Here is a 144,179-nt window from a genome sequence, read left to right on the forward strand (position 1 = left end):
CACTCTATAGTTGTGCATGAGCAAAGGCTGACACAGTCATCCAAAAGGTATCTATAACTCTTTTTTTGGCATCTGGTAGAAAATTCTTATCTATGGTCTCATTCTTTTGTTTGCATCCTTGCCTTTACTTCCCAAATTCAGATACATGTTTTACACTAGACAGGCAGCCTTAAGGAAAAAGAGGGCAATACTATTACCTCAGTGTGACCTCTGTTTTCATTGTCTGTACCTTTGACATCTAATCAAACACACATTAAACTATCCAAAATGCACACATCTGGGCTCTTTGTAGAGTGTGTTTGTTTTATTTTTTAAACTTTTGCTTACCTGTGGAGTCTACTATTTATTGTATTATGCTTTTTTGCCACTTAGGCATTATGCTTAATCAGATTTGTAAATTAATTCTCTCCTGGGGTTTCTCTTTGTGTGTTCAGAAAGCGTAAAAAGTGTTAATGACACGCTTCAAAACACACACTGGTTACATTTGTCATCCTCTCAGCATAATAGTTTTATGGAGAACACTTTCAGTTTTAAAAAAAAGCCACATTTCCTTTAATCTCATTTCTTTCCCCCACTTTTGATCTCTAGAGTTATGTTACATGTTAGCAAGCAGCTACACAACACACAAAGGCTGTAATTGCCTTTTTTTTTTTTTTTTTTTTTTTTTGCTAGAGGAAAAGAACTACTCTTTACTTCTTGAAATATCTATTATTACTTTTTATGGTATATTCAACTGAAAACATTTTCATACGGGAACTTTGCCTTGTTCTGGAAGATGGAAAGCTGTTTGTAAAAATGAGCACTGCTGAATCACAACATTCCTGGATTCCTCCTGCTCTCCCTGAGCTATTCCCCCAACCCAGCAGTCCCAACCCATGTTATGGCTGACACTGGATAGGAAAGGGCAGCTTGGATGGGGAACACCAAGCTCTCCATCAGTGCTGCCCATACCTTCATGGACAGACCATCCCTCACACACCGTGCCACGTTCTTCTCAAGCTGTTCAAAGCACCTCCCAATCAACAAAAGCCTTCTGTGGCAAAATTTGCAAAGTGGGAAGGAATTTGCACAGCAGAAAATGTCACTAATGTTGGTGACATGTTGGAGGAGACGGTGCTTGGCTAGAACTGCAGCTGCCCCTTGGCAAGGAAGCAGGACTGCCATGGCCACTGCACTGCAGCCCGAGAACTGCAGTGACAACAAACTGCAGCAGATCACCTTGGAAGTGAGGAGTACTTTCCAGAAGTGAGGGATACTTCCCAGAAGTCATTTTCATGGACAGAAAGTCCATTTCCATAGACAAATGTGGCTGCAGTCCTCACTGTATGCCAGTGGGCCTGACAGAAAATCTCTCCTCATACTGCACACTCACCCTTGTGCTCTCTAGGAGTCTTACCTACACACCCCACCCCAACCCACACACTCCCCCAATCTCTTGGCCCTTTGTGTTTCACAGGAAACAAGCAGATAAACCACATCTTTCAATTTCCTAATTATGCAAAAATATAGAAACTCCTAAACTTTCAGAAGCTCAAAAATGCTGAATTGGTTGGAAAAAACAGGCAAAGAGAAGACCTGAAACTAAATGGGGATTTCACACTGGGATATCATAAACATTACGAAGATGAGGGGTGTGCTCACAGCACGCTCACCACATGTTTTTGCTGACAGAATGTCAATAGATGGTAAAGAGAGTCCCATCTTTGAGGAAGGACCCAGCAGCAGGAAAATCTTTTTTCTGATGGAGCAATCCATGATTCTAAGAAGAGAATTGTGTTGATTGCTGCAGGGAGGAACTTGCTCAGCTTGGTGGGGAGGAACCTGGCTCTAGCACTGCTCTCCAGCAGGACCCTGGGGATTTCTAGACATTTTCTTGGCCAGACCACTTCTTCTCTCCCAGCCTCCCTCTTTTCTGGGATCTGAGCCTGCCTCAGAGCTGTGGAATAACCAGGACTTTATCCATTCTGTGCCAATGTGGGCATATGTAACTCCAATAAGTGCATGCAATGAAACCCCAGCAAGAAGCCAGAGAGCTGCTATGCCTGTGCTGTTGCTCCCCCATTTCTGACTGCCACAGTCACTGCTTGTCCCATTGTCTTCACCATGGTTGTTACATGATTGTGTTCATGGGACACCTGGAGAGGCTGAGTTCATCCCATCAGTGCAGCTGCTTGTTCCCCTTCTCCCTGGTTTCACATGTTCACTCTCAAATCTTCTCTTTCTTGCCAGTTGCTTCAGAGCATATGATTTAACCCTTTCCAAATTTTCCCACATTTTTTAACAATTTTGGGAAATGGAAGGACATCCAAAGAACTGAACCTGCAGGGTAGGTGGACTGGTGGTGAGTGCAGCCTGTCAGAGCCCACTGCTGCTAGCAGGGAATACTGCAGCTCATGGTACCAGTACTTACAGAGCCCTTTTTTTCCCAATTCCCATATCATAACATCCTGTACAGATCTCTAGCTTCTTGCTTGCTATTTCCTTGTTCAAATGTCTGTATTTCTTCTTTTTTTTTTTTTCCCTCAGGAAACAGCAGAGTGACATGGAGGAAAGAGGATTCCCTGATTCTGGTAAGTTCTGGTAATGAGTGCCACAATTGTCAGCCAGATGCCAAGAAACCCATGTCATTCAGGCAACATTCAGGCAACAACTCACATTTGTTTCCTTAGCAGCTCTTCTGTTGTCTGGCACATTGTCAAGGACGAAGGGAGAGGGCAGGTTCATCAAGCACTGCTGGCCAGCTTGCAGGCAGCTTGCAGGCTTGGAGGACTGACTGGAGCAGGGCAGGGGCAGGGCTTTCTGCAGCTTGTGCTGCTGCTTTGACATTGAATTACTCAGGTCCCATAGGTTAATGTGGTTACCAGCTCGTATATAGGAAGAGATATGTTAAAACACCGGTTTGAAAGACAGGACTGTTGTGAGGACCTGAGCACCTTCCTCCCAAGAAGACTTGGCCTGGTAGAGCCGTGCTGTCTACAGGGCAGCTGCACTGCCTTGTCCTAGATGAGGACCTGCTGCTCATCCTGTCCCAAATCTGCCCCAGCCTCCCTTTTTGTTTCCATACAGGGAGCAGAACATGAGGGTGGTGTCTCTGTGGCTTTCCAGCTCCTGCTTTAACCAAGAGGATGTTTGTTTCCTGCAAAGGAATGCACAGTCAGCTGTCATGCCAGAAGAAAATAAAACACAGGGCCAGACTGGTATATTTCACACATCTGCATAGAGATTTTGTCAGAGCTTAACTTGGTTTATCAAACCAAGCCCTAATTTTGTACATCACTAGTGGACAAGCTCAGGGGACTAATGCAGAAACAGGGAGATGCTCAGTTTGTTCCCAGAGTGATGGTCACATGAGACACTCACAGTTGGAGTGAGCATTGGTTATCCTGTACTGAAAATGTACACTGACCATGTGGAGCTCGGGAAATGGAAAAAGATGATATTAATGCTGCAGATATTACACATTCCTGGCGATCTGCTACTGAATGGTGCCACATGGCTTCACTGCGTGATGCTTGTCCGGCACATTTGTTGCTCTGGTGAAACTTGGTTCCTTCAAAACACCCCATAGGCTGGGGCATTGCAGGTTGCCCTACATGACTGTAAGAAACAGAAATTCATTGTAGCATTGGGTGGATCAGGTACATGGACTTTTTAGGTGGGGAAGGACTTACTGTCTGCACCTAATGATGGCCTTGGGAGTGGATAAGAGAATCATGCAGCAACGCATCTTGACTCCATGGGGCTCCTGACTTTTCTTGTTTCTTGCAATTCCTTTATCTGTATCCATTGTGGAATGGGTAATCATGCCCATTTCAGCCTAAACATTGCCCATTTTCATTTTGTTTCCCCTTACACTATTATACATAGCAATCATTTTCGGCCACAAACATTTTTGTTGTTGTTAATTGAGGTATTTCTCACAACAAAAATCTTTCTAAGTCAGTTACTGTTTTCCCTTATTGTGAATATTCATTCAGCACTTACCTTTGCCAAAGATGATGTAGTGCAAGCAGGTGTCACAGCCGTACTTTCAGCCGTATGGAAAACACATTTCATTTCTGACAGTGATCCTGCTGTTTCAGTAGAAGCCTACCCCATGCAGAGATAGGCTGGTTAGATCAAACTGTACTAATTGCAGAGTGATTTGGAAATGTGTTCCACTTGCAAACAGAATTAATCCAACACTTTGTAACATTGAATTAAGAAAGGTCACATTTCATAAATATTACCGAGCAATTTTCATAGATAATGCAGCAGGCTAGTTAATGATTAGAGCAGTACACTTCTGACGTAAAGCCATGATGAATAAGGGCCATGTTTTTACAGCTTCCGTTTTTATTGCCTCAGGGATCTTGACTAAAAGCAGCAGAAATTATTAGGGTCCAACATATCTTTAAAATCTAACCAATCAGGCTATATCTGGTCTTCCCAATGGCTTTTGTATTACAAACTAGAAGACCCAAGAGATTTTAGAGTATCAGTCAGATTCTCAAAGGGGAAAAAAAAAACATGCTGGTTTCAAACCAGTCCTACTGGACTCTGCAATGTAAAAACCAGTTTCAGTAACTGGTGGGAATTGGCATAGCTCAGGTTAAGAAGGGATGGAATTCTCCTTCTTGCTCCAACTGCTGGATCTGCTGGATCAGGGCAGCAAACTTTAGTAAAGGTGTAGTTCTGCTCTGAGGACTGATCCCAGGGACTGGCTCCCCTCCCAAAACTTGGTCTCAACCGGGTCAAGACACTTTTTCTTAGATTGTAATGAATTACCTGAGCAGTAATCTTGATGAAGTCTGTGGGATTAGCTCTGTAGGGAACTGGTGTTGTACATGTTACAAGTAAGGGAAGGTGATGGAATGAATCCTGGGATTAAACAGAAATCCTGGGCCCAGGTACAAACAGAGGAGTTAAAATCAGTTAATGTAATTTTCCAGGATTTAATTAGGCATGATTTTATCTGATAGCCACACACTCATAGACAACCTGAATTTCTCAGTGAGGTTTTATGTTCTGTGAGCCACTTGTGTCTGAATTTGATGTGTTAGAAAACCTTGGTATACAGCTGTGGCACAACTGCTATCCAGCAGTGCTTAAAGGGCGGAGGGCTTGGGGATCAGCAAAATTCCAGCAGAAACTTTGTATTTCCTTCATCCAGAAGAAACCAACAGGGATGGAAAGTGGCTAATGTCAATCTATAAAGAATTTTCAAGAGAAATGATGTGTGAAACATGCACCCCTATATGAAACATACAGTGATGTCCAGGTGGTTGGATGAAGAGGTGGAATTTGTTACATCTCCATTTGGGAAAGCTGTTTGATGAGCTGAAATGTGAATTGTCTGTGCAGTGATGCCATTTGGACAAGACAAGTTTTAATTTTCCATTTTTAGGTGCTCATGCTCTGAGGCCATTCAGAACCTAAACCCAAAAACATAATTCCTTTAAAATCTAGTGCAATTAAAGTGACAGAAAAAACAAAACCTAACCAAACAAAATCCTGACATTCATGCAAGTAGCAGCTCAGCTAAACATAAAATAACCCTAATTGTGAAAGCCAGCCTAAAGCAGCATCAGAACCAAAGTCAGAAGAAACCTAGAAGGCTTTTCCCACAGCCAGACCCAGGGGACCCCAACAGGCAGAAGTCTGCAGGGCCACTGCTCCCTGGAGGGCTCACCCAGCCTGCAGCCAGCACTTTCTCCAGCCCTGTCTCCAACCCAGCTGGAGCAGGCTGAAAAATAACTGGAAGTTTCTTGTCAGAGCAGACGCACAGCACAGCCAGTTCTTCATTGACAAATGAGCAAACGAAAACAAAATATCACACCGTCATTTAAAAATAGCTTCAGCAGAAATACCAGGGGCAGTGCTTTCACAGAGCAGAGATCAGCGACTGATTAGGGAGGGTTATCAGTGTACCTGGTGCCGGATTAAACCCGATCCTGCTGCAAGGCGCTCTCACTCAGCAGGACAGATTGTGGGGGTGTGATGAATGCCTGAGAAACTCTAGAAGTTTTCTGATAATGCAGGAGTTTGAAACAAGGGGTTTCTGCTCCTTGCCTGGAGTGCACCTTTGGGAAAGCTCCACGTGGTCTAATGGTGCCAAGTGTCATTTTCGGATTTCAGTGGGACGGGGCCATTCCCTGTTCATGCCAAATGCAAGCTGGCTTGGACTGTTGGCAAAGTGGAGAGAGCTGTGCAAGGGTGAACCCCCTGAAAATGATAGTGAAAGCGTTTGTAAAGGAGAGGCACCACTGCAAAGTTCAGCCCAGGTTTGGGGACTTCCATAAGTGACATCTGTGCCTTGCAGCCATGCTCTGTAGTGGTATAGTTTGAACACAGACTTGACCAGATGATTTTGGGAAGTCAATCCACTGAGTGTCCTTGCAAGGTCATCAGTGTCATTTTTAAAGTACAGCGTATGCAACATGCAACAGTTTTCCAGTGGTAGAGCTCACGTTGCATGACCCAGGATTTAGAGTTATTACTACTTTTAACATTCCTTCTAGTCATCTGCCTCTTGATTCTGCTTATACAAAGAATTCAGGTGTTAACATGAATGTATTTTTCTTGATCTGCTTATTGTAACACATTTAGGCATCATTTAATTTGTTAACTGTTATTTGGGTTTATTTGCATTATTCCAGTTATTTGATCCGATAAGGAAATTAATATTCACTAGCTGAATAAAATTATGCAATGAACAAAAACACACCAGTTTTCTTAAGAGACTCTAGAATGTATTTCAAGACAAAAGAAGAAATTGATGGAAAGAGATAAAGAGCAAGTCCTGAGCTTTTCTGAGATGGTATAATTTGTTAGTTTACCATAGTCCCCTCAAGATGTACCTTGACCCATCACTTGTCTAAAACTTCATATCAGGAGCTGTGGCTGAAATCCAGATGCTTGAAACACTATCAGTACTGAAAAAAGAAAAGTATATTAGAAGAAAAGTAACTGGATGAGTAGCTTTGCTAGGTCAAGTGTTATTCTCATGACCTGAAGATTAATGATCTTTCCTGTTTTTATGTATTCTGACTGTTTTTGACATGTGACTGAAAAAGCGAAGCACAGCACAATGGAAATATGTGCAAAGCCATCAAAACTACAGAAAGAGACAAATCAGGTAACATGGTGAGCTACCCTAAAGCAGGGAACCCCCCTCGTGGGGCTGCCCTCACAGCTGGCACCTATTGACAGCTGAATGTGTGCCCTTATGGTTGGATCCCATCACGTGCAGCATGCTCAGGAGGGCAGAGTCCCTGCCTCCACACTCAGGATTGAGGGCATGGCATCTGCTGCCTTGCCAAAGCCACTTCATGGAGTGGGCAACACCCCAAGAACACAGCAGTGCCTGGAGTCAGTGTGGCATTCCCCTGCCCCTGAGGTACAGCTGCTCACACTTCTGTTGTGCAGCAAGAAGGGGAATGCAGAAACCTCACTCTGGGTTTCCTTGCAGGAGCACTGGGTCATCTCACACCCATCCTTTCCCCTCCTTATGCCCCATTCCCAGGTTCTTGGCAATGCAGAGTTCCCACCATTCTTGTTCTTCCAGGCTATTTTCAAAATGCTGTCTCAGTTGACTCTAGTCTCCCAGGCAGCTGCATTGCTGACATCTCCCTTCCTGCACAATGTCCATTCCCTGGTGGGATCCACATAGGCCATTTCTGGGGGCAGTGCCAGATCCATCACACCACTGGGATTCTTGCTCTCCCATCATAAGGCCAGGACATATTTGGGACTGGTTGTTCATTAAAGCAATGAGTTACTGTTATTCAAGCTGGGGGAACAGCAAGTGACACCTTAGACCTTTCACTCCAGGTCAGTTCCTTCTGCTCCAGGAACCACCAGAAAGGAAAACCAGCTGCCCCAGCCCACACAGTAAACCAAAGATGGGAAAATGCAACTCCTTCAGCACAGTCTGTAGCCATATCTACTCAGCCTGGACCAGTGACTGACAATTTTGCTTCTGACATCCCCTGCAGGAAGGAGAATACTGAGTACACGTTGTCAAAATGCCTTTTAGCATTAGCAGGATACTCTGCTCCAGGAGGAGTAGGACACATACAAAGCCTTAAGCTGTACCAGGCTTCACAGAGCAGCAGACAGCAAAATACATGTGGCTGCACTGGGACACGTTGTTTTCAAAGCCCTTGTGATAGCACCAAGTGGCATAAATCAGAATTACCTGTCACAAACTGTATGTCTTCACGGCATTTCACCAGTCCCGGCTGAGCAGCAGCTCAGACTCCCTGAGACAGTGGTTACATTGGAAAGAAGGCAAAGATGTAGCAATGCTAGGAGATGGTAAAAGAAGCACTGATGCCCGAAAAAAATGTTGAACTACATCCCTCTAGATAGAAGTGCCGAGGATGTGTTAGGGCAGGAACGTAAAGGGTTTTCCTGCTTCCTCAGAACCCAGAACTGGCTCCAAGAGCTGCTTTCTTTAGTATCAATTTCACATTTTGGCTTTTCTGTATGAGGAAGTGGACGACTCTGCCCCAACCTGTGCTTTCTGCAGCCCCAGGCTGTCCAGTGTTTCTCTAAAACACTCTGCAAAGTTAAAGCTCAGCCCATCCCCAGGGAACTTGTGGAGTGGGGCCAGCAGCATATCCTCCTGGAAGCAGCTAATGACTGAGCTGCTAAATACTTCACATTCCTCATGGACACCAATCCAGACTCGAAGATGCACTGGAAACCTGACACGGAGGTTACTCAGCATAAGACATTTGCCTCAGGGAGCTCTTCTGAATAACAGCAAGTCAAGTCAAACCTCAGTCCAGACCTCACCTCCAGATCCAAGCCATATCCTGACCAGACTCAACAGCCTAAATGTGGGGAGTCACAACCTGGGGCCTCTGCCTGCTCTGGATACCAACCCTTTGGTTCTGTATTCCTGGTGCTGAGCTATTGCCCACGTGTGGTATCTAAAGGCTTTTTTCCTAATTGCCTTCCACAGCTCCAGGTTCTGTTGGGGTGCCGTCCTCCTGTCCAAAAGTCTCTGCCTGTCTTGGTTTAAGTAACTCATTCCAAGACACTCTAACCAGGGTTGTCTTAAAAACAAAGGTGTTGGTTTCTTTTCACCCTCCAGTTTGGGTGAAGTCACCATGGTGTGTGAGCAGATTGGCAGTGAAAAGCAACCTGGCTTGGATTTACCACTGCCAGACAAGTTCTAGGCATTGTGCTATGGTAACTGAACAACATCCTATGGCCCTCAGAAGTATTTTCCATATAGGAGGTCAAGATATTAAGAGCAGATTTTGTACAGTTCAACACCAACACGTGCTACTGAAAAAAGGAAAAAATGGTGTTGCTGAAAAGTTAAGTCAAAAGTAATTTGTCCATGAACACGATGTTTGGTGCTGGGATCAAGGTGCCAGAGCTCATAGCTGCTACCCCAGACCAGCTGCTCCAGCACTTGGGGGTCAAAGGCTGAGAGTAGCTGTATTTTTGGAAAGAAATCCTGTTCTTAGCTGGATTCAAGCAAAGATAAATCAGGACAACAGCTTCATAAATTAATTTCCCTCTACCTTCCTCATTGACTTGTTCCCACACTTTTTGGCAGCCTCTAGCACCATTTTTCTTTTCCCCACAGACTTCTGTGCTGCTTCTGTGCAGAGGTAAGCTCATGTAAGAGAGGCTTAGACAGGAAAGAAATAAACAGCCAAGGTCCATATCTTAAGTATTATTGAATACATTCTGGTATCACTTATTTCTTAGAACAATAAATCATTTGTATATGTCAAAAACATAAAGAAAACTCTGAAGTGCTGAATTTATCCTAGCATAACAGTTATAAAAAGAAGGTACCATTTGCTATCTGCTTCTTACATTACACCCAGGTGGTCTTTCCACTTGTCCCAGAGTTTGTCCTGAGGTGCTGCTGTGCTTTGCTCATTACTGCTAATGCTGTTGTTCTGCAAGGCTATGAGAAGATGAGGCAACACAGAGCTTTTCAAATCCAGGTTTCAGGAAGAAGACAGACACATATCTCTCCAGTCTGTTGGGGGAAAGAATGAAAAATTAATTGCTTGGGTGATCTGCAGTTGCTGGCTATTAATTCCTTTGAGGATTTGGTATTGCTTCCGAGGCAAATACAAGATTAGCTGATGGAGTAATGGAGTAGTATGGGATAGAGATCACATCGAGGTTCTTGTAACACAGATGTTATTTATTTAGCCTATGCAGACCAAACCTACTTAGAGATGTAATTTTGTATATTCAACATGATATCTATGTGCCCAGAAGCCTCTCGGTATAACCTGAGAAGTCACGGATCCTGCCTTTGTGAGCCCCCAGCTCCCAGGCAGGGACATCTGCCTTTACACCCACCCCTGCTCAAGCAAGTGCTCCATCAGGGAGTCACAGTGCAACCACTCAGCAACGGGAAGTGAGCAGGTAAAAAAGCAACCTGACTGCAGGAAGGCAAGTGGAAAACAGGTCTCAGTCACCTGAAAACTTCCTGCTGATTCACCCAGCTGCAGGGGCTGCCCATCCAGCTGCACTCATCGGTGGTGGTTCTTGGAAGAAATGGTGCTGTAAGAATGCTGCTATTTTGTAAAAGCATTTGCAGGACCTTCCAGTGCCAGATATCCAGACGTGCTAATGCAAAATGCATTAGCCCAAGCAGCAGGAGCTCCAGGGCTGCTGGCGCCATTGAGTTCCACTCATTTCATCTTTATTATAAATACTGCATTGTCGTCTCATTCTTTTCTCTCATCCTCTCTTTAGAAAAGAATTATAAGGCTCTAGTTGACTGGTGCCTTTGACTTAGTACAGTTGTTAAACCGCAGGCAGTAAATACCTCTTTCAATTGTTTAAGGCGGATGTATTTATTTCATTGGAACAACTGAATGAAATCTGTAAGAGCTAAAGAATCCCCCCTTTCACGTCAGCTCTGCTTTTCTACCTCTGAGGAGAATGCAAAAGGAACTCTTCCTTAAACCTGCCGTGTGAAATCAGCCCACCTTCAGGCTCCCCACTCTCAGCTTAGTTTTTTGTGGTTCAAGAAGTATTGCAGCCTCCAAAGACTCACCGCCTACTTGTAAATAGTGATCTTTCACCAGGCAGATCTCAGCTGACAAATGGTAATTGTTATGCAAACTACCCAGAAGATGAGCTCTCCTCCCAGGACTGAAGGGCAGCCACCTCCCAGATGAAGTGAGGCAGCTGTTTAAACAGTGCGGGGAGCGCTGCCCCGGCTGCCGGAGCAGCGGGAGAGCCGAGTGGTGCGAGAGGAGCTGGAGCTGTGCCATGCCACCATGGTTAACACCCCCGCTTTTGTGGAGAAAACCTCCACAGCACAGCTTGAGAACTTTAACTGACCCCACGCCATCAGGAAGATGATGCCGTTTCAGTGGAAAACAGATATATAAAAATTGTTTCTTTGGGCTCATGCGATGGGATGCTTCCCGCTTCAACTGGCAAAAACAAATTCCGATTGTTAGGGCAGGACAGGGGTGGGAGAGCAACGCTTTTCCCAGACCAGAGGATTTGAAAGGGATGTTGAGAATGCCATGCAAACCTTATTCTTACCAGGAGGCAGGTCCTTGCCTGAGGCAGGTGGTGCTGTTGGGCCGCGGCTCCCAATGGAATCCCCTGGGAAGCCGGGAACCAGCTCCAGTTCTTATGAAAGGTTCCATTGGTGCTGCTCATAACTCCACCATAGGCTAAAAGGAATTTTGAGCGTGTTATCAGCTCGTTTTGCCTTCCAGTCCCATTTAGTCTCTGCTCCTTCCCTCTTGCACTGCTCCAGTGTAGGGTCTTCGGGATCACTATGAAGAATAAGAGTCATCCCAGAAAAACAGAGGAACTCACCACAGCTGCTCATAAAAGCCATCCTGACAGGGCAGGTGGGCACTCTGTGAGCAGCAAGTCCTGCCCTTAGCCTGTGCAGCCCGTAGAGAGCACGGCCTCAGCGAGGAGGAGGTGGTTCAGCAGCGCAGAGCAGCTCCAGGATGGCGCTTGCTCTTCCCACGCCTTAGATCAGCCTGGCTACGGACAAAATTTACATTTCAAAACCTGTATGAGGCACTCATAGAGACTACTAGTGTTTGTCGCCAAATTATCTGTTATCAGCCACATCATTGCACTTCTGGGGAAAAAACTCCACTTTTCTGGCTACCAGATAACATGGAAAAATGCTTTTTCCCTGGCAGAAACTTAGGATAATTTTCAGGGGTTGCTGTGTTCCTGATGAACAGCATCGGAAGAAGATAGAGAGCTACTTCTGTATGTGGCTGTGCTGAATTTCTGAGACTGAACCAGGGCTTCATGCCATCCTGTACTCTTTGGGGTGGTTTCAGAGGTTTTGTTATTTGTTCTCATTTTTAAGATAGCTTTGTACAATTGCACCAGGGAACTTCAGTTTGGTTTTGTTCAGTTTGGGGTTTTTAATAAAAACAAATTCTTTATCCTACCTGTACCTGCATAGACTTCATAGACCTGTATAGGACTTCATGAGTTTGACCCAGAGCAGTTTGAATCAAAAATATCTGTAAAGAAAGAACAGAGAAAGGACTGAGATTTGAAGATTCAGACAACAAGGAAGTTTGCAATGATCCTTACTTTCTTGAAATTTAATAGCAACATTTTCATTGATTTCAGTGGCAGCAGGACAGCAGTCTACTTAAAAGGGAAAAATAGCATTTAACCAAAAAATCTGTTCTAACCTCACATCTCCTTCCCTGCTTTTGCATCATTTCCCAGTATCAGGCTGAACAGAACAGCCATGTGCTATTTCCATGCTTGACTTTGCCCTTCAACAGCTCTCTCTGACAACTTATTTTACAAAAGATGGGAAAACTCCTTCCCCAAAGGGCTATAAAGCCATGCATTCAGTTGCCAGGGCAGGCCACCCAGTCCTCTCAGCAAGGGCTCTTGGCTCAGCCCACAGTGTCCGTAGTTGTTTTCAACTGAGACTGAGCTGATAAGGGGATTTCCTTTCAAGTGGAAAAGCATAAACTATATTTGTATGCAGATAATTTCCTATTTGTTGGGTTTAGCTTAACAGGCTGAATTTCTGGCCTGTCTCTCCAGTGGTCTCCAACCACATGAAACAATATTCACAATTGTCCGGGTGGGAGTTGTTTTGCCAGAAGCTGGAGAGATGCCACAGTGCAGCTGCTGTGGAAAGCAGAGGTAGAAGGACACAGCCAGTCCTCCTTACTCTGCTTTTTCTGTAAGGAACTATCGCAGACCACAGCACCTGCTTAGCATTTGCTACCACGTTCATTACAGATACTTGTGCCACTGACCCATGATTTGTCCATTATCTGGGAAAAGTACATGTATTTTGATCAAAAAAATTAAAAGATAAATCCCAGAAGTATAACTAATGCCTGCTGAGCCACCCTGAAGACTCAGTGATTTTGCAGGCAAGCGGGGACCATGCTCAGCTAAGGAGCAGGAGAGATTGAATTACATGAGTAGTAGAGGAAAGATTTCTTGAAAAAGCTGGCAGAAGATTCCCAAATTATTAATGCCCAGAAGGAAGGGAATATCAAACCAGCAGTACTTTATGTTCATCTGGGAAACCTACTCCATTCTTGTCATCCAGAGGATGAGACCCTAGTTCACAGCAAACTGATAATTATTAGTCTTCTCTGTATCTATTTACACTTGCAAAACACCTCAGGATCCCTCCCTGCAGGGAGGGATGAACATTGTTCGTGTTTCTTGTATTACCTGGGGGTTTTATATTGCATTCAGTTCACTGACTGCCAGGGGAGTACGCTGTTGAGGTTTAAAGATTAAGCTTTTATTTAAATATATATTCCTCTAATGTTTTACATCTGGTTTTGTTTAAACTCGTTTCAGAAATCCTTTGTTTTCTGGGTCCTTTACTGCTGGTCCCTCTAAACTCAGGCTGTGGATGTTACCAGCAGCTCTAGCCGAGCCAATGTCCTTTCCAAGATGGGATTCTTCTAGTTTCAACCTCCTGAAAACTCATGGGGTGGATCAATGTACACTACAGTTTTGCAGAGGAATATCTTACAGCCACCTTTGTTTTATACTCTGAAAGTCCAGAAAATAATAAAAACACCTCTGAAAGGCAATAAATACCTGAATGTCTTACTCTTTCTGGGAGCCCTTAGTGCTTCTTGAGTCCTTTGATATTTGGGTCAGTGTGCTTCAAGAAACAGCATGTAGCTCTGGCCCACGAATCCCCAGACAATCTTCTGGTTCTAGAAAGAGATTTTTTCAGTTTTGGAATACTGTCTGTGCCTTCTACAGTAGGATCTTGTGTCTTTATGTCTTTCAATTTTGGACTTTTCTTTTGTTTTGAGGTAGAAACATTGTATGAAACCCCAAGAGCTCTAAGGGCAGTGATGATAGTCCTTGATGCCTTGAGTCACAGCCAAGATAATTCCTCTTCTGTGGAATGGTCATTAATCAGTCCTGAAAGTTAAAGTTAATAGAAGAAGTCTTTAGAATTCAAGTAGAATTCGAGACATAGGCAGGTTCCCAAAGCCTTGTGTGTGTACTCACAGGTGTCTACATTTATACAAATATGCAAACACCAATGAAATAGTATATGTGCTGCATTCCAGCAAGAAAAGTATGAATCAGTATAGAAAGTAGTATCTGAAATAATCCAGTTACCATCACAGAAGGGACCATTTCCCTAGTCCTGCCCACTAGAACTGGGTAACCCCGACTCTATGTAAGAATTTAAATGGTGTAAAATAGCAACATTGTTTTAGCTTTTGGTTTTCTGGGAACATTTCTCTTCTAGAGTTTCTCAGCTTGAGAAGGTGACAAACTGCACAGTGGATTCCTGTACCTTGTGCAGCCATGCAAATTGCATCTAGTTTTCTCATGCCCATTTTGAAATACAGTTCCCATCCTACTTAACCATGTCCTGGTGTGAGACAATACAGTATTGAGAAACACTTGAAGCTACAATAGCAGCAATGCAGATCTTTTGTTTTATCATTAAATGGAATGAATCCCTGAGGACTCAAGAGAACTCCACAGAAGCCTGATATATGCAAAAAAGAGGCTGGTTATGGTAATCAAGGTTAGAGGTATGTGAATAGTCAACATGCACATTCACACAATGAGTAGACAAATGCCCAGTATGATGGGAATTTTGGTGAGGGAGCCTTCCTTCTTGTCTGTAATAGAGACAAAGGGATGATACCCATCACCATTTATGAGATCTCAGGTGGGGGAAAGTAAAAATACCAGTGCTCCATCCATTTGAGGCTGCACATGGACCCTGACTGAGCTACAGCAGAGACCAAAGTCTTTCACCCTTAGCATGTTGTATCACCAACTGAAAGTCAAGTGCATTGGGCCAGGTGAATGCTTCCTGTTGCTCCCTGCTCCTGGAGAAAAGTTCCTTTGCAGAAGGGAATAAGCATGTCCTAACAGTGAGAGCTAGCTGGCATGAGAGCTGGGGACAAGCCTGGATCCAGAGCTCTGCACAGCAAAAGCAACAAAGGGAGGTGGCATTCCACAGACCTTTTAAAACAAGCACAGAAATCCTGGTATTAGGACCAAGGTGGCCACATTCAGGCAATCAGATCAAGCACAGGAGCAAAAACAGGTCCAACCATAGCCTTTGACATGTCCTTTTTGAGGACAGCAGGCTCAAATCTTCTGCATTGACATCTGCAGTAATTATGTTTCTAAATGTCTGCTGTTCAAAAATAAAACCAGTCTACAGGATGTCAGTGTTCATCTTCCGTGAGAGGTGTATCAGTCAGGTTGTCAATTAAAAGCATTCATTGAAGGTGAGCTGTGGATAAATTAATCTAATAGGAAAGCTCCATAGGTCAACAGCTTCCAGTCAAGGATGAGGGAATGTCACAGCACATTGCCTGTGATTGCACATGATGGTAATGACACCTTTGCCTGCAGCCTGCATGGTGCTGTGGTTCAGCATGTTTGAGCTGAAGGTTTGTTTCTGTACTGACCACAGATCTTGCTACTGAAATGCCCACATGAACATCCTGGGTGGCTCTCTGTGCCTGTGAAGCATCTCCTCATATACCAGAAAAGCAATTGTCACACACTCAAGAGGAGATGAAAATGGGTCATTCTGCAAACAGTACTACATAGAACCAAGATTACAAGCAGAGAAGGTGCAGACTGACATGGGACATGACCAAGATACAAACTGCTGGAGATCCTCACAGAAGTCACCAGGATTTGGCAGTAGTTGGCTAAACCTCCAGGACTAGTGGGTCCTGCATGCTCTCCAATCTGGTCCAAAAGCACCACAGAGTGTGAGCTGCTCCAAGGAGCCTGAAGAGGTGGACTCTGAGCCTTCACAGTGAAGTGCTGCTCTCTGAAGCAGGGGTGGCCCAGGATGACCGAAAATCAGTTTATTGGCCAAATATTCAAATAAGAAGTAATGAAGATTTCCTGTCACTTCTGAAAAGCAGCAAAGGTGGAAAAATCTCAGGTCAGAAGCAGCAGGGTTTAGGCACACTTGCTTGCAGTGACGCTTGAAGATAGAACCAATTCTTTCAGCCATGACCAAGATAAGAAAACAATCCACATCAAACACAGTTGAATTTGGGGAAATATTAATCTTTGGCCCACTGTGTTCACAGGACAGAATTTGAAACTACAGGAAACACAAAAAGGCACAATCACACGCATGATGTGGGAGAAGCAAATCTTCACCAAACCTACCACAGAACTTCAGTAGAAGAGATTAAGAAAATGCTCAGAAATACTCGGCTGGACACATCTTTCAGATGATGTTTTGTTGCTTAATATACTGTTTAAAACATTCTATAACTAATCAGTTCACATCTGGTTATTTTTGTTTGTTTTGTTTTGGTTTGTTTTTTTTTTGCAAAACTTCCTCATATTTATCATCCCAGGGACTTTCTAAGCAGTAGTAGATATTTTCAGAAACGCAAAAGGAATTCTGGATTCGTTTGGTTGGGTTTATTTTTTTTCAAGATGAAGAGGAATTTGAGAGCAAAACCAGTTACATTTACTCATCAAGGCTTTTCTTTTATAATACAAATGCCAAACATGAATATGGAAAAATAATGATGGCTTCTCTCGTGAACTGAAAGGTACCTTTTATCCATAAAATGTCTCAAAACAATTACAATCAAGTAATGAAAAAAATCCTTGAATGAGAGACAACAGGTTTGTCACAATTCAGACAAATATTTGTTATGCAAAAGCAGCTCCTATTTTAAAAGACAGTGCAGGATATTTGGGAATGTTCTCAAGAGCTCTGTTCCCATCTCTGCAGAAATATAAAATTACATTTTTTGACCATTTGCATCACAGCAATGGGTCGAGCATTCTGAAGACACCATGGTTTGGTGCAGGAGCTGCTTCTGCCAGAAATTGTAGACATTTTACGTCATGCACATTCTGGTGTTTCCCGTTACTGTTTTCTTTCAGTTTAGGGATAATCCAAGATGTATGTGTCTTGCCATTTAAAACTAAGAGAAAAACCACAACAGTATTTTCCATGTAAGCCAAAATCTTTCACATGTGCCAACTGCCAAAGCAGACAAAAGAGCTTTGATCATAGTCAGACACCATAACTACTAACTTGTTTTAATTACAGAAAGTTTTAGCTATTATTACACGACAGGCTGGCACATTCAGCACATGACATAATTTTATGAAAGCATTTCATTTCTCTCAGCACAGCTCCAGCCCTAGGCTATTCCACTCACAGCAGAAGCATCAGTTTGAACGAAGCCAGGGAAAGATATCACAGACCAAGACCTATGAAACCCAACCACACACCAATCCCACTCCCAGCTGGATTGGGAGAACATCATTCTCAGTGCTCCAGCCAAGGAAGAGCTGTCAACTGCCTACAGATTGTGTTTTTTTGTTGTTGTTGTTCTTTCACTTTTTGATAATGAAACAATTCTAAATCTCTGGTTTTTTGGGATATAATGCCTATTGCTTTTATTTGATGTTGTCCTTCTATTTATAGTACATTAGCTGTTTTAAGTGGCTGATGAGCTAACCCCCAAAATATTGGGTGTTTTCGTGCCTGAATAACTGTCAGACCACCAACCCCCCCCCCCCAAAAAAAAACCCAAAAAACCTAACCAAGCAAAAACAAAACAAAACAAACAAACAAACAAAAAAAAAACACAAACAAAAAAAACTCAACCCCCCCCTCCCCAGAAAACCAGTTACGGCACAGGTCAACCCAAACATTTTTAAACATTTTTATAGGTATTCCTAGGCTAGTACATGTTTTAATCTCTCTTAGCAATACTTGAATTTTTGGCAAAGCTTTCTGTGAATAAACTCGCAAGAGCACTGATGAAGAGCAAATCAAAGGGGCTGTGACGTTCCTAAAAAAGGCTCTGTGATTTCTATTTAAACAAATGCTTATGACGACTCATTCTTCTCAGAGCTCTGAAGCGCTAATCCTCATCTATTCAGCCCATTGGAGAAAAATACCAAATCACATCCTCTATCACTGCATCTAATTTCAAATTAAATCAAATAAGCGTAGTAAAGTGAATAAACACAAATAATTAGTGGCAACAATAACATAGGAACTGGTTTGAAAGAATATCTTTCCTTTGGAAAACACTGGAAAGCAGTGTCAGAGTTTAATTTCAGAGATTTCTGTTTAATGTCAGAGATTAATTTAACAGCTATTAAAACATCTTATTAACTCAAGTGCTAATTGAGTGCTTGGCAGGAATAACAGAGCACTGCCAACCATACACATAAAAATGGCTAGAATTTGAAGAAATTCTGTGGTTTAACATTTTATTACTTTTATAATTTGCTAATATAGGTTTAGCTGGCTTAAGTGGCCTTACCTACCTCCTTTGTACCTGTTTTGAAGATGCCATGCTCTGAGGGCATGAAGTCTCAACTGTCCTTAGGAAAAGTTAAGTCCATTTGCAGTCATTTTGGCTAGAAATCTTCTAGATTGGGCTGAAACCTGTGCTTTGCAGTGATGCCAGAGTTTGTAGGCAGAAAGGTGCAAATTGCTGAGCTTTGGGAATTCTCAGTGCCATGACTGCTGACATGATGGGCACTGAGAGAGGCAAGGTAAGCACTGAGGGAACAACTGCCCCAGCTGTTTCAGTAAAGGTCCCATGACCATGCTGACCACCACCCTCCCAGGACTGGTATTTGAGTTCCAGAATACCAGAATTGTTTTTCTTGTACACAGAGATCTGCAGTCTGTAGAGAGAAAGACCAGCAATGCTCCTTCCTCTGTATTTGACCCCCAGCAGTGATAGTTTGTGTGACATATGCTGCTTCCTGGGTCTTCTCATCCCTTGCACCCATAGCCTGTGAAGGCATCCTACCATGGCTCTAGAACAAGAGAGGATGGCCACAAATTGCTGTATTTTGCTTTTGCAGAAGCACAGAGATCACCTCCACCCATTCCTCCACCAGCACCCACAGTAGGAGGGAAGAGATCAGTTTTTCCTGACCAAGCAAAGCCAAGGCACCATACAGCCTGAATTTTGCTTGGGACCTCAATGGAAGTATATTCCACTACTGGAAATGTTACAGGGACACTCAGCTCCAGACCTCTCCCCTGGATGACTGCAAATGGAGGTGGGTGGTTAGGACCTCACTCTTTCAGGGCAAACCCAAACTTCAAGTCACATCATCTAAATTGACCACAGCCAGGAGATAATTTGAGCTCAGCTCACCCTAAACACATGACAGATACTTTGAGACCAAGAGAGTGCAAACAATACAGATGAAAAGTTTAGGGTCATGAAGTTTGTCAAGTTTAAAAGCACCTCAAGTTGTTTTCCAGCCCTCAGCAACGGCACACCCCTAGGAATTTGTGTTCAGATACACAGAAAGCAATGGATGAAGCCTGGATTTATGGGCAGGCCACTGGCTGACCCAAGCTCTCGACCTGTGTGTGGCTGCAGCACGTGCTCCCATGTGCTGGGAGGCTTTGTTGTGGCTGCTGTACCTGTGGTGAGCGTGGCTTCCTCCAGCTCAGCAGCTGCAATGATGGTGGTCTCACACACAGCTGCCTCGAGCCTGTAGTCAGGAGCCCCTGAAAGGTTATTTAGCTCAAGCTTGAAAGCTGCTCAACTGTCCTTGATGAAACTCCAGCAAAGCATGAGCCAAGCAAGAGTGACCAGGGTAGGACTGGAAGCTGTACCTGGGACAATGTCCAGGCTTGCACAGGTACCCAGCACAGGTTATAAAGTGCTTCAAGTTGTCTAATCCACTAGGAACCTTGTTCAGGGAGGGAGGGAGGTTTTGCTGCATGTCATGTCTCCCAGCCACCTAGAAATGACCAGCCACCAAACAACTAGTGCTTATTAATAAACTTGCTTAAGGAAATTGGCTGGAGTCTTACTTTTCTTTGTGCTGAATGAATGGAGCTAAATATAATCCAGAGCTCATTTTGCTGGGTAACAATGCAAGAGAAACTTCCTGTTCTAGCAGAAATCCTTGAGTTTAAAAGCAGAAGCTTCCCTAGACTGGGAAGGATCTCAAATCTCAAAGAAATCAAAATCTTTAAATCTCAAGAAACACTGAGGTCACTCTCTAAATTCATCTGTCCTCCCAAATACAGATATTATTTTAATACTCTGTGTGAGGAGTAATGTAGTGTCTCTCTTAGAACCCAGCTGAAAGCACAAGTTGTTTTAATCAATGAGCTCTCAGATACAAAGGTACTTCTTGGCTTAAGACCCAAATTCAATAATTATTTTTTCAGCTGAACTGGAATAAAGACATTATTTAAACATGTATCTGTCATCTCACACTGCCTGCGGCTGGCTGTTGGATATCTATTTCTCAGCAGCACTGTGGCAGCTCCTTATGTAAAAGAAAAAAAACATAGCCATTTCCTCGCATGACTTCATTTTGGGATTATGCCTCCTTACTCCTGCTTCCCTGGAGCATTCTGTCAGGAGATGGTTTCAGGTGCTAACAGAGTCCACAGTAGGCTTTGCAAACAAGCCTGTTTGTGTGGCAAATGTGCAAAACAAAGGGCCTCAGCTTTTGATTTTTTTGCTCAGTTCAAAATGAATCACAGGCTGGTTGGGCTGCAGAAGAGAGAGGATCACTGGAGAACTGGGAGCTCAGCAGTGGCACCACTGCCAGGGCTGGGATTCTAGAGATTGAGCCATGTAAAAATACTTTAATCCTGCCAGGCTCCTCTCTTTCATTTTGCCATTGGTTATGTTACCGATCCATCAACTTTCTGATGAGTTTTCCAGGATCAGCTTTGATCCCACAGTGCTGCCAGTGTGAGCAGCCTCTTTGCAAAGACTTGTGCTCTATGAGAAACAGGACCTGAACTAGGAGCTCTTTTTTAGCTCTGCAGGTGCAAAAATCTGCTCTTGCCCCTTTGTGGCAGTGCCATGCATAATGGATCTGAACTCAGTATTGCCAATAAATACTGACTGTTCTCCTCCTGTGTGTGTAACTGCAAGATGGTGTTGGACTGCATTCAAGCCCCATGGGACTGTGGTGATTCCCTTAGAGGAGGAGGTCAAGGTGGTCAGGTGAACCACAGTTGTTATGGTTGGGGTACTGAACACCTAATGGATGATAAAAGTTTTAGGAGGCTTTAAAACAGAATTAGATTTGGTGAGGCCCCTGGGCAGAGCCAGCTTGGTCCATTTACTTCACACACCTGGAGTAAAGGCACTTGGTCAAGGGGTACAAACAAGGAGGAGGCAGAAACGGGTGGGGTGGAAACAGAGATATGTATTAGACATGTAGGGTGGGCAGGAAGCTATGATCTAGGGCAGGAGTGAAAGGAGGTGTGAAAAAAGAGACACGCTAGGTACTTGATAGGGACCTGCTGATGATCTCTTGAATGTCTCCTGTATAGGAAGGTTCCTAGGAGATTCCTGGGAGGCCATGGGTTTGTTGTGCTCCTGTACCATATCTGTAGGGCTTGCATACATAGGTAGTTGGGTCTGCAAGATTTAAGTATGACTGCAGCAACCTATTTGTTAATCCTCTGCTTCTGAAGGGCTGCAGGTGTACACAGATAACAGACAGATCACCTTACCCAGCACCAGCGAGATCTGGGGCATTGCTCATCTTTCCAAGGCTAGGTGACAGCCACACTGCTGCAGAGCACATCACTTACAGGAGAAAACAACCTGGGTAAGCCTTCAAACCAAGGCAGCAGCACCACCAGGTGCAAACTACTGCCTTGAGCCTAATTCCACCTGAGCTGAACCTGCAAGAGAAAGTCAGCATTATCAGTTTCAGTGATACTGAAAACTCTGGTGAGTTTTATAGTTAGGAGCAGCCTTCAAAATCTGTGTGTGTGCTCTCTATATGACCTGTCCACCAAGTGGCCTTTCAGCCTGGAGCAGCACCATGCAGTACTTTCCCCCACTGTCCCATGACTGTGGTTCTCCACAGGGGACTTTCCCCACTGTGGGGCTACATTTACCTGCTGGATGAGGGGAACATAATCTGGAGGTTGGGCTGTCCCCTTAGACAAAGCCTGAGATGCTCCAGGACAGCCATTTCCTCAGTGTGGGGACAGCTTGGGAAAGAGCTTGAGAAAGACAGGGCACACTGCTGTCCACGGGTAACTGAGATGGCTTTTGTACCTCAGTCAGGCCCTGCAGAACTCCCTGAGCTGTGGGGAGCGGCTGGAGGATGCAGGAGCAGATTTTGTGCTCTCACCCTGTGCTTTGATGCTTGTGCCTAATGAGTTAATCAGCTGCTTGTTGCCGGGCCTGAAATATAAATAAAAAACAAGCAGAGGATGAGCTGGTAAAATAACAACAAACAAGCAGAGGATGAACTGAAGAGAGCAAAACATTTTCTGGCATGTGCTCCTTTAACTGCAACATCAAAGATCATATTAAGATTTTTGTAGAAGGTTATTTCTCTGGGTTTCTTAGCTCCAAAATTATCAGGAGTGTCAAAATCCATTTGCAGGAAGAACTTCTGGGGAGGAGGACGCTGCTGAAAGGGCAGAGATGTTTAATATTTCACGAAGGGCATGCACAGACTAACACACAGTTCTCAAAACATCCTCATTAAAATGCTTTAATTAACATTGGTTCAAACACTAGTAGACTTGGAGATTCACATGTCTGGGATACATTGGGGGTGCTGTGCACTGCTCAGGTCCCAGTGGAAACATCCTTTCCCTCTGCCAGAGGAAGGGATGCATCTTGACCCCCCTCACAATCTCCTTGTATCACCATGTTGAGTTTCCTCATCTTGAAGGGCCAATAAATATTTTTTACCTGACCACATGCCAGCCAAGTAACAATTCATGCAGGAGCAAACAAAGTCAACAGTGTAAAGGGAGCAGCAGAGGTGATCCTTTCCCTTTCAAAGGCTGTAGCTTCAGTTCCCCAAAGTCATTAATCTCATTAATCAACTACCTGGCATCTGGACTAGACACCCCTCTCCTCCCACATAGGCACAGGGAGTGCTTCCCAGCCTTGACTACTTTGTCTGTATTTTGGATAAAGGACAAGAAGAGGGCTTCAGACCAAGCCTGACAACAGAAAAGCAGGGGAACAACCCCATTTATATGAGGTCTTTTTTTAAATGGAAAAAAAATGCTTCTTTTCTCACCCAGAAGAGACAGAGTGCCTTACACTTTCTGAAAAACTGAGTTAATTCATGAAAAAAGATATGTAGGGAAAGGTGGGTAGAAAAATATCCCCAATGCTTATTTTTCCTTGGGCCAGGAAGGATTTTGGGGCTCTGCAGGGCAGTGTCCTGCTCCAGGGGTGTGTGGTTATGCAAGACCTGAACATCCACAGTGACCTGGTGCTGCCCACCCCATCCCCATCACTGGCACTCACTCCCATCTGGGAACTCCAGCCTGCCCTGACATCTGCAGCTGCACAGACCACAGGGAAAGGTCAAGGACTAAAAGGGCCAGCAAGACCAACCAATTTCCTGACAGCAGCAGCCCATGAGGAAGTGTCCTTTGCTGCCAGCCACTTCATCTGTGCAGAGATAAGAGGAAGGGGCTGCTCTCTGGGTGGACTGCTGCCCTTCCCAAGCACTGCTGCCACCCCTCAGCAAAGCCATTGAGAAGCTGGGTGGCACCTCCTTCTGCATGGCCTTTTATAGTGATTATTAACCTGGCTGGAGTCACATTCCCAGCAACTTCCTTTGGTCAGCACTGACATGGCAGCAAGCCATGGTGAGTCAGGTCTGCTGAGTGAGTGCCTGAAAGACTCCATCCTTGCACATGGACTGGCCAGAAGATGCCATCCCTGCACATGGATCCACTGGAGGATGCCATCCCAGCATGCAGAGCAGCTTGCACTTCAACCTACTATAGATATGAATTTCCACTCCAAAGAAAATACATTTTAATTATGCAAACTCTATGCGCATTTTTAAAACATAGGGAAAGAAAAAACCAGGACCCTGCTCTTATCTTTTTGTGAAATTATTATTCATTTGAAATACATGGAAAATTAACCACATTATCATGCAAATTTAAGTGAATTGAGCTGGCTGAATTAAAGAGACTTCACCTACCTAACCATAAAAATTGCAACACGGAGATGTCGCAACGAAGCTCTGAGCACTATTTTTAGTGCAGCGCTGCAAGAGAGGGCCTGTGGGAGGGCATCTTCCAAAGGAATGCAGACGGTATCTTTTAGGAGGAATGAATCCTTAGGAAACCATTACTAGCTCTCACGAATGGCCGAGGGATATTTTTCTGGCTGGGCTGAAGTTTACACACAGAAAGCCACATGCACTGAAAAAATATCATGACTCATTAAATTTAAGGAACAATCTACTGAAGCCAAATTTTCAAGTGCTCCTCCCTCTGCTCCTGGTCCCTTGGCTCGCTGTCCTTGGGGCACACCAGCCCTTTACTGGTGAAAAAAAATAAGTTTTTTGAAGTTTTTAAAAATTCTTATTTACTGCCTGTGACTGAAAGCTGTTTATCTTTTTCAGAATTACTATTCAACAAAGTGCTTATGCCATAGTTTTATTCACCTGAAAAGTACCCAGCTACTGAGATCACCTTCTTTCCATTTGTGGTGGTTTTACAGCATTGCACCTTTGCTGTCAGGTCTCAGGCACCAGTGCTTGAAGAGGACATGCACAGACACTTCCCCTCATCAAAAAAGAGCTATGAAAATCCAAAGCAGACCCTGAATGGTGATGTTTCCGAATATATTTTTGTTCTTGTTTTTTTGTTCTTTGGGGTTGGTTTTTTTTTTTTTTTGTTTGTTTGTTTGATTTTTTTTTTGGTTGGTTTGTTGGTGTTTTTTTGTTTTTGGTTTTTTGTGTGTGGTGATGTGGTGTTTTTTTATTTTTTTTTATTTTTTTTTTCATTTTTTTGCACCTGTCCACACATCAACTTCGATTTCTTCAGGAGTACAGCTCATGCTTAGGAAGTACCTTGGTTTTTGTTCAGTTGCAGCCTTGTGTGGGGTAGCCCTTCCTGGTCATCCTTCCAGGACATTGACAAGTGTTTCTGGCACACTGGCATTGCAGAATCACAGGGACACAACATGGTGCCTGATTGCAGATGCTGTGTTAATGAGCATTGTCCTTAAACATTCACCAGCAGCTAAACCTGGCTATGTTCCCCCAAATACCTTTAAGACATAAACTGAGAATATATTTCAGGCCTATCCAGGCTGAAACATTAACACATCTGAAGCATCAAAATCATTAAATGAGTCACATGAACTCACCTTTTACTGGTAAAAAGTATTTAGCAGCATCATCTTTGAAAAAAGCCACAAATGCCATATAAATGGACATTTTGAGATGAAGTATTGCAGGTGTTTTTAGATGCATCACCCTCATTCTCTTCCTCCCTTGCGTATCTTACCTCAAAATCATTTGGCCCCAGATGCAATATTCAGGAATCTTTAAATGAAGGGGAATCCAGGAGTTCCCATCTCCCTGAAAGTCACTGGGACTTTGGTTGCCCAAGTGACTTCAGCAAACAGGACTTCAAAGCCTTTTGAAATAGTACAGCTGAAAAAAATAAATAAAGGTTGTAACTAACCTAGGATTTTCAAATACTTTACTACTTTTTTTATGGAGATATTTGCACTTACCAGCCTTATCCAACGTTTCAAACGAGCAGTGGTGGTCGGCTTGGCTGCCCATCCCTAACACCAGCCTTTCCTTCTAATTTTGCCTCCCGCTTGTTGAAACTTGGTTTTGATTGCACATCCATGGGGGAAAGATTTACATTTTCCTACATGTCTGCAAAATGCCTGCCACAATGTCTGAGCCCTCTAGATGTAATAATAATGATAATAATAATAATAATAATAATAATAAGCACGATTCCCAGCACACACAGCATGTAGCGAGACAGCTGAGAGCCCAGCCACCAGCAGCTTTATAGTCTGACATCTAATTACCAGCAAAGGAGAGGGTCAAGGAAGGCCAGCTATAGCAGAGGAAGAGGGAAAAGCTCCTGGAAGAAAACCAGAGCGCTTTACAAAGTGGGGTTGCTCTGCTCACCTGTTCTGAATGAAGATGCAGTGACTGAACACTTTCAAGGTATTACTCCAGAGAAATCCTTTGTTTCTGTTGGGAAAGTTTGTCTGTGTGGATTTGAGGTCCTTTTCTTAGGGAAAAGGGAATTCCTCAGGCTGGCACAGACCACAAAGCATCTCTAAACATCAGCAGAAATGATGAAGCAGCAAATGAACTGGGATTGCCATGCCATCAGGGAATGCCAGGAGGTGGATACAGGCTGCACCACAAGCAGGCACAGGAAATCTGCTGAGTCCCAAACCCCTCTGATTTATTGACATGGTGCAAACCATCTGCCCAGCACATGGTCAGTCAACCTGACACCTCGAAAAAATCCCACCTGGAAACCCAGCAGGCTGAGACATAGGGCGAAAGGGACCGCTTGGGTCATAAATACAGCTCTGTGTTTCTGCAGGGAACTGAGCTACATATTTCACTCAGAATGACTGAGTGGGTAAGCTGGTGAGGGATATGGGGGGTGGTGTGTTGTTTTATAGGAAAAAATATGCAATTTTGGAATTTTTTTTCTACTTTGAAGCAAGTAGTAAATTTGTCATGGACTGCAATTCCAAAATTCCTTCACATGAGGTAGATCAAAGTGTTTGGCATCTAAGAAATCTGATGTAGGCCTTTAAAAATTGTAAATTATCTTTTTTATAAAACTGAAAGACATTGAACAAAAACTTTCCGAAATATAAAAAAAAATCTGGAGCAACTTGAGTTTATTTAAATTTTGTCCAATTCAAAGCATTTCTTCATGAGAATTCTTTTCCCAATACATCAGCATTTCCAAGCAGAAAAAAACACTGGTCCCAATGTTTCCCATCCCTGGAGTTGTTCTTGTACCTCTGCTCAAACTTTTGAAGCTGGAGAAGGTGGCTTGTGCTGGCAGCAGCTTTGGGGAACGGTCCCCATGTGCTGATGTGAGCCCTGGCTGGGACACGCTGGGATTGCCTGGGATACCCAGAGCAGACACCCAAGCATTCCCCCAGAGCCTTGGCACACGTGGCCAGCTGGTTTCTGTCACCACAGGCAGAGCTGGAGGGCACTGCACATGAGGCTGCCTCTGCACACAACTGCACCCTGCCAGGCATTTTCTTGTCTCAACAAATTACCCTGAAGTGCTCTAAAATACTCAGTTTGCTGGAAGGAATTGGAGAAACATGAAAGCATAAGATGTGTTTTGCTGAGCTGACCAGAAAACTCTTCCTGCAAACAGTCAGGGCATGATGTAGCACGGCAGCAGAAGGTGAGAAGGAGATGAAGGCACGACAGAGCAAATGTTTTGCAACGACATTTGTCCTGGAGTGTAAATTAGGAGCTGGAAGGGCTTGGTGACAGTCCAGCACACACCAGCAGCAGGGTCTGTGTGTGCATCAGAAGCCAGAGGCAACAGCCCAGCCTGCAGGACCAGCTGCTCAGGCGATGCTAAAGGTAGTCTAAAAATAAAGCACTTATCAGGGTGAGAAGGGATGAGTGTTTCATCACTCTGCCTCGATCAATGACTAGCAAAGCATGAGCAAGGAGGATTTCTGTTTTGTTAGGAGCTGTTTTTTGATTCACATTTTGCTGGGCTTGGGCAAATACCTTCTGTTGACTCAAGCCTTGTGAGAACATTGTTTGAGCACTGGGCTGCACCATCTCCCACCCGCTGGCATCTCTGCTCCTTCTGGTGCAAAACACAGCATTCTTACAGGGAAAAAAAACAAACAAACAAACAAAAAAAACCCAAAAAAAACCAAAAAACAAAAACCAAACAAACACATAAAACACATGGCTGGCCCAAAACCTGTAAGAAGCAACAGGTTTGGTGCTCAGCTCCTCTTCTGCCCACGTGGAAAGGCAAGCAAACCTTTCCCTGCCATGGGACAAAAGCTTCACCCCATCTGAGTGACTTGACAAACTGTCCGAGGAGATTTGTTATTTAAGGGACATTTCACTGAGCACACAGGTAGGTTTGATTCTTAGGGCCTTGCATCCACGGGAGACAGGCAGGGAAAGGGCAGGGAGAGGAGCCTGGCAGGGGCAGAGCGTTGGCAGGGCAGCGCTGGTGGCACTGCTGGACCCACGGCGCCGGGCCCCTGTCCGCAGGCTGTAGGCAGGCTCTGAGCTGCGCGGGACAGCCTCGCACCCTTGTCCACACGCTGGGACAACCTCTATACACCTGCGGCATCCAGCATCAGCCGCTCCCGCAGCACGGATCCTCCGGCTGCTTTCCCGCAGCCGAGCGAAGGGCAGCTCTCCGGGCACGGACGCCGAGGGACGGCACAGACGCGGTGACAGGCTCGGCGCTGCCGTGCGAGGCACTCTGCGGCCGCACCGGGAGCCCTCGCCGTGGGAAAGCCTTTGATCTAACCACATCTCCCAGGGCCGCCTGCCCGACTCCGCTTCCACTGGAGTACCTGCTCTTGTAAACATCGGCGCCGGCGCACGCAGAAGCCACATCCTGTCATCCCCTTGTGCAATCTGCAGGGCCATCTCCTCCTTGGCCACAGAGCAGAGGGGTTGCGACACGCAGGGAGCGACACGTCCGTGTGGAGCAATGCGGGGCCGGTTCCCGTCGGGGCGCGGCCCCAGCTCCATTCACCCGCACGCACCCGGGATTTTGTTTTTCAAGTGACCGATGCAGACGACGTGCATCGGGAGATGGTTTCTGCAATTCTTCTCTCCATCGGAACATATATCTGACTTTATAATTCATGCATGCTGGAGAAGTTCAATCCGGTCCCACTGGAGCAGCAAGATTGAGGGGAGTTTATTTATTTGAAAGAATGCATGCGGTAGCATGGACAAAAAAAAATCGAATCTATCACAAACCATAAGTCTTAATCCTAAACCAGCTTTGCTTTTCTTAAAATATGGTCTAGGGAAACTGCTTTTAAAATGTGGCTGCCATGTAGCCTTAGTCTTAGTATTGCAATCCCCAAAGAACAGTGTTATAGTATAATTAAAACATTTACAAAATGAAGATAATCTATGATCCAAGTTTCTATGGAAATTTGGAGACTATGCTGTATGCAGCTGTTCCCAACTAATGCAAAGGTTGGCTGTAACTTTACTTCTGAGCCCATTTGTAACTTGGGGGATAATTTATCTGTTCTGTTTACACAGTTCTCAGCTTGCACAGCCCTAGAGTGCAACATTTCTATGATTCCCAAGCAAAAGGGTGCTTTATCCTCCCAGCTCAGCCTGTGCAATTAATGTTCTTAGGTTTAATGAAGCACCTCTGCTGAAAGGTGTGGGTGCTTGCTCTGGTGCTGCAGACATTGCACTGAATGAGATCTACCAGAACAGCAGACACACAAGGGTTGGACTGCAAACCCTTGTTCACACTGGCCTGCTGTACCCCCAGATCTGGCAGAGGCTCTGCCAGATGATGGGCTATGGGTATGGACCCATCCTTGATTTTGCTGAGCCCACGAAGGGTAAAGACAGACCAGAGGAAGACGAATAAAAGGCAGTTTCCCCCCAGGATGAGGCTGGGATCTTAAGGGTAGAAAAACAGATCTCTCTAGAGTCATGGGCACCTTTATACCTGTCACCTTATTAACACTTTCACAGACTCACACAGATCAGGGGAGGCTGTTGGATGACAAAGAAAAAGGGAAGAAACACCTGAAAAAGGATTTTAAATACAGTGATGAAGGAATGACTTTTGAGGCTTATACTTTATAAATCAGGCTGATAAAAAGCTGGACAACCTGCAACTTCTTGTGGGAGAGCAGAGAGCAGGCACTTGTTACATGCTCATCATCATGACATGATTATGTTTTACATTCACTAACTTATCTCCAGTTAGTCCATGGCTGATATAAGCAGTTTTCACTTTGCAATGTTAAATTACTAATGAAGAAAGTATTAATAACCTCTAAGCAAAGAAAGTTGGCCAGAGGAGCAAAGCTCCAGCAGCTACACAGTGGCCCCAGGGGTGTAAAATCTTCAAGCCTCATTGAAACAACAGCATGAAAATCTGCTTTTTACAAAGGGAGAGAAAAACTCTGCCAGTCAGGAGTGCACAGAAGAAAATCTTGGAGCTGAAGCAGGGCTGGAAGCTCCCATCCTGAACAAATATTTAGCACCATTCACCAAACTAATCCCTCAGCATTAGTTTAAACTCAAAGACAGAAAGTCATATAGCTTCACAGTGGGAATAAAAAAAAAAACCAAAGCAACTAAAAATAAGCCAAAATACACACACACACAAAAAAAAAAAAAACAAAACCAAAAAACAACAACCTAACCCCAGCATTTTAATTCTTGTTCATATTTTGCCACTGCAGGACAGCTGAGTTGAAATTGGGTTGGAGGTGGTGATGGCTCAGAAGTATCATTGATTTTAGAGAGTAACTGTATCTAGAGGTTCCTTGTCATTTCTCAGTGAAAATAATTTGCAAATAGAGATACATATCTCAAGACATATAGAAGTCTGTCAAAGTGTGCCTACAGGAATGCTGGAAAGGGGCTTTTTGACTAAAGTATGTAGTGACTGGACAAGGGGTACAGCTTCAGACTGACAAGAGGGCAGGTTTAGATTAGATACCAGGAAGAAATTCTTTACCTTGAGGGTGAGGACAAGAGATTTAAATACACACATTTTTTATTGCATAAGCATGTAAGCCAGGCTGAGATCAACCTGAACTCCTCTGCTTCCCAAAGGGCAGGATCAGCTCAGCCCCAGCAGACACAAACTCTGCTCTGAAGGATAGCAATGCCCTGTTCACCCTCTGGTCTCCCTGACTTTTGCGGGGAATAAGGAAACGGTTTTGATGTAATACAAGAGTGATTTCCTAGAACACAACAAGATTTGCTGAGCTGCCTATGCTAAAGGGTTGTTTGCAGAAGCACAGGTCTCCCTGTGTCCATGCCAGGGCTTGCAACAGTAAATCATGGGTTCACTTGGATGCATTCCTTATTGCCTGTGAGTGCCCTGTTGCTAAGTCACACAATTATGCCACCATGGAACATCTATGATTTTTTTTTTGTAGTTGAGTTTCTTTTGTTCCCCAGAAAATCTTCTGGGCATACAGGTTTCCTTAAGGCAAAATCTTAAATTTCCAGTTAGATATTACCTATTTTGGTCATCATCTTACCATGAAAACATGTCTTCCTATGGTTCTCTGCTGGGTTATAATGGTGGCCACCTCATCAGAGCTGCTCACTTTTCTTTTTGGGACAAAACAGATAAAATATGATAGGGTTTAGTAGTATCTGTTTCCATAAGTCCTACATCAGTTCCATATCATCATCATCATCATCATCATCATCAGAAACCATAACAATAGAAAAAGTGAACTAAGATTTATCTGAGATTAACAAACAGGTCTTCTTCAACACATTAAGAAGTCCATTAGAAAGTAATTTGCAGTCTGCTTGCTTTCTAGCCCAGAGAAGCCCTGGATGCCCCATCCCTGGAAGTGTTCAAGGCCAGTCTGGATGGGGCTTTGACCAAACCGGGCTAGCAGGTGGCATCCCTGCCCATGACAGATGATCTTTATGCCCCCTTCCAACCCAAACCACTCTGTGATTCTGATTTTCAGGACACCACCTCTCTTAGTCTGGTGTCCAGTTTTGTTGTTTCTATGATTACACTGTTTTAAAGCCAGAGCCTAAAAATCTCTGCACATATTGAAATCTCTCCTTGTACGCATAAAGACTTTGGATTTTTTTTTTTTTTCATTATGTAGATTCTGGTATTTTCTTTGTGACCACTACTGCTGCACACATTAAACCAGCTCTGAAGTCAGATGGCAATTAGAGCAAATGTTAAGATGATTAGCCACTCAGGTCTGTTAAAGCAGAAAATTATTTTTGAGGCAATCCAAGAAAAACAGCCCAGCTGGCTAATGACAACACACCTTCCTCATAAAAACATAGGATTTTGTGCAGCTGCATCTGACCCCTGAGCTCAGAGGAGCCCGAGCGCCAGCTAAAAATGCAGCTGCAATGTAGATAGATCCTGGGAGCACACTGCCCTTCAGTTTGCTTTACCAAAAAAAGGGGGAGGTGTGTGGTGTCCAACTGTGCTGTGAGCATGTCCACCCAAACAGAGAGATACAAGAGAATCCTGTTACAAAGAGCAAACTGGAGCCAGACCTGAAACTGTGACAAGATGGTGCAAGCTGGGAACCAGGAGCACATGAGTTTTCTTGAGAACCAGCTGTCCTCATCCTGTGCAACTTTGGTTCCCACTGTCAGGAAAGATCCTTTTTCCTGTCAGAAGTCAGAGCATATCCTTCATTAGGCTGCAGCATTTGCATGGCAGAATATATTCCTGATTAGAAATAGCCACAAACTCCCAATTAATGAACAGCGAAAAATTACTTTGAAGAGGTCTTTAAGATTTCTTTTTTTAGCTTCCTCTGGTCCCCTTGAAATTTAATAAAAGAAAAACCTGTGTTAAACTTCTAGGGTGTTTTAATTCACTTTAATTCTCAAATACGACACAGACTTTTAAGAATAAGGGTTGTTGCCTAATGTTCATCCCAATGGCACTTTCAGGCCATACTGCAAACTGCAAGGATCCATTGAGGAGAAGGCTGCATCTAACAGCCCTCCCGTTGTATGGCTGCTTTGCCTTGTGCTCCCCAGCAGCTTGGCAGTGGTGTTCTTGGGATCCAGAGCAGAGGGGTGGGAGGGCAGGAGCTACCTGGTGGAAGCTTCACAGGATCTCCATCAGCATGGGGGGAGCCTGCAACCATGGTGAAACAAAGGAAGGGTTTTGGTAACAAAACTGACCTTTATGAATACTGCTGGTATCATAAATATGTCTGCAGACCCTCACAAGATGACTGCTGGCAAGGAGGAAGGAGTAGGACATGTGCACACATGCAGAGCACACCAGGAGGCATGGGGACTTCTAAGCACCTGCTTTTAAATAATTCAAACCATGTTCTTTTCAATCCTACCTCAGGCAGGCCTCCAGCGTGTTCCTGGCACCCACACACTGGCTTCTCAGGGTTTAGTCCTGCAGTCTGCATCCATCCTTCCCTCTCCTATTTGATCAAAAAGTTTGTAAAATGCTGATTCTGCAGGGATATTTCCATTTTTCTCAGAAATAAAACTGTCAGATGGAAAGGAGAGCTCATCTGTTGTACCAATGTGTGAGATAAAAAGGATGCAGATTACAGAACAGAAAAATAATAATTAAAACAGAAAAACACCAGACCATCTTTAAAACAGAGGCAAGAGGTACTGAGTAGGGAAGAGCTAAGTACCCTGTTTATATACATCTCAAGTGCTTTTTGTTTGTGGAATAGAAAAGAAAGTAAGATATCTGGATGCTCATACTCACACGGGGACATTACAGGATCATTACACTTGTAGTCTTTCTGTCTTCCCCAGTCCATTAACATCCCATTCCCACACCTCAAGCAAGATTTCCCTAGAGATGTCACCTTCTTTCATCACATCTAATATCTAATAAAGACATAAGAGAATTTAACAACGGACTGCACAGGGGAGACTTCTGTTCAAACAGCCAAGGTTGCAGCTGATGAGTTTCTGCTGCAGAAGCTGAAGAAGTATAAGAGTGACCAGGAAACCACAGCATGTTTAGTTTTGAGGTCATGCCAGTGAAGCCACTGATATCACCCCAGCCAACCCAAAATTTGTATGAAACAAGACACAAAAGGTTGTCCAGTCTTTCCATCTTCATCAGATAGAGTCCAGCTTGGTCCAGTCCCTGTCACTAAGCTCTATAAATTTACAAAATTTTTCAGAGGGGGACTGCCTTCTTCAAAGGATCCTGAGACAACACAGCAAGTGAAAGCAGTCAAAGCAAACTTGCAACTATCTTAATCACACCTGCTGAATTTAACAGAGTGTTCCTGGACTGCTTAAAAAAATCTGCTGCCCTACTTGAGAAGCCAGCCCCTTATTGGTCTCCTGCTGGAATAAGTACTTACATGAAGAGCACGGTGTTTTATGGTTTCTCTCTCCCAACCCTGATATAGTTTCCACAGCCAAAATTTTCAGGAAGCAGCACTGGGTTTGGGTACTGAAATTGAAAAACCTTAAGAAGCTAATGTTTTGGGTTTTTTTATCTGGAGGTGAGCAAGCATTGTCACAGCAGTAGTCTTGCATTAAACTACCTCAAAAATTCCAGAAAAACAGGGAAATAAAGGTTGCAAAAATGCTACATCATTTGTAAAAATGGTGACAAGCTAAAATAAAGCACACTAATCTGACAGCTGGGTCTTGAGGTTCTGTATGGCTTATTTATGCAGTGCCTGTCAGGTCCCTTGCTATTAATCTTTTACAAATCTATGTTCATGTGTTCATTCTGCAGAGGTGTGCTGGAATGTTTCTATAAATACTTTTGCTGCTGGAGATGGGTGATTGGCTTCATGATTTTTTTCAGGTGTGTGTTTAAATGGAGAAGGGAACAAGCCAAGTATAGACAGATGTCTGGTTATAAGCATTATGTATGTTCTATGAGGTAAATATACATGAGAAATGGAAAATGTTTATTTGCTGAGAGGCAAGCCAGACAACCAGGTGCAATGCCCTTAAGAGTTAAGCTCCTAGTTTTGCCACTGGTTTGATGAGAAGGACAAGATATGCAAGATATTGGTGGTAGCTACACCAAGATTATTATTGAGTACAGAGCTCAGGACCCTTTCAATCCCCCTTTTTCACTAAATCTGTGAATTCAGTTTTTTAATACACTATAAGCATCTCAATGTTTTATTTTCAACTATTTAATGTAAATTGCCAGATTTCTTGCATGCTTCAGGAGATTCCTTCCAAAATGGAGTAGGGTTGGTATTAATTTCTGGGCTTTCTCCCAGAAAGATCCTTATTTTTCTTCTTCCTTCACAGGCTCAGTGATTCCCTCATTTTGGGGTCCCCATGCTTGGTGTCCTCATCCTGTTTCTGTAGATCTCACAGGCCTGGTGCATCACACTCATGTGTCACTCACTTCTGCCACCAAGGGAGTCCTCACTACTTTGCTGCCAGAGCATTGAGCCACAGGGAAGAAGAGGTTTGTAAGGTCCAGAAATAGTCTTAGGGAGAAAAAAGGAAATGCTGAGTGTTGGCTACTTGGAAACTTTTTACATTGTGGAAAATACCTGGGAGGCACCATTAACCATTGCTCTTTGCTATGGGCTGGCTTGTGTCCACACCACTAAGGACCAGTGCTCTCTGAAGGGCAGTGGTTACCTTTATGCTGTGCAGCACTTGGCCTGGGTCTTCTCTGATCTGCCTGCAGAGCCCCACACACCCCAGGCCAATAATTATTGCACTGGGAAATTTTCTTAAATTTTAAATTTTCTAAGTGGTGAAAAGATTGGGTGGCAGCCTGCCAGCATGATGTTTTTCACCAGGCATTTTGAAGGCATTTTGGGTTCTACAGCACAGCATAGAGGATAGTGGGCATGAAGTCTCCTGGGATGACTGGACGACTGTCCAGGGTCGAATCTGGTCCAGCTCATTTCAGGCTCTTCTGTGCCACCCTGAAAAAAGTCCTGTCAGTCGTGTTGAAGTTTCTCCTTGGGAGAAACCAGTTGGTTTGCTCTGGAGCAGAGACAGGAGGGAGCTCATATGCATGCCACGGAGACAGCCGGTGAGCAGAGCCTGGGGGGAACAGAGGCAGCCAAATTGGCTGTGCAGACAAAAGGTGCTCTCATACCCCCACCGTGGTCTCACCCAGTGAGGTGTTAAACACAGAACAAGCAATGCAATTTTTCCTGGCCATCATCTGTAGGATTGGCAGCAGGTCCCTCGCTGGACACTGTCACAGCCATCAGTCTGGAGGTGACTCTGGCACTGCTTCTTCAGCCACCATGAGCTCCTTGAGCTTTGTCAGATGAGGACAATCTTTGTGCCTTGGCTCTGCAATTTTTAAAGGTCAGCACAACTAAACAGCAATTCTTCTGTATCTCTTTCAACTTGCCTTTGATTTTGGCCCTGTCTAGGGGTTTAAGCTTAGTCTTAACCTTAAGATGTTCAGATACATGAAACACCTACAGCCAAATTAAACGGCACACAACTGGTGGGTTTCAATATCCCCCATCCCATTTACAATCCATGTTTGCTGTCGTGATGACGTTATTCTCTATCATACGCAGTCTATTTACAGCAATACATGAAAATGTTTACCTTAAAATATAAATGTAATTATAAAGGTATAATTACAGATATGCCTGTGCCTCTTTGAGCCACCTCAAATTATAGTTTCAAATTATAACAATAAAAAAGGATCAAATTAATGACCTTGATTAATTTCATTACGGAGTGGAGCGAGCACCACTGAGCACAGGGTAAGCTTACACTGCCTGACCTCATTTCATCCGGCCTCTTCCCTGCAACACAAGAGTTCCCAATGGCACATCAGGTGAGTTGTTCCTCCCAAAGACAGTTGCTAAGCAATCAGCTGCAGGGTTATAAATGTTGAGTGCTTGATATACAGCACATGGGGGTAGAGATGAACTCTTTTTTCTTTCCAGGTATTAAGGGAACCAGGGTGGTTCACCTGAACTGCACTGAAGGAGTTTGGAATAAGAAATCAACCCAGATTTAAGGCAGCCTTCAGTGTTCATGTACAGATTGAACTGATTTATCGTGTGTGCTATGTGCTGAATTGCAAAACCTTGCTGTATTACTGATTTAAAAGGGGAACAATTTGATTTGTCATTACTAATAGGGATGTAACTAAATTAGTCTCCCACATATTTTATGCTGATGAGGTCTTGCTTAGATTTCCCTTTGTAGATTTACATCCTCACTGGCTTTAATCACAGCTAAGAAACATCGTATGAGTAATACTATTATGAAATACTGAAGTATTTTCAGAAGGGTTTAGAAACCCAAGAAAATCATAGAAGTCAAAATCAAAGGTAAGCTTTAACATTCAGCCCTATGTTGTACATTTGATTAAATATTAATTCACAGCAATGTGTTGGGTACTTACAGCCAAGCTCTGTTGACCCATTTGAAATGCACAGTCACGTATATAAACTTGGCATTTGAAAAAGGACAGGTCAATGCTGTAGATCCCACTTAAATCTTTTCTACAGTTCTTCCTTAATTAGAGGTCTAACCCTACTTCTATAAGTTGTTGATTTGCTCACAGCTGTGGGATTAGGAAAATATTGCTGTAAGATAGATATATAGACTTTGAAAACTATAGTCTCTCTCTCTTCAATATTTTTTGTTTGTTTGTTTTTAGGTTGTTTTGGGGGTTTTTTGATTGGTGGGGGTATTTTTTTGGGGGGTTTGTTTTGATTTTTTAGCAAAACAAGAAAAACAACCAAACCCCGGGTTAGTCAAAGAATTTGACTTCTCCTACCAACAGCAGAAGTCATGTCTGGATGGGAACATTAGGAAGTGGGATGCTTTCTGGTTAAAAAGAGGAAAAAAAAGAAAAGTCACTGAGAAACTTCCTGAACTACTCAGTGGGATCCAGTATGAGAAAAGAATCGAGAGCCTCATTGTGCAAGCTGGGAAGCTGAAACATCAGACTTACATACAGCAAGACACCCCAGCATTTATCTTCATCAGTGAAGCTGGGAGTAGACAGTGCAGGTTAGCAGAGTATTGCCTCTGCCTCTACCCTGCAGCTCCTCAGAGCAGTCATTACAGCCTTGACCATGGACAAAACATCCACAACTATCAGTGAGCAATTTGCTACTGTCAGCCCTTGCTTTGACCACCTGTTTTTTTCCCATCCACAGTGCCAACATCTTGCACTGAAATTTCTTGAAGGTTTTTTCTGGTTCGAAACTGATAATAGCATTTCATTTGGTATCAAAGCTTTGATCTCCCCCTTAAATACCACATTAATGCAGAGCTCCCCTGGGTGGATGAGTTCACAGTATTAGTTAACCTTTTCTGCTGGAAGTCTCAAATATGATGTAGAAATAATTCTGTGCATTGTGACAGAAACAAAAACTCATCCTTAATTAAAAGTATAAATAAAAGGGATTTCTATCCTTAGACTAACCTAAATTTAGAGAGCAGCTCTGTGCTGCTTTTCCACTGCATTAAAGGAAAATTCAAATTCTGCATGCTCAGCCTACAAGTCTAGCTTCTGGTCAGAAAGCAGGGCATTTTCCTGCATACTGTAAAGCACCTGTGAGCAATAAGCTAGCTAAATCCTCAAAACATTTGGATTTTGATCCTTCTTTTGGGAATAGAAACTGAGCTGCAGGTTTTGGGAACACCAAAGTTTCACTACTGCTGTCAACTTGTAAATGTTTTATTGCTATTTAAAACCCCTTTAAGAAGCCCTTCAAGGTGTTGTTGATTTGATCCACAAAGGGATCAAGCTCAAATTTTTCAAGGAGATTCTCAGTCACTACCTACAGATTTCTGACTTCTTACTGAGAAGGTGCTTGTGGGTGCCTGACCACATAAATTCTGATAGAGCAAAGCTGTCTGCAGTCTGAACTGTCCACTTCTCTCTTCCCAGTAGCTGTTGGGTGCTCTCAAGCACAAAAACAGGTTTATGGGGACTTTACCAAAGCAGTGCCAGAAGACTGCTTTTTGTTGCTGGTAGCAGTCATTTCATTGCAGGATCAAGACTACACTTTTTGGTTGGAGTGGTTGTTTATCTAATTATATTTTTATGTCGTATTTCCAGGCTCTGACCTGTAACCAGTCAATTGAATGCTGCAATCACTAAGACCTGTGCTCATCCTTCTGGTCTTGTGATTCCTGCCAGCCTGGTCCTGGGCAGGACCAAGGCTGCTGTGGAGGCTGCAGCATCAATCTTGCAATCCTTCATCCTGTCCATAGGCTGATGGAGCCCAAAGCCCACATCTTCTTGTTTGGGATGATTCTTGCACGTGCTGGATCATTGTATGAAAGCAAGAGCATCACCACTAGCACATCCAGCATTTTCCTACCACCGTGCTGCTAAAGTGGGATGAATCCCAAGTTAATTCCACTACCGATGTTCCCATATAATCCCAAGGGAAAAACAAACGCCTGTTTAGAGTGGACAGGGCTGCCACCTGGAGGCATCCCAGTTTCCCTACATAGTGAGTGGCGAGAGGGAAGCGTCTGTGTGAGGCGACTGCAGCTCCAGAGATGTGTGACCGCTCCCGTAGGACATTTATACAGCCACCTTTTGCAGTTGGGACACGTCAATTTTGGCACCACAGTTAAAGCAGACGCTCTATGCTATGTCTGGGGTTAAGGATTTCATCAGGGAGCCCAGCGGTTATTTGCTCCCAAACTCAGCCAGAGCACTCTCAGGGCCAAATGTTCAGGCAGAACCAAACTCCCACCTCCCCACTGATGTAAATCATAAATAAACAAAGACCTAAAGCCCTTCCATCTTCCCCAGTAACCTCAGGCATCTCATAACGCCCTCATCCGTCCCTGATTCTCTCCGGTCAGTAGCGGACTGTTTTCTTTTCCAGCAGGAGCCCTGCAGAGGCAGTGCCGGGTTCCCAGAGGACGGGCAGGAGCTCAGCAGGGTTGCGACAGGGCTTGTGGCACCGCGATGCTGCGTCAGAGCCCGTGCCGGCCAACGTCAGGCGGTTTGAGCAAGAGGAAACCGCTTCAAAGACATCAACCTTCTGCAGATCTCTTGAGAAGTCAGGGGCAAGGAAAAAAGTGCAGCCAAGTACCCAGAAATTTGCCCTATCAGTATATAGAGTATACAGTGACCTTCAGCCCACTCCCTGTCTCCTGCCCAGGCTGGAGGATGAATAGTTTCGTCTTGCCCAGAGTAGCTTTTTGGGGTGTTTTTTGATTGTTTGGTGGGTTTTGGGGGGCTTTTTGTTTGTTTGTTTGTTTTGGGGGGTGTTTTTGGTTTTTTGGTTGTTTTTTGTTGTTGTTTTTTTTTGGGGGGGGTGGTTTGATGGTTGTTTTTAGTTTTTTGTATGACATTCTGGGTAGCAAAGCAGCTGGACAAGGAGGTGGAAGGGAGTTGTGGTAGTGCTTGCTGCTCCTGCCATCTCACCTGGTGTGCTGGCAAGGGTGTTTTCTCCACCTTTGTGACCACAGTTGTGTCCTGGTCCTTTGGCAACACCTGGAAGTGCAGTTCAGCAGCAGTAAAGAGAGGGGCAAGGAGAGGAGGGAGCTCCCCAGGAGAATGCAGGAGGTCTGTAATGGGAGTAAGAAACTGTTCAAACATTCATGTCCCACTAGAAAGTCACCATCAGCCTCTGCTGTTCAGGGGCATCACTGGGGGAATGTACCTGAGCAGCTGCCTTCAGCAAAGGCTGTTCTCACAGAAACAGCTCTGAGGGGTTTTCTTTTTCCTAAATAACTGATGTAGGGAAATGGCCATTGTTACTGTGGGAGTTCCAGGGTCCAAGAAAACACCACTATTTTGGCATCCATTTTTGTCTCGTGTAACATGGGGAAGACAGAGCCTGATACGATCACACATTTTGGTCTGTGCCTTACACCCCCAGTGACATTTTGGGCACTGTCTTGTAAGGACATGCTCCAAATGAACAGAGATGCTGCAAGCCATCACCTGGCAAGCAAATGAGTGGCCACTTCTTTGCTCAAAGAGAAGATTTATTCCCACCACCCCCAAAATATTGATGAGTACAGGGTTTTCCTCAAATCTCACAGCTAGCATTCTAGAAGAAAGGCTGTTTTAACCCATCTCTTCCTAAAGCCCTCCCAGGAGGAGGCCTGGAGTAGACCCCCATTGTGTTAGCAAAAACAAAGAAAAACCAAACCAACCAACCAACCAAAAACCCACAAAACCAAAATAAAACAAAAAGCCCAAACCCAAACCAGAACAAAAAAGACCTTTTTCCAAATCCATTTCATTTTCATTTTTCAATATAAATTATCAAGGACATGAATTTATAGGCAGACATCAAGTAAATTCACTAAACTGGTTAAGGTCTCAAATTTCTTTTACTTGCCTTACCCAGAGAAAATCTTGCCTTTCATTGTCCCTGCCCCTTGCCTTACTCCTAAATTTTCTGTTAGCACTGGTTTCTCAAATCATGTGAAATCTTCTCTCTCTCCCATGTTGGGTGTCCTCAGTTTGCCAAGGCTTCTGCTTCTTGTGCTCTGGGCTTTCACGCTGCAAAATTAATGTGGAGATCAAGAGCTGAACTCAAACCAACCAACACTGTAGGGCAGTTAAGGAACTCTGAACCCAAATCTTACTTGAACATTCACCACCACATCTCCTTCCACAGAAGCAAAGACCTTCTCAGGCAAAATTGCTTCTTGACATCCCCAAATCATACCTCATCTGAGGAGGGTCAGGGAAAGAGTCAGTCTGACACTGGGGAATTCCAGCTGAAGTGGAGGACAACAGACCACAAGATCAAACAGCCCTTCCCATCTCAGACTCAGCTCAAGGTGACAGCATTCCCCACCCCTTGGAAAGGAAAGGTATGACTGTACAGCACCACAGAGCATCTACAGAGCCAACAGCAGAGTACACCACTGGCAGCGGGATTTTTTTGTACAAAACTAATTTTCTCCAGTTTATTTGAAAACATTGTGTCTTTTGTTTTATTTTTAATTCATATTTAATTTAATTTGTGGCTTGGTCCTCACAGCTCAGCTCCAGCCTCTCCCTGGGCCTGGCACCTCTCCCATCACTGACAAGAACCAGCAGTTGGAGCTTGGTGCTAAAGGAAAGTAATTTTAAATTCCCTTTCCACCTCTCTGAAGATGGAAGATTATGGAGGTATAGAAGCACTCAGGGATTTCAAAAGCAAGTATCAAAAGAAACTTTATTCTGAAATATATTTACTGAGCCCTTCTTTTAAAAGAGATGAAGATTTTTCTGTCCTGTAGGAGTTTTCATTCAGCACAGACTGGCAGTACATTTCCAAGGGGAAATCAGAACGTAAATGGCAAAATAAATAACACTTCTCTATCCAAAATAGGTCAAAGATAAGGAAGTTATCCTTCATCTCATCCATGCAGTAAAAGTGGGTGCCCAGCCAGTGCAACCTAATATGTCCAAGGGACAGTTGTGTCATTTAACTTGGCTGATCTGGAGATACAGTTGTTTCTCAGCAAATGCAGTCACTTCAATAAAATAAAATAAAACAAAATATCAAAGAAAACTTGTCATTTTATTATGGAATGATATAATGCTGCCAGAACAACTGCACAGGGTTTTGTGAAGAAGCAATTCCTTCATCCTTTCAACGTCCTTTGGGGTCCCTGGGGCGATAGGGCCACATCAGGACAGAGTCATGGGACACTACTGTTATTCAAACACACTGTCTGGAATGGGGCTTTTAACAGGCAGTTTTCCACCATTTTTAGCTTTGTCATATCCACAGGTGTTAGGAAAACCTGTGTGAAACTGTCCTCCAGAGGTTGCTGCCAGCCTAGGCCATGCTCAGATCCCTCACTGCAGATGTCCCTCTCCTTTGCCTTGCACAGGGTGAGCTCCCTGCTCCCTGCTTGGTTTTGATAAGCAGGAAGAAGAGGGGATGCTCTCCCTGACATGAGCTGGGAGATGTGCCTGAGAAAGGGCAGCTGCACTGGCCTTCAAAGAGTTTCTCTGTTTTTAAATAACACATCAAGATACTTTTTTTTTTTTAATCTCTGTCCCCATTTTCACAAGAAATCTCAGTGTAATTTCCATGCTAATCAGATGAGAGCTTGCAAAATACATCTCCTTCAAGATACAGGGGAATGCATTAAATTAACTCTGGGTGACCTGTGACTCTGCCAGCGACACCACTCTTTAAATCCATGCAAAGGAAAACCTTGCCCACGCCACAGGCAAACACTTGGCTTTTCCCATGCTGCTCACATGGAGCTTGAAATGTTCGATGAGTGAAGTCTCAGTGATGCATTTCAGCAATAATTCATACGCCATACATAATTTAGGACCTCTCTGCAGTCCCCCCCGTAACACACGCTGTACAGCGTGTACACACGGGGCCAGACGGCAGCTTTAAGGAGGCTCCAGGCATAATCCACAGTAACAAGAAGCTTGATCCATCTCCAATTTGCACCTGCCAGATCATGAAGGGAGCTAATTGGATTAAAATATTGTAATTATCATTTCATTTACATGCAGTAAAACCTTAGGGAAACATTTTAAATGGCAGAAAATTTGAGGATGCAGTCTCTGAAGTCTGCTTCTTAAAAGCCTAATGCTCTCCTGTCCCTTCATTGCCTGAGACTAGACTTTTATTCCCAGGAAAAGGTGAGTTTGATGAGCTGCTGGCGCAGTGCACAGACCACAAAACACTGCTTGGTTTGATCACAGACTCATTTGCCAAGGCTACTTGGATATCACCAGTCCACTGTGACTGTGCCCAACCCTCCCTGAAGCCCCAGCTCAGGAAAAATCAGCTTTAAAACACCCATAAACATACATCCAGTTTCAGGGGTGACCATGAATCCAAAGGAGGAGTGGAAAGACCCTTCCTTGGGCTATAGTAGCAGCTCCCACTTCTTCTCCACAGGGAGACAGTCCTGTGCTTTGGAGTCACATAGCTGCCCCCGGGGGAGGCAATTTAAAGCCAGTGAGGGTTAAACCAGAAGCAGCACAGATCTGCCTCACAAGTGGGACATGTGTCCCCAGGTGGAGCAGGAAAACCACCCACCTTCTGACACATCTCCCAGGAGGGAATTGAGCAGGTCCATGGCAGCCCAGCAATGCTGTGCCCTTGGAAGCAGCAGGGAGCAGGGATGAAATGCTAAACCTGTGCTGGTGCTGTCACCAAAGAGCAGGGAGAGTATACAGACATGGTGCCACACAGTTTCACAGCCTGATGAAACTGAGCACAAGAAAGGCCAAAAGAACCCAAGGTCTCCTCACACCTGGTGGGTGCTCTTTAGGGCACATAATTGTGTAGGGCAGTAGATTTGCTTGGCAGATTTACAAGCCAGAGCTGGGCTTTTTCCACTCCCACAGCTGAATACCTCAGCCTGGATCAGGTGTGAATCCACAGTCGTCTGGGGGGTTCAATGGAGAGCTCGGTGTCAGAGTAAGCCTGATTAACTTCTATATTTCATCTTTGACAGGAATAAACAGTCATGGCCATGATGAGAAATAATATATAATGTTACAAAGCTTTAGTTCTCACAATCACCTCAGGGTCTGCCCTATCTCCTGTGGAGCTGACATGGAGCTACTGGTCAAGAGCAACTTCAAGCATCATGCAGCCAGGCCTAAGCATATAGAGAACTTGATATGCTCATCAAGAGAAGAAGCATGGAAACAGGAGAACAAACATTACCCTGGTGAGGGGAAAAAAAAGGAAGGAAACTCCCTTTTAGGGAGTATATTAGCCCTTTACACAAGGACACAGGGATTTGAGAAGTCTAGTCTGTAATTGAGGCCCTGCTCATGCCAGCTATGAAGCATGGGAACATGGGAGGGCAACTTTAGTAGCTGCATCAGCAGCTTGCTGTTGGCAGCCTGGAGCCTATGGAGCCTACCATGGACACACTTGCCTGGTCTCAAGGTTGTGGTTTCTTTTTTGGTACAGTCAACTCAATACACAATACATGGATCTGATTTTCAAAGGGCAAGCACCCCACCCAGTCTGGAAACTGGAGACTTTATAAGATGTGTCCCATTAGACAAGCAAAAATCAATGCCTGCTCAGTCATTAGTCATTCTGGAAACCTCCGCCTTGGTGAGTCAGCCTGGTATACCTGGCAAGCTGCAAGGGAATCTAGTTTTGGGAATATTTTCTTTTTCTCCCACCCCAAAGTTTCCAACCTGAGCTGCACAGGCAGCAGCCAACCTCCCTGGGAAACTACCCATCTGGGAACACGCCATGAAGCTCATTTCTGGTCTCAACACATCATATCTAATGCATATAGAAAATAGTTATCTGATGACTATCCCTCTCTCCAGAAAGACAGCACACAAGCAGATGTCACCAAAGCAAGTTATTGGAGGACCTTCTGTTAAATGCACAAGCCCAGGGGTAAAGAATATAAGTCTGAGAAGCAGAATTGGCTTTTTTTTTTTTTTTTTTTGGCTGAGATACCACCAAGAAGGACAGCACCAAAAGTAGTTGTTCAGAATCACAGCAAACAGCTGGATCAGAAACAGCATTTCCACTCATGCAATGGTTCCTCAAAGCTTTAAGTCAACCATGCAGTTCTAGCCTGGATTTCTGGTCTCCACCTGACCACCCCAGAAAATCATCATGTCTGCCCATTTCTGACAGGCACAGCCTGCTATGGACTGCAACAGAGAGTTAATCAGTGTAGTTCTTGTCACTAGAACAGCCACAACTGCTGTGGGTACATATGATGTGTAAAGGCACCTTCAGCTGCTCAGTGTTGAATTTCCTAACCTTAGGAGGACACCATAGGAGAGCCCTTCCAGGTTTAAGCCACCAACACACCTCTGAATTCAGTCACTGCATCCTCCCAGGGCTGGGGCATTTAAAACCCCCATTCAACAGGTTTTGCCAATCCTTATCTGACTTGTGCTGGAAATTTATGTTTGGTCTTCCAGGTCTCCACACTGGAATTTGGTTACAAAAGACAAAGCAGATCAATGGAAATAAAAGTTTTCATCATCTAGCTGACTTGGCAATGAAACTCTCCCACCTCCTCTGCTTGGAAAGTACTGAGAAGACTCCCAGTAGATTGCTTCCCCAACCAGATGTATTTACATGGTTACCCATGAAATGTGCTGCCTTCTTGTGATGGAGGTGTCATGAGAAGGATATTCTTTAGCTTGGGATGGAAAACATGAGAGCTAGAACAAGACTTAGCTTCTACCTAGGGGTATGCCCAACTCCAAGCTGCATCAAGTCTGGTCCACTGTGCTTTGGAAAGGACACTCACATGATGAGAGAGCTGATGTCTGCCACCCTGCAGAGGAATTTTGCTTGTGGTGTGAACTGTCTGCATGAATGCTGTGGGACAGATCGCTCAAGGCTAAATTGGATTAAATTGTTACAGCTCCACTTTCCCACGTGTGGTTTAAATTTAAACTCTATAAATTTCATGGTGAGTTATTAAAACCTTCTTGGCAAGGAGAACTCATTTCATAGAAGAAAAAAAATTCTCCAAGTTTGCAAACCCACAGGGAGGCTTTAAGTCAAGTTAACAGTGAGATTTCCAAGTGGAGGGGAAGCAAGAGCTGAGGCATTTAATCAGTGGCGTGCAGGAGTCCTGCAGGGCAGCCTGGCCCCACTCTGCCATGTCAGCTGCTCACCAGGTTTTCATGGTCAGCGCCTTGGTCCCACGTGCTGTGCCCAGCGGCACAGATGCTGCTGGAGCAGAAGCTGAGCACTGCGCCGTATGGCACATTCAGAGACAGCAGGACGTTCTGGGCTGGATGCATGGAAATTTTTGTAAATACTTGTCAGCATAAATTAACAAACAAGACCTGTGAGGCCTTGAAATATCATTCTTCCAAGAAGTTTCATCCTGCCTATTTTCCCTGGTATCATACAGCCACGAGGTGATCTTTTCGTGGGGTGGGTATAAAGCATCACAATAAATTTCAGTAGAGGCCATGCAAAGATGATCACAAGTATCACACACAGGGCTGGCCAATTCTGCATGGCTACTGCTCCTCCCTGGACTGGGGATGCCCTCCAACAGGAATCTCTTGCCCTTCTATTGCTCCTTGAACCTATGAACCAAAAACCATGAGGCAGACCCCTGACAAGTGCAGGAAAAGAAACAAGTAGAAAACTGTGAGGAAAACCAGCTGTAGATCAATGATTTGTGACAGGGCAGCAGAAAAGCAGAGCTCCTTCCTGCTTCCCACCCCAGGACAGGACATTAAACAGAGCCTTGGCAAGGACGGCACAGCAGACACACACTTGCACTCTCCAGACTCTAAATCAGAGAACTAAACTGCAAATCATTCAGAGCTGGTTTCTGTTCTCAGCTGTCACAGCACTGCAGGAGCAACGCCAGCCCAGGCTGTCCTGCTCCACAAGCTTCCAAAACTTGCCTTGGATGTGCTGCTGTAAATGTTCACAAACCACTGTGATCTTTCCAGTGGCTGAGTGGATTTTTCAGCCCAAAGTCTCCAGCAGATTCTCACATCAGCCGAGGTGAGCACGGTTGTCATCTCTGGGACAGTGAAATGCAAAGCTCCTGTCCCCACTCTTACAGAGCCAGCAAAGGGATGAGGCAGTCACACAGGGCTGGCTCCGGGCACAGCCAGGCCATGGAAACTCAAGAGCAGCTGCTTTGGGCACCGAGTCTTGCCTGAACAACCCCAGCTGCCCATTTCCATTTCTAAATGGCTTGAGAATAGGAAAACACTAAAGCGGCCTCTCATACCCAGCTGCAATTCCAAGGGGATCTGGAAGCCTGGCTACTTAAGGGGCCTGCTGGCATTTCCATCTTAATTGGCAACCAGCACTGGAACCCCGGCCGGGGGTGAATGCCCAGGCTGAGGAGCTCTGAGGGAACCTAGGCGAGGGATGAGCTCTTCAGCGTTTTTGTTTGGTTGTTTTCTGTTGGTTTAGGGTTTTTTTGTTTCTTTGGTTTTTTTTTGGTTTTTTTTTAGGTGGGGCAGGCGATTAATGGGGCCGCAGCGTTGGGGGACCGTGCCCCCGGCAGCCCCGGGCCCGCAGCCCGGCCCGCATTGCGCACGGCGGCCGCACGGGGTCACACCGAGACTGCGGAGCGCCGCCCCCCGGCCCTCAGGCCCGGCCCGCGCTGCCGGGGACGAGCCGAGCAAATAAACCTCCGCCCCGGGGACAGAGCAAACCATCCGCTCCGGGAGCCGTGCCTGGCACAGGGGACAGGAGCCGCTGCCTTCTGTCCAGAGGGCTTGGGCATGAAAACATGAATTGCTGCTCTTACCCCAGCCGGGAAAGCTGCTCGCTCCCCGCGAGGTTCGGCGGCTTCACGCTGTAGATCGTTGTCTCCTATGGGCTCGCGGAGCATTGAAAATCTGATTTCTCACCTGAGGCGGATCGCCGGGACCTCCCTCGGTGCCATCCCGGGGGATTCCAGGCTCCAGATCCCAACACCGGGTGCCTGCTGCCAGCGCCCGCTGGGGACCCGGGGGACAGCGCGATCCCTGCCCCTGTGCCGGGCGGGAAAGCTTTCAGCACTTGAACCGCTTACATTTGACCCAAATACTCTGCTCTGCGCTGGCTTTAACGCTCCTGCGTGACAGCAGAGCAGAGGATGGAAGGGCTCCGTACGCATCCCCCAAACACAATCGGCTTCCACGCAGCTCAAGCGCTTGACCTAAAAGTCTAATGACGGCACGGCCGGAGCCCGGTGCTGTGACAGCAGGTACAGCAGCCAGGCTTGTGAAAATGCTGCCTGCTCCCTGTCCCGCGCGGCTGGGACATTGAAGTTGGAAAAATTGTGGCAACAAGAACTGAGAAGAACAGCCTTACTGCATTTTAATACGAGATGTTTGTTTTTATGGAAGGTGACTTCAGGATGCTAGGACGGACCTTAAAAATACTTAAAAGTCCCGGTGAAGAAAAAGAACCCAACCTTGTAGCTGTCGGATGCAACGCAGGAGCGGCAGTTCATGCTCCATCGGGGCAGGGAGACAGGGGACTATCGGTGAAGGCGGGGAGGAAGGGAAACGTTTCACCCCTTGGCAGATTTGGAAGGGCTGGTGCAGATCAGTCACGGCAGAGCAGAGCCTCAGCACAGCCGGGGACAGCGAGGAGCCGCGGTGGGCATCGCCCAGCGGCACAACCTCCTGGTCCCGCAGCTGCGGGGCCACCGAGCGCCCTGCTGGGTCAGGAGCAGCCCACGCTGGCACCGCTGCCAATCGCTGCACACGACATTTAGCACAGAGGGCTGGTGAAACAAGGAGATAAAACATGTTTGGAAAGAGCAAAACAATCGACGAGGGAGCTGGAAAAGCTGAGAGGCCAGGGATTTGAGTGATGGCTTGGATGTGTTTATACAGCCCAGCATCCGTGGGGCAAACCTCTAAGATATTTCCCTGAGCAGCTGGGCAGAGACAGCCATTATCGAGTGCAATTAACTGCTTCATTACCACCGAAGCAAAACAAACCCATCAATCTCCTGCTGCATTTACCAAAAGGAGAAACTGATACCAAGATACAAACACTCTGCTCCAGAATGCAGGCATGACCCAAACCCCGCAGCCTGGCACAGTGACTTTGCTCCCCAGACAGTCCCTGGAAGCAGATTTTAGATACCCCACACTATTTCAGGTGTGCTGACACACAGCAGTGAGCCAGCACTCAGCACCCTCATGAGCTGAGCTGCTCCATGATGTTATAAAACACCTGCTGGGATGGAGCTGTAGGCCCAAGTGGGAGTGATGGAGGTGAGAGCAGTTTAGCCTTTTAAGGTCCATCTTAAAGCACCCGTTGTTGAAGCACACAGAAAGTTTTAACAAGCAAAATGAAGGCCAGAGACCATTTCTAGACAAGAGCAGACTACCAAAGGGAACCTACAGGGCACTGATCACTTTCAGAGGATCAGGAGAAGCTGTGATTTTCAAGCTGAAGCCCAGAGCCACCCCAGGTGCAGAGCCATCCTCAGTTTACATGGCACAACACCCTTCTCTTTACAGCAGCATAGACATTTCCTACAAACTCTCTTCTTCCCACCAGACACATCTCTAAATAAGGCTCCAGATGACAGACAGGAAGCAAAAGGTCCCCTAGCATGCAGGAGGAACAGGGACGACTGACTCTGAGATCCAAGGTTAATCTTCAAAGGACCACTAAAACATCAGGGTCTGGAGACTTCAGCATCTCTAAAACCCTTGGTCTACTGAGAAGATTAAGGTCTGAGTATAGTAAAAAAAGCCTGCACTTACCTCTGTGATAAGATACAAGTGGTTTATGAAAGTGATTATTCATGGATGCTTGAGATAGCAGGACAGGATGAACTGATCTTGTGTTCCTGAGTATTTTAATAAGCTCTTCTGTAGGATGGAGATAACATACCTACATCAGTGTGAGGGCACAGTAACCAATGCTGGTACCATGGCTGGCAGGGAAGATCAGGAGCACTGTGCATTGTACAAGGTTAAACTGAGGAAGGAGTTACTATACAAAATCCTACAGGCTCTACTCTGGCACAGTGTTGCAACATCTCTGCTGTGGGGAGGCCCAAACAGATGCTCACAACAGCCCCTTCATCCTGAACATCTTTGAAGGGATGGACTGGGCAGGGGCTCAGCAGAAGTGGTGGAGGGCCAAAAGCCACTTCTCATGCTCAGGCAGAGGAAAGACATGGCTCCCCCCTCCAGTCCTGCACAGCTGGGTGAGGATATGAATATATCCCCTATGTGTAAAAAAAAAAGTTTACTCCCACCTTCTATTGTACCTCACTGTAAGGTCTGTGCAGGGCTGGCCACTGTGGTTCCATACCTGGTTCCTCAGGCAAACCTGCTTCTCTGTGTCCAGCACTTGTGAAGGAAAACAAAGCAGAAGGATCATTTCTTCTCTACCTGCAAGCAATATGTGTGGAAGCAGTGATTCCACACAGCCGTGCTCAGCTCCCACATGTGGCACATTGATGGAAGCCAGAGCCCAGCCTGACCTGTGCAGGAGCGATATGTTCAGCATGACACCAGTTTTAATGAGCACTGCGGGAAATCACAGCCAGCTCGCAAGGACAGGAGAACTGTTCTTGGCAAACTAGGAAGTGACTCCTGTAGGTGATTAAGAATTGAACAGAGGGAGATTTCTGTGGTCAGGGATTTTCCTTCCCCTCTTTTAGACACTAGGTTCCTAAATAGGAACACATTCCTCCCTGCATCCCTCTGCCTTTTGTTGGATCCATTACTTTTCCATCTGGTTTTAGCACCCCAGTGCCAATGCCAATTCCTGGTGCAGGAGTAGCTCTGGGTTGAAACAGGAAGATGGAGAGCACTGGGTGGCTTTGCCTGTACTGCTGCATCCCTCCTGCACATCAGGCCACAGAGAATTCCTTCCTCTTGGTAACTTCCTGGACCAATTTATAAACTGAGACCACCAGGACCCTGACCTCTGTCACAGGATAGCCCCGAGTGCTTATTTCTGCCTTAGTCCCAACATAGGTGGCTGCACCCCTGTGCCTGTAAGAAGCACCCAAGGTTGTGTTTGTTAATAATACTTGTGCTCATAGCTATAGAGTTCACCACAACTATCAGCTCACTGTTAACAGTTGGCTGTGCACAGGAGATTTAACATCTTCTTTCTCACCTGTGTTTGTTCAGGTTAGCTCAACTTCTGGCTGTTGGTTCCCATTAGACCCCTGCCAGGAGGAACCCGGCTTCCCAGACCTGTGACCCAGTGCTGACATTTCCTGATGGTGTCTGCAACTATTATCTCTTTGATACATTCAATAGACTGCAACTCTGAACGTTTTCCAAGCCCTTGGTCACTCCCATGGCTTTTCCCTAACACCAAAACACACCAGGAGCATTTTTAACAGGATGCTCACTCAACACCTTTTCCCCATCAGTTCCATGCTCCTTTGTGCCAGGTGCTTCATTCATTTTATAAATACCACAAATAAATGCAACCCTGCAGAGGCTGACAGAGCTGAACACCAGCAGAACAAGAGCAGCCAAGAAGATATGATTTGGCAAGAACAGACTTCCTCTGGCAGCTAATGCTGTGACAACATCTGAACCTTGGGAAGGCACTGGAAGGGCTCCAGGAGCATCACACAGGGCAGAGGGTTTTTATCACATGGCACCGGGTATTCTCAGCAGCTTCTGAGCTATTTGTTCTCAGAGGAAGTACTTTCATAATTGCTTGATTTGGGGTTAATGACTTTCCTGTTTAAAAACAACTTAATATTATTTAATGATTGGTAGTTATTTGCACTCTGCAATTAGAACACACTTTGAGACTTATTTGTTGCATGAATGGGAATTTGAGATTTACAAGAAGTGAACACTTTTTTTTCATTTCTTACTGCAGCAAGCAAGCAGAAAATACGTGTAAAAATATAATCAACAAGCAAAACACAACAGCCTCTCTGTCCCCTTCACCTGCCAAGGAACAGTGTTTCTTTAACACTAGGTGGGAAAAGTACAACACCCAATGAGTTTTTCTCTGAGCTTATTGAAAATACCCTCAATGCAGTAGGTAAGACAACACCTTGCATTTCTATTGGGAGTTACTTTTAGCAAAACAGCTTGTGGAAAAAAAAAAATCTTTGGGCAGTGTCCCTTGGGCTGTCAGGCTTCTCCCTCCAGCCTGGACAGGTCCCAGATCCCCAGCTCAAGGCTGCACCACCTGCCTGGTCGTGGCAGAGGCACGTGCTGGCTACTTTCAGTAAGCACTCAAGATACCCTTAAGCTTTAACACTTTACATCAGCCTTTACTGCTGCTTTACTTTGGATTCTTTGTTCTTGTTCCAGTGTAAGTCAAAAGTTGCGTAGAGGCAGCATCTAGATGCAAGTGTGCACCCTGAGGTTTTCACAAAGCACCTTTCTGAGACAGACACTAGACAAAGCCATATTTCAAATGCTCCCTACAGGAAAGAAATATGGAAGCACTTTCCCTGAGACTCAGTTTAGAGTCTATCTCCAATATAATTTCATTAAAAGAGAAAGAAGCAAGAGAAAGGGCAGAATGTGAGGAACAGACATGACAGAGAAGAACGCCTGTCGGGTGTACAGGTGGGCAAAGTTTTTCTGCTTTGATCTCCAAGCAAGGCTGATGTTCTGTCCTGAAAGAAACTCTAAGAGACATGGCAATGAGAAGGTATAAAAGAGGTCACTGAATTAATTATTGGTAGTTCCATATTTTGTTCCAAGACACTTGGGCCAAATTAGTTGAATTTTCTTCTTTGAACAGAGCTTCTTTACATGGGAAGTATAGCTATTTCCTTAATTATTTTTTTTTAAATTAAGGGAGAGTTATTTCTAGACAAAGAAGTTACAATCACTGGCTCAAACCTCTAAGTTTTGGTCCCCAAAACTTGCAGCTTTCCAGCAGCTACAAGTCCTAGACAAAACCAGATGGTTCCATATGAGACAGACACCCAGGACTTTTGGACTACTTGGGGTTCAGTTTTTACTGTGTAATTTCCCAGAATTTGAGAATATCATTAAGTAGTTTCTTTTAAATATATTAATGAACTTGAAGTGATTATTTTTCTGTTTATATCTTCAATTATTAATCTCCAGCTTTCTGCAGATAAGCCAAAGAAAGTGAAATCAATTTAAGAAACCAAAACAACCCAATACCAGCAGGCTTTACTGCTGCATAATAAACAGAAAAGCTGCTAGTGAAGCAGCAATCAGAAATCATCTTGACCAGAAAAAATAATTATCAAGTGCATCAAGATTTTATCTCAGAGGCTCCTCAAACACAGAGGAAGATGGCATGGCACAGATCCTTTGGTAATAAAGCCAGGATAGTTTCACTGCTCTTAGCACACCTGACAGGTGTCTTCTCATGATCAAGGATCTGACTGGGACAATCCATGCAGAGCCACTGGCTCAGCCCTGGAATGCTGAGGGACAGCTTTCTTCAAATTGTCCAAAAAGGCTGAGGCACTTGTGCATCAGACACACCTCTTATGAAAGACAGATATTTTTAACATGTTTTACAGCACATCATCAGAGAGGTTACCAGTGCAAATGCCATTCAGGACTAGTTCTTATCATCTTTCACTGTTCTGACAAGCCCACTGGAACCACAGCCTAATTCCAGCTAAAAATCTGAAAGCTGACCATTGCTGAAATATTATGTGGAAAGCAGTCACCTCAAACACCCTCCCTGCTGCTGTTTTATATAATTTTTATTAACTCAGTGAATAAAAAATAACACTAACATTTTATTGCCCTGTGAAGAACTATGTAAAAGTGCAGAAATACATAAATAAGACTTTGTAGAGTAAGCCATGAGTTTAAGTGCTTGCTTAAGTGGTGTGAGTACCTGGCCTGGGTTTATTTTCAAAAAATAAGATCTCTGTGAGGTAGATGCAGCTCAGTGCTTGCTGGATCTGCCATTCCTAGGCACAGTGGGTCCCTCACATCCTGGGCTGTGTCAGACACCTCATGCTCCTGAGAAAGAACAGATGGGAGCCATCACTCAGCAGCTGGACACGAGCAACAGCCCCTCTGCAGTCACTCGTGCCCACAGGCACCTCTCACTGCTCCTCAGGGATGGGAGGCTGAGAGGCCCCACTGTTGGCTGCTTTGGACACAGAATTTTCCCTTTTGCAGAAAAGTTCAGTCAGAGGCTCAGCAGGCTGGTGGCTGTTTGCAGAGAAAAACTGAGAAGAAAAATCAGCTTCATACCTTTGAGTGAAACACAAGGGAAAATCGTTCTTTACACTTCAGAGCCTTCATGTTTAGTGAAAACAAGAAATGAAATGAGTTCATGAAAGACTAATTGCCCAGTTTGTTTTATGCATGAGCCCCAGCATTCCTAGCACATGCAGCTACAGCTTGTTTTCAAAGAGACCGATTACTTCATTAAAACATCATCTTCACACTTCCAGAGCTGCTTTAACAAGTCTTCTCCTCTTCATCCTTCTGGCCTATTATTTTATCATTTTTTGGTTTAAGAGCAAAGGAAAAAAGAGCCAAATGGCAATATCTATAATTTACTAACAGCTATTAAAACTTGAGAATTAGGATCTATCCTTTCTCCACCACAAAGGAATACTGCAGAACTTTAAACACCTTGATGCAAGACCCATGGTATCTCAGCCAGCCAGGAAGGACCTGTGTGGCAGGATGTTACTGCAGGTACAAGGATACCAAGTGTTTTGAAATAAACCTGTGCCTGGGAACTTGAAGGGCAAGATCAGGAAGCAATAAAGATGAAAGCTCTTTGAGTTATTTTAATTTTTCACTATGTGTAAGATATCCACGGAAGCCACAGAGTAAGTCTAGTTTGTACACAGAAACTGAAAAGCTGAGTGATGGGATGGGGTAAAGGGTGAAAGAGGAGAAGGAAAAAGAGCTAAATCCCCCTCAAAGGAAGACAGAAGGAAACTACAGAGATGATTTCTTCCATATAAAGCAACATAAAGCATAATTCAGTGAAATGCTGTCATTAGAAAATAGAATTCTCAGTAAGCTTTTGACTGCAGTACAAACCTTGGTTACAAAAGAAGACGTTTGAGCCATCACAATCCCTCTGGCGAAGCAGAAAGCAGAAGTCTCCATGCCTGCCTGTGCAGGAAGAGTGCTGCAGTCTTGGCACTGGAAGAGAGATGCTATCCGGGGTTGCCACGGAAACCAGTGGATGCAGCCCCAGCAGCTTTGACTCTGCATGAACTGAGAGTTCAGCGAGGCACTGAGAGCTGGTTCCTCCAGCTCCAGGCAGGTCTCTGTTGGGGCTGTGTTTGAGGCTTTCCTACAGTCAGCCTCCCACTCCCACAGCCCGCCTTTCCCGACTCCCCACCCGAGTACAAGCACAACCACACGCGACCTGCTTCCCTCCTCCTTCCAGCTCAGATAATGCACACAAAGGTCACTCCTCACCCATCACTTCAGTCCAGGTTCCATCTCACCAAGATGCTGTATGACAGCTTTTCAGTCTGTTGGACTCTTCTGGACAGGGGTATTCCCTGGAAGCAGAGGCATTTTACTGAAGTTTCTTTCACTGCAGAGGAAGCCTTGATATCCACCTGCTTTTACAAACCCAGAGAGAGCTGGAAATGTTCCTAAGATTTGTAGAGACCTAGAAAGGGTCACTCCAGAGTCGTCTGTAATTATTTTTTTACCCCTGGAAACAGCCATGATTCAGAGGGGAACTGCCATACAGGAGAGTTCATACCAGGTGAACCATTGCTGCCTTTGCCAGTGCTACTCTCACCTTTTTATCCTCTTAACCTTATTATCCTCTTCATTCCCATTGTGATATCCCCAACAGGAGAATTGCTGTGGAACATGTATTCTGGAGAAATCTCCTTTTTGATTAAAAGGTCTATTTAGGATAAATTTCTACTGTTCACTTATTCATACACACCTGAAGGCAGCATCATTTGCCCATAAACATTATGCATGTTAATTCAAATGCAATCTTAAGTTCGTGTGCAGGTTTCCCATATAGTTTCCCCATTGTTGCACCACTGAAGCTGAGATCCCAACATCATGGAGCTGTAACATGTTTTCTATCCACTGAAATGGCATCCCAAAGCCATGTAGCATTAAGTCCTCTGGAAATGAAAATTAATTCTCATCAAACCTTTAACAGCTGTATCTCATACAGAGGGCAGAACAAAGCAGCACTGGGTATTTATGCTTCCCAAGGATAACTGCACAGAGATCCAAAGAGCACTGTTTTCATTGCAGAGTTGTATCCCCCACAGGAAAGATTATTCAGATGTGACACAGGCAGATCAACATGCCTGATGTGTGAAGTGGTCATTGACACAAGATATTTTGGGAAGGGAGATTTTCAGCTGGTGGCAAGAGATAGCACAAGGCAATGCTTATGACATGCTGCTATTCCTGCTTTGATTCACCACCCCTTCACTATATGGGTGACTTTCATTTTCAAATTAAAACTAATTTCTTTCATGTTATTTGCAAAGTGAGAAAGACTTAAGGCCAGTTTGTTTGACAGGATGGCAGCTGTCACTCCATGTAAACATACCCCAAAATGAAAGAGCAATCCAGCACATGGAAGTAGAAAGTCCTGACACTTTAATTATCTGAAGAGATTACAAGATGAAAGTCTTCCTTGAGGCAAACGTATATTAGTATTGATATAGTCATTGTGCTTTTCAGTAAGAGAAATAGGAGTCTGTATTTACATAAGAAACTATAGTGTCTGAGATCTTTAAATATCATATTTATGGAAATGATTCTGAAATACAGCATTTACAAAATAAAAACAAGCTTAAATAAATATTCAGTGCATTAAATAAGTTTTTCCACAGAAGCAACTTTTTGTGCATATTTATTTCACAATTGAAGTTTGTTGCAATTTTTTTTACCCTATAAAAGAAGCATTAAATTTCTTGTGTGTTTTTCTGTTTTTTTTTCCTAAAAATAAAACTGCAATAATCATTGCAATGTGAAGCCTGAGATTTAAGCCTGAATAAGTATCACTGCTTGCACCACATTACCCATCTCCCACCAATCACCCAACCTCATGCCTTTCTAAACTCTGGTGAATGAAGACACTCCAACCCAAGGATTTCATGAGAAGGATTTCAGGGAAGTAATAATAATAAAAAATATAAATAAGTGAGAAAACACATCAGAGCTGACATTGTCTACAAACAGCATCATAAGGCTTGTGCATTACACATAAACTAAGTGAAGCTGTTTCATCTGAATCAAAATGACAGTAGTGCCAAACTGCAGCACCGTTATATGGCTCATTAACACTGAACAGTAAACCACTGAGCAAAGGCAATGCCCCCAAATAAATAAATAAAATTAAAAAAAAAATTAACACTGGCCAGTTTCGCCTTATCATTTTGAGTGATGACCTTTCTTGAGCGTGATACCGCAAACAACTTCCTCATTCATTTTTGTATTTACCACTTTGAAACACAGTGTGTAACACCACGAGTCAGGAAAGGGGGCACAGCAAAGAGCTCTTGATCTCTTTTCCTCTGTAACCACAGCACACACTGTCTTGCTTTTCATGTGGCCAACTCAAAGCAGGTCCAAATGCCTTTGAAACCTCAGTGCTCAGGGAGCTCTTACTGCAAATAGTTCGTGCAAGATCATAGCATGAATCCCTGTGAGTCTTATTTCTTTCCTCTCCTCGAGTGGAGATAAGAATTATTACCTGGTGTTTCAAATAAATACAAATGTCTTCTGAGTTGTTAGCATGAGTGAAGTACCAGTATGCACTATTTTACATGGTTACTCTGCCAAATGTAGATAACAAGTACCAGTCTCTGGCTGACCATTCTATTCTGTAAGACCTTTTGGATATCTCATTACATATTTGCCTTTTTAAAAACCTCAGTATGGGATAAATAATTTGTCTTGTCTACTAAATTTTGCTGCCAAACTTTTGACATTTATGTAAAAAATATATCTTTTAATATGAATTCATTTATTTGGTAGCCACTTCCTCTGAAACTTGTTAAGTTTTAAATGCTGATATAGAAACCAAACCTCTGTGTCAGATTTTTTTAGCAAGATCTGCCGTTAAGTTATTCAGATTATAAATACTTGCAAAACTCCAAACTATGGAACTGGAAGTTGCACAAATTTTAAGAAGACAACTTGGAGTTACTGTTCTGCTCAGTAAATTAAAGGAAACAGAAGTATACTATTTTCAGGCCTTCAGTGCTTCCTTTGGGATTCACTGAAAATTTTGCCCTTGTAAATACTGAATACAGATTTGGAATAGATTTGCTTTTATTAATCCTAGCATAGGTAGCAAAAATCTAGAAATGGGGAAGTTAAACGGCAGCAGATGGGAGAGTGCTGATGCCCACAGCTGTGCTGGGATTCCAGTGGGCACAGGAGTGTCTGAGCTTTGGGACCGATCTGCTGGGCATGGACTAATTAACTGGCTACTCTGTTCCAAGCACGTAAGATAAGCAGCAATGCCTGTTCTGTTCTCTGAGCCCTATTTCCTTCCACACAGTGCATTTGTTCTGCATATGGCATCGTAACATTAATGTTATAAATTTGTGGAAGACTGTACTGTAGCCTTAGAGCTACAGACGCTTCGTAGTTCCCTTTAGCAGCTTAGTAAAATGCAATAAAAACTGTCTGTACAAAATTTATAATAATAGATGTCAAAGCTTACGTGCCCTCACTGGGTCCCTCTTTCAAGTTAATTCTTGGTTTAGGTCAAATATATCAGTCCATGTAAGACTCCAGAAGATACACCAGTGGTTTAATATGTCAGATACCAGCTCTGTCACTATAGAAAGGAGTGACATGGAACACGTAACAGTGAGTGCAAACACGGACAGGCTTCATCTGGCCATAACGAGGTAATGGAGCAGAGTGGGACGAACAGCGGGAACAGAAGATCTGAAAAACAAGAGGGAAATTTCTCTTCAGTTCTTCTGAAGAACAGGATGGGACAAAATTGATTTCAAGGGAGGGGAGTCAAGATTGTATAAGCCGGCACCAGCACTGTCGTCAGTACAGCAAGTGAAGGGCCCCAGTAGGCAATCCCTACCCAATGATCAGTTCATCTGGCCAGGCTCAGTCTCTCTGGTGAGGGTGCCCAGCACTGACAGTAGCCAAGGCTGGCCTGTCCACCTCTGCAGGTCACAGGGGAAGGCAGCTCCATCAGAGGTGCAAAGAAGCATCTCTCCCTTGGCTTTAAAGAAAGACTAGGGGAATATTTGTGAATATCTCCACATTTCATACTCCTGCAAGTCCACTACATGGTTAACAATAGCAGCTTCTCTACCCTCTTCCTTTCTAACCTGTACACCAGCCAGCAAGGGGAATGGGATTGCAGATTTCTGGCTTCCTGTGGTACATGACTGCTTTTTTCTCCTTCGCTCCCTCTTCTGCCCCCACAAACTTGCAAAGCAGCAGCCCTGCACAGCAGAGTGATCCTGCACAGGTCTGGAAAGAAAGCAAAGGGACACCCAGTCCCTGCAGCTGAGCTGTGTGTGCATCACCCCTGGCAGTGCAGGCTGCCCTGGCTCATTAGAGCTTACAGCAGTAGTCCAGAGTGACTCGGTGTTGAGGTGGGGAGTGTTCTATGATCTCAACAGCGAATTCTGCCTTTTGCTTTATACAGCTTATTGCTGTATTAAAGTAAAACCCCTCCCCAACCACAGGCTGAGAGTTGGCAGCCCAGGCACACAAAAGCACCTGTGAATTGAGAACCCTGGCTGAGTGTGCACATTTTGCTGTGCAGCTGGGTTTCTGTGGTACACATGAATTTGCTGCTGTTTTTGGTGGGCAGCTCCTCTCATGTCTGAGTCATTACCTTGCCACAGCTCCGACAGTGATGCTTCCTGCGAATGACTGTGAAAGGAGCCTTGCATGCAGTGCAGTAGCTGCAGACTTCATCTGGAACCCAGTCAGGAGGATCTGTCAGAAACACAGCAACAAAAGAGAACATAAACCAAAAGCAAGTAAAACCAAACATGTGATTACCAGATCCCCAAGGAAATAGGGAGAATAAAATATAACAGCAGCTGCTTTCATCTGCATTTCTCCAGGTGCTTTGCAAACAGTAGCTGAGTGAGTTCAGGATGCCCAGGAGGGCTCAACTACCCTCTTCTCTGCCAAGCACCCACCTTTGAGCAGAGCACATGAGGCATTAAAATGGCCCATGACAGCTTTGGACTCAAAATCTACTTGAGTAAAATGCAAGTGGCAGGAAAAAGGAGATAAGCAAAATAAAGTAAGAAGACAAGAGATTATTGAAGCAGAGCTGGATCACAGGTGTTTTTGTCAGTGCCATCCACCAACAAACCAAGCTTAGAGCTGAGATCATTCCCAGCCTCTTCAGCCTTCCCTCCAGAAATGCCAACTGCTTTTCTGTAATTAGGCAAGCAACTATACAGGTAATAAACCCAAAGCCTGATTATCATCTACTAAATTATTAGGACTCTTACTGGAAGTCACCAGTAACTGCAGTAAAACCACAAAATCAAATGTACAAGGCTTAGCAGAGAAAGAACTTGCCCATTATCACGAGCAGCACGTTTCAGTTGTTTACGTCTCCTGTGAGCTCTCTAACCTCCCATGAAAGACAAGCAGGGAAATGATTTGGTTTTGGCAAGGCAGAAGGTATTGGGCTCCCTTCTGTTTCTGCTCACGACAGGCTGACATGACCTCACAGAGTCCGGAGTTACAAGTGTAGAAATGATGAAACTGACTGCTTAATTAAGTTGGTAAAAATCTAATGAGTGCAAAGCAAGTTCTGTCCAGAAGGAATCCATGGACACAGTGAACATGGATGGCTGACTGTATTTATCCAAATTCCCTGCATGCAGCTTCTTTCTGAGTATTATTTACAGTTTGCAAGCCATGCAATTGCTGATTTATAAACCTGACAAGCAAGATCCCTGCTTCAAGGAGTATACTATCAAACAACAAAATATATGGTGCAGTTAATGCAGAGGTTAAGAGGGCTACAGCTACAGGCAGAAAAATAATTAAATGAAAAATCCACTATTTTGTTCCAGCATAACTATGATCAGTTTTCATGTGTTTGTCACATTGCAGCATTTGTCAAATTAAAATTGCAAAGGATATAGTATTCAATGTAAGAAACTGCTCAAAAAGCAGATTAAAAAAAACACAGAGAACTTGGAATTTGACTCAGCTTTTATAACTCTCTCAACTATTTTAGAGGCTGAACTAGCTTAAGGAAGCTATCCTTCACTTAATGAGCACATCAGTCTGATAAAGGTTACACCTACAGAGCCAGTAACCAAACCCAGAAGCTGATGTGCAGAGAAATGACCAATGTGGTGGAAAAAAAGGAGATCGCACATAGAAGCCTTCACCTTGTCCCTGAGAACAGTTCACCAGAAAATCTTCTGTGGGGACACAAGGCTACAAATTCCTGGTTCAAAGGCAGGGCTTCCTTCAGCAGCAGGGAGATGTAGGACTGCCAGCTTAAGTCAAGCATTAATAACAGCGGAGCCAAGAGATTTTTCCAGTTCTTTCCCTTTTGTGCAATCTCCCTAGACAGTACATGTATCTTGCCCCATGAAACTTACTCCTAATATCAGTTGATGACGTAGATTCTGAAAACTTTTTGTCACTTTCTCTGATCTGAAACCATGGCAAACCTTACGAAGCATCCCCATACTCTCCATCCAGGAGGACCCTTGGGTTATCATATATGTCCAAAACAAAAAGCAAAAATATGAACCAATAACAATGTTACTGGTTCATATTTTAATTTTTAAAACTTGTCTCTACATAGATTATGTTCTCAGGGATTTAACTATCCATTGATTCTCACTCATGCTGAAGACAGCAAAATTCAGGAAGTTATTCAAGCTCTGTGCCACCAGGTCTCCTCTGTAGATCAGGTGGAAGCAAATTTGGTAAGATGCTCAATTTGGTACTGATGCTTTATCAATTGCATTGCAGTGTGGGCTACCAGGTTCTGATAGCTACTGATTTTAATGCTCAGAGAAAAGCCACAAAGCACAGGCCCTTTCTGTACCCCCTGCAACATCTCAACGTGCTGTGCCACTTCTGCAGCAGCTGGATCCATCATCACTCCCTCCCTCAGATCACACGTAGGCCACACACGTTTTAAGCCAACACAAGCCCACCACAAAGACTCTGGTACACCACAAAGACTCTCATCCGCAGAAAGCAGCTTTCTTATCAGCTGTTTAATCTTTGGTGTGGGTTTGTTTGCTTTTCTGGGGGGAGGAAGACAGTTGTTTTTTTCCTTCCCCCCCAGTATTTTTCTGTTGATGTCCTTGAAGTGCAATGCTGAAAAAGCTATTTTTTAATTGATCCTGCATGGATTTGCCTCCACACTAAATCAAAATAATAACTGCAAAAAGACCCCCCCAAAAACCCCCTCCAACAACCACAACAGAAAATAAACAAGCAAAACCCCACAGAGCAAATTTTGGTAAATAATGACATTAAACTAAACAGGGGTTTAGTGCCCTCCCAACATCCCAACTGCTCCACCAAGATCTGCTGCACTGCAGCACACCCCCAAATAGTAACACTTGGTTATGTAACAGCTTTTAACATTCAAAATGCTGTACAAATGCAATTGCTTTAATCCTCATCACCCAGCTACAGTCAGTGTGTGGGGAGAAATCAGGAGAGTGATGTCTTGCACAAAAATCACTGTGGTGCAGCACTGAAGTAACATTTGAAACAGGGAACTCTGGGCCACTGCCCCAACGACTCTCCTTCCAGCTGACTGAAAATGGCCTTACACTGGTAACAAACACGGAGTTATGTGGATTAAGACTATGCACTTAGAAATAAAATGCAGTCCTGGACTGGAGCCGAGGTGCTCACCCTGGCAGGAAGGATGAAGTCCTGCCAATTCTCTCCAAGCCCATACAAGCCCTGGTGGATCCCACCCCTCGGTTCCCTTCCCCAGCCTCATCTCGCTCAAGCCTGGGAGTGTTGGGAGCAGTCTCTCTGACTTACACACATCAACGATTGAGTCACCGGGCTTTTTATAGAATGGGCTTTTGAAATCCTCTCTGAAGAGCCCTCTCATGAGGGGATAAAGCTCCATTTCGAGGAGTGGAGAGTGTGTTACGAAAATTAAACCCCGAGCATGAGCCTCAAGATGTGCTGGAAGCAGGGCAGCAGCATCCACAGGCTTTTTATGTTACAGTTCTTCTCCAGGCTACACCACTCCATTAGCACGCTGCAGCAAATAGCAACATCCAGTCTCTAAAGCATTATCTGCCTGTGCTTCAGGGATTTGGACAAGGAAGGGAGGGAAAACCTTGTTCCTGGGTTAATTGGCCCAGTGCTTTATCATGCAATGAGGGTTTGGAGAAGTCTGCTGGGAAACAGATGAAGTCCACAGTATAAACATCAAAGAGGAGGAGGAAGGGAAGGAAGGGATTAATGAGACAGACTACAGATATAATTTTTAGAAGAAAATATTAAAAGCATGCAAAGAAAAAAAGGCAGAGAAATGAAGAGAAACAAGGATTCAAACGAATAAGAAAAAAGTTCAGAGAAAGGAAAAGGCACAATATAAAATTAAACAGTGTTAAGACTGAAAAAGGCTCTGAACTATTCAAACATCTTGCATAACAATTTCTCATAAATCATGGAATTTTACTGTATTTTTATTTCTTCTGTAGCTTTAAGCATTCACCTTTACTATTCACCTATGCTATCTCATTAGCTAAAAACATTTTCTGCTCCTAAAGTTAAAAGTCAGATAAATCCAAGATGCTGGAACTTAAAGAACACCATGATCATGGACAAAAAAAAAAAAATAATCAGACTCAGTAAACTGTCAAAAAGAACATATTAATTAATTTGGCTTAAATGTGTGCATTAGACCTAATGCAATCCCATCTAATCTTAGAAAACCAAGATCATCTCTCTGTCTCAGAAGACAAGAGGAAGAGAACATGGACCCAGATCCATCAACTGTGATAACTGAAACCTTAGCCCAGAAAGCTGCAGTTTGTTCTGTGGTGCCGAGACACAAGAGACTGACGCAGAGAGACAAACAATCCCAAAAGTTGTTGAAGCTTGCAGAAGGCCTAGGCTAGCAAATATAAACTCTGATAGGAAACAAATCAGAAATATGCACACCACGACTCCCTGTTGAAGAGCAGCTGCTAAACCCTAAACTTGTGGTGCTGTTTGTGTTACAGCCAGACAATTCACCAAGAAAAGATCCCTTTCTGCATCTTTTGCTTTTATCAAGTATTCCTAATTCAGAACTCCACCTGAAAGCTCCTCCTGCACTGGTGTGCGTTAGATTTCAGGGCAGATCATGCAAAATAACCCTGATTATATTCTACCAAACTAACCTGCAGAGGGCTGCTCCTACAGCAGCCTGTGGAACTGACACCACTGCACCCTCACAGCTGAAAAAAGGGTCACAAGGGCTTGCTGGAGCTCTTCTGATGAAAGCAGGATTGTAAATTCTCACAGTTTTAACCACAGAAAGTACAAAACTAAGGTGACTTGAACTTCACCCCTCACTTCAACTGCCACAGTAAAACGAGCCTTTTTTGTCCCTCATCACACTTGATTTCCCACATGTCATTCTGGGCAATTTCTGACTTTGATGTAAGATTTCTAAGAGGCAATTGTACCAAAAGTAATCTTTGTCCTTGCTCAGTAGATTCAATGCTGATTACAGCCAGCTTGAAATTTTTCAAAAAAATAAATTTATACTTAATATGATTTGATGAAAATTTTGGGGGTGAGAGAAAAAAGAGGTACAGACTTCTTAGCTTCAGCTCTAGTAAAATAGCTTTCTTAGGATGGAATTTCTGTGAAAATCTAGAAAGCTTTCACCAAGACACAGAGCTTTGCAAACCTGGGCTCAAGCCTCTGCTCTGCCTGATTCAACAACACCTTGAATGATGTCATCCTGTGTCCATCCTGTCCAGGTACATGATCAGCAACTGGTTCTTTGGGCAAAATAATTATTTATATAAAATGGAGCTCATAGAAAACACTGGCTTCCATTGAGATATGGGTCAAAATTTTATTTTAAATCAGATGAAGCAGAGACTTGGGATCTGTCATGTAACCATTTGTAGGAATATTCTCTGTAAGACCTACCAATCATAAAATAGAAAAAGGTTGATAATGTAGATCTACATAAAGCATACTAGAACACTCAAAACATGTATTTATTAGAGAAAAAGTTTCAAACCTAATCAAAATCCCAGTTACGACATTACAGAATTGAATAAGCCTGTTCTTTACAGTATTTATGGCATGTTTTCCCTTCAGTACTGCAAGGAAGTCTCAACAAGTTCCACATATTGTTCAACAAAGAGGGATAGTTTTGAGACGGGAAAAGGCTCTGAGCAAGTTCTTAAACCTAATTCAGATCTAATTATTGCACTACAACCTAAAACCTGTAAGAATCCCGTAATTCTACATGCATGATTAAAAATGTTCAGTTGATTATAAAACATTGCCTCCATATGGAAATTTGAGGCTAAGATTCCTCTAATACAGTGTAAGAGGAGCTGCTGAAAAAGGAAAAAGTGGAAAGTTAGGTGGACAGAACACGTTTGGCAACTCAACTGCGCAACAGTTAAACTTCTTCGTTTTACAAGGAGTTGCTGGTCATCATTACAAATTACATTACATTACAGAGTAACCATAGGCACATAGAGGACAAAAGAAAAATTGAAGCATTCAGCTGGGGCTGAATGAGCCATGGTGATTAGATTCTGCACATACACGAGTGTGGGTGGGCTTTTCTGACCCAGTGACTTCTGATTGCAACAAGAGCTGGAACCTTGGAACTGTGAACTTCTGAGTTGTGCTTGTGCTGCTAGTTAGAGAGCAGTCAGGGCTGTGACTAGACAGGAGAGGGTGGGATGGCAAGGGATCAGGGAGACATAGCGCGTGCTGAGAAGCAAAGAGATGCTAACACTACTTGGCACAAACAGGTATTTGTACTGGCAGCCACAGCAAATCCATTATGTCTGCAGTTTTAAGTAGGTGGTAGCGAGCAAGGCAGTTCTGTGCAGATGCTAGAGGGATAAGGAGTGAAAATGCATGTATGGCTCCAGAGAGCTGAGATGCTACAGCAAATATTTTCACGGACACCAACAGCTTCATAATGCTTACTGGTTTTCCTTGAGAAAAGTCTTTGGATTTCTAGATATCTCATGCTTATTCTAGGACACAAAGTGTACCTCACTTTCTTAGTCTGCCTTTAACTTCATTAAATGGATAATTAAAAATACTTGCATTTCCCTCAGTCATAACAGATAAATGCTCCCAAGTAATAAGTTATTCCAAACTACATGTATGGTAAAACTCAGATTTGCCTAAGTTTAATATTAAAATTAAAATCATCAAGCTCACAAGGATAAATGTAATGCTCCCAAATATGGTGAGTAGGGTCACGCTTATGCTTTATCCCATTAACAAACTGATAAATGAAAACATAAAAAGGTAATAATTTTGAAGCCAAAAGAGTTAAGAAGTTGCTCTGTGTGTATGTACACCTATGTACATACATGGGAATCTGCTAGCAAATACAAAGCAAGTTTTATGTTAGGGCTAGAAATATGATGCCAGATGCATAAATGGCAAACTTCTACTTCCCCAGTGTTTGGTCTTTCTAAAGCTGTACTGGATATTAAGAACAACACAGCTCTGTCCTGACCAGGGATGCATTTACACTGGGTTAAATAAAAGCAATTTACTGACATTTTCAAATGCAGAAGTTTCCTTTACGTTGTGTGTGACCCATGCTGCCCACTCTCAGACACTCTGATCCAAATTTGCTTTGTCCAAGATGGAGCTCAGGAACTTCCCAAGAAGGTTCTTCCTGTGCTGGTTTGTAGCTCATCAGGGCACAGGGAGAAAGGCAGTACCATGGAAGGTCCCAGCACACAGGCCCCATCTGTCGTTACTGCAGTTCAGGGCAACCACCACTGGCAGCCAAGGGCCCAACCTTTTTGCCCAGTTGCAGCCTGCCACTACAATTTGCTTTGAGTTTATACACAGAACTTTGTGCTCCACTGGCTATCACCTCCATCATACAATCAGGACAAGAAATTGCACTATATTTGAAGATTACTTATTGAATATTGCATAAATTAATATTCTACCATAGGAAAATAAAATTTGTTTCACATTCCCTCCCTATAAACAATTTTTTAATACTCCATTAAGTATAAATGTACATGCTTCCTTGACAATAATCTTAGAGCATTAGGACAACAAGAATTAACATACAGGCTCATGCTTTTGTTTTGGAATGCCAATTAATCTGTAGTTTATCATATTTCAACCTTCAGAAGGTCACAGGATTTAACTCTTAAACCCTTGCCAATGTCAGTTGGCTCATAATAAACAGTAATATTTGTTTTATGATCCAGACCAGCTGGTGGGTTTTATATACAATGAGAAATCTGACAAAAACAAGTGATTCATCTTCATAATGTGAGTAGAGGCTGAAATCTTCAGTACAATCTTAAGGCCATTTATTTGTTCAGGTTGCTGGGCTTGCTTTCCATTTTAGGTTTTTTAATACCATTGATTGAATACAATCTAAATGCAACATTTGGTTAGAGGGATTTATTTGATAATAGGGAAGAGCTTTCCTGGCACGTAGTTGGCTGGACCTTCTCAATTCGATACGTACTCTGCCACAGTGGCAAAAGGGAAGATCTACTGACGTGCTCCTTTGCTTTAAATTGTTTTCACTTCCAGTTGAAATAATTCAGTGACCTGAGGTATAGAACTGACGTACAAAAAAAGGAATTAATTAACTTTGATGCAATGCTCTCAGTGTTTGCGTTGAATCCATTTACAGTAACTGTGGTGTATTCCTGTATTCCTGTTGATGGCTCATGGCCCAGATTTGGCCCAAAAGACAAACCCACCAGGCTCTCTGCAAGAAATAGGGAACAAAGTTCAAGCAGCAAAAGTTGCCTTATCCACCAGACATCTTCCACCTGCACCCAAACATCACCCGAAGTCAGGGGCTTTTCCTTCCACAGTGGCCAGCAAAAACAAGATATATGGAGAGCTGTTTGTAAGAGGGAAAAGGCACATGGCTGATGAGGTTAAAATCTTGGAAGTTTATGCCTCATGCTGGATGCCTTAGGGAAGGCAAAACCATGTATCCCATCAGCTATCCCTGCATACCTCAGCAGAAAAAAGTCTGTACGGCGTTGCCAGCAATGACAACTTGTGAACTTGTCCTGCCCTCTGAAGGGGCACATGTCTGGCATGTATTGGAGGTGAGGAATGTTTCTGAAGTTCCCATAAATTCAGCAAATTGACCACTTCAGATGGTCTTTTTAGCAGACTTTCTGTCATTTCTTGTGTTTTGGAAGGTGGAGCTCATCCCCATACTCTTCAACATCCTCTCTCTTTGGCATACATAAAATTCTCGCCCATCAGGAATGGAGCCGAGTAACAGCAGACTACTCTTCAGTTTACACAGTCAGAAAAGCTGCACTGGTTTGTACATGTAGATATTTACAGCATAACCACTTAGACATAAGCCAAGGAAGGCTCCCAGAGAAAGCCTGCAAGGAGACTGGTGCAGACATGGCCAAGCCTTCCCAGTGAGCCTTTGTGAGCACCAAAAGCAGAGCACCTGCAGGAGGCACCTGCTAATTGGCTCAGTTGAGAGGATATATTAGCATGGGAAACTGTGGGCCAAGGCAGCCAAGCTCATCCTAGCATCCACGTCCACTTATTCAAAAGGGACTTGGTTATCCCATAAAGATCTGCTTTCTACCATGCAGGCACACATAAAACACCAGCTATTCTGGAATAAAGGTGCAGGCAGGGGGTTGTTTTTGCATATGCTACAAATACTACGTGTTTGGTTTTACCATTCACTTAGGGCACTGACATAAATGATTCATGCTGCCTGGGTGCTGCAGGGCCTTTTGTACCTCCAAAGAGTGCCCTTTTCTGCATTGGCCATAACATCACCTAAGTACCCAGACCACTGTCCTCTTATTTCAGTAAATAACATCCCAACTCATTTCTCCAAACATGAAACATTCCCCATGCCAATAGCAGCTGCCATGAAAGGCTGAAGAACCTTAAAAGCTGAGCAACATTCCAGGGAAGAAAAATGACTCTGCTGTGACAAAATGTACGTCCACCATGAGAGGGTTATGTAGCATCCTGCAGGTCAGTACAACTGGCTTTCAAATTCTGTAAGTCAAATTCACCAACAGCATCAGCATCGATCCAAAACAAAAGACGATGAATTGAAATGGTACAGAAGGAATAATCTCAAAATCTTTTGCAATACAGCCCATACATGGTAAGGATTTTGCTTAAAGATTTGTTCCTTCCTGCACCTTCTGTGACATTTTGAATTACAGCACAACAGAAAAATCAATTAAAATTACTACTGAACAGTTCTTTATCTGCCTCCAAATCATCTTCCTCCAGAAGAGATAATATTTCTACAGTGCATTATACATGAATTAGCTTTGGTGTTCTAAATAGACTAGATCCTTTAGCCTGCAGCTTCAGAAGAAGGGTAAGCAAGCAAACCATGGGTTTTATATAAGCACAAAATAAGTTATAAATACACAGTATTACTCTAAAATCTAATCTGTGAGAGTTCTTCCAACTCCCCCCCTCCATGATTTCTGATCTTTATTACAAATGACATGAACCAATATTTCTTTTCTGTTGGTCACCACTCTCCACATTCAAGCAGAGGCACACACTACTTTATTACCCAGCTCTGTCACCCTGCATTCCAAACCTCTCACTGGAAGGACAGTAGTGTACACGGACAAACACATAACAATACATCAAGCACAAGGAAATTACTGCACACTTGTGTTTCTGGGAAGCTCAGATACAGTTTCATAGCTGATGGTTGTCTTGTACTTCTCACTTGACCACAGACATATTATAGCTCTGATAATTGGGCTCCTGGTGTGCTGAAACCACCACTTAGCCTTGAAGATCAAAGCTGATTGCTTTCTTGTTTGCTCCATCTCATATATCTCTTTTCTCATTCTTTGACTGCGAGTGCTCTGGTATCTTTTAATCCATTTTTTATACTGAGTTTGCCATAATAGGACTTTAGCCCACAAATAACTCTGAAGAGCTCAGATTAATAAAAAACTCATGAGCTTTCAGAATACTTGAACCTCAACCAAAACTTTGAGACTTACATGCTTTCTTCATTCTTTCCATGTACTCTGTGAGATTTGAGCAGCCTCAGCAGACTTACCAAAAACTATCCTTTTCTTTTAAATAATACAATGAAGAATGAGAAAATATTAGCCAAAATATCTTGATCAAAGATAAAAGTAAAGAAAATGTGAAAGGTACTTCTAACTTGGGATAAAGCAGAACATCCACATGCAGCAAATGATATAGAAGGCCTCTTAAGATCTGGCTGAGACCACCTTACTTAGGGCTTTGCATCTCACATAGCCCTCAGAAACTCATGAGATCTAACATCATACTCTGTATTAAAGCCTTTACTATACAGACCCTTTCTGCACTGACAGAGAAGAATTCATACTGAATGTGACAATTTGTGGGTAAGAGTTTCACGAGGCTGTTAGATAAAACCTGTAAGAAATATGCACAGTTTACCTTCTGACTTTGTCTCTAAAACAGCATGACAACATTTTATACTCACTTTACAGAGCCAAACATTAAAAGACTTGTCATTCTAATGACCACTTTTTTATACATAAGTGTTGTCTCATTTTAATTCTTAGAAAAAAGAAAATACCTTCAAAGTCCCCATCTCTGGCTTTTGCTGCAAGTTCTGAGGATGATATACTTTCTTGGCATAAAGCACAGTCTTCCAATGCTGCATTCCTTAAACCATGATTAACTGTAAAACAATGCAAAAAGTACTCGTATTTTTCCAATTTTCACTTAAAAGATTCATGTTAGGATTCATGTTAGAACTTTTGGGATTAGACCACAGTAGCACCTTCTTAGACTTCTTTCTTTTTCTCTACCCTGACACAAGTAGTGATTTATAAGTCTCCTATTCTTCTTTGGGATGACAACAGAAAAGAAAAATGCTTTTATTACAGGACATGCAGTCTTCTTACTTCTGCTAGTTTAGCTGCACCTACACTTTATTTCCCAGTTCTTAACTTGGATCCTTTAATACAAGTAGATTTTGAGAACAATGAAAGATTCCCAAGGTAAATCACACATATCAAAGATAAACTTCACCCCAGAACTCCTCTTTCCTCTCTCATTTTGTTTATGCTTACTTTTGTCAATACCATCTTTTTTAATGCAAGAGTTCATCCATTAGAAATTACACCCATCCAAGTACTATTGATTAATATATATTTCCCAGAGATAATTCTTCACAGCTCAAGTTTCTTTATTACACTTACTTGAAGGTTCAGGAGCTCTTGCATTCTCTTTCTAGCAATTCTGTCTAACCCCATTATTTATTTATTTTTTAACATTAAAAAAACCCAAACAGTCTATTTTCACATCATGACAGGCTGCCACCATAAAACTATTGTGGAAGGTTCAACCAAAAGTAACACAAGACTATTGCATGTTGTGCATTATCCCACTGCAGAATTGAGACTGGAGCGTAGGTTTTTTCTGCTAACTTGATCCAACTTTTAACTAAGTGTTTCACATAAAAACCTCAATGCTTTTAAATGAAACTGGGAGAAAGAAAAAGTTTTCAATCTAGTGGAAAGGAAGTAGGAAAAATAAAAAGAGCTTTGGTCACTTTCAGATGCTGGTAATTCTAATGGTAACAAAGGACAAAGCTCATTCCAGCCTTGCTAGAAATGACATGGTTATTCTTAGATTAGCAGACTTGCCACTTATAGAAACAATAAAAATGGTCACAGGAAAAGAGATCTTTTGCTGGTTCATGATCTAGTTCTGGTTCCATTACTTTAATTATCTAGAACTGAAATGTGGTATTTTTCTATTGTGAAGCCAAATTCTTCAATTTCTTCAAGACAGGACAGATGTCAGCATCTTACTGAGCATTCTTATCTTACAGTGTGTTCTTTGGACAACTTAAAATGCACCCAGTGTGAAACAAATCTGAGGGGAGAAATAAATCTACAAAGTCCAAACCCTGCATCAATTATGGCCTATAAACTATACGGGCCACAAATACTGTGCTGCTGTTAAATGTAGAAATATGGAAACAGCAGATGAACTCTGAAGACTTTAATTCTTTAGTATTTGCCTTAAGACAAACTCCTGTGTTCCCATACAGTGACTTCATCCTGTTTACAGTCTGTTTCCATGACTCCTTTTAAACTTAGGTGAAATCACTGTACAGTGAATCCTGTCAAAAAGATAACAATATGTTAGGGGAATTTGTGTCAAATAGTTTATGGATCCCCACTGGGCTACCAGCAGAAATTCATCATAGAAAACAAATGTTTATATCTTTTACCTTTCTTCTGCTTTTCCTTGTCTTCTGTTTCAGGTTTGGTTGCCATAACTTCAAACAGGGTCTTTAAGATACTTCTCAGATCACTAGCATAGTTTGTCTGCAGCTGGTCAGCAACACCTTAAGAAATTGAGAAAATGGGTAAATAATTTCTAGGCTGTTTCACCATCCTCTAAAAAACTACTTAAATCTGCCTGTTAGTACCAGTCATGGCCTCACTTATTTTTAGGGGATCACTTGCACACGTTAGGAATAAAAATCAAACATCTGATTAAACTAATTCTCCATAATGGCCAAGTTACATTCTGGTTTTTACGCTACGTGCAAGCCAATAAATATCTTCCTTATCCTTTGGCAGGAAATCCTGAGAGATTCCTTTTGCATGAAAACAGAACTGCTAAGTCAAATTTCATTCCTTGAACACAACAGGGCATCACCAGGGAAAAATCAAACCTAACACCAGTCCAAATTCCTCAACACTACAGGTCTAAGATGCTAGCATCTCTGATTCTCTAAGTTCCAAACAGGTCCTTCTAAACCAGACTGCAACTCAGGCCACAAAAACAGAGTCTTCCTGAAACTTCATCTCTAGTCCTTTCTACCACATCTTGATGTGCAAAAACCCAAAAAAATAAACCAAAACCCCCACCAAAAATAGTTTAATAATTCAGTGATTCTCATACCTGAGATACAGACAAAAAGGCGGTGAATAAGATCATTACTGCCATGAAATCTAGATCTGATCTTCTCTCGAGTGGCAATTTTGGCAGCCTGCAAAGCAAGCTGGATTTCTTCCTGATCGATGTCATCAGATGAACAAGAACTTGTCATTAAACTGCTGTCAGAGAAAAGAATGTAAAGGAAAGTAATGCAAATCTTCACTCAGTTGTTCAGGATATTCAGCAAATCCTAAAGGACTTATGACTCAGGCAAGACTCTATAGTACCAGAACTAATTGCTCTAAATTCTTGTTGAAGTTAATCAGCATGCAACCAATCACCATCATGTTTGATTTTCACTCTGTGACAGCTGCAAAAAAACTTTAAGCAGAAAAATCACTTGTCTGTGTTTTACTGCATTTTTCCTTGGCTGTTACAAAGTGCTGTGCCATTTTTCACATTAACAACTTCTACAAGCTCAGTCCTGAGACCATAACTCCACCAAAAATTCTGAAGGGGAATTTAAACCTAAAAGTGTGAAGGTCAGTTCTGAAGTCAACTTAGAAATTCACGAACATGGAAATGATTTGAAAAAAAATAATTCTGAATTATGTTACTATAATATAGCAAGAACAGAATCTAAATATAACTTCATTGCAAAAAAAATGGAAAGAGCAGTAGTAAAATATGATTTACACAGTAGAGGTAGGTTAATTCCCTTATAAATGTAACATTAGAAATTGCTGAAATGTCAAACTATTGTAAAGAATCGCTCACCAACTCTAAAGAGATTTAAACGTGCCACCAAATGTCTACTCAAACTTTAAATTTTCTGTTAGAAACCAGATGCCAGACATTCCCACACTTGCAACACCACCACCCCTACCACTTTTCTCTTACAGAGAAGCAGCTTGAAACAACCAGGGAAGCCCTGGGGAGAATCATCAAATATCGGGAATTACCTTAAGTATTTGTAAATCAAGATGTTTAAAACAGGAAGTACTAAAAACCCTTAAATGGGACTAGAGCACAGGATGTAACTATACTGAAGTGCTAAGGATCCACTGTGACCAAAGGAGACAGGAGCCTTCTTACTCCACTACATTCAAGTCGGAGGGAACACTAAACCATTTCTCTCCACATAGTGGAAAGAAATTAATACCAACTACCATGTTAAAAGAACAGTTACTAACTGCATGTGTAAGTAGCATGGATAACAAAAAAGCAATTTCTAACACATTTTGAGTTCAATCTGGTTTTATCAGGTGCAGAAACATTCACCATCTTTCAGATCCCATCCTTATGGCAGTATGCATGAATAGTAATTTTGAGAAAAGACACACAGGTAACATAATTATGACAAAATTTTATAGGATATAGTTTTCAAATTCTACCTGTAGGCTCCACAGGTAATCCTTTGAAATATAAAGGAGAAATAATTATACCACCCAATCTTAAAAGCCCTAGGAAAAGCAGACTGAAAATAAATAAGTACTGGAGATTAGTCATTGATAGAAATATCAGTGGGAGATGTATAGCATGAGTACTTTAACTGGCCCCCCATTCTTTCAAACACAGAGTAAAGACTAGGCTTGCAGGAGACTTGTTTTGTTCCTGTTATCTATAGCTACTAACAAAAGAAAATTCTTGTAAAGAGATGTTATTTCTATGTTTACAGTTCCAGCAGTACCATGACTGGCTGGGCTTATCAAAGACACTGAGAATGAAGTGAGAATTCTCTTTCAATTTTCCTTTGTGTTTCCGTAGGGGATAGAGTAGATATTAGAACAGCAAGCCTGTCAGCGTGGAAAGGGCTGTGTTCAAGACAATGAAAATGTACAAATGTGGCTTACAAAGGAATAAACTGAAAGGCAGTGAGAGCCAGGAAGAGATTCCTGACATGCAAGGGTGTGCAGTCAGAGGATACTTGTTCACACAAACCCTCTCACACACAGATGAAGGACTTTGCCTTGAGACATGGCTAAATAGGCTCTAATTCTTGTTTTATATAAGAATTTTCTTAGTGATACACACATATGCACCATAAATTACTCTACAAGGCAAGCACGGACCTCCTGACAGAGCCAAATGCAGTCTAATTATATAACCCAAATACAAAGGTGTCTTCAAAACTCCTAATACACAGAAACTTTAGCACAGGGGAAAACAGGGCCAATCAATCAAGGATGACTTTTCCCTCCAAATCACAGCTGAAGAAATATTTCAAAGGAAGGTGTTAAGTTGGCAGAGAGCTGTGAAGAGTGCTTTTCAAGAACACAAGCTACTCGGTCCTCTGCCATTCTGCAGAAAGGAAGAATGGTCAGAATTGTGGAATGAGCCTATTTTATTAATAATGTTTGCCTTTCTGAGCCTCCTCCAGCTGGGAGGAATGCATTTTTACCTACTTCATCCAGGGAATGTGGTTTGACCTACTTCCATTGCAGACTATTCTGTTAGATTTTGTGGTGTGTCATTAAGACTGGCCATGTCACCACAAGACTGGCTGGGACTGACTGTTTTGTCCTCAAAATCCCCAGCACAGAGCACATGTGAATTGCTCCAGCATGTCTGCACAGTCATATTTATGATGTACTTCCACATGCATACTCCCATGTAAACTACAGTATCCATATACAGGAGGTTCAGAAAAGAGGATATTTTGTACTTGGGATTGCTTGTGCCACTACAGAGCAAAAAAATGAATGCTCCAGAAAAATTTAAAACTGCACCTAAGCATTGCTACAGAGTTAGAAACTATTACTCTGCCTTTACCAACACAACCAAGTCCAACTCAGACAAAAATGACTCTCAAAGAACAACCAACAACCATCTGTTCTTTACTTTAAAGTATATCTAACTATTAAAGAATGTAGCCAAAAATAGAATATTATATAGACAGAAATACTGTAAGAACAGAAACACTGCAATTGTTTCAGATAAACAGCAAAAGTGCCAGATTTTTTTTTTTTAATATAACACAGTATCCCAAACAGCAATGACTGCATCCATGCAAATAGGTTCTCATGATTTTATGAACTCATATTACAGAAAACAAACCTAGAATATGATCTACACGGTGCAGCTTACATTTTTTTTTTCTATAAAGAATATATTTCCTACTTGGCTTATGGATAATGTGGATCAATTCTCAGCCAATACCAGATGTTTAGGAAGCATTTCATTAATGTCAGACTATGCTTGGATCTGGATTGTTTCACAGCCAGTATCTGCAGAATCATGTCTCATTGCACAACACAAACAGCCATACTACTGCTAGAGACAAACCCTCGTTTTCTCAACTCTTTGCTTGAAAGGAACCTTGAGTAACACAATGAATTAAGTTACAAAGAGGTAACACCAAAATACACACAGAACTCCCCTCGTGAAACATTTATTATACACGCAATGCTTTTCATGCATAAATTTTTCAGACTGTAAAAACACTGCAACACTAACACATCTGAAAGTGAATATAAAGGAATAAGATGTTACGTCAAAGGTTGATTCCAAACAGTAAATCTGCTCAGACCTTATAAAGGAATAGATACCCTGTGGCAAGTAAAATGAATTAGGTTTTTGCTTAACTTGGTTTCAGCCACCCATTTTAAAACTACTCTTCACTTATTACCTTAGAAGAGTCGTAAGACTCTTTCAATACTTTCAAGGTGTATCTCTAGAATGGCTACCTGGTCTCAAGGCTTTACTGTGAAATTTAGCCAAATATGTACAAGCAAATAAAACCAATAATGCAATCACTTTACATACAAATATGCTTACATATTTGCATACAAACATGCATTCAAATATGTATACTTTAAATATAATCTTTCACCAAGATGCAATCTGCTTTATAGCTTTTGTGTTCCAAAGGACACTTCTGAGCCAGTTTAAGTAGCAGTACTCACACATAATGGAAAACAAGACTGTGGAAAAAGAAGGTTATGACAGACATTTTATGTAACCATCTGTGATACTGTAGGCTTTGAGCTGTGTTTGTTGGTCACTGACACTCATCCAAAACCAGTGAAAGCAGCAAAGTCTAACACCAAACAACCAAAGTCAACCAGTATTCAATGTTGGTCCAAACTTAAATACTTTACATTTATGCTCAAAACACAGCAGCAGCTGTAGAAATCTGTGTCCACTCACAGATGTCTTCTTTCAAATTGTCTAGAAATGTTTGGTTCTTTAAAACTGAAATCTGCTCTGCATGAATGCAGAATGTATGAGATTCTCAGAAAGAATTTCTCCTTATTCACAAACCAACCCTCACAGTATCTTAAAAATGCATTAAATATACAGCAGTGACAGACAAAGAGAATTTAAAAGCTTTGGTTTCAAATTCAATTGATTCTTTGCATTCATTGTATCTTCATGTTTTCAAATTAATCACAAAAAAACTTATAAAAATACATGGTTTCTTTATCTTTTAAAATCTTAAATCAAAAGCAAAAGAGGGTCACTTCTTGCAAAGAAGAAAGACCCATTCTACTCTGTATCACAGAATCTGAGAATGGTTAGGTTGGAAGAGAGCTTGAAGATTATCCAGCTCCAACAGAAGTATGTCATGCAATTATGTCACCAAATTTAAAAGCCAATTAAGACCACCCCTTAAGTCTCTGATTTCAGGCAAGGTCTTCAAAGACAACTGATTTGCAGGAAAAGATCTCAGAAGATTGTCAATTGAGCCATGTCTGTTTACAGGCACAAGTTTTAGCCACACAAACTCATCCCAACAAAATCTGAGATGAAAACTCCATAACAATAGTGCAAATGTTTACTAGAAAAGTAACATACATAATTCAGTGACTAACCTTACCATTTATGTAATCCAAGTACCTGTGACATCAGGGATTCCCATTCACTTCCTCTGGAAATCTCCAGCAAACTACACAAGCATGGGCAGAAGCAGGCAACAGAACAGACAACGGCTTCTTGCTGTAGTAGGAATTTAAAGCTGATGAATCCACTACACAGTGAATTCAAAATCCATGTGTTCAATGGTACCATTCTGATGCAGACATTCACCCAGAGATGCATTTTAAGAACGAAGCACTCTCTGGGAAAGTTTGGTAACTGCTGTACAATAGCAGGTAAGACCTGTGATGGTAATGTGAAAACTTTTTTTAAGTTTTCTGTGATTTCACACATTCCTAATGTTCTACACAGAAGGACATGACAGTTACAAACCATGCTGGAAGTTTTTACAAAGGGTCAGTAGCCCAAATCTCAAATATAAGTTAGTGTTCATTTAAAAATTGTTGAGAGACTGTCTACAAATTAAAAAACAGTGCAGTTCTTTGGACTTACATAATATCAATTCATTTGCACTAGTCAGCCTTAACAAATCTCTCGTCTCCACTATTTACCACCACATGTATTGAATAACTGAAGATATATATTTGTGTCGGTGTATTATGTATGTGAATTTCCCATATACTCTGGTACATTTAGAATATTCTAGTTCTTACAATATTTCTCAAAACACATTGCCATGAGCTCCCCAACTTTCATTTTTTGCTCATACAGAATTTAGCATAATGGCCACCTTAATGCTCAGTGTACAGTATCAATAATATACACTTTTTATCCAATCTAAAATATTTAAGATTCTCTCCCATTTTAATTCTTTCATCTGTATGGTAAACGGAAAAAACTCAAATCAAAACATTTGCAGGCAAATCTGTTACTGCTTGTATACAATTTCTAAAACAACTACATTGCTCCCACTGATATTTTTGTAGGCTGTAACTGGAAATCTCACCACTAACCTCACAGCCAAGCTATTACTCTTCTGCTTCAGAAGTAGTAACTGTGGGTTCCAATTTGCTAAAAAGAAAATTAAAACAAACAGCAACTCCAAAGGCCATGTAAAGGTTCAAACACAATAGTTCAGAGAAGGCAAAGGTTGCATACATGAGAAAAGACAAGAGGAAAATCATACAGGTTTAGGTAAGAGATATGCAACTCCCATATCAGTAAGAAAAAAAACCCCCAACCTACTTCCCATTCTGCTTTTTGCAGTACCTCCAGTGTTTCTTTATGGATACTCTCACAAGAAACAATAAACAGCAGGCTAAAACCTGTTGGTTTTTAACATGTGTTAGTTTTGATACGGTTGGAAGGGAAAGTGCGACAATCAAGGCTTCTTACAATTATTTCAAGTGAAGTGAGTGGCTACACACTCAACTTTAGAGTCACTTAAACCCAAACCAGAACACTATATTGCTATTACTTAGATAATAGCATGTAGATTTTTAGCTAAGGACAATGTTTTAAGGAATGACCTCAGAAGCTGCATTTAAAAGAGACTAAAATAACCTTTAATGCTTAACTTCATTTCTTGTCTTTTAAACCGTAATATTTTATTAAGTCAAGAGGGTTTTAAAATATAAGCCCTTAGCTATTTCCTCTCTCTTTTATGAGAAACAGCTAGAGGGTGAAAAAAACCCACCAATCAACCAACCCATTCACCCTTAAAGCACACCAAGGCTTCAGAACTTAGTCTTGAGAAACAAATGATATTACTGCACGCAAATCCCTCTAGTTAGAAATCACCAAAAGAACTGGACTTCACTAGACAACAGTATTATCACATGCATGAGCAATGCCCAGCTCCATTCACATGGCATGTGCTAGAAGCCCCATCTGCTGTCAACCTTCTGAATTTCTCAGTGGGGGAGTTACTTTTCCTGCACTGCAAGATTTGTCCTTAGCTTCTCTTGCCACTGCAGAGGTGGGCAACCTGAGGTTGGCTCATTAAAATAAGGAATTTAGCTAACAGGATTATCCATGTGTCCTAGGTGCTATCTTCAGTCAGGAAAAAGTCCTGAAGACTGAACTCTATTGAATTTGAAATCAACAGCAAGAACTTCTGCCCCAGACACTGGCAGCTTCTGTAGCTCACTCCCCATTCTGCTGGAATAACATCTTGGATCTTTCCTCAGCTGTTCACACCTCAAACTGCAAACCATTCTCACTTGGACTTCGCAAAAACCACAGCTGTTAAAGCAGCATCTTGCTAAACAGATCCACTCTAAGAAACTCAGCCAAGAAGAACTTAGGGCCTACTCAAACTCACTAACATTCTGGACTGGGTTTTCAGATGAATTCAAAGATATAGTATTTCAAACTGAAATTAAAATAAACAACACTGCCAGTGCAGAATTTATCAACTTTAACAGTGCTCTCTCCAAGACAGCTTTTTTGGTAATTACAGATAAAACTTCTATAAGTGTGCATGTAAATGAACAAAAACTGAAGAGCATTAGTAATCAAGAGTGGTGCTTTCTAACCATCAAACTTAATGTCAGATACTGGCAAGGTCCACCACATCTACTGCTCTTCCTAAAGTTTAAACCAAAAGGGGATAAAACCTGCAAGGTAAAGGTATTGTAAAATTCAAGAAAAACAGAAGGGAAAAAACAAGAAGTTAGAGTATTGCTTGGGTTCTACTATGACTTCTCAATTCCACCATGACATTTTTTTCCATCACTTTCTTGTAATCAAACTTGCATTTAAAGCTCTCAATCATTCACTCACACTGCAAAAGGATAAATAAAATGAGATTAGAGAACAGAAACATTTAAACTTCAAAAATATATACTGAACTGGAAAAGTGGAAAGTGAAAACCACAAATAGTATGGGACTTATGATGAAATGGTAAGTAAAACCAGCTCTAGTATCCAAGGCAGGGATAGAGATCTATCAGTCCCAGCTTTTACACTTAGTGCAGAACTTTACAAAGGACAGGCAGAACTTGGATACCTGATACAAGTATTTCACAGCCAAAAGTAATTTTATACAGCTCATTAGCAATGTCCTCTGCCATAGGCAAGCCACGGTTCTGCATGGCATTGCAACAAGTGAATTAATTAATTCAGCATCAAGTTCCTGTAGATCCACTCTTGACTTGCAGCTCCTGTGTGTGGCAGAAATGGAGATGGAGATGCAGCTTCAAAATCACTTCCCAGAACAAGGAGCTCTGAGGGACAGGGAAACTTATGAGCACAACATTTTCATATTGCTTCCACCAGTTCCCTCAAAAACTAATACAGAACGAGCAGCAGAAGCATTAATGCATCCTCAGGTCTAAGAGAATCCCAGAGAAATTCCACATCCAGATGTGGCAGTCAAAGCTAAGAAAAGTGAATTAAAGTATGAGGTGGAACCTTAAAATTTTAATTAGAAAACATAGCTTTCTCTTTATTTCTCACCTTCAATACTGCTGTAAGTATAAGGAAATCCTCTTTTTTCCTCCAATCTACTTGTGGTTTTACAATGTATCTTTAGGCATGGACAAAACCTCTGCAAAACTGCAGTTACTATAGCGATTTTAATTACACAATCTGAAAACTCCCAAACATGCTATTCTAAGGATTTTACTGGGGGAAAAAAGAACTAATCTGTAAAATAAAACCTAATTTCTGAAAGCTAGTAATTTTGTTCTATTACTATCACAGGGAACACCAAGTGACATTCAACAGCAGATTTTTTACACATCACTAAAATGAAAATTATTATAATTGTGGCCAAATGACTAAAAATGAAAATTGCAACTGAGCTACGTAGAAACTAGAACACATGCCCATTATGATCACTTTGTGTCAGTCTCCAGCCATAGAGTATGTTTGATATGCCTCTTGGAATACAGCCCCCAAATAGCAAATGATGGGGTGTCTACCAAATCTGCCACAACAGTCCTACTGCCTTTGCCACTGATGCTAGTCAGCCTAAAATATTGCCCTATTTTACTTGATTTACACAGAAAGCAGTATATTCTATATTTACTTCAACCCCATTGAACATTTTAATGCCTCTTAAATATGAAGTTTATCATTTTAATAGGGAAAGACCAAAAATCTTCCAACAACTGAATTTTCACCTTCTCACTGTAACAAGCACTTGTTAACACCAGCTGCCTGGGTTTTTCCTTGGAAAAAATAAAATCTGCATCCAGTTACTTGTTACTAAAGACAAAGATATTCATAAAATATAAAATACTCTGTAGAATATCTGAGAAAGGAACACTAACTTAGACAATGCTGCACCATTTGGAGATTTAATTTTTTTTTGTCTTGCAGGATGAAGAAAAAGGCATGAAACAAATCAAGAAGAATCCTGGCGGTGAAAACCCAGAGACATCTGCTTCAGTCACATATGTCTCACTGACTAAAATCAGAAGCAAAAGCTGACAGACCTCATCAATGCTGACTTTTTTGTTTTGCTGGTACTGCTCAGCTGGTTGTTGGGGCAAGGGATTTAGCAGCTAAACAAAAAGACTGTTTACAGCAACCTATTTATGACTATATTAATACTGCCCTCACACTGCTTGAGTGACAGAGCTGTGCAGAACAGCACAGACTCTCACTGCCTAAGAGACACACAGTTTGCAGCTCAAAAGCATTAGGCAGCAACAGCATCTATACTGGAAGTGATTCAGATTTTGCTCAAGGTATAAACCCCTTTTTCTCTTCCCACAACACTTTTTATTTCCAGGACTCCAGTACAGCACATGTAAAGCCATTACTAACAGCCTTTTTTTTGGTCTGAGCAATCTCTCCATAAAGAGCAGGTCTATAGGAGGGGGAAAACAAAAAAACAAAACAAAACAAAAAAAAAAAAAGAGAGAAAGAAAATCTACAGCAATGCATTGATCAAACGAAAAATGACAAAATGACACTGCCAAACATTAATGCAGAACAAATCTGTCATTTTGCATAGCTTCAATGTAACCTGACCATGTTAACAAAGGTAAAAGTGCAAGACAGAAGAACTGCAGACAGAGCTGATCAGGTAGACTGACCAGGTCAGTTAAAATGCATTGTTAATGTATTTGTTGTACTCCATATTATGATCTACAAGATTCCCAGAGTAGCTGTGGTCTCAGTTAAAAGCTGCAGGCATGTAATTTGTGCTGTAGCTTTAATAGCTTAAGCTCTGGAGCATGAGATGAAAGAGCTGAATTCTCCTACTATAATTCACAGTCCTGGAGATAACCAAGTTCTTTTTCCTTCTTGAATCCTTTTCAAGGCATTGAGTTCTACTGATGAGAAAGTACTGTATAAAACCTGTTTCTCTAAGAAACTGTCAACCCACATGAATTTTGCTTGGTCTGAGTGATGGGGCAAGAAACTGGCTCAGAGCTCACACTCAGAGTTCTCATCAATAGTCTGTACTTGGGCTGGCAGCCTGCCACGAGTGGGAATACTCAGGGATGCACACTGGACCTCACATGTTCAGCATCACCAACACAATCTGGATAACCAGATTGTGAGCAGTATCACCAGCTTGGTGGTGACACCACACTGGGTGGTGAGGTGGACATGTCAGCAGGGAAAGCCATCTCACAGACCAGGACAGGCTGGAACAGTGAGCTGGCAAGAAGAGTGTGGAGTTTAACAGAGACAGGTGCCAGGTCCTGCAGCAGTGATGGCACCCAAGAGCCTGGCACAGGCTGGGATCCTTTGCCGAGGGGGACCTGGGGGTCCTGGTGCACAACAGGAGCTGAGCAGGGGTCAGCAGTGAAACTGCTGCAGCAATGAAAGCAAATCAGATGCTGGGATGCACCCACAGGGCCACCACAGGCAGAGGTGAGAGATGTGACCATCCCAAACTACCAAGAGCTTGGCAGGCCACACCTGGAGTACTCCTGTGTCCAGCTGTGGCCTCCACAGCTCGAGAAAAGGAACAGACAGACTGGAGAGCATCCAAAGGAGAGCTATGAAGATGATGGCAAAACTGTCCTATGAGAAGAGAGTGAAGAAATTCAGTATTTTATTCCCTGGAGAAGGCTCCAGGGGACCTCATCACAGTACATAAAGAGTGGCTGTTAAAAGGATGGAGGCTGACTCTCCACAAGGAGGCACAAGTTGTACCAGTGGAGGTTTCATCTTGATATAACAAAGAAATATTTTATACTAAGAATGATCAATGTCTGCCCACATATACACAAATACAGATACTCTAACTGAAATATCCAGATAAATATCCCACTCTAATTGCTGTCAGCATCTTGCTGTTTTGGCATAAACTTGAGTCACAATTCATTGCAGATACTGCCTTTTACAGACTGCAAACAGTATGTTAAAACTTCACCACCAATTTTTGTAAATGTCTAAAACAGAAGAAAAAGATACCAAAACCCACCAGTAATTAAGCTGCAGTGATATCTAAAAAACTTCCAACCTGTTGACTAGGGAAAGCATCTAGTGTAATATTAAGGTTAGTTTCAAGACTTAATACTTATATTTAAAGTTTTCATTTATTGGTTCTTTATAACCTTAAAATGAAGAAGCAGAGTTGACCGTGTAAAGTTTACTCTAGGCAGATAAACACTTGAATACAGATTCATGAGTATTTCTTCCTCCTTGGCACTCTTACACCAAAAACTCTAATGAAACTTGAAATCAACTAATTGTAACTACCCCGTTCTTCTGTTGTCTCACTTATTTTTCCTCATCATTCCCAAATCAACATTTTTCTTGCATTTTCTAGCTCCAGTCTTTCAGAGACCTTAGGTCCTATCTTTAAGCATATCAAGGCCTCTCAATCTGCTATCAGATAGGGAGGCTTCACTCAGGTTTCCACTCAAATTAATGGCAATGTCAGGATTTTGTCTAGTAATTCAAATATCTGTTGAAAGCTGACAAACTCCTGAGGTTTATTTTTAAAAACTACTGACTTTACTACTTTGAACACTTACATAGGTAAGATTTCAGGAGCATATTTTATTAGCTGCCTGTTTAAAATATAGTAAGTTATATTAAAAATGGTTCTAAAAATAGTATCTATGGAAAGAACCACTAAAAAGGAAAAACAAGATGGATGTTTTTTCATGGAGCTACTATAATCAATGCACCAACTGCCACTTTCCCACTGTAGGGCAATTTTCACTCCAGTCAGCAATGTTATCTCACAATCACACTGATGCACAAAAGACTTCTGCATCACCTTCAAAGTCTGCACAAAACCACAGTTCCTTGAAAACTTTCGAAAATACAGAGAACACATTTATTCTTTGCTGAGAAAGCCAGCTACTGGTATGGGCATCTCATGTCTGGATACTACTTAATGAATCTATTGCAAAAAATTCTCTTCTGAACTGGGCTGAACATTCAACTTCTTGGCCACCAGACCTCTGAGACTAGAAAGAGGAGGGTTTTACACATATCAGGTACCAATAAAATCATCAAACTTGCCTTAGCAAAACTATTTGAGAACCCAAACCACTGGTTTGAAAGGTGCTCTGGGATCCAAAGAGTGGGAATTTTCTCCCTGGTTCTATATTTGGAAAACCATAAATGTATATTTATACAGAATTCCATATATACAATACTTCATTGTTTCAAATCAATTCAATCTGTTTTTATTTTCCAGCTATTTAATACACTATTAGTTCAACATACTACTGCAGTTAAACTGGTTTTGCTATCACAGCTAAGTTCTCTGAAGATATTCCCAAAACATGCTACAATCTGACAACATGACTGTCAGTCTCAGTTCTGATTATTTAATAGCACAAAGGAATTGTTTGTTTCACAGGAGGATGAAAGACCACATAAACATATTTCAACAATTCTATCTTTAGCCAATTATTTTTCAGATAAAATTGCCAATGTTACATTTAATGTCTAATTATTGTTAAATGTTAACTAGAAAGAAATTAGATACATTAAAATGACATATTTCAGAAGAAAAAGAAACAAATTCCCAAATTAGGTATTATTTTGGATATGCATATGGCATCATGGAAAACCTAGTTACTTCAGAAAAGAACAATTTAGAGATTGTCTTTGCAAGGAACATGTTTGTGGTAGTAAGCAAATAATGCAGCTCTAGAGAAGCTGTTTAATGGCCAAATAAAACTCTCTAGAGAGAGAACAGAGGAGCACCTAAAAATAACATATTCTAAACAATTATACAAATAGATGCACTGAATATTACATTTCTATGCACAAAGATCTAGGAGCATACTACTGTGAAGCACTTAGACTTAAGGGTTTTTTTTTTCCGTCTTTTATTTCATCAAAATGAGTCATTAAAAGAAGTTGCAGCTGTTTCTAAACTAAGTATTTCACCAGGGCAAACTTCTGTCATTATAGTCAAGCAGGCACTTTCCTGGTTTGTTTTACTGGACCACAAACTACAATAGCTACATCTCTGGTAATCAGATGCAGAAAAACAGGCAACTTAGATTTCATCAAGCCACCCAGGATGATGCAATGCTGTATTTCAGAGGACAAGAGCACAAAGGCACATGTAAAAATACTGCCTTATAAATCAAACTTTCTTTCACCTAACTACCTATACAGTGACAAATGCAGTACTAATGTGCAAAACCAGAGCAGTAAGGCCTTCAAAAGAGGTGATGCATCTAATCAAGACTTATTCTCACTGCTCCAGTTATTCCTGAAGAGTCACTGAGGCTACATCTACCATCCATTCACACAGCCCTGTGTGAAACAGTCTTCAATGTATACAGTACTTGGAACATGGCAACTGCTGCATGCAGGTGAACTGGGTTTTGTTTGAAGAACAGTCAAAAGGAAAAGTATTTCAAAATTAAAACAATGAAAAACAGTTTTTGCTGCATCTTTCTGCCCTTATTTTAAAAATACAAAACTCTAAAAACTTGAACTTGAAGACAGGTACATGCTAAAAATTGTTATTTGTAGTATTGCATCTATCACTATAAGAAAAGCCATTTTATCTCCTCTTTTTATCCCCAAACCTAGACAAAATTTGAAAATCAGAAGTTCAAATGAAGTTCTGGGGAGAGAAAAATAGGTGAAAAAGAAAAGGCAAGAAGCAGTGGAGGATGATCTACCTCAGCTGAAATAATGGTATTTCAATCTGTCTGTACCAGAGCATAAGTATTACTGCATACAGTGTACATATACATGTATATTATGCAGACAGTGAAAAATGCAAAGATCTAATTTTTATGTTTTAGTTACATTTTTCTGCCCTAACCTTAATTCCTCTACTACTCTCATTAAGTGCTTTGAGTACAATTAAAGTTAATTAACTCGCATGCAGTTTCAGAGGATGAGAATATAAATTAGTATTGTTAGTAACACCAAAGTCATGGTTTCAATCCCTGTATGGGCCATCCACTTATGAACTGAACTCCACAACCCCTTTGGGGCCCTTCCAATTCAGAATATTCTGTGAAGGCAGAAGCAGTTCTTCACAATATTCTTACCAGTGTTGGCCAGAAACAGAGCGTAAGTTAAACTGTTAACTGGAACATCTTTTATTTTACAATGCAAAACAAAATGGAAAAATGTGTTTTCTAGAAAGCTAAGGAAGAATGGAAAAAACATGTTTTCTAGCTGAGAAAACATCTGTAACTTGTCAAGCTACAACCTGAAGTGTCTCCTAAATGCTATATGGATAAATAAAAGCAATATCATGGACATATGAAAGTGATTTCTGCATGCATTAAAAACTTTTCCATAAACAGTTGCCTCACATTTCTCACAGCACTGAAGAAAGCTGGCAGGTTAAAAAAAAAACAAAACAAAACAAAAAGCACCTGCTGTTCAAAAGGAAGAATACTCAGAAGTGTTGCTGTCACTTGATTAATTCAACGAGAATTTTTAACCAAGCATAACTCAATACCATTCGTCAAATCTGACTGCAAAGTGATGTTATTACCTCAGAGCGTATATGCTGGAGAGACTACATGTAGTGACAGAAACACTCTCATAGTCACTGCTGGAGATGGAGCTGAGGGGGGAATCACGTAAGCCATCCTGAGAACTGAAAAAACATACGGAAACAAAGTGAACTGCTGAAGCGAGCAAAGGCAAAACAGCACTGTGCTACGTCATGGCTTGTCATGGGTTATACAGAAATAAGAATAAACTGGCAGTTGCATTATTTTGCTCTCCAAAAGATGATACAAACCTATTCTGTTATCTTCCCAAAAAGACAGGCAATTCAGCAAAGTCATTGGGCACACATCTTAAAACAATCTTCAATTTAATTCATGCCATACAGTTAGAAAATTTAGGAAATACCTGCAAGTCTTACATTTTCATTGGAGATAGAGGGAATAGCATGCCCATGTTGCTAAGTGTGGTATAACCTTAAACTGAAGACATAACAAAACTGAGAGTTGATAAAGTCATCTTGGGTTTCAGTCCAAGGCACAGTAATCCATATGCTTCAAAAAATTCTGAATATTGTGACAAGTTTGGCCTACATTTGCTCCTCATTGGAAGGAAAAGGTTTGTTAGAAAACACAAAGTTGACACTTTGGTGATGAAGCTGAAGATAATACACCTGCCCCTAAGTTTGCTCAGTCCCTGTAAGTGCCATGTATGTACCTCAAATTTCATGCTTTGAGCCAACAGAGATCTAGGAAGGAGCAGTCCCATGGCAAACCACTGACACTTCATTAGTAGAAATCCACTAACTAGTTAGGAAAAGGATATGACTAATTTAAATGAATGGTAGACAACTTGTCTCTGGAATCCCTGGACTAATTAAAAGCCTCTAAATAACACATCATTTCAGATCTTACATCATATTGTCAACATAAACTAGAATTAGAGGAGTAAAAGTAGTTTCATAAGCACTTATAAAACTATCTTGTGAAGACCAATTTTTTGTTTGAGTAACAATTCACTGCTCAGCTACTGGAAATTCCACAAGCTGAGAAAAAATTAAATTATATGAGATAAGAAAATATGTAATCTTGAGCAGAAATATCAAAGTTGTATTGGCTCTAGGCAGTGCAGAAGATTAATTTAAGCCAGCTGAACTCAAATGTTCAGTCAACAGAAATCTTCAGACAATGCAAAGAGAAACCTAAGAAATATCTCCAGTTAAAAGAGAGGTAGTTATATAGGTCAGGGTTATTATACCCTACTTCTCCACAATTATTAGTAGATTTTTTTTAAGTTCTTTCGCTTTTCAGATATATGCAAGCCAGTTATGTTCCAAACTCTTTTCTTCTACCAAATTTATTATTACAGCTATTTTTTCAGCCAGAAGTCTGGAAGAAAGCTTAAGGGGAATTCTTCAAAGCAGTGCATGAAAGGTACGTGCTCTAATCCCACTAAGAAATAATAGGATTTGTTTGCATACCTCCCACTAATCACTTGGAAAATGTATCCCTTCATGTTTCTCATTTCTGACTGCCAATTTGAAAATAAATCCCAAGTGTACCATGCTTTAGTTGAAAGGAGAGACTTCACAACCGGAAAATAATTTTATCAGACTTGAACAAAAATCTATTTAACTTTCATTCGTTTTATGTAATTTCCCTTGCTAATTCTGCTCATTATGAAGAGATATATGCATTTAAACAAAGGCTTACTCTTTTATAGCTCATCACCTTTACCCATCCAATCCTACAATATGGTCACGCTACTAAAAATGTAATTTTACTATCTGTTTTACAGCAGCTAAATGATATTAAAAAAAACCATTAGCACACAATTTCACAACATGATTAGACAGGTGTGGTAGTCTGTTGGCCCCCCTTTTCTTTTTAAGCAAAAGCCAGAAATGGCACTCTGAAAGTCTGTACCCAAATTGGGCTCTGGGGAGACAGGCAACACCAGAGTACTCAAGGGCCATAAATCTTGCACAGCAGCTGAGGGCTGCTTGAGCACACACCAATCAAAGTACAATGGGTATGCAAACATGGCTATAAGTCACTCAGCCCAAAAACAGTGGACAGTCCAGGGCCTGTTGAGCTCTCTTGTGTGGCAGCAGGCTGCATGCCAGGATCTCCCCTGTAGGGATGCCTCTCATGATTACTCCTCAAGGCTGAGTGAATCCTTATCACACCAGATACTGAGTAAGTGAATTGGGAATAAGGGTGCTGAAATGTTGAAATATTAGCTAAGTGATAAAAAGATTGACTGCACATACATAAAAAATCCTTTAGACATAAACCATTGATCACATCTGGGACTAAGTCTGGATCCAGCTGCAGCCACACTCCTCTCTGAACCTCAAGACTCAATGAAAGGGCATGGTCTCCCTGGCAGCTTTGTTTGACCCTGTCCTCTGTGCATTAAATACTGAAGTGTGCCTTGCCATCGGAACCGTGTTAAACTGCTCTTGCATTTACCATGGAATTTTGTTAACTCATTGTCTTACAGCAAATACATCATTGCTTCTTCTTACAAGTGAAGCACAACACTCTTCTGTTCAGAATAAACTAGTATTTGAATAGCAGAACCAGGAAACAAGAAAGTAGCAAACTCAGCATCTTCTTTTATGCTTTCACCTCCCCACCATTTCCAGATTTTTCCTGCATAACAATTCTGCCAGCCGATCTGGGTAGTAATAATTTTTCTGAAAGATGTCAGGTTTGCTGTCCTTTAATGCCTTCTGTGAAGCTCTGCCTGATATATTTGCAGTCCAAAGTATTTCAGCTACCAGCATTTAAGCACCTAAATTCAATTATCTTAGGTTGTAGTTGTCTTTTTTCTTTTTTAAAAAAAAAGAATTTAAGATTTTAAGCTCTAACACAGAGCCCAAAGGGCTTATGTTTTTCATAAGAACTCAAAAGTTCACACACGTTTTTGGGGAGTCAAATGCTCTAGGCTAAAACATAAACCAAAACAACCACCACCTTTCTGCTAAGAGCAGATATTTATTGCCACATTGTCCCAAGACATTAAATCACTTTTTATCATCAGCTAACTATGTGGAATGGACAGTTAGAGAAAGAAGGCAAAACAATGAAGACCTTCATGATAAGGAAACCCAGTGAGCATAATGGCCCACAGTCAGCGGGCATTATCAACTATCTCAATGCTATCTTTACTTTCACTTTCACAGATGTCTTCTGAACAGACAATAAGCCTCACATCACCTTCTCTCCACACTTCTTTGCCTCTCCTTTCAATCTTCTCTCACTCCATACCAGTTCCTATCAGCACAACTCCTTCTCACCAGTTCCACCATCTCATCTGTTTTAAAGCCTTGTCTTAACACTGCTTGCCATTCTGAACTGCTTTATATAAATGCCTTCATTTTCCACTCCTCCATCTTTCTCTTGGGGCACAAAGCTGACCATGCTGAACAATCTGCTGACTTCAGGGTTAGATATCCATCCAATCAGACATCATTGGACAATGCAAAGTGCTTGAGCACACTTAACACAAACCACACTCACAGACATTTGTTTGCTGTAATAAACTATGTGTAGTTCAGGCAATTACAACACAAGCATTTTTCTCATCTGTGTGTAGCCAAATACACTGAATTATTGTACTGGAAACAGTATTTATGATACACAGTGCTTACTACTGATTCATATTCAGGCTGTACCTCTTCACATAAGATCTTTCTTTATTTAGTGCCAAGAAACGGGAGTCCAATAATGGTAACTTCATTACATTCTTTTTAACTGTTATACTAACTAGTTTTTTTAAAAAAAACCAGCAAAACCACAAAAAAAACCCCACAAGCAACAAATAAGGACTCTAATATACTCACTGCTTTCCCTCTCAGTACACATAGTCTCAGGATAACGGTAGTTTTCTTCTTATTAATGTCTGCCTGAAGATCCTCTCCCCTTTTCTAAGGTGCTGGAGAGGTGAATTTACCTGTTTTTCTCATCTCAAGATTCCCATTATCAACTGATGATGGCTCAGCACATTCATTAGCACAATAAAAAGATAAAATCCGTGTATAAAGCCACATTCTGCAGCTGAGAGCTGCAAACTCTTCCTTCCCACATCAGCCCACAGTGACCTGAGCTTCACCATGTCATGCCCATTTGCAGTAATGTTGTTTTGGATTGGGATTCATAGGACTGTTTCAACTGGGGAAGGTGGCAAAAGTTTCTTTCCTTTGTAGGTCTTAAACGCCTACAGTGCTGTTTTAAAAATTACATTCTAACACTACTCAGCTCATCAAAACATAATTCTTCAGCACTTCCGATAAAATGACAGAATAAAGATCTGAGGACATGGAGCAAAGTGACATGGGGTGATAGGGCTGCCTCTTTTCATGGAATACTGGCAGACTGAACCAATGAACCATTGCTGGCCACTTTGTGTAACTATTCTAAAAAGAAGAAACAAACTGAAAGCCACCTTTATTTTACCTATGTTTTTTTCTACTGGAACATGTTTCTAGCCTCTTACATTTAATTAAAACTATTTCAGGAGGTGGTTTCTTCATGAGTGCTACTAATTGAATATAATTACTTTTCACGTTACAATAGTTAATTGGCACAAGTATTGTTTGACTGGCTCACTACATGAGGGCTGACTTTAAAGCCTCATGTGTCACACCAAATCCATTCAAAAATTATCTTTTAAAACTTTTTAACCTGTTATTTCAGGAATCCCTACATTGAAAGCTAATGTGGTTCACTGCTTCTTTAATTGATATTTGAACCGAGTGAAAGGGAAGCAGGTATAAAACAGTGACACTAAAGCTTCATAATGGCAGCTGTGTTATAGGATACTACACAAAATCAGTGCTCAACAGGCAAGGGAAAACACTGCCATTTCAAACTTGAGACTTGCATTGTTAAAAAGAAGAGGAGTAGGGACTAAAAAAAATAATTTATACTGAATCTGAATTCAGCTAGTTGCACAAAGGCAATAAACAGAATACTAGAAGGGAAGCAAAGACCTTCAATCAACAGCCAGATAAAGGATTGCTTAAGTGAAGTTTTGCAGTTAAAAGGCTGATGTTTGATCCCCAATCAAGTAGTATTTGCTTTTTTTGCTGATGAGAATTATTCTTTCTCCTGAACAGCTAGTTAAAAGACTAATCTGTACAAGACAATAAACATTTTTATTTACATTAACTTGCACAGCTGTCCATTATTTTTTCATAGAAAAAGCAACATTTTCATGCAAAAAATTACACTATTTTCTTAAATCTTACTGTGATGGGAATATTATAGAAAAGCATGAATTTAAGACATTTAATCAAATTAATTTGCATTTCAATATCCATTAATCTAGTTTTGATAAAAGAATACTGGTAGAAAAGCTAGAAACTCAGACAAGCTAGAAAGGTACTTGGTGTGAATTTGGCTTTGTGTATTTTAGCAAATGTTAGCCAAACCCAAAATACAAATGGCTGAATGGCTCTTTTCCATGCATTTATAAAGGTGGAATGATTTATCTTAAAGTTGCTGTACTGAAAATGTGCACACATTACATGTTGCTAAGGAGTGAACAAAATAAAGTACAGGCCAAAAAAAAAATCAAAATTAGAAGCCAACTGTCTAAAACAGGTGTTCAGTTTTTCACACAAATATTCTAATTGTCTGAGGATATGAAATTTTAATATATTTCAATATAGACTACTGTAACACATAAATATTGTACAATATATACAATTTAGGGTTAAAGAATTACAGAACTAAGAAAAGAGACAACTTGAATACCAAGCTAAAGTATAAATTATTCCTCTTATTCTAGAGTTGCTATATAGATTAATAAACAGCAAAACATGCTTTTGCAAGGACTCCTCATTCTCCCTCCTTACACGGCAAAAGCATATGGCAAAATATTCTATATTTTAGCCCCCAAAAGTAAACACAAACAGTGCCAGCATCCAACAGGCAATGGACACAGCCAGAGCTTGCAGGTCCTTCTGCCTTCCAACTGCAGCTCCTTCTGCCAACTCTCAGGTGCACTGCAAAGTGCTTCATCAAGAATACATTCAAACAGATCAAGGAAAATGCAAAAAAAAAAAAAAAAATTGTAAAACTTAACCTAGACATTTTAAATACATGCACAGTGGAAAAGTGAGAAACTGCACTTAATAATCCCTTTTTAAAATCAGAACTGTTTTGAGGTCAGTATGTAGATAAACATGCAACAGAACCAGGTACTTCAGACTGAAACATGAAAACACCAGCATTTTATGACAATATCAAACAAGTTGCCACACTTCATAAAGCATTATCAGGTTGACATGGACTCATCAGCACTGGAAAGAACAGAAAGAAGTATTTACAAAACACAAAAGAAAATTATTTTCCCTCTTTGTAGTTTTCTTTCTTCTGTGAAAGAGCAGGTAGAATTTTATGTTTAAACTGACATAAAAAAAATCTGTATAGTTTGCTTCTGTTAAAAAACGAAGAATACTAGATGCAGAGTTAAAGCTTGGTTTTGGGGTTAACTTACATCCTTTTTTACCCCAAAACACCAAATGGTGTTTTCTTCCTAGTTTTATGATTTTCTCTTCTATTCTTACATGTCTTTCCCCCTTCAACAGTTTGTTTTGCTACATGACAGCCTTCATTTATCACCTTGTCCCTTCACCAAATCAGATACTGCATTTTTGCTAGTGCTTTTCTCATATTTGTATTGCATTATCACTGCTGCCCAAGACTCTCGTGCTGTTGGTGTTTTATATCTTTGAGATACAAGCAAATAAAAAAGAAAGACTTATCATCAGCTATGACTTTAAAAGCCAAGTAGTAGAGACCTGTCAGTACCCAGTGATAGTGTCTTCTGTGTGACTCCATCAGCAGACAAGGGGAGGGCTATGGGATGTCATTTAGCTGCACTTCTCTAAAGCCTTTCACACAGTCTCCCAAAACATCCTTGTATGTAGAGTGGAGAGAGATGGATCCAATGCCTGGACTGTTATATGGATAAGAAATAGGCTTCATGGTCAGATCCAGAGGGCAGTAGTCAATGGCTCAAATCCTGATGAAAGTCAGTGACAAGCAGTGTCCCTCCGGGTGCCTACTGGGACCAGAGGTACTTAATGTCTTCATTAATGACAGATGAAGGGACTGAGTGCACTCTCAGAAGATTTGCTGATGACACCAAGCAACAAGCTGCAACAAGACCAAGAGCTGGTGCTGCAGCTGGGTCAGGGCAGCTCCCAGTACCAACATAGGCTGGGGATGAACAGAACCAGAGCAGCTCCAAGAAGGACCTGGGGGTGCTGTGGGTGAGAGGCTGGACACGAGCCAGCCATGGGCACTCCAGCCCAGAAACCTCCCTGTCCTGGGATCATCCAGAGCCCCGTGGGCAGCAGGTGAGGGAGGGGAATCTGCCCCTCTGCCCTGCTTTGGTGAGACCCCACCTGCAGAGCTGCATTCAGCTCTGGGACCCATCACAGGAAGGACATGGAACTGTTGGAGCAAGTCCAGAGACAGCACCAAGACAATCAGAGGGATGGATGGAGCACCTTTCTTCTGAGGAAAGGCTGAAAGAACTGGGATTGTTCAGCCTGGATAAGAGAAGGCTTCAGGGTAACCTAACTGTGGTCAACCGGTACCAGAAGAGAGTCCACAAGAAGGATGGAGACAGACTTTTTACAGGAGCAGGTAGTGACAGGATGAGGAGGGATGGCTTCAAACTGAAGGATGGTAGGTTTTGATTATGCAGAAATTAATTAATTACTGTGAGGGTGGTGAGGCCCTGGCACAGGTTGCCCAGAGAATCTGCAAAGGTCCCATTCCTCAAAGTTTTCAAGGACAGACTGGATGGGACTTTGAGCAATATGGTCTAGTGGGAGGTGACCCTGCCCATGGCAGGGGTTTGGAACAAGATGATCTTTAAAGTCCCTTCCAACACAAACCATTCTATGATTCTATGAAATTTTTAGTAGAAGAGTGTTTAATCTGTATTTTAAACTCCACTGAAGTTTGAGGCTAGACAGAGAAGCCTGAAAAGCAGCTATTTCAGATACAAGGATTATTATGGTAAACCCATCTGAATCACAGAGATTATACCTATAATGTAGTACTGTGTAGTAAGATGACTGACTTCCTAAAACAAACAGTTTGTGTCACAACATACAGATTTGAGAGCTGCTTTATTCAGAAAAGAAAATTTTCTTCTACTTGGTGACTTACAGTAACTAGAAAGTAAATACATTTATCAACTTGATGAATGAGTCTATCCTGCAGCTACTCCATGTGTATGAGATTGCTTATTGTTCTAGCTAATGGGTCCATCATTCTGAAAATAATCTACTGTCTCCAACATTTCCCCTATGGTTAAGTTGGCATTCACAAGCATGTAATAGAGAGCAGTCACAGAAGCCTAATGTGATCTTCCAATTTAAAAATACCATCAAAAAGCAGCAATTAGTCATTGCCCAGGCAGCATGAGTAAGGAAAGGTCCACCAAGTTCTGTTTTGTAACTGAATTCTCTCTTTTGCTGATAACATGACTAGTGATTCAGAGGCAAGACCCAAATTTTATACATGTACATATAAGGAAAAAATAGGATATATCCATATTTTTAACTCAGGAGAACCCCAGCATCTCCATCTTTCACAGAATATACCTAAGGAGTTGGTATCAGAATGCTTCCAGATAAAGCAGCAAGAATCTAGTAACAGAGTACCTCCATCCCTACTGCTGCAAAGGTGGAATACCTGGCAATTAATAACAGATGTACTATAGTCTCAAAACTTAATACAGCCAATTAGAAGTAATCAACAAAGTATATTTGTAAAAGGTTATGGTGGAAACAGACAAATCCCACTAACTTGTTAAGAAAATATTCAAAAACATTCACCCAAGAGTTTCAGAACTCAAGAATGAACAAGATGAATTATTAAGGTTGCCATCCTTAAAAATAAAAAAAGACTCCACAGGGATTCAAACAGCTATAGCTCTGTGAGCCTGGTGATCATACCAAGCAACTTAAAATGTATCCAAACCTAAAATAAGTCGACAACAATAGGAAGATCTGTCTGGAAAGAAGTAAGGTGACTTCTGCAGAGGGAACTTCTTGGGAGCTCTGTGAAGGGGTCAAGAAGCTTGTGAAGAATGCTGAATTATCTGTCAAGCTTCTGGATTTTCAAACAGGTTCTGTCAAAATACCTCACTAAAGGCTTCTAAGGAAACTAAGGAGCCATAGCATAAGAGGGAGTGGCCCAAAAAAGATAGATAATTCTTAATCAAAAACTAGGACAAGCTGTTAAACAATCACTTCTCAAAGGGGTGGTTTGTCATGGCTGAGGTTCTTCAGCACCCTGGGAGCTTTGCTTTTGTGTATGACCTGCAAAAACAGGGAGAGCAATGAGCTCTGACAGGTTACTACCAATGCAAAATTATTCAGGGTAAGAACCAGAACTGACTGCACAACTGCCCAGGATCATAAAGTCTGAAAAACAGATAATAAAATGTCAAGACTTAACTGGTAAACACATGGAGAACACTTTTAGCATCAGATAGAGAACAACAGCCTCTGAGATCATAAGCAACATCTTGGGGCTTTAGCAGAAAACTTCTAAAAGAACCTCAGCACACCACTTAGTAATTCCATGTCAAATACTGAAAACAACTGAAAAACAACTTAAAAGTTTGCTCGTATCTTGAGCAAATGCAGTTCTGATTAATTTACTGCTAAAAGGAATTCATATAATTGAAAATCGTTTAGGGCAAGAGAAAAAGCATGATTAAAGATATGGACAACTTCTGATCAAGTAGACTCTGACTTATCTCATCTGAAAAAGTAACCACACTGACAAAATGTGACTTAAGTCTACAAAAATCACAACAGGCAGGAAAGACCAGACAGGAATCAGGAGCAAACAAAAGCAAATGGAAAGACAGACTTAACAGAACTATAAAAGGACAATTCTCAGCTAAAATTTTTAAAGAATATTAACAGATGCTGGACAAGTCAGTGGAGAAGTTACTACATTCACAAAACATGGGAAGCTGAAATAGTAGCTTACATACATATATATAAATATAAAAGTTCATTATATTTTTCAGACCTATTCTCAAAAATTCATTTAATATCCTACCAAAGACAAAAACTGGTAAACAAATAGTCTGAATTTTGTATAATTTATGAGGAAACTGATTAAACACAGTGATTACTTGCATGTAACATTCCACTTGAAGTGTTGCAAAATCATGGAATGTCAAAGGGATTTGTGAATTACATCTTAAAATGAAGTCCACTTAGAAACCCTGTTGTAAGGCCTTGACTAGGATCATACTTGCAAGCCTAAGATAGCAAATCTCCAGAATGATGAGAAAGACAAGTAGAGCTTTCTGCATGCTAAGTTGCATTTAGCCTGTAAAAGCAATTAGGCCCAGGGCCAAAGAACTCACGATTCTATTTCCACTACCAGTAAAATATTTCATCATTCAGTTGGTACACTTATTTCTGTAGCATTCATATTGTGGTTATGCTTTGTGGTTCAAGCTACCTCCACTGTGTTATCCCCACCTCTACAAACAACAAAATGAGAGATCCTGCATCACACACACAAAGAAAGCCAGCTGTCACAGAAATACAGGAGAAAAAAAAGGTAACTTATCTCTCATGTCTTGCCTCTGCTTCATGATATTAATACTTCAGGGAAACTGAGGACTCACTACAAAACAGGTTATCCTCTGAAGAGTAAACCAAAACCAAGTCTGGTTTTCTACTGATCTGTGTAAGATCCCCAGTGTCTAATCAAAGTTGAGCTGAACCATGGAATTTTCTTTATTACACGTATTATGATGTTATCTCCCCATTATCAAGTTCCTTATTGTAATTAAATATGCAGACTCTTAATCCATGATCTCTAGTCTTCTATCAGCTCTGGCTGAAATGGTCCAGCAGGCCTTCAGAGTGACTTCTGCACTTTGTTCAGCGCACACACATTTTCACAGACACACCTGTGCCCACAGGAAACTTGGTCACATCAACCCCTTTCTCTCAAATGAAGCCAAGATAAAATGTGTTTAGATAACATATTCCCATGTACTGATGCAAAACTTAACTTTTTAGTATTTGCCAGACACACTTCTATAAAACAGCAGAGTATAATGGAAGTAATGACCCAGGTACCATTTAGCAGCAATGTCCCCTTGGATACATTAGCCAGGTAATGTAACATTGATTTCAATGATACAGAGACACTGGATCATTAAAATTCAGATGATGTCCAAATCTTTTGCAGAAAAGCTGATGTCCAATAAAAAGCCATTTAAAAAAATATATGGATAAATTCCTTAATCCTGCAACATTCTATTGTCCTTAAAATCAATATTAACTATACACCAATCACTGCAGTACAAGGATACAAGAATTTATACACGTGCAAATTACTACCAAGACATCAAGTTGCTCTTACCTTGAACTAGATCTTGACTTTACATCTTCCTTTGCTGTCCTTTCACTACTAGCATCTTCACTGTAGTCCATTTTTTTATCACACAGTTGTTTTCTCTTCTCCCACTTCTTCTGCTGATTTGAGATGCTTTCTGCTTCTCCCTGGGAGTCACTTTCTGCTCCTACCTGTGAACCTGAGGAATGTGCCAGGCACTTAGAGGAGATTGGCAGTTTTTGCTCTTCACTGCCAAAGTCTCTTTCTGCTAACAAAGCAGAAGTTTCAGGTTTTAATGTTTCCTGCTCAGGGACTGAATTGTCCAAGTTATCTACATGGTCCATTTCCTTAGACTTTACTAATGTGTATGAAGCATTTACAACACCTCCTGCAGAATGTTTAGTCTTTAAACCTTCAACACCGTCCTCCCTGCTGTCTTCACAGCTGCCACAACACACACAGGAATTAATTAGACAGTTTGTGGCAGCTATACTGAGTTTATGGGATTCATCCTCCTCCTCATTTGCTAATGGATTAGCAGATCCAGGAACACAGCTAATAGCTGCTTCTGGGGTAGTTACTGGGGATTCTGAGCTAGAAGGAGATTTAGGATTGAATATTACAGTAGCAGATATTTTCATTCCCCCTGTCCTGTGCGCTATCACTTCTGCTGTTTCTGCATCGTCGGCATACGCATCCCAGCCATTGAGGTATAACTGTGAGTCTGGGCCTTCTAGACAGCTGCATGAATTTGGAACTGAAATGCCAGACATCTGCTTTCCATCTTCAACATTGTTATTATTGCTTAAGTCGCTTTCAGCATCTTTTAAAAGCAAAGTTTCCTCTGTCTGATGGCCATTCTCATAAAGCAAAGCATCTCTGTATTGCAGGTTCTGTTTTGCATCGTGGCAAGGGTTATTCACCCAAGCAAAAGTATCACTTACTGAATCCAACCCAGCCAGAGCTTCTCCTGCTCCATCTAGGTCATCCATAAAAAACACTCTGTCCTCTTCATCAGTTAAGTTGTCAAGATGGTGTCTTGTTGGTGAAGCTTCTGTGCTAGAACTATTTCTTAGGCTAGGTCTGTGAGCTGGAGACTGACAGATGCTTGGAGGGGAAAGCAGAGAAGACATTTCATCGCCAACTCTGTGTACCATCCTGTTCAGCTGCTCCAGCTCCTGCTCATCATACTGCATGGAACAAGCCAGCTCAGCCTCTGTGTTCTCAGCTTTTGCTGAAAGTTCCTTAGAAGGCAGAGTTGCACTTATGCCTGGTGCAATGACAGAGGGAACTTCAGGGTCTGCTCTGACAGGAAAATCTACATCTTGAGAGATGCACAGGTTACGTTCCAGTGTGTGCAGTTCATCCTCAGTCAGTGTCTGAAGGAGATCCCTGAAAATGAAGAAATACACACATCACTTGTCATTTATAATCATGAGGCATTGATGTTACAGATTTTGAAAAAGCTTTTACTGTTAGTGCAGAAATCCAGAACTTGATGGCACAGAATACTTTTGACTGTGTAATTCAAGGTGCATTTGGCATTCATATCCAGAGCATGTGACTACTGATGCCTGAATTTGAGATTACTCATGCAAATAGAGGGCATAAAATTATATACATGCTTGCAGTGAAGCCTCAAAATAAACCAAAACACACACAAAAACGTAACTTTTCCCCTCCCCATCACTTAGAGTGAAAATGTCACCCACAATTAGGTTTATTTTATCATTTTACTTTTTTAATTCATAAACTTGACTTCTATTAGCAAACTAATTTTCCAGCCTTCAAGTTGATTGAGAAAATTATTCTGCAGAAGAGTACTGCAGAAGTTGCACAGCATTATACTGTCAAATAGAAGAAGTCAATAGAATAATAATACTGGTTATGCAACTCTGGTATCTGGAAGCTGGATCACTGAAACAGGAAGTTGTCTCTCTCCTGCCTCAAACACTGAACTCAGTCTTCTGGTTTTGACTGGCATAAACTTCATTTTCTGCACAGTGGCTGCTATAGGGCTGTGTTTTGGATTTGTGCTGGGAAGAGTGTTGATAAACCAGGGGTGTTTTTGTTATTGCTGAGCAGCACTCACACACAGCCAAGGCCTTTTCTGCTCCTCACCCCACCCCAGCAGCGAGGAGCCTGGGGGTGCACAAGGAGCTGGGAGGGGACACAGCTGGGGCAGCTGACCCCAAAGGACCCAAGGATATTCCATACCACACGTATGACATCATGCTCAGTATATAAAGCTGGGGGAAGGAGGAAGGGGGGTTGTTTGGAGTGGTGGCACTTGTCTTCCCAAGTCACTGTTAGTGTCACAGAACCTGGCTGTCCTGGGGATGGCTGAGCACCTGCCTGGGGAAGTGCTGAATTTATTCCTTGTTCTGCTTTGCTTGTTCCCCATTAAACTGTCATTATCTCAACCCATGACTTGTCTGCCTTCTACTCTTCTGCTTCTCTCCCCAAACCCACTGGAGGGATAAGCAAGTTGGTTGCGTGGAGCTGAGCTGTCAGCTGGGGTTAAGCCACAACACTGGGTCATTAAGGAGTAAAGCTCCTGCATGATGTTAAGAACAAGGCAGGTCTACAAGCAAACACTGAGCAATTCAGTAAACTGTTTTCTATAGACATGCATCCAGTGTTACCAAGTGTCCTCAGTACTGCAGTTTAGGACTACTGGGACCTGAAAACAAAGTGTTATTAAGCGCTTGATATCTTAAAAAAATCCCATAGACACAGCAGCACGTAATTTTAGTTCTGAATTTGATTTACACTATCCTTCTCAATTAGAAGTTGCATATACAAATATCCTCTGTCAAGAACTGCTGCCACCATTTTCAAAGATCATTAAGTGTATTTTAGCATAAATGAATGGATGGGAAAAGCAAGACCTGTTCAACAGAAGTTAGGAATCCATTATTCCCTGTGTGTTTAGGAATTATTTGTAAGCAGGTGACATACAGCTGGCATAGTAATATGTATGTATTAAAAGACTTCCCTTTAAGGAGAGCCTTTGTTGTAAAAAAGAGGCCAAAAATGCCAAAGAAACATTCAACACATCTCATATCTTGATTTCGAGTCAATGGTTTAGATTCTTAACTTGTTAACTCAAAGACCAAAAATTTTTGCAAGTACTACCAGTTTTTCAAATAGCTCAAAAACTACATCACTACTATCTGACCTGTACATCAGCTACCTACAGTCTGAAAATGCCAACAGTTTAGATAAGCATTCTTAAGTAAAGAAAAAAATTATGGCTACGTACATTCCACACAATATTTTTTTTTAAAATCTTGCTTTATCTGAGTAATATGACCCTGAAAAAAGTTCTAAGCCTCCAGAAGTACCACTTATAGGAATAATCACACTATTTTATCCTCCCTTTCTGCACTCTGTAACCGAATGAAGTCAGAATTTCCTAGAATCATTCCATAGGCGTCTTCAAATCCAGAGTTTGGCCATTTTTTTCAGTCATAAATAAGTAAGAAAGGAAAATGGGCAATCTTTGTTAGACCCAACTGCCCAATAAGCTATACACCAGTATTGCTATTTGGCACACTAAAACATTTTAAATAGCTATACACTAATTTCTTTTGTTTACACAATATGTAATGATACCACCTTATTATTACTCAGATCTTGTATTTAACCAGTGTCTGTACGAGATTAAGCACTTGAACATCACCCTAAAAACAAACTGAGAATGGCCTAAGTTTTAAGGTCAACATAAAAACAGTAGTATTATCACAGTTTACTCTTTGAAATAACTACACCAATAGGATGAATAAAAACATAGAATAACTGCTGCCACAAGGCTTTGTATTATGAATTTCAATTTTGTTAGTGTTTACAGAAACATCGATGTAGAATTTTATAAGCATAAACAAATTAATATGAGATTTTAAAAGCAGTGGGGGCTTTCATTTTAAAACACAACAAACAAGAGCAAGCACACAACTGTTAACAGTGAAGGGCTTAAGCTTGTCCCTCATATATATAAAGATATTAAAGACATAGGAAACTTCTGGGTTGGGCCAGGGTCCATCAAGTATAGAATCCTGGCTCCTCATGGATCCAAAGGAAGAGCATAAGCACAGGAGAGATACACAGTGATCCCTGTGAGTGCATCCTACTGGCTGCCAGCAGCCAGGAATTTCTGAACCAAGGCAGCATCCTTGTGTTCAGCAATCAATAGTGAGCTTTTCTTGCATGGCTTAAAAACTGTGTGTCAGGAACTGACCAACAGAAAACTGCTTAAACATCAGCTACACTTGTCCATACACCACAGTCACACACACACCTCTGAACAAGAAAAGAATGAGCAACTTCTACAGACAGAGACTATACCAGCAACATTCAAAGTCATTTGCTTTCCATCCAAGCCTATCAGCATAACTCAGAATTATACACTGGGCCCAGGGAAAATCCAAGATGGAATCTTTGGACTTCCAGAATGTATTCTGGGGTTTTATTCAGCCTTCAGAACACCACATGGTAGCACCCAGGATTATTGAATGTCTGGGTGTCCTGAGCTACTCAGCTTCCTTTCCAAAGGCTCAGAGAGCCTGGCTGCTCACACCTATCCAAGACAGGTTTCACACATTCACTGTAAATTCAGTGCTGGGAACACATATTTACTTTACACTGGCTAGCTCCATGGACTTGAGTAATGAACTCTATGTCTACCAATAACAGCACTTCAAAATTTAAGAGCAATTGTACGCAGTTTTGAGGATAGTAAATAAAGCCTGGTTTAAAAAAAACAGTAACAACAACCACCAGTGAAATCAGCTGACAGTCCTCATGTCTTTTTAGATGAGTCAGATCCACACAGCCTTGGAAGAATAAAATAACCAGTTGAATTACACACATAGTAGTCTACAAGCCCTATAATTTCAGTAGAGAAATAATCCTGCTTTAAATTCAAAGGGATTATATGCTCATTTTCCTAATCCAAACACTGGAAGTTTTGCTATTAACAAATACAGCTTATTCTTAAAGAGGTTCAGGTAATTATCTTCACTTCTCTGGTTAAAAATTCCCTAGATTCAATGACACCAGTCATTTTTTGAAGATGACAAATGTTTGATCCACAGTTACACCTTTTAGATACACTGTACATTAGATTATACAGGAGTCACTGCCAATCTGCCATGCTGTAAAATGACTATGAAGATATTGAAAATTAATATTAACCAATATATGGAAAGAAATGTGACATTTCATTAACTAAAAAACCTAAACATCAGTAAACTATAAGGTTTAATGAAACCGTAGCTACTTCAGTAGTTCATTTCCTTTCTGCTGAAGAACCTTGAACTCATTGTGCTCATATGAACAAAAAGGATTTCTCTCTCTGCTTACATTATTCAGAAGCCACAGGTAAAGTTAGCTTCTGCAATCCACCCTGACGAGCAACATTGTGCTTTCTTCTCAGAGGGGCTTCAGAAAATACTGAATTTTAAAAAGTGCACGTTGAGGTTTCACCAGCTTTTACTCTTTTTGGCATTCTATCACAGGAAGGCAATCTAGCTTTCAAAATACGAGGAACATTCAGTGGTTACAGCTACTGGCAGAAAAACCAAGCAAGCCCTTCAGCTGTGCTCTGCCTGTTACAAGCAGTACCAGAGATTTGCTCTGCCTATGGTGAAACTAATGAACATATTTTACTCTACTGCCAACATCCAGGATACAGAAATAAGTTCCTCAAAGACATGAGGCCAGATGTCTTTAAAGACAAGTTTGGCATAACAGAGGACAGAGAGACAAACCTGCTAATCCTGCACATTCCTCAAGCCTCCTCCATTAACCTTGCTCCTATTCTGACTAGAATTTTAAACTGCCTTGTTATCAAAGAACAGCTTCACTGTTATTGGCAGCCTGTGCTCGAAAGGGAGCATAACCAGCTGCCTCAATGGAGCTGCCACCATAGGAGCCCAGGGCAGGTACAGGGACACCACACACATCCTCCCACTCCCACTGCACTCAGCTCTGCACACCCAAATCCAGGGATCTGTCACACCCACACTGAGAAATCAACCCTGAGATAAATAACAAACAGCACTGGCACTCCTTTACTGCCACAGTTTTGAACCAACTCCAAGTTTGGAATGCAGCCACCTCGGAAAAACTAATCCCTTTTCCCCCAACCACTGTGCACACTTAATTTAAAAGAAAACAAATTTCACACTGCCCCCCCCCCCCCCCCAACTCTTTAACACAGAGTATATGCACTGCCTTTAATTTCTAGTCAATGATAGAGAAAGTTTTCAGTGTACTTAGAATGGTACGATCCTCTGATTCTGCACCACTTGGTGTGCAAGCTGCTTGATTCTGCACCACCAAAATGCATAGGAGCCCTGCCATCACTTGTCATGGTCCAGAAACAAGCAGCAGGAAAGCAAAGAGCTCTGAAACAGGGCAGAATTAAGGAGCACACCAAAACCCCAAGTTTGTTGACTTTTGAAAATCTCTGTACAGTAGCCTCAAATGTATATATAGTATAGGTAGTGTTTTATCACATGAACATTCTGTGTTAAAGGCACTGAAATTACTTATCTATGCATAGAGCAGATGATGTGCTCTCTGTATTTCCTAAGCAGATTGTGGTAGTTTGGCAGAAACCTTTCAAATGCTTGAGCTTCAAAGGTGCAGAGACAGCACAACTATATAATTATGCATTGGTAGATGTATAAAATACCAATGCTAATGCTTTACACACAAAATAGGAATCAACAGAAGCATCTGGCTTAGATATTAATTAAAACATTCAAAGCCATAATTTGCTGCCCCACCTTACCAAAAAATCAGCAAGAACCCTTACTGCTTTTTCTCAGTAATCTCTATTGTTTTCAAAGTTGTCAGCCACCAGTAGGACACCAAAAATTTTCATACCTAACAGATATTTATCTTCTCTGCTAGTTCTGATTTAATTATGTGTATCAACGTAATTAAATACAGTACTTATCTTTTCCTTATGGATATTTTAGGGTAATACAGTTTAAAAATTAATTACCTGTAATCCTACAAAATAATAATCTCTGCACATGATGTTACTCCATAAGCTAAAATACTTAGTAGGCTAAAAAGTTACAGAAATTTACAGAGAAATTCACTGGGATGTGATCACATTTTCCAGCAAGATATTCTAAATTCTTACAACAGGCACACAACTAGAATACAAAATGCAGCCATTTTTAACATAAGACTTCTGAATCTATTTTCATTCCTTAACTACTGGTGCTGGAGACTGGAGAAAGACTCCAGGAAAAAACACTCTTCCTTTGTTGGGGAGCAGAAATGTAGTTACACCAAGTAACATTCCACCTTCTTCACAGGTTTCTACAAACCTTCTCACAGAGTATGGATTGCAGCCTGATGAATTAAAAAAAAAAATAAATACTGCACAGCTTAGGTACCTTTAAAAATAATTCAATTACCCTACATGAACAGCACACCTATTTGTATCTCATTGTTATTTTCATTCAAGAGTATTGCTAAAGGATCTTTTCTGAGTTCAGTTCCTGATAGTATTTGAGTTCCTTCGTTTCAGAGACTGCCAGACATGGAATTTCATATTACTTCTTGCTTGAATTTTTGCTCTGATAGATGCTGTCTCAATAAGAATACTTTGCCAACTTTGTCTCTGAGACAACTTAAGTCACATTTTTTAATGTTCTCCTTCCTTTACAGAACAAATACAACTCTTAAAGTATATAAGAACTTTGCCAAAATTGAATCAGAAAGATTTTTATTTTTAAAGTTTGCATTGAGAAGTGTAGTTATTGAACAAACAAGCATTTTACAAATCTGTTTTCAACCCCAGAGCTATGTTCACAGTAATTGAAAATTAAGTGGGCTGAGCAATACACTGACTTGATTTTCATTTTCCATGTTGTGAAATATGAGGATAAAGAAGAAAATACAGATTATGAGAAGAATATTAGCTCTTAAATATCCCTTTGGCTTTAAACAGCAAGTGGAATGCTGGTGAAAATAGCATACAGCCATACATTGGGAATAAGGTATTTTAATATAAATTTCATGGACTTTTCAAGCTTCAGTACCAATAAAGCTTTTTCCTCCTTCTAACTTCAATTCTGCCCCTCAGTTCACATTGCTATTCTGAAACCAGTGTTTTATAATACCATAATTACTCAAAAAACCCCAGCAAACCAAACACGTTGAATTTGCCAATTTTAATTCTCAGATTTCAATAGGAGTATCACTAATGCACCTAAAAATAAGACTTCTAGATAAAAATGCTAGGAAGCTTTCAAGGGACACACGAGGATGTGGTCTAGATATTTAAAAGGCTAACTTCAGAAATAGCTCCCCTCTGAACCACCTCTGACAGAGCTTACATTGTCCCTCAGGAGATGCCTCACCTCTAACAGATGAGAGGATCTGGATAAATCTATGTGAAAACTGTTCTTACATCAAGCTCTCACCATGACATCCAGGGAAGGCAACAAACTGCTGAAAATTGGACACGGGGAGGGGAGGGGTAGGGGAACCCCAAACCTGTCAAATTATCTCTAGACATTTCCTGGGACAAAACTTGCAGTTGGTATATTAATTTTAAGAAAATAACAGGGTTTATGGATTAAGAAAATTTTTTGACACCCAAATATAATACCTGAAGAGTCAATATAAAGATCCTTTCAAGATACAGCTTAATTTCTCCAAAGTCACAGATAAGTCTTCTAAAGACTTCAGCTAAGAAAAAAAATATTTTTATGTTCTTTATGCTTGAGCCAAGGCCCACATCTCCAATGGTAACCAACACTGAAGCATAATGGAAAGAAGTATAAAGTGATTCATCCTGTAAAAAAGAAATTTTCAATATGAAAACCTGATAGTCATTTCTATTAGGTTAAGAATTGTCTGAGTATTGCATCATAGCATAATGAGAAAATGCAATAAGCCTAGTTAAGCAGAAACATTGATGCTAATTAGAAACAGAATCTCCCCAAAATAAACTCTAACTTCAGTACTTCCGGCATCATCTAACCACAAGGAAAATGTGAAATGCTATCAAATGACACTCAAAAAACAAAAGAAACCATCACAGAGATTAAAAGTTCAGAAAACCACCATGAAATGAAAAACTACATTTGGTTATTTCATGGGTATATCAGGTGGATGAAAGAAAAATGCAGTTTCTGGTTAACACAGCAAACAGAAGCACTAAGTATTTTTGAGTTTTCAGGCCTCTTATTTTCACTTCAGAAGAGAAGCAATTACAACTATCTTTTATTACTTGCCTTATTTTTCTTAGCAAAGTGTGAAAAGGTCTGAAGAGTTCAGACATATCTTCGGGTTTATGGTCCAAGTTTAATGGTCCCTCCGAGTAGACAACAAGGCCACTGTAATTCAAACACGTGCATGAACACATACAAAAATGAAAATTTTATTACACAGAGCAACCACTGAATAGTCAGAAAAGCAACTGTACATAAACATTAGAATGACATTTAACTACATCTTGTTATCTTATTTTTGTCTTATTCACCCACAGCTAGAATTAGATGCTATTTAAAGTAACAGGAAAAATACCCCCTCCACTCTGTTCCCCTTTCTTAACCATGGCACAAAGTAATGGAAGCATAAAGGGAAGAACACACATTTATTTCATTGCTGCATTGCTTCATTTCATTAAAAAAAAAAACCACAATGGAAACCTATTATCAAGTACATTGGGGAAGGTCCACTGATTTGAGATATTGCAGATGGCTTTTTCTTTCCAGTCTAAATAATTTCCAGGTAAGGTAGCTGACTCCTGAGCTCCTAGTTTTCTGCCTCCAAGAAATATGACCTGGTATTGACATATGGTTAAAAAAACCCAGATTTTCTTAATCACATAAAATACATTTTGAAGAAACCATGCTTCTAAATTAACTCAGCACTTGTACAAACTTCCCTGGAAAGATGTAAATTCACAATCCTGAAAGCCTCCAGGTACTTCACTGTAGAGATCTCAATAGCTCCTCCTCACCAAATCACCAAAGCCCAAGCCTTTTTGTGTGTCATGGATTAAATAAAATTCACCTTCATTTCTGCTGTGTCACACCACACAGTGTCAGAGTGGATTCCCACCAGGCACCACTCTGCTTAAAACTATTTAATCCACTGCTCACTGCAAAAACAATCTATGTTTCCCAAAGGCAACCCGTTCTCACAGTTGAGATTACATCAGTTTTCTTTTTTCAAGGCTGTTTTCCCCTTCCCGTCCATAGGTTCAAGTGCTCTGTTACCCAAGGTATTTCAAAGGCACATTCCTTTTCTTAAACTCAAACTGCTTGCTGCTTCAGAAAGCTATCCAGCATCCAAATCATCCAGAGTACAAGCAACCCTTGGCAAACAAGACTGTCAAAGTCTTTGGTCACCAGTTCTTCCCCAGCAAGCACCCGTGTGATCACCAAAGGCTCTCTGAGACACAGCAGCAAAGCTGATGTCACAAGCTGTATGAATTCCTCTTAAGTATTTAAAAAGAAAAAAAAAAAAAAAAAAAAGAAAAAAAAAAAAAAGAGAGAGACCAGTGGATTAGGATTTTGAGGAAGGGAGCAGGGAAGAAGAGGAAAGAGAGAAAAAGTTGCTTCCATTGCAAGTCACTTTTTTTTTGTGGCTTAAGACAAATTATAATGTTGCCAAGGACACATAATGTTATCCTTTTTTCTATCCTTTGCAAGCTTCAACAAGCAGACTGCCACAAAGTGCAGCAGTTATTGCTGACTCATGTCTTATGTTCTGCATAAGCAAATGTTACTACTTTGCTCAGTGAAAGCTCAAACTTTTACATGCTGCCAAGTCACTGTTCCTTTGGCTTTCTGGCAGTTTGAATTGCCACAGATTTTTAATCTCACAAGAAATTTAAAAAAAAAAAAAAAAAAAGTGGGCTAAAGGACTACAGAAAACAAATATTAAATGGCGTCTATATATGTGTAGCATTTGAAAGAGCTCTGAATCAAAGCTTGAATATAGCTGCAGCATTGGAAAGAGCTAAAAATGCATCTTAATATTTCCTACAAGGCTTGTGCTTCTTCCAGAAAACACTGTATATCCCCCATCCATATGGGGGATATAGTTATAACCAATATATACAACCAATATATATATAACCAATATAGTCACTCTGTGGAACCTCACATGACAGTGATTTCTTATCACTGGATAATTAGGAGCAGTTAAACCTCTTCTTCTCTATCCTTCTTTGCAATTTGAGATAGACATGATCTATTTGCCAGAGAGCCCTGGTCCTGCAGTTAGTCATGATGTGACTCCTCCTTCACTGTGTCTTCCAGCAGCTTCAAACTGAGTTCTCACATTCCTGTTGTCTTCCAATAATCAGATTATTACCGTTATTATTTTTAGAATGACAGTTAGAGACAATACACTATTTAACAGGAACAACAGGCCACAGGGATTTCTTGAGGAGAAGTGTATTACACTCAGGATTTGAGGTTTTTTATTTCCCTCAATTATCCTACTTATATTAGCTAACTTTAAAACATTCACAGTGGTAAAATATTAAAAACATGCTGGCTTTATTCCAGAGAAGCTGCTGCCTTAGTAAACCATGAAGACTCATTAGGAAAAATGTATCTGATTTGTTCAATACAGCAAAAACTGCATGAAGCAAAAACACTGTTATAATTTAGTTGCTTTGCGTGGTCAATACAGGGCACAAATCTACACAGAAGTTAGCTATATTCATACTTTACTTCAAGAGAATTAAACCCAACTCAACAGTTACAATGTAGTTTGCCATGACAATTGCCTCTGAACCTAGAGTCATTGAGAAAAACACACAAATTTAATCGAAAATCTGCAGCTTCCAAGATTTGTATCCTTAAGTCATCCTATTTTTGGATGTTACAAAATATGTGCTTTCAAAAAATATTTCCGACAACATGACATTATAAAGACCGATGTTCCTACTTTTTAAATTTTGCTGGAGGATGCCTGATCAATTGTTTCTGCCTTCTCTATTTAGAGATCTACCATCGGTTTTTTTTGTCTTTATATTCTATGTTAAAGTAGTAACGATACAGAACAAAACCATTCTCCTCTTTAATTCTTTTTAAAGAACATTAAACCAAACTCAGGTGAAATACAATCCATCAAAATTCTAAACACAGCTTTTCAAATCTTCAGTAAACCTTTAAATGAGGCAGAGCAGAGAGTAGTTAGAAATTACTTACCATACAATGGCTAATCTTGGAATTGTAAACATTAAAGCTGGTTCATAGTCATCTATCATATCTTGAGTGAGGTATCCAAGCCTTAAGGCTCTAAGCAAAATAATAAAATTATTTAGTAAGACATTAATGTCTTGAAGAACACATTTCACTAAGGGAAAACTTGGAAAAAAACGTGATAAGCCAAACCAAACTGATGTAAGTATATAACTCTTGCACTGGCTTTGTACAATCTGAAACACTAGACATATAACTGATTGCTTAAGTCTCTGCTTTAAAAAGAAATAATATAATAAAAATATGAATGCAAGAAAAAAATCCCTTTAAACACTTAAAGCTTTTAGAGTCATTCAAAATCCAATTCAGTTTTATGAAATTTTCTCTATTTACTATTTCATGTCAAGCTTCAGCTTGATACTGAAAACCACTGGTTCTAATAATTTTTCAAATAAAAGGAACATTATTTTTAAAGTAACAAGGGAAAGTACTTGGTTTCATTTTCAAATACAAATTGCTGTAATTATCAAGGTCAATCTCCCCTTTAACTAACAAAAAACCTAAAGCACCCCAAGAAAACTCAAGAACAGCTCAGTTCTGCACAGCAACTCTTACTGAAGTCTGAGGATTTAATATTTGAGGGAGATTTAATTGTCCTCAACTTCCCAAATGTCTTAAGCCCCTTTTAAACTAAACCCCATTTTGTTTGTATTTCTTACTTGGCTATATTTTCCAGGTTTCTTCACAATTTCCATATTTCACCATATGCTTCATAATGCCCTCAAATTGCTTCTCTGACTCATTCGTATCAATGCTTAAGACTGCACTGAAAACTGTGCCTAAGTCCTGCTTCTGGTCCCCAAAAGAATGGAAATAAATTGTTCTCATTCCTTGTCAGCACTTGTCCAGCCAGTACTGCTGGTGGTGGACAGGACATAACCACAAAGCAAACCCTGGTTGGTGCCAACAGTGGACAGCAACACTGCTGTGTGGCCCATCCTCACTCCCTGCTTCTTCCTACAGCCCAGACAGATTTTCCCAAAGCTACAAGTAAGAAACCATCTTTTTCCTCTTACTGGGCAAATACAAAATCCCAGAATTGTTAGGGTTGGAAGGGATCTCTGGAGATCACCCAGTGTAAGCCCCCTCCAGGCAGGGTCATCTAGAGCAGGTGACACAGGAGCACATCCAGGTGGGTTTGGAATGGCTCCAGAGAGGGAGACACTACAACCTCCACAGGCAACTCTTCTGCAGCCTCAAAGTAGAGAAATTCTTCCCCACATTAATGTGAACCTCTCGTGTCTAATTTATGGTCGTTACTCCTTGTCCTGTCCCTGGGCACCATGGAAGAGAGTCTGGCACCATCCCCTGGACACCCACCTTTGAGATATTTGTGTGCATTGATCAGATGCCCTCTGTCTTCTCTAAACAGGCCCAGCTCCCCCAGCCTCTCCTCCTAAGAGAGATGTTCCAGACCCCTCTCATCATCTCTGTGGCCTCTGCTAGACATGTGCATGCCATAGGTGAGTATGTGTACGTACAGTAGCTCTCTGACCGATAGAAGGTAATTCCTCCTACCTCTTGTGACCCTTTTAGAGTTACAATCCCATCTCCCAAAATGATCTGGGTGTTATGTACAGACTGTGGCAGTGTGCTCTGTACTCTCCCATTCCTTAATGAAAGGATCGACCGTACCAGACCCAGGGTCCTGCTTCACCAGTTCTCCCAACATGACAGTAAAACCAACATTTATTCTAAGTGCCTTTTACAGTCAACTGGTGTCTAATAATTCTACACAGAACATGATTCAATAATTTTCTTTTAAGAACAGTGCTGCAGTTCTCCAAACCCCACTTAGGCTGAATATTTCACATGCTGTTCCCCTCTACTGCCCACCTGCAGGCTAGTTAATGTATCACAAGGGGGAAGAAAAAAAAGTTGTTCAACACAGTACGTTACAAATTCATACTTTTCTTTGCACCTCATACTTCTAGAAGAACTTATGAATTGCTGAATTGATTTTTTTCATCATCATCCCTTCATACATATAGAGCCACAGACCAGTCCTTTGAGATTTTAAAGAGGTTTTATGAGTTCTTTATGATAATCACTGGAGGATCACAGATGACTTGAATCATCACCCCATGTATTCTTGCACAAAATATCATTAAGTCTTGATGCCTTGAATAGATTTAGCTTCTTTAAATGCTTAGTCTTCATGTACACATCTGTAACCAGGCACACCAACAACACAGTTATTGTTGGATTACTGTGTTTTGTTTTGTATTTTTTTCATGTAGAAAACAAAGAAACACAGGCTTGGGCCTTTAATACCTTTGAACTTTACGCATGGATACTTACCAGAAAAGCAAAATAACTGGTGTTTTACGACACTTCTTCAAGATTATAGTTAATGTACTTGTATAAAAACTCAGACAAAGTAAACACAGAAATTAAGATCTAGTCCTTAACTTACCTCTCCACAGTTTCACAGAACAGTACGATAACTTCTTGCTGTACATAGTATTCTTTTGGAGACTTCACCGGTACCATGGCTGACACATAACTACAAAAATTATAAAATAACATACCACTGTTTCACATGCTTTAACAAATGATATTATAGATAAAATCAAACCTAGGACAAATCATATTAGAAAACTAAGATGATTTTCTGTACCAATTTGTATTTATTTCTACAGCACTCACTATGAAAACTGTGCTGTGTAAGAATGTAAGAGAAACACAGCCTAATTACGCATTGTAGTGGAACTGAGGCACCAGAAGTCAGCAGTAATTTAGAAATAGTGTAATTTATGATATAATGACATAATAGCACACTTAGCTATCAGAACTATTTACTGCATGGCCCGAGGCCTTCAAAGGATCTTTACTGCCCCATTTTAAAGACAGAATAGTTTACTCTGCATTTCCTTAAAAAAAAAATCTGACTTAAACCTAACATTTTATTGATAAAGGTTTTACCTTAAGTTATATTAGTGAAACAGTTACCCAGATAAGACAGTGTATGACAATTAAAATTTGGCCTCATTTCTATGTTCAATGACTAGCAAAATAACTAATTCAATGAAGTAAGAAACACTGGTAAAAGTTTACTGGTTTTCTGTCACTGTATTACTTAACTGGTCATTTGTAGAACACAAGTAACAGAAAGGGAAGAAGTTGTTTGCAAAACAATGGTTAAAAAACATGCTGTATGTTGAGAGTTGGTATTGACAGGCCAAAAGCTGCACAGACACTGCCAAGAACCAGTTACTGATTGTCACTGTGCCTGCACTCAAACTCACACTTTAAAATATATTCAATGTTTTTGATTTAGACAAAGTGTTTTCAATGTAACAGAATCATGATGCCTTTCCTAATCAGGAAAAAACTGCTTACCTGAGTAAAAGAACACAAGAGAATAACAATATTGAGGAAGGGCAAGCAGTAATGTGGGACATGACAGTCTATAGGTTATTCCCAAGAAATATTAAAAGACTACCCAGTTCTAAGAAACATGTTCTGCTAAGGGGAACAGTGATCATATCGTGTTAGACCCATACATAATCTTGCCTGTTATCTTGTCTGTGGCCAGCACAACAAACATCTAACACAGGCAGATAGCTGGTTACATTCTGAAGCCCAATGCAAGACTGGTCAATGTGACCCTTGCTGCAAAAAAGCATCACCCCAAAAAGCAGTTATTTTTACTTAAGCTACAAACCTCAAAGTCATTTTTCAATAACAAGTTTTCAAATCAGTGAGTTCCTGTGGTTAATTATGGTTTGTGTAAAAACACTTCCTCCATCAGAATTCAATCTGCCTTCATAAATTCACTGGGTACAACTTGCTTGTATCACTAAGCACAAGAGAACAAAACCACAGTCTCTAGAATATTAGTTATCGTTCTTTTAAAACATCTATTTGTTGCCTTTCCTCTGTCAAAGAAAACACTAAGAGAAGAGATTTATGGTTTCCTTTTGTGTCTTGGAAATTCTCCCTCAAATGCCATATGCCAGTATGCAAATGGGGGATTATAGTTTATTTGGAGAGAACAAATGTTGATTGCTAAAAAGCTATTTAGTTTTCATTATTGCTACACTGGAAGGAAAACTCCAACAATACAACAAATTACTAAAAGAATTAAAATGCAATGATAAAAAAATTGACATCCTTTTTCCACTCAAAGAACGCAGAGTTAAACATTCAATTTCCAAAAAACAATAAGCCACAAAACAGCTGCAGTGGCCGAGACACAGCTCACAACAGATTTACTTCATTTCTTTTACCTTAATTCAAACTCAGCAAAGAGAACATCAAAATGCTTGAGGGAATCTTTCATTTTTTCTGTGTAGAGGTTCAAATCCCTTAAGGCCTGGTCACGAATGATATTTCTGACTTCCTCTAGGCTTCGAGTCAGATCCTTGGCCAAGGGCCTCATAGCCATACTCTCAATTTCACGATTCATAATAATTGAACCAGCAGCCAAACACTATGAAAGATACAAAGAGACAAAATATTAGTTTTTACAAAGTAAAAAAATACTTTTATACTTAAAAACAAAGCACAAGATGTGCTATTTAATAAAATGTGCTTTTGAAGAAGGGCAGTACTTAGCCAAGGTTGGCTGCAAATTATTAAACAAGTGAAAGATTTAAGGCTGGTATGTAAAGAGTCAAAAGCCTTCACAGAAAAGGTTAGGGAACAGCTCAGCCAGAGAGACATGAGAAGGTTGAAGTGTAAGAACCACAGTGCTGACAGAAGAACTAAAGCTATTCTCCCACCAGCTAGGCAATAAGCATTAGTAGGATAGAACCTCTATGCACACACAGATTGCTTGCATAAGAGACAGAGGAATCTAGCAAAACTACAGTCCATGGACTGTTTTGATTTTGTAAAGTAAATCTATTCCTTATAAAAAGAACAGAAATTCTGCAACTGTGATGTCTTTTACAGTGAAACTGCTCACACTGGCTATCACACAGAAATACAGTTAGGCCAATATCCTGCTTCCCACCGAAATCATGATTATATACAAAAAATCAGGTGACTGAGTGATTCTTCCCTTCCAGTGTCTGGAAAGCAACTGTTTGAGAGACTCCTTGCCCCGGGCATTATACATGGACTCTCTCTGACCAGCTGACAAAGACATTAACAGTAGATTTTTACTGTAACACATTAATACATTTTTTAACAATCTTGCCACTGAAAATAACTGCTGGCTTTATTATTTTATGGATACATTTGGAAGACAATGAGCACCCATATAAATCACACTTACTGCATTAACAGAAACACTTCTATTAACTGAGAATATACAAGGTTGTTCTCAGAGACCAGGGTTTTTTCCCTTTTTAAAATCTCCACTTGCAGCTGTGTCACACTCCCCTCTCCCTGGCATCCTATGGATGGGAGCCACACCTGCAATTCAGTATGAGGGACCTGCAATCCCAGAAGGGATCCTTTCTCAGTAGCCTGATGCATTGATTTGAGGGCACTCGGAGAAGATCATGTTCTTACTTCTTATCAGCTAAAGCAGTATTTGTGGGAAGTACGGATGAAGTGTTACCTGCTGACAGGTATTCTCAGTCTGATAATTCAGTGATTGTACTGACAATCAAGGACAGAAGTGTGTACTCATAAAGCTCATAGAACCTTCTTGCTACATGAATTTACAGGAGGACAGTGCCTACAGCAGTAGGATTGCATTACATCTTCACTACATATGTTACACTCCCTGAAACCAACAGGTCTCTCCAGCCTGATGGCTACACATTGAAAGTTTGATTTTGAAACAGGTTTAGCTTGTGTAACACAGCAGTGAATAAAACAAGACTGAGGACAGGATTACAAAGCACTGACATACCAAATTATTTTTTTAAATTCTATCTGAGATGTCTCTGACTCAGAGGAGCCTGCAATTAACAACTGTCAAAGCAAGTTTCAGAAACAGAACATATGGAGGCATACTGGACTGAACAAGATGGGAATTCTTCATGGAGAACATGCACTTGAAAAAGAAAGGAGAAACTGGCAAAGGAATAAAAAAAAGGATATTAACAGTAGGCCAAAGATTGCTTCAAATACAGAAGAGGCAACACTGAAAACAAGACCTCAACATGCTGTTGTGTGGTGGCATGTCTGGACTGATTCCCCCTCAGTCTCAACAAATTCATGGCATTGCCTTAAGTCACCTTCAGGCCAGTAAAAGTGAAGAGTTCATCACTAAAGATGACACAATGAATTTTTTTTTTTAGCCTAAGACATCAGTACTAATAAATAAATAAATACCTTGCACATCATAGCCTGTTGTTCTGACACTTCAGGCTTCCTTTAGTTAAAATAACAGAAGCTTATTCACTACAGAAATTCCTTGTTCCTACATGTTGCTCTAGAAGCAGGGCTTTGAGAGAAACCAGGTAAAAGAGGAAAAGTAGACTTCAGTGTTCTGCACAGGAACTGTTGCATTTTTGGCATACACATGAAACAAGGAAGTTATGTGTGGCAAATTACGGTCTGATGTTGCATATTTAGGATGAGTTCTAGCATAACATAGCCATTAAAATAAAGTGACAGCATGCACTTCCATTTGTTGGAGATGAACTACTGTCCTGAGAAAACTCCCTAATACATTTTTATTTGTTTCTAAGATCTTCAAAATACAAGATGGCTGATCAGGAAAAAAAGGACAAAATAACAAAAAAGACCCACTCAGTTGCTAACCCATTAAAGAAGAGTTTTTCACTATAGAATACTGACAACACGCAATTATGAAAACAACCTGGTATGCTGTTGGCCCAACCAAAACCAAGTTAAAGAACCCCATTCCTCTGTGCACCCTGAACAAGTTATCTTGTTTACCTTGCTCTGTAATTTTTTTTTTTTTGTACCTCTTTCAGAAAAGTCTGAAAAGGTACTTGTGGCTTTATACAACAAAAAAAGTATCTATTAATATCTAACAACAGAATTATGACAGACTTACCTCTGCTCCAAACCAAAGCTGTCCTGCAAGGTTGTCATGGCGTATTTCCTCTGGGAACTTCACACAAAAGTCTCGGTTTGCCCGTTCGTGTGGAATGCATTCATCCATGATTTGGTTTATGATGTTCAGAACATTATCCTGAAGCAAAACACAGAATACCATATATACTATTGGCACAGAAAACACTTCTTCTAACTTTTTAGTGGAGTTTATTAGTGAGGTACCAAACAATTAAGATAGAAAAAAAGCGGTATTTAACTCTCATGGTCTTCATACACACACTGAAAACAGAGAATACTGCACAGAAACAAGAGAAGCAAACTTCACTATTTCTAGCTTTCTCAGATTAGTTGCACTTAACCTACTTTAATGGGACTTCTGATGAGGAGGCACAACAAAGAGCTCTTTACCTACAGCTATCTGTACATAACAGTAAATAAACTAGAAGTACAAGTGAATTATACTTCTTCCATTTCCTTTCACCAGCCCCAACAATACAGACTCCCATTATTCACATAAAGAGCACCTGACAGGGTACCTTGGAGTTGTTAGAAACTGAGTTATATTGGGACCAATGTGGTTGAATATATTTAAACTCATCCTGGTAATCCAAAGCAGTTTACATACCCGAGTCCCAAGTGGGCAAGGGCTGGCACACTCACCTACCACCTCAACCCCCAGACCCCCAGGAGGATAAGGGGACACCACAAGTTAGAGCCTTAATACCTGCTCTGATCCACCTCTGCACCAGGACAATGATCAAAAATCTATAACCAGTTTCTTGATATGCAGTAAATAATCTGTATTCATTTATTTGAAAAGGTAATTTTCACATACCCCTACTGGGAACTATACAGAATTTTGATTAACATAATAAAGGTAGGTTGAGAACATGAAAAAGGCTGAGTGCTTTCATTAAGGATGTTTTGTCTGCCTTACGCTTCTTCCGCTATTTACAGAATTCACATCCTATTTCAGATATTTCTCAAAACAAATACAACCACATCTGTTGGTAGAAAATTGTTTAACAGACAGAATTGCTTTAAATCTACATTTTACTGTTTTATTTTCACCTGCATTTAAAAAACAGTAGAAGACAGGAATTTTGAAGAAACCTGCCCCTTTAACATGTTCCCCATCAGAAAAGACAAAACCTACTTTAGCTACAAAGAATGATCCACATTTTCTGCAATTTGTCCACAGACTGCTGCACCTGCCATTGCCACAAAATAATCTTAACATTAAGGCTGCAATTACAGTTGTCTTCATCCAAAATAAGTAAATAATTAATGATCAGCAATATTTATTACACACTGGTATAAGGTATTTGATGAGTTAACAATTAAAACACTTTCCGATGAAGTATTTTCTGCAAGGCTGTCATGAGATAATATGTTTCATTTCAATATAGTTGTTAAACAAAAAAACCCACCTCATACAGCTGGAACACACAAGTAAGTGTAACAATCAACCATCTTGTCTAGAAATTAGACTGAAAATTAAATGTACTGTAGCCCCTCCAGGGCATTACAACACAGACCATGGCCAGCCAGCATGAGAAGAGACAAGAAAAGAAAACCAGAATCACTGACACAAAATACCTGATTTTAGAGATGAAATCTGCCCCTCAGTCTGCTGGGCCCATTGTACTGCCAGGATCAGTGTGTCATTAGTATCCCTTAGAACCCAAAGGGATACCCCTTGTAGGAACTATGGGAAAAACCAACCTTCAATACTCCCTAGTGTAATTGCAAGGAGAACTGAAGTTCAAATCCTGGAAGAGAACAGAGCAAAGATGCCCATACCCTGCTGCAGCAGCACCACCCTGAACCACCAGCTGAGTTAACATTCACCACCTCCTTTCTCCAGGACAACATGGAGTTAGCCAAGAAATCACATCCAAATTGGTGCGACACTACGGGGTCAGAACAATCAGAAAAATTGGAAGTTGCCTATTCTCCTTCCAATTCTAAATTCACTGTATTGAGTATTACTTCTCTCACCATTACTTAGCTAAATCTGCTTGGGAACCAAAGTGTTTTGAAAGTAGGTCTTATAAGAAAACTCCTAAACTACCTAGCTCCTACCCAAAGTCACAGAGAAAAGACTGAAACTGAGGATAAAAACATTTAAATTGTAGAAAGGCATGAGTCACTCACGAGGTATTTCAAATCTGCTATTACTGATCTATTTTCAGACCAGGTGCTTTGCCTGTGGCTCTCACTTGATCACCAGAGCAGCACAGGTTGGTCTTTATCATTAGGATGAAAAAGCCAGATTCCTGTTTTCAGAGAATTAATTAAAGTTTGCAAAGGCCTTTTTGGATTGGAGAGATACAGGGGCAAAAAGCAATCTTACCAGTTAAAATTTTACAAAAGTTTCAGGAAATACAGAGAAATATCAAGGCAGGGAACTCTGAGAAGAACACTATTCAAATCTGGTTATATCAGACTTTAAGTAATCCAATTACATTTTATTTTAGGACATGATATTCCAATTTATTTTACTTGCCACCAAACTTTAATATGGGCAAATGCAATTTTTCTCTTGCTTTTTTTTCCTAAAAAGCTACACAGAATAAGATGAAAAGCCATATTGAAATACCTTCCTCCCTAAATTTTAATTTAACAGATTACTTTTAAATGCAATCTTTATTTGACAGCAGCTACAAGGCAGATTGAATTTCCCTTCCATAATCACCTATATGCATATTCAAAATTCTTGATGTATCAAAGAATATTTTATGCAAATGGAGTAAAGAATGAGGACTCATAGCTGGTAAGCAACCATGGTTTTGTTCTATTTTTCTAATCATTATACCTGTTAAAAAGCACTACAATTCTTTCTAAATCATCTTAGGAGATAATTAGTACAAACATGAAATTTTATACCTTAATGCACTTAACTATTGCAAGTAAATGCAAGATGATGTAACGAATTCAACTTTTTACAATATACTAATGTTTATGTATAAAATGTTTCCCAACTTAAGACACTTGAATATTCTTCCTCATTTCTTCAACATTCCTATAATCTCTAGATGCTTCTGGTTCCAGAGCACCCAAGATCTACCAACACATCTCCATGTATGCCAAACTTTGAGTCAGATATTTTTTTTAATATGTGCAGTACTACTAAGCTAAACACAAGTAATTAGAATTTTAACATACACTTCCCAACGGAGATAAATCACAACAGCTCCATCTCCAGTAGCAGTTGTTTGTATAGAGTTACCTGGCTTCATGTGGGCAGCTAGTTTTTCTGCCAGAGTTAAGTGAAAAAGCCAATTAAAAAGATGGCCATCTTTTCCTGCCTAGTCTAGCAGGAATACAGGAAGATGACAGAAAGAAGAGTTATGGAACTTTGATATATGATGTACAAATACTGAAAGATTTCTACAAGGTAAATTGCTTTTGCTGTTTCAAGATGTGCAATTTCCCAAATTCTCTGTTGTTCCATAGGGTTTATTTTATCATCCGACAGAAGAAAAAAAAACCAAAACAAACCAACAGTTCTCCATCACTTCCCTTCCCGCTTCCATTCCTCTTATGGCACCCAGAGCAGAGTAACTTGCATAAAAAATCTGGAATATTTGCTCCCATAATAATTTCAGCTCTCAGCTGCTTTAAAACTGGAAGGATGCCAGCCAATTTAGACAGACCATCCAATGCATTATAAGCAAATTAGTCTTTTCTTTAGAAGAACTTCAAGAAACATTCAATTTATTTAATTACAGTATTCTGCTTTGTAAGCTAATAACGAATGGGTTTGGATACATGGTAGCACTGAAATTTTGCTCTAATTTAAGCAACAAAAATCAATTAGTTGGAATTGAAGTAGTAAATCTTGCACTTGATCCATCTTTCTACATAAAAGCCTCCGGATTTTAATGCCTCCTCTGGTGGCTTTATCTGTTATCTTTTGGTTTATCTGTGTACTGGGATGTGCACAGTTTTGTTTTGGTGCTCTCGTGAAGCTTTACAGCAGCACAGCCAGCCACTGCAGAAATTCTGCTTTGGGATTTACTCCAAACTCCTCATTTCCTGGAAAACACCGCTCGGAGTTTCACATAACAGAGACCATTTATATTTCATTTTCATAGGGAAGATAATGAGGGGTAATGAGATAATGTATGTAGGTAGCCACAGTAGAGAACAACAAGTTGGTTTATTTTTGGCCCATCAGTAATTGTCCATATATTAAATAATCAGAGCATAAAGATAACGTCTACTGCTGCATTAGCTTCCAGAATAGGTACCAAAAAATGCCAATAAATTAATCTTCCTTATACTATGAAACATATGTTTAGATCAACAAACTTATCTACCCTTTTGTACATGTCACTGATGTAATTCACACTGCTCTTCCACAACATTAAATTTATGAGGACCTTCTGAGGTCTTTTGCAAAACTTCTTCAAAGGAAGGTAACTTCTTGCGCCGTTCAGTACCTCTTTAATAGCTATATTCTGAATTACCAGTAAAATCTAGCCAAGGCAATATGATCTGTTATGACATCACCATGAGCTTAATAGATGATATTTTAGCCTCTTTGTTTAAGTAAGTCCATGACATTTTTTTTTAGCTTTCCTAGCTTGATGGTGAAGTTCCAGAACTCCTTCAACATCACATTACGGCAATCAGAAGTCACCGATGAACACAAATTAATGCCAAAAATAAAGGAAGATTTCATTGCAATTAAAGCAATTAGCAAGTATTTAGGGTTTTATGGGCTACTTCAACAGAAGAAACCAGTCACAAGGAGGTGTACTCTCTGATGTAACAAACAGGTTTTCAATGTACACACTAAAGTCCTGGCTTCAGAACCCAGATATGTATTTCACATTAGAGATCCAAAGCCTCTCTATGGCTTTCCCTCCAGTCCATCTTGCACAGACTCCAAAGGCTGTGCTTCCAGACTCTCTTTTCCTCATCAGCTAATTGATTATTTCCCACTGTCAATGGAGCACCATGGGATTGTTTGGATTGGAAAAGACCTTTCAGATCATCAAGTCCAACCACTAACCCAGCACTGTCAAGTCCACTGCTAAACCGTGTGCCCAAGTGCCACATCTACTCATCTTTTAATTACCTCAGTGACAGTGACTAAGCTATTGTCCTGGGCAGTCTGCTCCAATGCTTGACAACCCTTCTCATGAAGGAAGTTTTCCTAGTATCCCATCTAAACCTCCCCTGGCACAGCTTGGGCCATTTCCTCTTGCCTTATCAATTGTTACTGGGGAGAGGAACTTGCCCCTTACCTGTCTACAACCTCAGGTAGTTGTAGAGAACAATTATGTCACCCCTGAGTGTCCTTTTCTCCAGGCTAAACATCTCCAGCTGCCTCAGCCACTCAAAACACTTGTGCTTGGCAACACTACTGCTGTTCCAGGCCAGGTGCCATTGGCCTTCTTGGCCACCTGGGCACACCTGGCTCATGTTCAGTCACTCTCAACCAACACCCCAGGTCCTTTTCCACTGGGCCCTTTCCAGCCACTCTGCCCCAGCCTGTGGCACTGCAGGGGCTGTTGTGACCCAGGGGCAGGACCCAGCACTTGGCCTTGTTGAATCAGATCACTGACCTTGGACCACTGATCCAGCCTGTCCAGATCCCTCTGTGGAGCCTTCCTGCCCTCCAGCAGACCAACTCTTCCATCCAACTTGGTATCATCTGCAAACTGAGGCTGCAACTCATGAGGCTCCACTTTGTAACAGTAACAGCTCTATGTGTGAATTTTGGGGAGCAGCTCCTAGTTCAACCTAGCCCACTACAGAGTAATACCAAAATTCATCATGAAAAGGCAATTTGGATATCTAGCAATTTAAGTTCTGTATTGCCCCACCCTAGCAACAACAACTCTCAAAATAAAAGAGGAATCCCCACTCACAGAGAGCAGAATGAAGGAGATGTCATCATGAATGACTGCCATCTTCACTTGGCTTTCCCCTGCTGCAGTGAAAGCATCCTGCATCCCAAACACATTCATTGCTGAGTTGGCATGGATCCAGCTTTCTTCCCTATGGTTCTCTGCTGCAAATTAATTCCCTGATCTGCAGTGCACAACATTTTCATTCCACTCTGCCCACAGTCATGGATAACAGGTAGTTTCTCAGAATGATCTATTTGATCCACGTGAGCAAGTGGAAACACACGAAGAAACCTGTTAACATGAGAAACTATAATTTAAGATTATAGTACTAAACCTTTTTTTCAAAGAAAAAATATATTTAAATATTAATCGCTCCCTACATAAGAGCAAATATGTAATGTAGAAAGAAAATACAATTCTATTTAGTTGATGGAGTTGTATTGATGGCCCAACTTAGTCAAGCATTTTATATTTTATAGCCATTTGCTAATTACTCTACAGTGATCAGAAGTTGCCCAAAATTATGAATAAAAGCTGTTAAAAACCAATATTTAAAAAGACACAACTAATAATTTTATTTACTGATAATGAATGTTTAACTCTGCAGATTTGATTTTTACCCAACTACAACATTCCCCTATCACTTAACATTACTGGGGAAAAAAGGGCAAATTTAAAATCTGTGAACCAAACCAACAGCCCCAACTCTTCTGATACATTTCCCCGAACCAGCTGGGAGAAGGACTGCTTAAATCTGTTTCCTAAAGGGACCCCAATTCAGAGGTTTTCTCTCTAAATTTGCCTTAAACCGGGACAGTTACACAGAGAATTTAGAACAATCATACTCAAATTCATTTGCAGTGAAGTACTGTGAAAACATATGAAAGAGTTGACAAGTCTGCCTGCTTGCAAAATAAATGTTAAGAGCTTTCACTCAATGGCAAATCCAAATAGCAAACAGGTACCTGACACCAACTGTTTGAAGATGTCAGGCAGCACAGAGAAGACATCTGCTAGAGCAATGCAACTCACACAAGTCATCATTACTAGGAGTAATGAAATGACAAATGTTGCCATCAGTTCTAAAACAACTGAACTGGAGATGAAACTCTAAAGGAAAAAACACCCAAATATACAAGCTCTATTATGATAAGAAAAAAGTAAAATAGATATGTACATTGTCTCAGATTTAAGCTTAATCTTGACATCATCACTTTAAAATGGCTGTTCTCAGTTTTTCTTCTTTTTCCTAGACTGGCACAGTCTCCACCAAAATTAAATTGGAAGACATTTTACAAAAGAAAAAATTTTCTTTGAACAAGTCTTAGCTCACTCTCATGTCAGACAACAGCCTAATCCTGGCAGAAATTTCTGACTTTCCTACCTCTGCATCAAGTCTATCAAATACAAACCTTACAAGAACTTTATTCTAGAGCCCACCAGCTCTGTTCCAGTTTAGAAAAAGGCTCAAACACAGACAATTCAGAAAATGACCACAATGCCCTCCTCACCACAGATCAATAAGGAATGCCCAATGGGTTGGACAGAGCCTGCTTTTGGTTCTTACTTCTTCCCTCTGTTGTTAAAAAGTATCTTTATCTGCTACACTTTCTAAATTTTATAAAAAATGAAGGTTTCTTTCACTCAACTTCCTTCCTTGATCTCAGTAATTACCCTGGTGTCTCCTTCACTGACCTCTACTAACATAACTAATATAATGTCTCCAGGGCTGCAAATTAAGCAGGCAAGAAAGATTTGACTATTACTTTAGCTAAAAGTACTCCTGGTTCAATCCACACTGTTCAACCTCTGTATCAATTAACAAAATAACATCAGGAATAGATTCTTGCCAACTTCTAACCAACTATTAGGTTTCAGAAGGCAGCAGGGAGTTTCTTTCACTTTTGGCTAATTTGTCTCCTTTAATGAGATCTATTTCTGCCCAATTCTACAAGAAAATGTTCTTCAATGGACAGATGCAATCAAACATGAAAACATCACACCTCTGAACTGTCTCACTGCTCCCAGTGATTATGGTACAAACTCCCAGTGTGCTCCTGTCAAGAATGTTAATGATACAATTAGTATTTCACAGATAATTCACTGCCAATCCTCTGAGTTCCTTAACAGCTCTTCACAGGTACCTTCTCCATCAAGGGATGCTCATTGGTGCTGACTTTCTCTGTAAAAATTGCTTCTCTTCAGCATGGATACAATTCTGATAAAGCACAGAATGAAAGAGCATATATTTTCCCCCTAGAGATTCCTTATTCTCATACCACTTAAACTTATCAGATAGTAGGAGACACCTTCAGATAAGGATTTTTTTACACCTGAAACAGAAAGCCACTTTCCATTACAGACTGGTGCCAGGCCATTTTGCAGTGTCAGCCTTTGGCAGCAAGGCCAACTCGAGAACTCAGCCTCAAATCTCAGCATCTCACCTACCCTGCAGTCCTTGTCCCCATGTCCCACCACCACTCTCAGTGCTCTTGTACCTGGGGCACCAAGTGAAGGGTTCTAGTGCACAGATCCAGAATAACTCATGTCATTTCACTGCTCAAGTTCACAGACTCCACAGAAACAAGCATCAGTACAGCTGAACAAGAGTTTCCAAGTGTAAAGCTGACCACAGCCATTTAAAACTGGCCTTGGATAAGGATCCAAAACTTCACAGCTCTCTCAAAGCTGGGTTTTGAGGGGTGCCCTGCTTAAGTGTGGGAATAGGAACAAGAATTGTGTAAATTTGGAATGGAAAACTTTTAAACTGACGCTGCCAATGGACCATGGAATAATGCCTAAGGAACTATGTGTGATAACACAGAATTCAGGGTTATATTTTTATATAAAATCAAAGTTCATTTCTCTTGTTTGCCCATGCTCAACTACATATCCAAGCAATAAAGTTAAGATATTTACTGAAACTAAAATGTTTATAACATTTTTACCAACTGCCAAAAGGCTTCCTTGAATCAAAGACTGGGCAACCCACATGCTTAAATTCTAAAGCTATCACAGAACTCTAACCAAACCCACTCAAATTTACAGAAATATTTCCTTGTGAAATCACTCTATGCCTTTCCATTAATACAGTTATAAAGCTCACTGGCAACACATAACACTGGCAAAATTAAAAGCCTTTACCTGCTAGGAAAGAACACACTGAGCATTAAAAATCAATGAAAAATCTGATTTCACTGAGTACAGAATTAATTGAGTTATGCTGAAGCCGTGTAGTTGTAGACAAAAGACAAAGAAAGGCCAATGTGAAATTATACCACAAATAGTTATATCCAACAATGATTGAACTCAAAACCAAGAAGCCCAAACCTTTTGGAGACCTTCATTCTAAGAGTGTTCAAGCTTCAAATCATTTCTACAGTCTGCGTATTTTAAATGAGTGCCTTAAAGTCCTCCCAAAAATTTGCATCAAGATAATGCTGCTTTCTTGGTTGAGAAATCCCCTAATAATTTTATTTTCTCAATTATAAAATATGATATTTGCATTGCAGAATAAGCCAGACAACCACAAATGTATTAATTAGATCTACTGTGAAAACTCATCACATTCCAGCTAAAGGGTTAAAATATCTTACAGTCAAATTTGCAAAATCCCTATGGAAGAAAACTGTACAAATAATAAACAAGGCTGGCACTGAGGCCAGAGGTTTGTATTGAATGTATGAAAATGAAAAATAATTCTTCATACCAGTTATCACATAAGTCAAAAGTGAACATGACTCTGAAAGCCTCCTAGAATTTGCCTCTATTTTTGTCTCCATCAGACCTAAACAGAAAAAAAGCGAACAAAAAATACACCAAAAAAGACCCTGTCACTGTATCAGAACAATTCTAAAGCAAAAACTATCAAATCTTATATCACAAAGGCTCGGTGACTCAGTTGCACAAATCAATTCAACAAGCTTTGCAGCCTCAAGATGATCATCATTTAATACCTCTACATGAACTATTACAGTTTGATTATGAGCACTGTGCATGTGGAATAGGAACATCTTTAACAGCAGTTACAGACACCACAGGGCAATTGAGAAATCAAAGAACACAAATATCTGTTGCTTGGTATTTGTGTAAGTACTCTTCAGGCACAGAAACCTTGAGACCTCTAGAGAACTGAAAATGTATTCCCACGGCAAACCTAAGAATTTATATTGTGTACATCACATGTTAGTACTACATTTTCTGAATTAAATTCGGGGCTTTTCTCAGAAATAAGGAACAAGGAACAGTATAAACATGTAAGACGTATCCAGCTTTATTTCTTCTCTGTGTAAAGAGCTGTACTTGGGGTAATAATGCTGCTGTTTATCTCAACACCACTTTGAGAAGTGTTGAAAAAATAGCACTATTCTGAAAAAAATGGAAATCCAGCAGGAGATAGTAAGTAGTATAAGTAAAAAGGTAAGCTTTCTTAATCAAGACCACACTTTCTGCACAAATAATTTCACAAAACTACAGATTTCCCAAAGCCTTTAAAACAGGAAGTTTTTACGAGTGCAAGCAAAAGCATGCAGTAACAAAGCCTGCTATCCAACAGCAAATTCATCTTTATCATAAGGTGCTTTCATATCAATAATTTCAAACTTCTTCAAAGCAACACTAGCTTGCTAATATATGTAATACTTTAAAAAATGAATCATTTTTTAAATTACTGTCTTAAAGTCTTCATTATTTTTCACCAACACTGTGCAGCCACGAGTTAACAGAAATTCTTTCAAAAGCCAAAGGTGGAGGCAGAAGACAACCAGTACATCTTTACTCCAAAAGGAACCTAGAGTTATGAGTGAATTATTTGAGCTTCTCATTCTCTCTGGCTAATTATAAAGTTACAGTGACTGAATAAATCATCCTAATAGATAATTTATTTTCTTCCCATTACCGTAAACTCCAGCCATTCAATTAGTAGTTTATTGCTATATTATACACTAATAGTAATAAAAGGGCAGTCTGAAATTAATCTGTTCTCTCAAACTCCAAAATATTTTGTAATCCCTCCTTCCAATATGTAGAAGTCCTTGCTGTATCCAATATTTAACATATATATATATTTTTAACATATTTAATATCTAAAGGTTTTTATCAAAAGGTGCAGCATGAAGATCCAGCAAGAGGAGCTTGAAACCTTGGCCCAGTCCCAAGATTTGGCATCACTGGCATCAGCACACCTGGCTGGGATGAGTTCTGTGACTGGAGTGCCCTGCTGGATGTTCCAGGCTCTCCAAGAGGAACAGAGGGCAGGTTAGGCAGGGGCTGGAATGCACAGAGCTCATACACACAGCTGAGAACCTCTGGGTAAGAGCTAAGGGACAAACAAATGAACTGAGAATTTTGTCCCAGGAAGTGGAAACTGAGGAGAAACCTCATTCCCCTTGAGGGGAAGAAGAGGAGCAGGCACTGATCTCTGCTCTTTGGTGAGTGACAGGAGCCAAGGGAATGGCCTGAAGTTGTGTCAGGAGAGGTTTAGGCTGGGTATCAGGAAAAGGTTCTTCATCCAGGGGGCAGCTGGGCACTAGAAGGGAGGAGCTCTCTAGGACAGTGGTCACAGCACCACGCCTGGTGGAATTCAAAGAGACAAGGACAATGCTCTCAGGGACATGGTGTGACTCTTGTGGATGGTGCTGTGTGGGGCCAAGAGCTGGACTGGATGATCCTTGTGGGTCCCTTCCAACTCAGGATGCTCCATTCAAAGATTTTGTTTAACAAAAACTTATTTATGACAACCTGACATATAAGAGAACCAGATTGCACAATATTCCACAAAGTATTCTTCATAATAATCCATTATCATGAAATGAAATATTTCTTAGTAAAAAACAGGCTTTATATTTCAAGTACTTTAATGAAGTTAATGAAAATTAAATTCCACTGCTAAGAACCGACTTGAAAAAATTACTAACTTGCCTTCTTGTCTTTCTTATCATACTTCCCCAGCATTAAAGAAAAAAATAAATGAAAGGGATTTTCCTATATGATTAAGTGAAAAGACTTCTAGCAGAAGAAAACAGACTTAATCCCCAAGTACAGAAACATCACAAAATAAGTAATTTGCATGTATTGTTAATCTTGCTAACATGGTGCTACCATGTGCATATGGAGAAAAGAAGGAAAATTGCAGCATATTTAAGTCATGAAACTGCATAAACAATTCAGTGGCTGATACTAGAATCTATCCTTCTTTGCAGCGGTAAGAAAAAAACACAACAACAAAAAAACAAATAACAAAAAAAAAACAACAAAAAACAAAAAAACCCAAACAAACAAAAAACCCCACCATTTAAACTTCAGCCAATCCCACTATAGCAGAGCTGACAGCAATTCTCTGATGGCACTGCTGAAGAGTGTGGAAGAACTGTAAAGCCCCTGATAGTCAGGCACGTCACATTACATTAATTCCTACATAACTGGATCTGGTATAGAACCTTAGTTCACAAATGCTGAGAAAAGCCAGGCTTAAAATGACCTGGCTCCATTGTCCTCATTTAGCCTTCAAATGCTCTGGGAATTAGACCACTACATCTCAGGTCCACTGTCAATACTCAAGGCACCAACATGCCAGTTGTTAGCAATATAAAAACTATGATCGAGGGCAAATAATCACACATCAAGAAATGAAAAATCTTTTTATCTTTTGAAGCTCAGTGTTAGAAGACTCCAATACCTCTGAAATTAACCCTCTATAGCTGGGTTCTCGTTCACAAAGAAGAAAATGTTGTACTTTTAAATTTGAATAAAACTTGTGACCAAAAGAAGGAACTGTTCTAATTGAAGTACAGATGAAATATTCATTTTGCTGTCCTGTTAGCACCTCATGTTTTATATGGATGACAACCTCATCTTCCACTAAAGCCTGTGGCTTTCCACAGGAGTTTGCATGCAATGACTGTGGTCATCATAAGCAGATGGTACAGTATAACCTTGCATTGCAGTGTCTTTAGTAACAACCTATGGCTACCCCAGCATGCACCATTTAACATAATATAATCACATCCCTTTTCCGCTGATAAAAAATTAATTGTGTTTTGTATACAAAGATAAGTTCTCTTTTCATTATTTAGCAACTTGTCAATCCAGATTCAGTTTCACCCTTGTGCATTATTGATTACCACCTGTGTTGTCATTTCATGCTACATCAACTTTTATTTATTTTTAAATATATATATAAGAAAACTCAAATGTCACACACTGAAGAGCCTTTCTATTTCCCACTACAGAGAATTCAATGCATGCTCTGTGACAATTCATTCAGCTCAGTCATGTTTCTCTTCCACTCTGGAAATATTACTAAGCAATTTGCAAATCCTGCAACAGCTACAGAGTTCTTGTGATGGTGTTGAGATAAAAGTTTTGGTTTTAGGAGTTAGATTTTTGCTGGCCTGTTGTTTTCATTTGTTTGGTTCTGTTTGGCTCATTTGTGTTTTTTTGTTTTGTTTGGGTTTTTTGTGTTACTGTTGTTAGTGTCTTGTGGGGTTTTCTTAAATAAAAACAATACAGAAATCTGCCCACATACACGGTGTAAGTTGTTGTGAAAGACAACTGGACTGCTATCCCCACATCAGGCTGAAATTGGTAACCACATCCTAAAGTGACCTATTATCAAACATCACTACTTCAGTTAGACACTACACAGTATCAGACAAAGAGCTTCCCCACTTCTAGACTTGTCTTATCCATCCATCCATCTCCCTCTTCAGAAAGCAAATAACATTCATAAGCTTTGAAGATAGACAAAAAACATATTTCAAAAATGAAGAGCAGATATTTTTTTGTGTTAAAAGTTTTGATTCAACAAAGCCAAGTGCAAGGTCCTGCACCATGTTGGGGAAATCTAATGAAAGGTGTCCCTGCTGAGAGCAGTGGGTTGGAACCAGGTGATATTAAGGCTTCTTTCAACCCAAACTATCCTATTACAGTGATTTTTGCATGTGACAAAGCAGATTCCCCAAGTATGCTCCCAGCAGCACTGTTCCTTTACTCCTTGTTTGTCATATTCAATTTATACCATTTTGGCAACCCCACAGTAAGCTCCTTCAGCCTGTACAGTGCCTGTACAGTGAGGGCAAAGCTTTGTTTCCACTGACACTTGTATCTCAGCTTATTTCATAGTGATGCTTTCAGTTGTTCAATTAAGCTTGAAGAAATACGGAGATTAAGTGTGGGTGAAACAAAGCATTTTTGATAAAATTCACCACGTATTTTGCATTGCTACAGAAACTGAGACAGAGAAGTGATAAAACACAACACTGAAATATGATTAGCTTTCTCTTAGGGCTGCAACTCCTCAGCAACATTTACTTATGCTACAGTGGATAAAGAGGTTCAGGCTCACAGGTCCTGCTTCATAGCACTACATGAAGGAGTCACCTATACAGGAAACAGTCCACTAAAGGTTACACTTCAAAGCCTAATGTAATGGAAAAGTGGAACTGCTAAAGCTGACTGGGAAATGCTGGGCTGACAATTGCAGTCATTTAGGAATATGCCAAGAAAGCAAATAGCAGGAAAGGAGTGAAGAATCTGTGTTATGTACTGCCAGTCAATGCAGTGTCCATCACTCCTCTACCAGTGAGAAACCATCCTGTCTCACAAATATTATAAATTCCCCATTTTACCATTCTGTGGAACAGTGCAAATGGACAGCAGAGCCAGGAAAGTCTATGGTTTGCTTCAGGTCAGTGCCCTGATGGGGCAAATTCCTCCCTTGTGCACTTCAGCAGATCAAGCAACACACTGCTGAGATACAATCTGCAGGAATAATGCTAATAAAACCATGCTGGAACTGACTCGTGCTATTCTGAGACCTCAGCACTGTACACAGAGAAATAATTCTCAGTGTACTGAAACAGCAAGCAAGGACTATGATCCTAAAAACATTCTCACAATATGAAGTACTTAGGCACAGGTTTGTTACTGGTGATGTCATAAAAAAGTCTCTGCTTTAGAAACAAAGGGTTTTTCTATTCTTTACTCTTAAACAAAACAAATGAGGTTTTGTAATATTTAACAATAAACCTAGCACCATTTAAATAGCTGATAAATTATTTTAAACCAGTTTACCAAGTCAACTAACAAAAAGATTAACCAATGTGAAAACAGCAACAATCAAAGCAAATTAACTTAGAGAGTGATAGTGAATGCATGAGCGAATAATTCAAAAGTGTACATGAGTTACGATCACTTCTTATAAAATTCAATACTGTGTGATGTTGTGAGTAGCATAGGAAAGGACACCTTGTTATACCCCTAATATAAAAACACTGCAATGATTTGTGTTGCAGGGAAAAAAACCTCAGATGAACGACCACTGCATATTACTGAAGATTCACTAATGCAGAGATGTTTTTCTTAAGGAAAAAAGAGTTTTCCTTCTAGACCCATCAATCAAGCTCAATAAACCAAAGTTTTACATTCTGCCTACCTTTTGGTTCATTTAAGAAAAATTTACACAGCTTTTGTTCATGCATCTCCCCACACTTTAGGTATTGTTAATCTTAACAGAAACCAGTAGAGAAGTGTTTTATTCTGTTGAATAGGTAGTAATCACACAATAAATGCAAGATACTGTATTGATAGATATGTTATGTTCTCACAATATTTTACCACTGACATGAAAACAGCTAAGCAAAATGAGGGATTGCATTTTTATAGCAGGCTACCATACCTGGAAAACAGTGTTACATCACATTATTGTGAAAATGAAGCTTTGAAAACATTATCTTACTCATCTTTTCACTCTTACTCATTAATTATGCTACTCAGCATCCTGCTGTACAATCAACCCACAGGATTTGAAAACCAAGCTGCAAGATGTTCAAAAATTGAATTTGAAAAGTTAATTTACTGCAAAAAATGTGTTTCTTATCAGCAGATCGCATTACACCAAAGCAGAGGAGATCATTCAGAGTTGCAGCTCTTTACTAAGGAAGCATCAACAGTCTTGAAGACTGCAGTTCTCTGCACATGCTCAGGAACACCACAATGCACCATACCTTCAACTTGCCTTGACTAATACTGCTGGTTTTGTTAAGATAGCAAACTTTAAATATGTCCATTATAAAGTATTACATCCTCTAGGCAAAGACCTTCTGCTCTGGTTTGTCTGACTCTGTTCACACACTACAATAAACCTGGACATCTTTAACAGAACTATCAAGTTCAAAGCAGACACAAAGACGTAAAGCTTGGAACTTCAGATATGGTCAAGATCCAACATAACACCCAACCTCTCTCCAAGCAGATTCACAGTTTGTAAGACTTGTTAGCATTGGTTTTTTTTTAAGTCACGCTAATTTAAAGGCATTTCCTTTCTCTAGTTGATAAAAATAAAATTCAAAAACATCATCTGTTAATCAAGCAGATATTATCAGTGAATGATCTGAAAATAAGCAACCCAGGAACAATGAATTTGTTTTAAAAACAGATGCCAAGATGGAAGGACATGGAATTTTAGAAATCTTTGTCCCTAGAAAACATTAAAACCTGACAGAAATGCTGTGCCTCTGTAAATTTCATGGAGAAAAAAGTTGTGAATAATCAGAAACCTTAAAACTAGGGTTTCCATGGAAAAACTAGCACAAAACAGGACAGAAAATCATGCAAAGACTAGGAGTCTGGTAAACTGTGTTCTGTGATCACAATATTTTTCAAAAGCATTGCTTGAAGAGTCAGAAAGTGCACATTTCTAAATAAAAGGTCTCACAATTGCCTGTTTTTTGCAGATACCAGAGGTATTGCACAATGCAGCTGCTACCCTACTTTTACATGCACAACCTTCCACCACAATGCTCTGAGCCCAGAGCTGGCTGTTGGCTCTCCATCATTCTCAAAACCCACCACACCTTGGGGTAAAACCAATTTTTCCTCCTACCATGCGATATTTGGTCAGCAAATATCTACATTTTGAATCCTTTCTAAAACATTGTTCCTTCTCTTGTTCAACAATTACAGGAGAATTTCTTAAAAGAAACCAAAAAACACTACATTTACACAAAATATTACAAGGCAATGTAAGACCTAACTAAGCAAAACCATTTTTGACATTTGGCAATGATCTGACCTAGTCTACAGAACTTTTAAAACTAAAAATTACAAAAATAGCTGCATAAAAAACCCTCATCTTTTCTTTCAGTTCTAGCAACAGATTGTTTTAGTAACAGCAATCTGTTTGACAAATGAAATTTCCACACATCAGAAGATATTAAGAGTCACAAGGTAGTGAATCACTACAGAACAAGCCAAGTAAGGAGCAGAATCTGCATTTCCTGCACTCCTACAGGTGAAGCATTCAGAGAAGCTACTTTTTGAATAGAACACCTCTTCAGGTCTGCCTATACGACAGGAAACACATCAGGAAACACATGTGCCCACAGGCAGACAAAGAATAAATTGTCATTGCCAGGGATAAAACAACCAAGGAGATTTGTCTTGCACAATGATACTGTCAATCCACCCTTAATACAAGAAAACCTTTGCTGCCAGTCTGGAAAGAATTTGACTAGAAAGTTTGTGCAACACCCAATACTGGAGGTTTTATAGAAGTCAGATAACTATTTGTGAAGTGTGGTTTAGGTACAGCTGTCTGTCACACAGAAGTCTGAAGTCTTCCTCTGAAGATAACTTTCACATCTATTTTTTTCACTCCAAGTCACTGCACTTTTAACTGTTGATCAACTTACAGCTTCCAGTTCAGTAATCCCTTAAACTCAAATTTTTCTCCTCTAGGAACAATACAGTAGGAAATTGTGAAGACATTCAACGTCTACAGAAGTATTAAGATTGTTTCTGACAGAACAGTACATTCACTGTCTACTCTCTCTGTAAGCACTCTTCAAAAAGCTGCCCTTTTAAAATTTAGTTTTCTTGCAAGCAAACACAGAGAACCTGACTGTTTTTCCTTTCAACAGACTCAGCTAACCTAATATGAACATTTCCTACAATGATCAGGGCACTTTCCTTGAAACTCATCTTAACATAATTAGTGATGAAATTTTTCCATGTAATGAAGTTTAGTGTATTTTATTAGGAGTAACAGGAAGAAATTTTAGCAAGGCTGAATCAAAATACATTCTTCACACTTAACTGCCTCGTATTTTAACTGGTGGAGATGTAAATGTATATTTATTACAATGATCCTTCCACTTACATTTATCCTGAGGTGACAGTAAATGTTTACTTTTCATACAGAACTTCTCCTGAGTATCATGTATTTTGGACTTGAACCTACTTCACTTTAAATTGGTTTTTCTGTGTGTGACTGGGAGAGGAAATACCAAAGCATTCATGCAAATACAAAGGGTACAACAAAAGTAGTTTCTTTCTACCTCTGAAAATTTGAATTAGCTAACCACCACATAACCCTCTGAATGTTGTTAATTTACTAATGAAAAACTATGAGAATCATGAGGCATGAAAGCTGAGCAGCTACAAATGACATGGCTGTTTTTTGCTGATTGAAATTTTGGAATATTTCTTATGACCCTGTAAGCTCTGTATGCTTATTTTATATAAAGGAAACAAAAATTATAATGCGTATTCTTGTTCAGGAAAAGCATCAACACTCTTAAATGAGATGTAGGAAATTTAATTTATGGATAGTATTTTCAAGAACACACCCTTTAAAGAAAGGAAAGGCATGTATCTAACAAAGACTCATTTCAAAAAGCTCTGGCAATAAAAAGTAATACAAAAAACATTAATGGAATACATTAAATGTACATCAAAATCCCAGTGAAATCAGGAAGTTGTCACTGATTACCTGACAGGAACGAAACTGGTTGACCAGCAGTGTACATCTCTGTGGGTCTTTTCTTCCATCCAAACTGTCCAGTTCAGCTGCTACTTGATTTAGTTCCTCATCAGCATAGTAGAACTGAGCAAGGAGCTGTGGGTCTGTTCTCTGTATTGGAGACACGGACAATATTTGTATTACTTTTGCAAAACCAAACCAAACAAACAAACTAACAAAAAAAACTAAAACAACTTCAGCTAGTTGTATTCGCTGTGATGATTTTTTTTAAACATATAAAACAGATAAGCAGTATGGAACCATGGAAAAGAATGATATTATTTATACACACTTAAAACTTTTTTCTACTTTGAAGGAAAAAAAAAACAAACCAACACCCTCTCAAAAAACATCTCACATAATAAATCTGAGACATTACTCAGCTACCATTATCTCCAAAACCACCCTGGCATTCTCACTTCTTGTGGCATAATTATCTGGAGGAGCAAACAACTGAATCAGAAGGTTTGTTTATTAAACAGAAGACGACTTCAGCTCTAGGCAGAATAAGACAAAGTTGCTTTCCAAGTTAAACAAAACAAACTACACCCCTCAAACCTATCAAGCAATGGAATAATCTATCAAGCACCATGGTAACCTTTGCAGCATGGTCTGGTCAGAATCCCCCCTTTAAGCATCACAAGAATGAAGCCACAGAAGACAAAGGTACTGAATCCACCAGGGCCAAACAGATGCAAATGCTTTACAACACTAACAATAATATTGAATAATAAATATATAAATATATAAATATATAAATAATAATAATAATAATAGTAGTAGTAAACAAGGTATTACAGAGACAGAAAACCATGTCACAAATCTTTCAGGTGGCAAAGAAGAGAATCATCACAATGGATTTTTGGCCACATTAAAACAAAGCAGCAACTATAATAAAAAGACCAAATGAATAAAGGAATGCCTCCTCAAAAACACTGAGAAATATTAATAGTAAAGGTTTACACCATAAAAGGATTTTTTTAAACATCAACAACTAGGAATTCTGGTTTCAACATCTTAATTGTAAACTGACAAAAATCTACACTCTTGAATAATGTCTACAAATAGCCTTGATATAAAGGTGCCCAGGGACAACGATAAAGCTTGTGATATATGGTCAGGGAAATAAAACAAAATTCAAAAAGAATGATAAGAAGAGGGAGGCATGTAATTACTCTGCTACTAAATTTTATGTTGTTTAGTTCTAAATTTCTGCATTTAAAGCCAAGCTTAGTAAAGCATTTCTTTAAGCATTCCCTACCGAATGATTTTTAATATTCTGATTTTTATGTTTTCCTTCAGCATTCATCCATAACCATTAAAACCTTCCAGACAAAGTTAATAAACAAAGATGCAGGAGTCGGTGTGTGGAATTGTGACAAAGCATGCCTGCTGATTTTTAAGCATCTAAATTGAATTGCAGAAGCAAAATAAGGCAATTTATTAAAACTGGTCTCAAGCAAAACAAGCATGCCTGAGACAGCTCCCATGTGGCTGATTTTTTCAACTGGAGGAGCTGAAGTTTTAATTGAGTTCTCTCAACTGTGTTACATTTGGTGTGGATTAGTAGAGTGATCTTTGATTAATTGTGTCAATCATATGTGGTCCTCCCTGGCAAGCTGAAACTGCATGAAACTAAATCTCTTCACAGGGGGCCACTTAAAGCAAATAAAACACAAGTTTACAAATTCAATTTACTGCACTAGGTAACAGAAAAGTAGGGATAGTGGCCATTTCATTGACAATTTTTATTTTCAGTTTATGCAAAATATGCTTTAAGTAATTTTATCCAAATTCTTTACTATTCTTTGGCAGAATAAGAATAAGCAATTCCCAGCCTTATGTACTAAAATTAAGAGACAGACTTAATTTGAAAACATCTCCTGGAGAATGTACCTCTTAACCTGGTAGTTTGTTTTGGGAAATCATCCCATTTAACAACAAATTAATGCATCTAAGTTCTTGTTTTGATTTACTGGACTTCAGCAACTCTGTTCATTTTGCCTTATTCCACTACAGCATCAAGTACTTGCATTAGTGCTATTTGCCTACTTCTGTATTCACTGACTGCAATAACCCCTTTAACCATAACATCACTGTAGGATACCCTTAGGAGTTTGGGATTTCTGGGGAGAATTTCTGTTTGGTTGCATAGGAAGTTTTTTTGTACGTGGTGATACTGATATTATCATCCCAACACCCTCTTGAGCATGAGCTCTCCAGGCAGGAGTCTCATTCTACAAGTACACCTTGCATTCCTTCCGCTTAATGCCTCTTTATATTCCACACATTCAGCCCAACAAATGGCCCAGGTAATCCTGAGTATCTTTATGGCCAGCACAGTGTACCACACCATTCTCCACAGATTTGAAACCACCACTCCTTATGTGGGTCATAACTCCCCATTTGTATGCTACACACAAACCATCATACCAGCCAGTACCAAGACAGAAATCAGCACACCACAAATTAACAACAACAACAACAAAACAAAAACAAAAAACAAACAAACAAACAAACAAAAAAAACCAAAAAACAACAACAACAAAAAAAACCTCCAGCCAGACAAACCCCCCCCACATTTAGCCTTTATTTCAATAACTTTTACTCTCTAAGTTCCACTCAACAGGTCAGATACCAAAATCAGAAGATGACTGCCTGACATCCACAAAGTCAGTATAAAACTGTCCATATGAAAAATCTGTATTAACTATTGAACTGGTTACATTCTAGCTTTACCCAAGTCTGACCAATGAACAGTGACCAGGATTAGGTTAGTTCAGTTTATTGCATAATGAATTCTGATCTGATTTTGCAAACAGGATTTAAATGGACTACAAGAGAATGTTAAAAACAAATTAAGAGACCTGTTATCTATTGTTAGATAATTATATTCTAATAATAGAATAATAGACTTATATTCTATTATCTGTTATTAGATAAATAACAAGCCTGTAGAATTATTTATTGCATGTTATCAGATGAAAAGATGCTATTCTCACATCTTGTAAACAAGCTTGTAGACCAAAACCAGAAACTGTCCTAAAAAATATAGTGACAAATAACAGAGAGGAAAAATTCTAGCATAGATTTCCCAACATGGGACAGAGACCAAAAAATAAACCACCAACAAGAAGCCAGAGTACCAACAGACCAACACCAAACCACACAGTAATTCTAGAATCTAAGAATCACTTTGAAAATCACATTTACAGAAACAAGGGTGGTTCTTAGGGACATGTTCTCTTTTTGAAAGAAAATTGCAACCACATGATTTTTAACAGCAGCTTTCAAGTATCAATACCACCTCTTTTTGAGTAACATAAAACAATACCACCTCTTTTTGAGTAACATAAAACAATACCACCTCTTTTTGAGTAACATAAAACAATACCACCTCTTTTTGAGTAACAAAATGTGCGTCATCTTGGAACTGACAGTAGCCCATAATTTGAACATTAAAGGGAATGTTTTCCCCCAGGTTTCCACGATCCTTTGTAGAGAAGCACAGATTTTGTTAAGGCTTTTTTTTCTCCTGAGATTGCAACAGAAATACAGCCACAAAAAGAAGACATGATGAACCCAAATAAGCCAAAGAACAGACAGAAGCAAGGTAACCATGCAAATGAACAAGATCCCAGCTAGCGATAGAACTATCTTCTGAAGCCTGCAAGCTGTCCTCTGGAAAATAATATCCATTGTTTCTGAATTGCAGATCTACAGTCTTCAGAAGAACAGTTAAAACCCAACCCTGCTTAAAATAAACTCTATGGACTTGAAAGGCTCCAGATCTCCCATTGTTCACTGGCACTCTTCCAGCACTAAGCATTTGTTTTTCTGCCACACACTCAGGAACCCTGACTTGATCCCTATGGAAAGAAACTACACAGAAAAGCAATAATTATATGCCTTTGCTGATGGTAAATCCAGATTGCCTTCTGACATGGGAACAAAGTAAACCTACATCCATTGGGGTAACTTTTCAAGAAGCACTTGGTAAAAGGTGCATTTTACACAAATACATGTATTTTACTACACATTGTATGAAATGCCTTTACAATCACAGCACAATATTCAGTGACAGTCCACATGTAATACTTTTAACTCCTGCAGGGTCCAAATGACACAACCCTCCCTTAACCAGGAAGGTTAAACATGAACTACCTCTTCAACCATTCCTATTCTGCTACAGCTCTGAGAGCTGAAGTGAAAAGTTTTAGAGAGGCCATCATGTTCACATCAGTGGAACTGTCTTGCATCCTCACAGCTTCCTTCATCCCCCCTGCAGTAAAGGAAAGGGTGGTTTTAGTAACCTGGACAGTAAGGAGTTAATGCACTGCTACACCTCAAACACCAATTTCTCACTCAAGTGAGAAAGTTAGAACAGGATGTGCCTGGAAATGGGGGCTGTGCAAACATAGGGCAGCACCTTTCTGGAGCTAATTTTCCCGTTCAGGACCATGATGAGCACACAAGATAAAGTACAGAAACATGGAAGTGGGGTGAAGGAGTGGACAGGACCAACAGAGGGGTCTCAGACTACCCAGGACCCAAAATACTCCCTCACTCCTTTTGGGAATTCACCATAAGAGCACTGTACATAGCCCATAGTGCACATAGCTCCATGTGACTTGGAAAATCCCTCCCTGGGAAGGGATCCAGCATTTCCATGCCAGCTTGAGTGTATATAACCTGACAAACTTTTTGTTTCATGGGCCCATACTCCCAACAGATCACATCTTTGACCACTAGTACAGTAAAACAGTGATCAAGCCCATCACTGAATCTACAGGTGGTGACATCTTTCCTCTCAATGGCCCCGTACTTTCCACTACAACTGGACTGTTGTAAAATAAATCTGCCTCATAAATACACCGGTCACTCAGTGTCTTTTCACTCTAATTCAGCCCAGGGATTTTATTAACAGGAATCTCAGCCTGCCTCAGAGGCAGGTCACAGCGTGTGTCTAGTAAGAAGGGTCCAGTTCTTCTCAGCCTAAATTTGTTGCCTACTATATATTCAGGGAAAGGGAAGAGGCACAGGATCCACCTCAAACTTTCCATTCCCCAAAATAAGTGCTGCCATTATCAGAAAGTCCCAAATATGAACAATTACTGCATTGCACAGAAATTTTAAAAAAGGGACTTCCCAATGGAAAGTACATTTCCTTTAGGGTGAGAATTCACAAAAGCTATAGGTTAGAAACTTGCTTCTATCTGCTGCATACAGAAAATGATGCTTCTGTATTAGAAAACAACTCCCTGTACCAGCTGACAACATGGTCTGTGAAAAGGCAGAATTAGGCCCTAAAAAATTCAAATAAAGGCACTGATGAGCCAATTCAGTATTTTCAAACTTACAAATGATGTTGCATATAACTAGCTTTAAGTTAAGTAAATTTAACTAAGACTTACATAACATTATAAGAAGGAAAAAAAAAATTGTGCAAAAGTGACAGGAATTAGGCACAAAATCCAAAGTTTGCTTATCCCTGTTATGAAAATGCAACATACTTGCAGCAACAGAAACTTAGTCAATTGACAACTTTTTACAACAGTCTCAGTTGCAGTAGAATGTTTAATGGGCAGATAACAAATTCCAAAGACTAAAGGTACTTCTTCAAAAATGGATACCAGTAAGTTGCTACATCTGCTTATTTTTCACCTCACACATAAACAAGTGTATTTACATCCTTCCCTTGGACAAACACTTTCAATTTTTCATTAATTTCCAAATGCTGATAAATAGCAGGAAGAAACAATAATTCCCTAAAAAGAAGATGAGTCAAAAATTCTGGCATTTAACTGTCAGAAGGTTTAGCAGCAAAAATATTACTTCCTACTAAATGAAAAAGGAACTGTTGTTCCAAGTACATAGTTGTATGTGGGGTGGGGGGGGGGTTTGCTTTTGGGTTTTACTTAGTTTGTGGTATTTTCCTTTTAATCTACTATTTGAAGTGCTATCTGTTACAGGGGAAAAAAAAGGAAAAAACTCCCTCAATAGTCATATTTTGTACAACGTCATGAAGTCTTAAACTGGTGTTGCACATGCACAAAAAGGAAATGGATTCAGAGATGAAGACAACAATTGGTAATTGGTCACGAGGATATGTAAAAAAAAGCACTGTGAAAAAAGCTACAGCCTGGTTAAAGCCTTGCCAGCTGCTCTGTGTTTATCTATAGAGTATCATTACACAAGCAAGAAAGACAGGTGAACAGCTTGTTAACAAAATGCTAGCAGCACCTTAAGCAAAAAGATCAACAAAGTAAACAACTCCAGTGAGATCATGATTCATAGGACACCAAAAATCAGGCGGATAAATGTTTCCAATGTTCTATACATTGGGTATAATTCCAGCCCCTCAAAAGGAAAATCTTATAATGGTTATGCTTAACGAGAACACCAAACATCTGAGACTGCCATGTTGTAGGCTTTGACTGATGATAGATTAAGTCAGTGTATGTAGTTTCTATTTCTGAGAGTTTATTATACTAATGTGGAAAAGCATGTGCTAAAATCCATATTTTCTGGGGGAAGCACATAAGCATATGCCGAATACAAATTACTGAAGCTTTCGGACATCTATTCTGCACAACAGGAGTGCTCTGCAGCTGAGCCACAGTCTCGATTTCTAGGAAACAACATGGATCTCAGAAGAAAGAGGGGTTTTGCTCCAGGGAATTGATGGAGCAGCCACTTCTACCAAGTGAAGAGTGGGCAACCTTCAAGGTTGCCTACTCATCTGGCCTATGGCAGGTTATTTTTAATTAGCAAGAAATTAACCTTACCCATATTGGGTCTGTTTCGCTCATGATGGCAACTGGTGAGTGATTTCTCTGTCTTCATCCTGACCCACGAGCTTTTTTTTGTCCTATCTTCTTCTGCTGGCCTGCTGTGAATGGGAGTGAGAGAACAGCTGGGTGGGCACCCAGCAGCCAGACAAGGTCAACCCACTTC

At 40.7% G+C, this 144,179-nt stretch overlaps 1 protein-coding gene across 2 annotated transcripts; it reads right to left on the reverse strand.

The window, feature by feature from the left end:
- Nucleotides 1–59,041: 59,041 nt before the first annotated feature.
- ZFYVE28 (zinc finger FYVE-type containing 28) lies at nt 59,042–118,692 on the reverse strand. 2 transcript variants are annotated; one of them, XM_062493328.1, is made up of 12 exons: nt 118,555–118,692; nt 115,862–116,064; nt 114,046–114,135; nt 111,576–111,665; nt 108,639–108,740; nt 99,400–100,764; nt 88,008–88,112; nt 73,370–73,509; nt 72,690–72,806; nt 71,022–71,126; nt 60,093–60,196; nt 59,042–59,173 (listed from the first exon to the last, which is right to left on the reverse strand). In XM_062493328.1, the coding sequence occupies exons 1-12, from the start codon at nt 118,660–118,662 to the stop codon at nt 59,042–59,044; spliced, it is 2,661 nt and encodes an 886-aa protein (XP_062349312.1). In that variant the 5' UTR covers nt 118,663–118,692. The 2 variants fall into 2 exon arrangements, with proteins under 2 accessions (XP_062349312.1, XP_062349311.1); XM_062493327.1 differs by having other exon boundaries at nt 73,370–73,524.
- Between the last annotated feature and the right edge of the window lie 25,487 nt (nt 118,693–144,179).

This window comes from Cinclus cinclus, chromosome 5, assembly GCF_963662255.1.
Source record: "Cinclus cinclus chromosome 5, bCinCin1.1, whole genome shotgun sequence".
Taxonomy (NCBI): Eukaryota; Metazoa; Chordata; class Aves; order Passeriformes; family Cinclidae; genus Cinclus; species Cinclus cinclus.

Bases quoted from the DNA above. Each gene is read 5' to 3' on its own strand.
- ZFYVE28 (XM_062493327.1), bottom strand. From the start codon at position 118,662: ATGGATGAATGCATTCCACACGAACGGGCAAACCGAGACTTTTGTGTG. The intron at 111,666-114,045 runs GTAAGTTAAGGA...TATTTTGCTTAG, and splicing joins TTCTGTGAAACTGTGGAGAG to AGCCTTAAGGCTTGGATACC. The intron at 88,113-99,399 runs GTAAGAGCAACT...ATGTTTTTTCAG, and splicing joins AAGTCAAGATCTAGTTCAAG to TTCTCAGGATGGCTTACGTG.